The sequence below is a fragment of the Calidris pugnax genome, unplaced genomic scaffold, assembly GCF_001431845.1.
Source record: "Calidris pugnax isolate Ruff unplaced genomic scaffold, ASM143184v1 scaffold18, whole genome shotgun sequence".
Classification (NCBI taxonomy): Eukaryota; Metazoa; Chordata; class Aves; order Charadriiformes; family Scolopacidae; genus Calidris; species Calidris pugnax.
In genome coordinates, this window is record NW_015090812.1 from 12,034,840 (window position 1) to 12,179,018 (window position 144,179).

Consider the following 144,179-nt stretch of genomic DNA (forward strand, 5'->3'; position numbering starts at 1 on the left):
TTATTTTCTTGGTGTTCAAAGGCAAATGACTTGGAAAGCAACTTCTGAATTTAATTTTCAAGAAATTCTCACACTGATTAACAAACAATGTTGGTCTAAAAACTGACTGGATATAATAAATTGATTGGGTCAGTTTACGCCAGCTGTGTATCTAACCCAATATTTTACAATTTTTGAGAGAGGAAAACCTTGGTTGATGGTGCCTTTTTATTTTTCTAGATGCTTTCTAGCAACTGAATACCTTTGAACTGATTATTAGTGCCTGAACCCCATAATTGAGTGCTTATGTTGCAAAACACAAAGAAACACAAGTATTATCTAGTACAAAATTCAAACATTCCTTTTTATTTTCCCAGAATTTCTGGACACTATGACACTTAAAATGAGAACTGGAAGAACTAAAAGCAAATGGAAATTTGTCATCATCTTCATTTCAAGATTGATTTAAGACCTTTCCTACAGCCAGTAAAACTATTTGGATTCACACATCTGTGAGTTTTCTGAAGGGAACATCAACTTTACCACTCCATTCTGTACTTGTGCACTTATAAATACACGCAGCACATTACCCTTTAAGGTATAATAACACATATATTTCTTTCAACTCCTTACTAGTTTTACAAACAGCCTATACCACTTGTGTTCTTGGTCTAGCCACCACTGGCAACTACTCTTCAGTGCAGGTGCCTGTGGCTGCCATCTCACACACAGTTTCATTAGAACTGCCTATTAACACAGCCAAGATTCTTAAACTAGGACATTTTTGGGTGTTTATAAAGCTCAAATCTCTTTCTCAGTGCAACTATTCCTCATAAGCATTAAGGATTTTGGGAATTCTGTCCGTGTTTAGGCTCTCCAGACAGCTCTTGGGCTTTCTGTAGCAGCAGCGTGCTCAAGCCATTGTTCTAATAGATGATGGCAGTGCCATTGTTAAACTTGGAGTCAAAAGATTCTATCATTTTAGACAGAATTGTTGATACTAAATAATTCAATGTCTTTCTGGAAGGTAGCAGCCCTATAACCTTTCAGTTCTCCTCACCAACCAAAGTACAAAGAAATGCTGCTAGGAGAAGCTATGGAGGAGTGTGGGAACAGCTCATCTCCCAGGCATAAAAGTAACTGCTGGTAACAACAAAGGGAAATTAAAATATGAGACACACAGCTGTAAAGGAAAATATGCTCAACATGAAAGCACATCAGCAGCTCCATCTGTAAATTTCCACTCACCCAATGTGTTGGGAAATGTATAGAAAAAGATAAAAGAGAGTGACAGCAGCGCATGTACCAAGACTTAGGCAATGTCTGAAGAGAGGGTAACAAATGCTCTGTCTTAATGAAGCATGGAAAACAAACCGAGCTCACAGTACAGTTTGAAAAGCCAGGCCAGTCACCTGGGAAACAATAAAAAAGGGAAAACAAGCAAATAGGCTATCAGCCCAAGCCTCACAAAGCATTCATGAAATAAAACTACCATGGACTTGTAAGTTAGTGGTTAATAGGCTCTAAAATTACAGAACTGTCTACATTACATGTGGAACCACAGGTATGTGAGTCAACCTTAGCACTGAAGAAGTTGATTACTGAAGCAGCAGGTTCAAAGCACATTGAAATGAAGACCATTAAAGGTATTTCTAGAGACATTTCTCTGACTCCAAGGAACAGTTTAGCAATGGGCTTGAAACAGTCTGCCTTTTCATCCTGAAGTTACAGCAAAAGGGAGTTTGTTGCCATTTAATGGGTAAATTATCTCTTCCTCTCAGGAAGAGTAAGACCTGTGGACAGATCTTCAAAATCTGTGGGTGACCTCCACGGCACGGACCCCAGGTTGAGAGAAATAAGGTGCCATAGACGATGGACAAAGGCAAAACGAGGCAGTGTGTTTCTTCAGAAACAATAGGAAGTATAGTCACTGAAGTCAGCCCGAGCTGCCTACAATGAAAGGTGGTACAAGGGGTGAGGAGAAGACTTTTGGGAACTGTATGAAACAGCAGGTTCAGGGAAGCAGCCATGTTCTTCATGAGAGTATTCTCTGACCCTGAGAGATAAGGGGAGCTTTGCTAAAGAGCACGAGGCACACAGGAAGCCGACAACAGCTTCAGATTGATCTGGAGAGAGGGAAGAGACGCCGGACTTCCCGGGGAGGGAGCCGTTCGATTTCTCGTCATAGCACTTTGCCCTCACTGTCACTCATTTGGCTCTGGAGCCTTATAAGATCTTCGACCCAAAACAGGTGTTTTTGTCCCACTAATGATACTTAATTGGAAACCTATTGTTTTTACAGAAAGACTATTAGGTCCCTTCAATAGACAGATTAAAATAACATGAGGGAAAAAGGGATTTAAACCAAAATGCACAGGTGATATTTTGTCCTTTTTATTACCTCAGCAGTAAGTAGTTTATTTTTGTCTCTCTGTCTTGGGGAAAAATTACTTGGATTTGCCCTTGTAAACAAAAGAAGATAGATAGGTTTTAAACAATTTAAATAAATACATACCAAAAACTACTCTGGAGACAAATGAGAATAATTGAAGCTACACAATAAAAAAGATAGATATATATATAAAATTCTACTTTTTCATTTTGAAGCCCATTTAAAATTCTTCAGACAAGAAGGCTGGAAAAAGGTGTCTACTTCAGTCTCTTATCTGAAGCCAGGAGCAAGTGTACAATGCAGAAAAAAAGGAACCAAAAAGCAACTTTTTTTTTCTCTTTGATCCCTCCCCAGATCCTTCAGAACAATATAAGAGAGCTTCAGGTATTTTCTTTTCCTTACTCTGCTCTTCTGGAAGACCCCTGAATTTCATATATTGTTTTTCCCAGTTGGCTTGTCTTTCTTATCTAGAAAAGTTATTCTAACATCTCTCACTATTTTCAGCCTGTCTCTTTGCTTTGTGGCGCTATAGACACAGTGACTCTGCCCCAAACTCAAAGCTGAATTAGAAACACAGTGCAACAATACCCCTCAGACAGTTCCTTGATCTCTTAAGCAGCCCACGCTGCAGCCCTCTAAACCTCTCACTAATTTACATTGCTTCACGAAGACTTAAACTGTACTAACTATGAAGACGACTGAATAAAACCAGAGACAGAGGAGTACTCCTCTGAGCTGCCCAGAGAATGGAAGGGGAGCTCCATTGAAACTGTCCTTTAGGTGCTGATGCTTCCTCCTGTGGTAGCTTGACTATACCACTGTGAGAGCAAATTTGACATTCACCTTGTCCCTTCCCTTCCCTCCTTTACGCACTCACAGAAAGATGTCGGAGGCACTGTCTTCCCAAACTGCTCATGAAATTGGTCTTGTGTTTACCATAGATGTCGCTAATAAGCAAATAAGTGAGAATGCTCCACAAAAAAACCAAGCAAGCAACCCCCAAAACCCAAAGCAAAGTAATTCGTATAAAATATTTTCTGTTTTCCTTGTGTGTATGCTATGCTGACTACCATGTATGTTAATGGCTGCCACAGGGACTCTAAAAGGGAAAAAGCCCGGCTTCACCTCAGCATTACAGTAAAGGGATAAAGAGAAAGGGAGAATCAGACAATATGTAAGAAGACAGTCCAGGACCTGATTCACCCACATCTACTTACTTTGCTGGTAGTAATTCATGTACTGTGGTGGGAGGAAAGCGCTCCCAACAGGGATGTAATGGGAGATAAAAAAATGCTGACTTATGAGCTGTGCTCATACAAGTAAATGTAACTGTTTGCTTGTGAAATACAAGAGACAACAACACTTAAGGAATATCTGCTTGAAGGAGGTTAACAGGAATGCCATCTCTCTCCACATTTCTGTTTCTTACTCTATTTCATTCGGTAAGAACTCTCCAGCAACAATTTATCTTAACCTCATTAACAATCTCCGACAACTGCTTTCTCTCCAGCTTTGCTTCCCCCAAATTCTCATGATCAAGAAAGACAAAGTTCGCAGTTGTTTCTTCCCTGATTTTATTCAGTTTTTGGTGGTGGGTTTTTTTTGTTTGGGTTTTCTTTTTTTTTTTTCTCTTTTTTTATGAAAGCCTGCAGTATGTAATGAACGATTGCTGCCAGGAGCACACTGCAAAGTGTCTATGTGACGATTATGTGAGAAGTTCATAGTCTTTCACGTTCCACGTTCCATAGTATAGAAGTGAGCCTTTGGGGCACCTCAAAAAGTTTTAAAACACTTGATTTCATTCAGGGAAGAATCAAAGAGTTTCACTAGAAGAAATTGTCTTTACACACATAAAAAAATGAAGGTTTCTAAAGGGATCTTTTAGTTAGATGACAGAAAACCTGCATTTTGTAATACCGCAGGGGTTCTTTTAATAAGTCACCGAAAAGTTCCATTTGACAAGTTAAACCTTGAATTTTTTTTCATACTTATTATAGCCAAGGAGGTGCTAACCTAATACAATGGGCAAAGGAGTGTTATCACAATACAATAGACCAGACAGAGTCAGTACAATACTAGGCAATAAGGGATCTCACTATAATGAGTGAGAGAAGCAGTGCTTGCAACATAAGAAGCATGCTTCAGAAAAGAGAAATGTGTTTGGTTTGTTACTGGTCATTTTATAGCTGCAATTGTAACCCAATGCAATGACCTCAAGACGCATAAGAGTCTTCTTTAAAAAGTGGAATGATCATTTCAAAGGTTCACAGGCCAAAAGAGGCCATTATGGTATCTAAACTAGGGCCTCAGTAGCACAGGCTATAGATTTTTGCACAATGTTCCCTCAATCTGACCTGACAATTTGGAGTTACATCAATGGTGTTAGGCTGGGGCTTAGTTTGGTCCTCTATATTGCTCACATCGATGCACTGTGAGGACTCCAGAAGTATTTAGAGGACAAGAGAAGAGAGTTACTCCAGGCTTCCATTTAACTATGTTTAACAAAAAGTTGCATAAACTAAGTCTGAAATAACTTCTTTTTCTGTACTTTTTTTGGTATCTGTTTCCATGATTTTTATTATATTCTTGGCCCTCAAGTCTCTTTCTTCCATTTATACTCACTTCCTAGCTCATGCTCAAATTTCAAGGAACACTAGCTCTGGCATCAGGATAGTCCTGCAGAAAATATGAAGGGTCTTTTGCTGGAAGAACATTCCCATCCACTGCGTAATTCTAAAGCACAACATGGGCAAAGAATGCTTAGAAGAAATCCATACAATGTGCTATATGTAAATCTCCACAGGTATTCAGCAAACTAAACTCTGCAAATTTATGTGACCTACTTTTTCAGATTGTTTAGCACCTAATAGTATCCTTACTGCCAATCAAATGGCAACTGCAAATATAATATATGCCCTTGATCTGGGAAGAATAGAACCATCTATGGATAACTTGAATAAAACTTGGGCGAAATGTAGGAGCAAATGACATGGGTATGAGTTTGAATTTACAGCACAGCTGTATGAATGCTTGGCTGGGGAAAAAAGTGCTGCTCATTCACTTGATAAGTGGACAGAATGAAATATGTGGGGCAGAATGGTGACGCTAAGCATAATTGTAATATACAGAGGTACAATTTGGATCACTTAGATATGCATACGACAGGCATCTGAAAGTCCAAGTAGCCTCCTTCCTGATTACCAAGAAGCTCTAGTACAAAGCTTCATTCAAAACAGTGACATGCTTGAAAATACCTGTCAGCAATCATAATGTATGATGCACTAACTTTTCTGATGTAGTTATTGAAAGGAGATAAGCAAAGTATGTTAGAGTCACTTGATACAGTATAGTTTACAGAGGAGTGTGCTTACTTCTGGACCTGACTTTTTAAACATTTTTAATAATTCAATGCTGATGAAAAAGTACTAAACTTCCACAGCACAGAAAAGCTGTAGTGGCATATAGGCTTGAACTCAAACATGACAAAACACAGCAAAGTTACAAACATCACTAGAATGAAACAACCCTTTTGGCTTCAGTAAGACCCGATTTAGAGGTACTAAGAAAAAGAGACTGTGAAATATTTCTGAGTTCCAATTGCTAAATAGCCTGCAGGAGTCAGAAAACTTGGTTTTGTGGTTGAGGCAGTGAATACAGCCTGAGAACTGTTTTCAATTTATGGTTCCATGTTGCTCTCGGAGAAAATCACTCTTAATACAAAATGTGGATAGTATGTCATGCCTATTGGACTATAAAAGTTTTAAGGCACGGAAAATCTCTCACTAGGTGAAGACTTGGCATCTACCTCAAAGAAATATCTATCTTGACTGAGAGGCTAAGGTATCCCTATATTAGAAATACTGATCAATAACAAAAACAAATATTGCTGTCTCTTCCCAGCCTCCCCTGGCTGCTGGAGCTTATCTCAGATGTGAGATTGGGTACACAGATTTTCCTCTGCACTTAGCTTTGTTGTGATGCTGGGGGCAGACAGCTCTTGCTTGATGAAGATCGGGAAGGTTGGCAAAGAGAAATGAATGAGAGAGGTGAGGGCAAACAGAAAGAAGGAGGAACTGATGGAAGAAAATGAGCTGGTGAAGATGCTATGGTGGGCAGATGGTGAAGAGCAGTTGCTTCTGAAGACCACTGTTGAGAACAGGGAAGATCTCTGGGCAACTGATGGTTGAACTAATGCTAATGAACCGGAAGACTGAGTGCTGGCAAAATAGAGGCAAAGGCTCATGTGAGTCACATGTGCTGTATGAAAGGCACTTCCTTGTCCATACATTTACAAGCCAGTAACAAGGGCTTTCCAGGTCTTTTTTGCCTGGTGTCAGTAAGGATTAGTGCTTATCTCAAGCGATTTCCACTTAGTAGTCTGGCACTCGTTAAGAACAGAAAGTTCTCAGGAAATTAGAAAATGTTTTCACCTCAAAAATAACCCAAATATAGGGGTAATGATTAAGGGGAAAAAAACCTAATTATGTATTCAAATACGCACAGTTCAGAAAGCAGGTACAAGGCATAAGAAAAAGCAAAGATGAGAGCTCTAAGGCTTTTTTCCTAGCCAGCACTCAGTACAAAAACTAACCCTTGCTCTGAATTCTCCTCTCCTTCTTCCTGTGTTTGATGCTTCATGCAGTCCTCACCATCCTACTTCTCTCATCCTTTCCTTTCACAAATCCCTGCATCTGCAATACTGCTGTGCCTTGCTTTAGGACATAAACTGGCACATGGGATGAGGGCTAATGGTTTCAATAGACATATATGCTTTTTGTGCAGAATGCGGAGGGCATAGGTTAGAAAATGAACTGCCCCCTCTCTATCAGCCTTATACTCTTCCCTCTATAAGGGACATCTGGGGTATAATGTGGTGGGAAGACATGTTACAGATGGATAAAGCATAGTGAGAAGTTGGTTTTATCTGCCTCAAATTAGACATGGAGATAGAAAAGACAGCAGTTTCTTGACATTAGGAAGAAGGTTTGTTTGGCAGGGGTTTTGAAACTCGGTCACACATTTTCTGGTTAACAGCTTAAAAGATAGTGTATTATAAGACTGAGTAAGTGTTTATGATCTGTGTTGGAAAAAGACTATGGGATGAAAGTTGCTGGTGAAAGTGGTTTCAGCTTATGTCTAAAAAGGCTGGCAAGGATGAAGGAGGCACTATTTAGCTTGGCCCTTAACCCTGAAGAATTGGACACTGACCACCCTACTTCTGCTCCATGGCTTCTCCTGGGGCAGAACAACAGTCGCTACCATTTCACTGTGGGAATTCAGCACACAGTAATTACTGCACTCCTGTGCTTTTGGAGGAAGATAGCAACTTCCTGCAGTTTATACAGGCATATGCATTTATTGCTAAGGGAATCTAGCTTCCCATTAAGTGCCTCTCAAATCAAATAGCTCTGATTGTTCTGTCTTAAAGATGTGAGACGTGCTTTTTTTGTGAAAGCATGTAGAAAAAGACCTATACTACCAAAGACAACTTTTCTTGCTTCTTATTCTTTAAAGGCTTTGCGGAATGTTCCTATTTAATAACAGTTATCTTTATGTAGTAGCTGAATCTTTTCATAAGCTAATAGTTGTAAAGCACTGTCTACTTTGCTTAATGATACTATTTTCCCAATATAAAACAGGGCTAATGGGTGTCAAATGTGAAAGCAATATTCCTGCAATTTATCACTTAAGCCTTCTTTCACTCTTTTGGGGTGAATTGTTGTATTTTTAAAGGGAAATTGATTGCCTTGAGTGAATTCTTTTATTCTTCTACATTAACAATTCATGAATGAAGCCAATAGCTGCAACACAATCTTCAGTTCCTTGTCCCACCAATAACCTCAGCTGTGTCCTGGAGGGTAAACTCACACTGCATCAATCAACAGTCTTCGTGGTCTGTAGCATAGCCATGTGAACTGTGGCTTACACTATGTTCTCGTTTGCTCCCTTGACTTCTGGCAGTTGGGAACTGCACAAAAATGAATTAACTGTTACAAAGTTTCCTGGCATGCTGTACTTTACATGATTGGAAAGTTACATTGCTAGAAAGAACAAAGAATATAGACGTTTACACTGAAGTTCGGAACCAAATGCCAATGGTCAAATGATCATCGTGTACCTTTCTTGTCTGCTCTCCCCCTCGCCCTGCCACTGGTAAGCACTGGGCAAGACCAGTTAAAAAGTTTCTGGGAGATCAAAAAGATCTCAGTAAAGGAACATTTTGGACTACTCATTTAAAAAAGAACCAAAACACAAAAAAACCAACTCCCAAACACCACCATAAAACTGAACTTGGAAAGGCAAAGAGGCCAGCAGTTTAAGAATACATTAAGATTGCACCTGCAAATGAGTTCATTCACTTCTTTCCATGAACAAACCTGGTGCCTCTATTCCCAAATGAGAAATAAACACACAACATCGGGCAGGCAGACATCCAAATGCCCAGACAGCGTAACCGTGTGCCTACAAAACTCATATGTAGAAAATGGAGCCGTGAATGTGGACTTCAGCCTAACTTGTGGATCTGGAGCTGTTGTGAAGGTAAACTAATCAAAGTGTGGTGTAATGGCTGGCTTCGAGTCACTGGTAAAACTTATCTCTGGCACGTCCCTCTCCTCGATGCTGCTGACTTCTCTCTTGAAAGCCACCTGTCCTCAAGCACTTTTTCCTCCTTTACCAGATTTTTGGCTCAGAATCTCCACATAAGCACACATATGCATGTGCTGTTTGCTGGTGTGGCTCCTCTCCAGCCAAATTTGCTGTCACTGTATGCTGCAACCTGTACGCACACCCCCACGGTTCCTGCACTGGGATGTTGCTGGTCTGCACACCTCAGGCTGTGCAAGAGCTTGATTCACCCAGGAGTAACCCTTTTGACTCATGGGCACCTGGGCTCATCTACCTACTCCACAAAACATCACCAGGGTCACCACATAAGAAGTATGTTCTAAAATGTGGGGCTGATTTTCAGCTCATTTCTACTAGATCTGTTCTAATTTAAACCTGTGAATTAGCACGTCTCAAAAAAAAAAAGAAAAAAAGAGACGCACATATACACACACAAGCTGTCTGTTTATGATTTTTCATAATGATTTTCATTAGTTTTCTGCATTTCCCTATATATGCTGCTAACTCTTTTCATCAGACACTGATTTCTAGCTCATTTTCATCATGGCACTTGGTATGGCTGGTTATATCACTCTCCACTGCAAAAAAACCACACTGCTGTTTCACAAAAAAATAAAGATAAAAATCTGAATGTCTTTCAGACATTTTTGGTGATGAAAATCCAATAAAACTTAACAAACTGTTACTTTTTTTTCCTCAGGAAAAGAACAAATGAAGACACAAATAAGTAGCCCACCCTTGTCATTGAAACTATATTTAAAAGGAGCTGCTGTGGCTTCAGTTCTGAAGCATTTGACCTCCTGGGATAGAGGAGATACAAAAGATTTTTATTTGTTTGCAGATTGTAAGATAAAATGCAATACATCTGAAAATACAAACCTGAGATGAGTCTTCTTATAAATGATCTTGGGAGAAGAGGAACAGGTACAAGGAAAAAAAAATAATGAAAGAGGCAGAGAAAGGAATGACAGACGTGCAGGTTCTATGAATAAAGAGCTAAGAAAAGACCCGTGGAAATAATTGATTTTTCTGATTCACCACTGACATTTCTTAAAAATCTCCAAGTAATTTGATGTCCACTTTTTTTTTTTTTTTTTAGAATTATTCACAATTGAAAGAAAAATTGCTTGGGGTTAAATAAAAATGTTTAATTTTATCTGAAATGTTTTCTAACTTTGATTTGAGGTATTTTCTGAGACTGAAAATATAAAATAAGAAGAACTTGAAAACAAAGGATTTGATTCACAGTGACTTAAGCAGCACTGCTAACACTGAAGAAAAAGAAGAACAAGAAATGATTCCTTTCACAAAATGGAGCAGGAATGAAGTCCAGGACGTGGAAAACCAAGGCTCAGATTTCACCTCTACCAAAGCTGCAGTACAGACATTAATCTAGCTCTCCTTTCCTATCCTCATGTAATTTATTCAGACAAACATTCAGCAAGATTTTGATTACATGTTCATTATTCAACGTGTTACAAAATAATGTCTACAGACCCCAGCTGAGATCAGGGTCCCACTTCCACCAGACAGTGTTAAAGAGATGACCTTACTCCCCATAATGGAGGGAGAAGATCAGCATCCTGTTCTGAAGCTTTGGCAATACACAGAAAAGCTTCTTGTTTGTCCAAAGCAGTCCCTGGAAACTGAGGTCAGAAATCCCAAGTCCTGGTTCAGTAGCTTTTCTGAAAAATATTCCACAAGACACGCTATAAAGACTCTCTCTGATGTCCCTCCACCACTTTGCTCCATGAACTGGTAGTGCTGAGACTCCAGGAAAGCTTTGACCAGATAACCTTGATTGACAAAACATTTTACATGAACAAGGGCAAGGTAAACTTCCCCAGACGAGTCTGCAGTGTCATAAATGTTTGCAGGATTGACTGTTCCCTCCAGAGGCAGCCCCATACTTCACAGTCCTTGCTGCATACAAATGAAGTCACTCCACAGCACAATTGAGTGCATATGCTGTGGTGTGACCTCCTGTTTGGTGACATCCATCAGTGAAATGTTCTGTGGTAGCGGCTGTCTGAAAATCATCTGGTACATGAATTTTTACTCTGATTTCACTAAAGCCCAATCAATAAGGGCACATAGCTTTAGTGTTCTCACATACTTGCTCTCTGAATAAAGTAAATGAAATATTTGCACAGATTTTTGTGATTCGTTTTGAAGGGCCTGACCAGAAATTGGAATGTGTCAGGAGCTAGAAGGAGGGGACTACTGACAAGCCGCATTGCATGCACATGCACTGCAAAGTCCTCCCTCCTGCACAGAGGAAAAGGAAAATCAACCCAAATATGAATGAACACTTAGAAGAAGTATTTTGAAAGACTCATTTGGCATAAGCTATTATTGCACTGTCTGATGCTGGACCCTAGTCAGCCTGTAATTCTGATTAAAGGAACATTATAGATAAGTGTTCAGATATAAGTATATATCCCAGCTATACCTATATTTGCATAGGAACTTGTGAAAAAAGTTCTCTGGGCAAAATACTTGTATTTTGTTTTTCCTATAAAAAGTAAAACCTTAAATCAGTCTGATTACTTTTTAATTATGGAAAGATTACATAGCAAGGGGAAACAATTGCTCACGTTGTATTCTAATAAGAGAACTGGGGCAAATGAGATGAAAGCACAAGTAGCAGTTTCAAAACAAAAGGAGATTTCTCTTTACTAAGCCTATCAAAGCTCTGGGCTCCTTTTTACAAAGTGCTCTGGCTATTAAAAAATTTACATGACTGATTGGAAAGCTTCTGAAACAAATAGCCATTAAGGCTAATACTGTGCTATCACACTTGGATCAAAAAAGACCAAATAGCCCTGGTGGCAACACTGAAAATATCATATATGCTTCTTATTTTCTGAAGCTCATTTTTAGGTATTGTCTTTTAGTTACTCTCACAGACAGGATGTGTGGCTTTGTGAGTAAGAATAGCAGTGCCTACGTGAGGCAGTAAGGTTATTATTCCTAAACGTTAAGTTATTGTTCTTAAAACGTTATTCTGCTAAAAAACAATGCAACAAGATAAAAACAATAGTAGTATACTCAGAAGAAAAAAAAACAGTGGCTTTAAAAAAAAACAAAAAACAACTCCAGGAAATGGAGAGGAGATTTTCCAAAAGAGCTCTTGTTCATTTTAACAGTTAGGCAGAGTATTATGTTTTGCTTTGCAAGGGTTTACATGGGACTGAACATTTGCTTTGCAAGGGTTTACATGGGACTGAACACACAGAGCATGTTTGTCAATTATAGTTAAATGGAAGCTATTCAGACGTTTACTAAATAGATACATGTCCTACATCAGGAACAGATGATAGCAACCCTTTCCCTCCTCCAAGTTTTTGATTCTGATAAAAGTCTGTGTAAAAGATCAACATATCTGCTCATGTTTATTACTGTTCTAGTGAGAAAAAGACATTTGATTGAAACAGTAATTTACTTTCCAGCTACAGAAGTTATATGGTAGTGTTCAGTGTTCAGTAAGAGATTGTTGTGTGATCTCAAGCACAAAGCTGGTTGGTGCCCTGTCTTAAAATCCTTCATCTTCTCTCTAGTTCTCTTAATTTTTGTTCCTATCTTATTCCCTAACTCCTTTTCCCGCTGTCCACAATTATAAAAGTAAATGATTTCAATGTGATGCAAAAGAGTAAACAAACCCTTACCCTGCAATTGTTCTAGGCACTGTGAAAGAACAAATAATCATTTTGACAGGTAGACAGGAGACAGGTCAAAGTGATCTGCTGAAAGTCTGCCTTCAAGAAAGGTCAGCAATGTAAAGCTTCTTTCTCCTTTCTTTTCTTCTACCTCTTTGTTTTCTTTCCTCCCTCCCCCCACCCCAAATTTCAGGGTGACCCAGCAGCATTCACAGATATTGAGCTAAAGTAGCCAGTGGCTTTGTTCATAGCAAACCACTTCATTTCTAAGCCAGGTATAGCAGAAATATATGATCTTTTCTGTATTTTTTTAAATATGAGATCCTCTTGCTTTGGCATATTGATACTAAAAGCCTTTGCATTGTATTAAAAAATTATAGTAATACAATATAATTAAATACAGTCTGAACAGTAACTTAGAGGGATGGCAATAAGTAACTTTCCTCTAAGATGAAAAGTTTGGACACTGGAATGGGAGAAGTCCACTTCACCAACTTTTTCTTTCTGTTTTTCACTATTGCAAGAATAGCTCCCATGCTATTAAAATAAGGTAGATGCTTTGAAATAATGATCCAGAGCCCTAAAGTATGGAGGGTGGCTTAAAAAAAATAATGCCAAGCTGCAAAATATTTATAGAGACATCTGAATATATTATATGCATATATGTGTAACCATATTAATTTATATGTAAATATGTTTTTAAGTGCACATATGTACAGATACATATACACACTAATTTTTACAATATAAATATGCATATGTATTTATACACAGACATATAGATATATACAGATAATAATTTTTAAATTTTTTTTAAGTACCTCCTGTCTCTTCTCTTTTTCTGAAAATTCATTCACATTCTTAAGCTTTGCCCTCCTCCAGGCTACGAAGGTTAGAATTTTCCCTCCTCTAATGGCAGCTGGCACCATGCTGCAATCCTCCCTTTCCAGTAGTTGGCCTTTTTCAGCTGGTATTTGGACAGCCTTATTCTGATCTGGGGACAAGGGGCAGTTGAGACACTAGTTCTGGCACTCACGGCCTGGTGTGATTCACGGGGGATTGCAGTGGGAGCTGGGGCAGGGAAGAGGCAGTTCCTGGCCACAGCGTCCTAGGAGCAGGGTGGTGGCTGGAGGTCCCGTTGCCCCTGTGACCAGGGCTGCCACGTGGGGGATGGAGGTGTCAGGGTGCACTGATGGCCCAGTGCTGGGCACAAACATGACACGGACTTGGTCCGTTTCTGCATACGTATGGAGATGAGTTCCAGGAGGCATCACCAACCAACATGAGAGACTTTTCTATTGTGGCAGCTCTCAACTATACGTTTGCTTGTGTTATTCCTTCTCGTGCTAGCTGGCTTAAACTACCAAGGGTAATTCTAGGACAAGCTACAATTACAATTTCTTTATGCTGTGTAGACGTGACCTTTGACTACTTGATTGCAACTGGCTTTGGATCAGGGCCTGTAGCCAAAGCTGTGTCGCTAGCATAACATGCAACACTCTCTGCAGAGCCTCTAAGTATAAGCCATCACCTCTCTGATCTAACATACACATAACTGCAATGAGCTGGGAGATTCTCCAGCATTTCACAGTATATAGAAGAGATTTATTAACAAAGATTTTCTGTTTGCAGATACAAAAATGCACAAAAGGCCAAATTCTTAGCTTGCATGAAGCAGTGAAGCTTAATGTATGAAGAAGGGATGAAACTCGGGTGTATGTGCATGTGTGGGGACACACCATTTTGTGTTCCACTTGGTATTTCTTTGATGATAGATCTGCAAAGGAGCTGAAAAAAACCTGACAAAATGGTTGTGGTTTTACAGTGCATTTTGGGTTAAACCACAACTATTGAAAAAGGTGATTCGGGCATTACACTTTCTGTTGCTAGATAAATTTGTGTCCTGCCTTTTACATCTAATGTGAGTGCAAAGTCTCAGCAATTCATACGTACAACGGAACTGCATGGTTCAGCAATCAGAGAAATACAAGGTGTACATCAGCATCTCAGCTCCAGGCACAGCATAGAGCTGTCTGGATCAGTGAGACTCTGCCTTCAGCTCTTCTACGCTGTGGAAGAGGGGGACCAGCCTACTCTGACTCTAAGGGCATAGTGGCTCTGTCAGAGGACCACTGCAGCTACCAGCACATTGAATATTATCCAAGCTATCAGCATCAAAAAAACAAACCGAAAAATCTCTCTCAAAAGCAACTGCCCTGTCAACCTTTACGTAATCTGATTTATCTGTCACACACGCTTTGTAAAAACATCAACACGTTAATTTCAGGAGGGTCAACTTCACACTCACCAAAAAAGGGAACAGGACCCAATGAATAGTTTTTGGTCAGGCACAGTACGATGTTTATGACCCTTTTCCCCCCACTACAGTTATGTGACAAATGCATTTTATGTGAGTAGATCTCGTTAGACAAGCACCGTTTGCAAAACATTTCAAATGCAACTGAGTATAATGAGTACACTTCTAGAGAGGATATTCTAGTACCCTCCAGGCCTTGATTGGGCAGCTCATTTAAACATCAGGTTAAATCCTGTTTAAGTGAAGTGCCTTATAGAAGTTTTGCAGCAGTGCTCTTAATGGCTGAGAAAAAAATGACAGGAAACAGAACGAAGTCAGTTCTCATTTTCTTTCCCTTTTTTAGCTAACCATGCTAAGAAACCTTACTCTGATTTTTATTTTTTTTTTTCCCCAGACACATGAATTCTGTGCGGACTCAGAGCGAAATTATTTTATTTCCTTCTCCCTCTTCCAGCAAGTGTCCTGGCCCCCGATGCGACACCAACACCATTTCCTTGTACGGTTTTTTCTGTGCCTGGGCTGCATTGGGCCCGAACTGCATGTCCCCTCTGCCTCCCCATTCACCTCGGGCTGGAGTTTTCCGCCGGGAACCGCAGCCTCCCCTCCGCGGGGCGCGGGTGTCCCCCGGCAGGTGGCACTCGGGCTCCGCGGCCCGGCGGGCAGGGGGGCGCCGGGCTGGCAGTCAGCGAGGAAGGGGCGTTCGCAAACATGGATTTCCTCCCCGGGACAGAGGCAAACGGGCGCTTTCTGCGCTTAAATTATTAGCGGCATCTGTTGTGAGCGCCTGCCTATCGTTCCGGGGGAGTCACTTGGCGCTGGAGGGGGCAGCCCGGGGCGGGTGACCGGCCGGGGGGGCTGCAAGGTCTACCCCTCCTGGAAGAAGCCCGGGCTTGTGTCTGAGCGTATGTAATATCACAGCAAACCGTCATGGAAGGAGAATTTAAAACGTAGTTATTATCCTCAGGGGGAAATCTCTGCATCAAGAGGGGAATATATGTGCATACTGTAACTCCTATTAGTGTTAATGGGAATTATGTGTGTAAATCCCCAAATCCCAGTGTACAAAGATGAGAGTGTCCCCGTAAGGGTCTGAAATATGCATTTGAATTAAGCCTGGCTGTTGGAAAACTCATAACGCTGTGGCTGTTATTATAAATTTATACTTACTAGGACTAAGTTTCACCTGAAACAACAGAGCCTGAAGTGTTATTTGTTCCAGCAAATTATTTTGTTAGATGTGATAATCAGTTCACAGCAGGACTGCGAGAGGCTACTCAGCTTGTTGACAATTCTGGGTCCCATCCAGCTTCAAGCAGCTTCTGAAGTGGCTCCAAAGGCCACAGAAGGGACTCCTAAACCCAGCTTATTAGGGAGATGTGGCCAGGGAAGTGCTGTCTACAGCCACTTCCCAGGACTACCCTTTCCCAGGAGCAGAGTTACGTGTTCTGCCAAGCGCACCCCCACTCCCAAGCACAAATGACAGGCAAGATGCAGCAGAGGTGCTGCTGTTCCCAGCCCCATGTATTTTGCCAGGTGGATGAGATTTTTTTCGTATGAGCTAAGTGCTTAAGACACAGCCCGAGGTGGAGGAGGAGCTGCAAATCAGTTCTCCTTGACTTATTGGGCTACTCTGTAGTTTATTTCAGCAATTATGTGACCTGAGGGTATGCCTTCCTTTAGCATCACCTTTGAATTAGGAAGATGCCTTTCACAGGAGCTTTTGTCCAAGTTTATCATCTCAACCTCAGATCAGGTTTAATCTCAGGGTATCCCTCCTCTCAACGATTCACATTTTCCCTTAGGACTGGGAGGAAGGAAACCCTGAACTGACTCTCATGTCTCAGCAGCTGCATCAGGTGAGTGGTTGTGGCAGTGCAGGAGGAATGCCATGGGGTTGGGGGCTCCTGATGGGGAAACATGTCTAAATCCATGACCAAGGCTTCAGCCTGTCCTGTGTCACCTTCATCACCTTATTATATGGCCCGGCACCTGAAGGGACACAGAGGTGTCCAACCTACATGCCACAGGGATGCAATAATGCTGGGTTGCCAGCATAAGCCTCAGGGCCACTGTGTATGGGGACTGCCACAATCATGATGGGAAACACCTGCCAAACAGCCCCTCACCCCCTTCCACTCCATCATGTTTTCTCTTCCTTCCTGTCTCTTTTCATATCAGTGCCCAGACTCTTTGTTCCCCTTGATTAGCCCACTTGACAGCAGCCATGTGTGCCCTTTAATCCTGTGCAGTCCCAGGTTGGGCCAAAGCAGATCAGCACATAACACCACCCCCAATTTAAATACCATTCACAGTGACAGCGAGCTGCTTTATTCTGAATGATTCCTTAATCTATTGAGTTATTTGGAATAACACAGTTAATTATTTTAAACCCTACTCTCCTGCTTTAAGTCTGGGTGTGACTCCAACAAATTCACTTTTGAATCTTGTAATGGTATAGAAGTATTGCCAGTCCTCATTAAAAACATCGTAAAAGCCACAGCAGCAGCGCTGTGTTCCTTGTAATGATTTGTTTCACTGATAGATCAAACGGCCTGTTGACAATGGTTGACTGCAACCGACAGCCTCTTCTAATCAGATAAAGAAGTTGTACACTTTATTGATTATAAAGCAAATTGGGTTTTTGTCCCTTTAAATTTTTTATTGGCTACAAAATGGAGGACTTATGCCTTTGAAATTGCAGCTTGCCATGACATTACAGTGAATTATAATCCTAACCTATTCATGCTTCCTCAAAGGCCTAACCCATTTGCCTACCTCACAAGCATGTTGTAAAATGCCCTGCATTTACATATATATTTTCAGGAGCTTTTTATTCAAGAACTGCGGCAGACACAAGAAAGGGAAAGGGGCTGAATGGGCAAGAATTCTTGAGATGCTGGAATTTTAAGAGTCTTGCAATATCTCATACAAGCTATGAGCTTGAGGCAGACATTTTCGGATAAGGTTCTTAGTTTTTCGTTACACAAGAGACGACATTTTTAATCCCTTCTGGCTCTGAAGATCTATGTTCCTGAACATCTTGGGAATAGAGCTCCTATTTCCAAAATAAATCTAACACTTTCTAGATCAATATTTAGGGTCAGATCTTATAGAAGCTGGAGGCACATCAAGGAGGTTTTTAAAGGCCAACCACCACAATCAGGACTCTCAAATCTGCTCTCAGCGTCTGTCTTACAACCCTAGATATCTCCCTGCCTGATCCCAAGCTGTGCAGCCCCCTTCCAGCTCTGCCTCTGCCTTTGTGTAGAGTGGAGCAGGTACATGGGGATCTGCAGTGATACAGTGCCTGAGTGGTACCCGGGTCCTCTATGTGACATCGCTCACAGGGGAAGGCCAGTGAACAACCTACAACCATCATGGCAGAGTGCCTCAAAAAAACCCACTCTAATATCAACTTTACTCTTCTAACATAATGAAAGAGGCAAAGGGAGAAAAGAGTAGTTGCTAGTCCCTTGTCTGACACAACCTTGTGGCTAAGAAAGCTGGAACATTTGACTCTGGCAGTAAAGCCACATGGTTGAGACAGTAGCAGGGAGGAGTCCTGACTTTTGGTCTCTAGTCTCAGTGCTATTTCTGTTCTCTCACTCATCCTGCTCTTTTCCTGCACATCCCTAGCAGCTGGACAATATAAAGGGGTGGGGTGAGGGGAGAAGAAAAAAAAGCCTTGGCAGGAGCTGTCAAAGCACAGGCTTCTAACTCCTGGCTCAGTGCACTTCCAAAGGGAGAGACATTCAGGCCCCTCTTGGCCCCATGATTTTTTGCTTTCAGTAGCTGAGATTTTTCAGGAAAACATTCCCCTTCTCTGCTGAGTCTCAGCTTATGGGCAAGTATCTGGCAAACACTCCCAACAAGTCAGAGATGTAGATCTGAACCTGTACAGGAGCTGGAGCATGCCCTACCCAGATCCACTACTCCCAGCTACTAGGCACTTGATATAAATGTATGTGTCGCTGTTGGCTATGAATTAAGAGGGGACCCCTCCCCCCCCACCCCGCCTCCCTTTGCTCTGTTATTAAGCAGTTGGATTTAGGTTACATCTCCCAGAAACGCTGGATCTAGCACATACAACAGCAGCTGCCTTCCTAGCAATCACCTCTGAGTTGAGAGGACAGATTATCCCCATGCTCCTCCTTTTTCAACCTTGTTCTTATATATGAAAACATAGTACAAAATGTCAGATACCACACTGCCCTGAAAAATATTGCTCTGGACCAAGCATGTTATCCATATGACCCTTTGCATGTTCTCATCTTCAACCTTTTCAGAAAGGAGAAAAGCACACACACACAGACACACATGGAGTCCACAGCAGGTGATAAGGGAAACTCTGTGTTGGAAACTCAGTTTCTGGCTGCTTTAGGGTGAGCAATTCATGAGCTGCTGCCCACAAAGTGATGAGGCATCACAAGCAGATGCTGCTGGCCTACAACATGGGGCTTTCAGGTCTTGGGGACCTCTGTCCCCATGCAGATACCAGCTCCCAAATCAATGTGTCTGATCTATTGGGCTGGAAACTCATCTGAAACACAGCTCTACAAAGTGACAGTATTTCCAAGAACGGTGACCAATTGATTAAACCCATAGTTTGGCACTTATATACCTTATTCTATTTTAAAGTTAGAGTCTGAAGTGGTTTAGTAACTTCACTTCAGTGCCAGTGTTTGAGCTTAGGGGACTAGTTTGAAAGTTTTGGCCCAGGTGCATGGGTTATTACCAGGTAACAGCCATTCACTCAAAGAGGAACAGTTAAAAGAAGCTTGCAGTGCAACTGTTCATGCTATCTCTGTCCTACAGGGATTGAAAGTCCTTTGGTTTCCTGTTTGTCGATCGTGTACTTTCACCAGTGCTCATCAGTCAAAGGGAGAAAAAAAAAAGAAAAATTAACAGTGCTACATAGAAATATTGCATTCTTTCCTAGAGTGGAGGCAAAACAAACAGAAGTTTAAAGTAAACAGTCTCTACCAGCAGATCTTTCCCCCTTTTATTGCATGAATTACAATGCCCTTCAGCCAGCAGAAGGCAGGGAAAGTTCTGCCAGGAAAAAGAGTTATTTGAAAAAGTTTACTTTAAACTTTTGTTTGCTTTGCTGTGGACACACACACAAAAGAGAAGAGAGACCCTTTCTTCTTCCACTTTAGTGGTAGGTAGAAAGAAAATGGATTTTTCTTTATCGACTGGTATACGGCTGACAGAAGTAAAGGCAAGTTTCCTCATGGTCATGCCTCTCTGCTCAACCATGATCTGGAAGAACACTGTGAGAGATAAAGCAGGACTGTCCTGTTCACCTAGGACATGCAGACCAGTGGAAAAAACAAATACAAGTGTCTCTGATCATTCCACTGATATAAACAAGCACAAAGCTATGAAAGCCAAATAGCATCATTTTATTCTAATAAAACTCCTCAAGGAATCTTTTTCTTCTAAATCTCTGTCCCTTTTGTAATGAAGACAAAAGTTATGGTCTGTTTTCATTCACACTGCTGTAAATCTAGAGTAACTGTAAGTCTACTGAAAGAGAGCTAAAGAAGCTCTGTAGTTGGTTAGGACAGAAATTCTGTGTAAAAAGTAAAGTGGTCTCAAAACAACAGCCATCACCTTTTGTGAAAAATGTTTCCATTTCTGATCAGTTCTAGTGTTTCCATTTGAAACAGACTCCTTGATCAGAACTTAATAAAAGCGCGTCGTGTGAAATACGCAGAACACTTTATAAAACATGTAAGAAAAATAGAGTTGTGTCCTGAAGACTTTATAACAGGCAGAATAAGAAAGAGACAAAGTAAGATAAAAAGAGATTTCTAGCAATGTATAAACAAAGCAGGATAAAGCTGAATAGCAGTTGGATTAGTGCAGCATGAGTTTGTTTTTAAAGTACATCCCTTCTCTGCACTTCCACCCTCTCCCGTCTGCCCCACAGCCCTGACCTTCTTCCTCCCCCTTTCAAAAGAGCCGTCCCTCCTTATTTCCCTGCTGACCTGCATTCCTCACTGCTGGCTGTAATGTGGCGATAAAGGCACCAGTAAACCCAGCCAGCTTGCCTAAGATCAGAAGATACGGAGGGTGATGTTAGCAAATTAACTGATTGGTATAAAACAAAAGGGGAAAAAAAAAAGTTGTCAGGAAGCTGAGAACTTTTGAACCCATTTAAACAAATAAGTGGCAGAGGAGCAGGCTTGTCTGTCACAGGAATATCATCTGCAAGAGCCAAGCCAGAGCTTGGAAGCTATGACAGCCAGATGCAGCCTCCCAGAGCAGCTCCTGGTAGGGGGACAGTTTTAAGAAAGGGGAGTTCCTGCCTTTCAAAAGGCAGGTCACAATGGGACGCTTCCTGCTGCTATTTCCACCCCTTGAGGACCTGTATTTGGTACCTCAGGCTGCTCCTGCCTGCAACACGTGCAAAAAGACAGTGAAGCCTTTTTGTGTGCTGCCTTTACAATTACACTTTCAAGGGCCCTGGACTGGTAAAGAAAGTGTGCTGTATTGAAAATAATTTCAGCAACGCTTTGAGATATGCACAGACTCATTTATTTAGTAATATTAACTGTCTTTCCTCCTTTTCCATCAGCATTAAGAGGGTTAATACCTTCCTCCTGGGCTGGCCCCCAGAGATTTTGCTCTCTGTGGCTCCAGATGGCTTTCAGAAATCTCTAAAGTTTTGCTGCCCTCATTAGTGACAGATGTGGGAGTTATAATTTGAAATTTAGCTTCACTAAAGTAAAGAATTGTGAAAGCCCAGGAACCCACAGAAGCATTCTTAAATGTGCCAGTGGTACTGATCACAGAGAACATGCTCTCACGTAATGCCGAACAAGATTTTCCAACAACATCCCTTCCCTTTTCCCCCTCCACTGTATCTCAGACTTCCAGCAGAGCCTTCCCCGGGAGCTTCCCATTTGGCTCTTTGCTGCTCCCCTGCAGCAGCAGCCCCCTGAGCCTTGCCGCTTGGCCATGGCAGGCCTGGCAGTGCCTTCTCCTGGGCCGAGTCTTTCCACGCCTCCCACCATCCCCAACAGCACACCGCCTGCCTCGGGTGCTCTGGAACCATGCCCTAATCCTGTACTGGTGTCAGTCCTGCTCTTTCAGTAAATTTAGTTCAACAGGCACCTATGGTATACTGAACCAGAACCTGTCTCAACCGCTGCTTTTGTCACAAAAGCAGATGTTTTCATTATCTCCATGCTGCATGCTTGAGAACGACATCCAGACCATGCTTTCATTACAAATTCCCTTGCTTTCTTCCTGCTATAGAAAGGGGAAATGCGAAACGTAGCTGCACTCCTGGGGAGGATGTTTGCTTTGGAAACGAGCTGGTAACACTCGTCTGTAGAACCTGACAGGTAAAGTCTCTGAGGTCAGCCTGCATTGGCACTGTACAAGGCCTGGAGAAGACATAGAATCACAGAATCTTCTAGGTTGGAAGGGACCTTAAAGATCATCTTGTCCAACCATCAACCTAACTGACAAAAATAGACACCCACACAACAAACAAAAAGCATCACCATCACTAAACCATACCTCCCAGCACTACATCAACCCATCTTTTGAACACCTCCAGGGGCCTCAACCACCTCCCTGGGCAGCCCATTCCAATGTCTGATAACCCTTTCAGTGAAAAAATTTTTCCTAATATCCTGTCTGAACCTCCCCTGGCATAACTTGAGGCCATATGGCTTCATTAGACACTATGGCTTCGTTATCATTACATAAAGCCCTTCACCAGCAACTTTTATATGCAGAAGACACACGGTACAACTGTCTCTTGTAACATTCTCCACTAGTATTGCTTGAACATTGATCTGGGGGAGAAGGCCTAACCTAGCCACGCAACATGTCATTGTTTCTGACTGGGCTTGAAGTAGATGGTACATAGTTGAGAGAATCTAACTTTTTGGTCATTCAGGTGGTTAAGATAACATTGGCCACTTGGAAGGACAGCTTACTTTAAAAGCTGGTTTTATGTAACTATTGTACACTTTGTATTAGTACAGAATATGTTTCTGTTCATCTTTCTCAGCACAGACATACAACACGTGCAGAGACAAATTTCTGTGAGATGGATGCACCCTGAGGTTGTCAGATCCAAAAGGATACTACTCCTTGTGGCTTACAGCATACGTATTCTATGTGTACTATTTCTTTCTGAAGAAAGAAATATTTTTAAAGGAGAAAAAAATCTAAACAAACAAGACCATTCAAGCCATGTGACGGTATAAGCAAGTCTAATAGGCATACATGGCTTCATGGGAGCTGAGCAGAACTACAGGATCTTTCCCCTATTCTCTCTTATTGTAAACTTTTTCCTGCTGTTCCTGCAGGATTATGATGTCTGATTCACTACCCTATAGTTTTTTAGCCTAGAAGGGTTGCATAAAATTCATTCATTAAATAAGAGCATATAGGATACCATTGAGAGTTGCTTTAAAAGTAACTTGATTTTTTTTTTCTTTTTTTTTTCTTTTTTGTTTAGCTTCAGGAGAGACATCCTTGCAAACTGTTACCATCTGATGCTTCTTTCATTTTCCCAATAATCTATAAATGTAATTGTGCTTTTTTCCCTTCCTTTAAATGCCATCATCTCCTCTTCCCCATCATTATTCCCCTTTTCTTTTGCCAAGTTCAGTTATTCAGACAGAGTTCTCTAGATGATAGCTCTCAACTATCTGTTTTGTCCCAGAATGTCTAGGTCTTATCTTTTTTTTTTTTTCTCCCCTCTTTTAAACTTCACATATTTGGCTTAGGAAACACTCACATCTTTGTTTTGTTACCCACCAAGTGCCACTTTTTTTACCCTTGTATCCCAGTTCTCTATTTCTGACTCCCTATTGCGGCACTGAGATCCCTTACTCACTGTAAAGCCAAATGATGCACTCCAGCTGCCTCAGTTGTGACGTTAGCCTGGAGCCAGAAGGCAACCACAGGTAGGTTATGGGTACACCATGGAGGGGAGGGTCTCTGGATAGCTATGTCCTCATTAGTATCTGCTAGAGGAGGGTGGATACATGGCTCTTCCCTATCCCTTTAGAGAGGGACTGTATGCACCACTGCTTCTGAGAACAAGGAGTCAAAACCCAAAGTCTTTAACAGTTATATAATAGGCATTAAGTGCCAATTGTAACAATGACAAACCAGAGCTGAGTGTAAGAAGGAACGTTATCCTTCACTAGGACATGCACTATAATTTCAGTAAGGACGTACTTTGCTTTTCCCTGCTTTGATGCAACCCACCTGCTGAAGAGATGTAAAAGCCCTTAGCTGGCATCTAAATGGGTTACAGCTGCTACTAATTTAATTTAAGGTCTAACCCCTTGATGACAGAAGCCATGACATGCACAGGAGTTTGATAGGTACTAGCTGGGTATTTGCACATGGTATTTCTGCAACTCTCTTACACAGCACAGAACATATTTTCAGCCTAAGATATGTGACCCAATCTTTCATCACTAACATAAATGAGCTGATACTAACATGGTTAAGGTGGGCATTTATAAGTGTGCCAAAAGGAGGGAAAAAACCCACATACATTAAGGAAAACAGGGATGAAATCAACAATGGCTCAAGAGTGGCAAGAAAAGCAACTAAGTTCACCTTAAAAAAAAAAAAAAAGAAAAAGGCTCATAACATCAGCAAATTACAAACAGCTAAACAAATTTCACTATTGATAATGAGCAGGAGACCCAGTGCTTGGAATGGTGAGTTTATGCAAATCTGTTATTACTGCAAATTGGCATCCTAAGACCCTGATCATGCAACACTTGCACATATGCTTAACTTTATGCACATGAGCAGTCTCATTAACGCCAAAGATTTAGTCGTGCATAAAACTAAGCAAATGCATGAGTGTTTGTAAGACTGGGATTTAAACACAGGGGATAGAAAACAAATTTACTGTATCATCAACAATTATTTCTGAAACCCATCAGAAGCCAAGGTGGTGCCAGAAGTCTGTTTAATGTAGAAACATTCAAAGAGAGAGGAGTGGGATTTTGAAGACTGCTGCCTTAAACTCAAACCATTAGGCCCAATAATGGTGGGCCAAACGCAGGAGGAAAACATCCCCGCCCAGATTAAAATATAACTGATTATGGGTATTGGAGACATAGTATTTCCCATCACATTTCACAAGATAAACTGTATGGCCTCTTAAAAACACAGATCTCAAACTTAGTTACTGTGAAGAACTGGTTATAATCAACTTAGATTTGACTAAATTATTCAGCAGTGTCTCACAAAAGTCTTACAAAATTAATTTAAATGGCATTAGGTTTATGTAGATTCAGAGCTGACTGCAGCATTTATATAAATAGTTACAATAAATACAAAGGCTTACATTGGAGGGAGGTGCTTATTGCACTACAGTGAAGACTGATGGCTAGTTTTAGAGCTAGTTTTAATTAGAATATTTAGCAATGCTTCAGAAAACAGAAGAGCTCCCTTATGTTATGAAACCTGATGAAAATATGCCATTTCCTTGGGAATCCAAAAGAGTAAATACAATAAAATTTGAGTACTTACCAGCAAGACAGGAAAAAACAGAGAGCTGTGAAACAACTTCTGTAGAAGCAAAGCTTCTGCCAAATTTAAAGGGATAGGTCTGGAAAATGAATTCTGGGAAAGGTACAACCCTGTATTGTGAAGATGTAAAAATAAGGCCCCTACAGAAAAATAAGGTGTTATCATAAACAGAATCAGTCAAAAGTCTTGTTTATGTTTCATGACAATTTCTGTATGCTTTTGTAGCTTTTTTTTTTTTGTTTAGTACATTCTCAGCAGTCAGTTTTACTGCTAGTTTTTGTTGAAGCTCCCCCCCCCCACCTACCTTTCTGTTATTTTCACCCAGTAGAATTGCTGCTGTCAATTTTGCTATGTAACAGTAAAGTTGACGGAATTACTGTACTTTCGACCTTTTGTCGCATCTCGCAGCTTATTTTGAAGCAGCGGTTCCAGGACCTCTGGATACCATGCATGGCCGTGTATCTGACTTCTGATGAAGTCTGGATATTGCAGGGGCTCTTGGTTCTCCATAGGGTTTGTTCAGGAGGGTTGTCATGGAGATACAGAGTCTGAAAAAGGCAGTATGGTCTTTCACGTGGCTGCAGTCTGTATGGACAGGCTGCCCACAGCAATGACCATGAGAGCTAAGCTAGCAGGGAGCCAGGCAACTTGTGAAAAAAAATATGTTTTCGCACATTTGCACATTTTGGTTGTGGTTAAATGGAATAACGGTGCATTGATGACCAGCTGTTTTCAAGTCTGCATCCACCTTAAAGGCTAAATTTTATATAAAAATAGCTCAGGGTGATGACTTTGGTGAGGTAGCATCTTCACTTCTGTAATCTCACAGCATAGTAATGCTGTGTGTGCTGAATGTGGGAGAAAAATGTGAAAAGAGTAACACAGGCTGGAACAGGTTGTTGGTTGGGAGCCCTCCTCCCACTAGCTCTTTTCCAAAGGAAAGAAAGTTTTCATGTTTTTCATGAGTTAAGTTTTGACTTTTTGTCTCATCTATAAAAGTTTTGAAGAAGGAGGTAGGGCTTCTCTTGTGACTAACTGGCTTCTGGCAAGAGTGTGATTCTGAACTGGGCTTTAAGAGACTGTCATGACAACGATATAAAAAGTGGTACTGGTGAGAAGTGAAATGCTGAAAGAGCAGCAGTCAGACTAATCAGCCCTGCAAATATTTTTTCATTCTGCCTAGCATCACCACATGCAATATTGCTTTATATGGCCAGTCAAGATACATGAGTTTGCAAATTCCTGGCTTCAGGGCACCACCATGTTCTGAGCTGAAGGACTGTGACAGCTGGAGAGTGGAGGAAAGTCTGACATGAATTTGAGTAGTATTTATAGTGTTTTCAATGCCTACCTGCTTCATTCCAGTAGGTAAAGAGTGCAGACGATCTATTCATCAGCACAGCTCTGGCAGACTAAACCTCCCAAAGGCTGTGATGATAATTAACTCCTAAATGTTGCAGTTTCTTTGAAATACACTTTCAATTCATTGAGGAAATAATTATTTCAGAATAAGCGAGTCTTTCTTAATCCAGACCTTATTTATTATATTCTGAAGCACACCTTGAAATGCAACACTGAACACAAATTTCTCTTTGATTGGTTTAATGGAAACAATTTCTCTCTTCAGCAAGCACTTGCTTTCAGAGTAAAACCTTAACATTTTACTTTTATCTGTCTTGTCAATCATTGATTTTTTTTTTCCCTGCTGGCCCCACCTGGAGATGTCATATACCTCTCAAAAGCATGTAATCTGAAAAGATGCTGAACAAAGTTTTTTATTTTTCAAACCAGTCAACTAGTTACCAGTTGACCTGACAAATGTGTCACACAAATTTATTTTTGGAAAAATTGTTCAGCTGATGCATGGCACTGGAGTGCAAGTTTCCTTAACAAAATCATAACTAATTCCCAACAGTTATTTTTCCAATTTGATACTTTGTGTCATAGACTCATATAATAATTCAGGCTGGAAGGCACCTCAGAGGGTCATCTCATCCACCTTCCTGCTCAAAGCAGGGTCAGGTATGAGATCAGGTTGCTGGGGGCTTTATCCAGTCTTAAACACCTCCAAAGATTTTAACGCAACCGCACAACCTCTCTGGGCAACCGTTTCCAATGCTTGACTATCCTCACGGTGAAAAGGTTTTTCTCATATCTTGCTGAAACCTCTCTTCTTTCAGTTCATGTCCATTGTCTCTCATCCTCTCCCTCTGCTGGTTTGGGGCTCGTGTTACTAAGGGCTGTGACAAATAAACCCTTTTATTTCTCGTCAGTATTTCTGCATGCATTAGGGAGGACAATTACAATACCCTTCAGGCTCTAAGGCAATGAATCTAAACAAAATTTTTCTGCTCATGTGCTGTATTAAAAGATGAAAACTCAGCCTTGCATGTAAGGAAAACAGAGTTTCAATGAAGATCTGACCCAGAGACTGGAGAGCACACTTTTCCTATAAAAGATGTTCTTTCATTAAAAAGACTATTGTAACCTAAACAATTTATGATATATTTTCTTTCCAAGGAACTTTTTCAATCTCACTGAGCATGCTGAAGTCATTATGCATTTACTAGAGATGCTTCTTTGTCCAGACAGACCTACTATAGGTTACATTTCTGCAGGAGATTAGAAATGATGTATTAGTAGATATCCTTCAAAAAACACTTTTTAAAGCAATATAAATCTGCATCTTCCAAAACCTGGAAGAATATATACAACAGCAAAGGAAATACAGCAAATAATCCGGGGCAAATAATATATAACCATAAGAACTTTTACCACTGTATTTATTTAAATGAAGGGAAATTTCAAAATGTGAAAGCTAAGCACTTCAATTTATTCACATATTTTAGATTAGAAGGACCAACAGACTTTTTTTTTTTTTTTTAAAGAAAGATTTCTCTTGTGGTTTCTAAAATTTTGACAGAGACATGGAATGTCTATAATGAAGCATGTCACTGCAGTGCATACAATGAAAGCCTTGTGTATATGGAAAAAACATAAAAACCAAACAAATTCAACCATTAACAAAAAAAGTTTGTCTTTAATATAAATAAAATTCAGAGTAGTGCTTTATTTTAACGCATGAAACAACAGTGGGATTTATTAACAACTACATATTTACAGTGCCTCACTGGTAAAAATACTGGGCTTTGTCTGAGATCCTAGACACTTCCTGAGAAGGCAACATGGATTGAGGATTGCTCACTATTTCAGATAAGCTAGGTGCTAAAAGGGTGGAATTAAAGCTTACTTTTAAAAGAAGTAAGATGACAAAGATGGAACTGCTGAAGCATCATGTTTATGCCCTGATCCAGCAACACTTGCACCTCAAGCACTCCCTTTGATTTCAGTAGGTCTATGTATGCTCCTAAGGGTAAACACAGGGTAAGTGTTTCAAAACCAGGAGCCTCAGAGCTAGACAACTGCTTGATTCAAAGATGGTATGGGTAGAGGAAACAGCTGTAATTAAAATGTTATATGGTATAGAGGAACACAACCTTGAATTTAAACCTGTATTCTTCTGCACGGGTGATTTCTACCACTTTACTTTTAATTTGATCCTACAAGGTCTGGAATCAAGTGACAGACTTGTGACAGCATTTTCTCCCCACAGCCTCCAAAATCATAGCGCCAGTTTAGATCTCAGTCTTTTTGGCAATTAAATAAAACAAGAACCAGATCTTTTTCAAAGTATTCACAAAATAATCTTTCACTTATAAAATAGCTGTCCCGCCATTCTTGTATCAGATCTGACCTCAGCTCTTTAGATCTAAACAGTTCTTTAAAAGTTATAAAAATAAAGAATTGATTAATATACAAATATATATTTCAGAGTGATAAGAGAATAATATTAAACAAATTCCTTTTTTAATCTACTTTAAATTAAAAGAAATGTTTTCAAAAGTCTGGGCTGAAGCAGATCTTTATCTATTGACTCTCTAATGTAACCCATTCCCTGCAGATGGCTGCATGCAACTTAATGTAGAAGATCATTACTACAAAAAGACAGTGAACATGTTTCCACTAGCAAAGCAATTCATAAAATCTGCTGTGCCAGTTTGGTTTTGGCATCTTGCTTTCAAGAACTGCAGATATTTCTAATATTAGAAACAAAACCTAAGTAATGAAAAGTCTTGAGCTTCTTTAGAAATCTGTATCTTTCCCTGGTCTTCATTAATATTTTTTTTGCAATAATCAGTTTGTTTTGTATACTGTTTGTATACAGCATAATATAAATGCTCAGCATGAATGCACATGTATGTACAAAACCAGTCAGTAATTCAGTTAAAGGATATGCCTGCTCACTGGGTCATTTAATACTTTCACAATACCACATTTTTCTGTAATATCCATAACAACATCATCTAGGTTGCTCCCTTCTTCCTCTGAGATGCTCATGCATGTTTCCCGTCCATTTATCTCAAGCAGCCGAAACAGCAAGGAACATTCTTGAAAAACCTATAATACTCTTCCTGAATCTGGAATAAAAATATTGAATTAGAATACAAAATGGATTTATTAATAGGTCTATATGTCTTTTAACTACTTCTGTACTTCTTCCATAGCTAGATGTTTTAAGGTGGGGCTGCTTTTGACTTTAGGAGAGAATACTTGGGAAAGTGTGGGTAGCAGGAATCCTGCTGCTAACTGGAAAGACTGGAAGTGAGTTTTATTGCACGCGTTCTGTTATTTCATTGGGTTAATAGCACTATAACCAGTTTTACAACTTTAGAAAACGTTTTTCCATGTTTCATACATTGGATTTAAAACTGGGCGGAAATACGTGAGAGGGTGAAAATTGGGCAGAGGTTCTGACTCCAGTGACGGCAACAGGAATATTTCCCCTCTTCCCTCCTCTCCCCCATCAATAGCACAAGAATTTCCTCCCTTGTGCTCATAAAAAGTTTGCACCACAGCACCATTGTAGGGCTGGGCACCTGCCTGTGTAGGTACACAAGACTGCTGGAGTTGCTTCCCACATGGAATGGGACACTTACCTTCCTAGACAACACACAAAGAAATATGAAGATGAACATCCCCTGGAATGCATTAAAGATTGTAAAAAGATATGCAGTAACCACAGATCCCTGTACGACGTGGAGGACCCCGAAGATCCAGGTAGCCCCAAGAAGGAACAGGAGAGCAAGAGCGCCACGGGCACAGGATCTAGACAGGAAAGAAACATTGGGAACAACATGAAGGCGCATGCTACTTTCCTTCCTTCACTGCTTTGGATGGTGAATGCTGCCTAGGCAGTTTTTTAATCAGCTGCAAAAACCTGAGAAGTGCAAACGCATGGGCTGCTCTTTAGGGTGTGCTCTAACACTGTGGCACGAGTAGGCTCACATAATCACTGCAGAAGAGCAAAGGAGTAAAACTGGAGGGCCTTAAAACACTGGCTTCTTTAATCTTCAGATATGTTTTCTCTGGTGTACTGCAGCGCCATATGATTTGATTTAAATCTACTGTTAGTGTAATTCCCCAAGGAAAAACATATGTCTGTTATGAAGCATTCCCCCACTTTTCCTCCTCCCCCTTATCCTCCTCAAAAAATAATCCAGAAAAATGTACAGTGTGCTCTTAGGTCAGCGCATGTGCATGACATCAAAGGGTTCTCAGGCTGCCTCTCAGCTTCATTGCAGAAGATGGTGCCAGTTGTAAAACTAGACTTTCTTTCATTCTTTCTCTTTTTAAAAAAAAATTGTTTCTATAACACAAATGCTCTCAAACAGTTTCTGGGTCAGCATATTGATGCTTTAAAATTATAGGAACTGAGTGGCTGTGATTTTTTTTTTCCCCCAACATGCTGTAGAGCCCTGTTCACAGACTTGAGCAAATTACAGCATGTTGTCTTGGAAATGAAGCCACTGATTACTTTCTTATTCATTCTCAGCCCAGTCATTGCAGGACTTCCTTTGAACAACAGACATTTTTAGCACTGTTCCTCTGAAAATGAATAATTTTCAACTTCATTAAAACCAGCTCACCACATGAAGCTACGAAGAGTGAAGAATAAGAGAAAGTAATCAATCAAACAATTGCTAAATCCTAACTATAAATCTAGTGCAATGCATTGAAACTGCAGGAGTGTTCCTAAGCAACACAAACAGTAAGTTGTTTTCAATGTTCCCTGTAGTACACTTCAGCTTTTCCTGCACAAACGGTTTTCAAGGTCCCTATAAATCAGTTTTAAAGAGAGTGAGTTGATGGAAAAATCATAGCAGCATGCAAAGTAAAAATCCTGGAGAGTATCCCCTCCCAATGCCACAGAAGCACAATGTCCTACTGTAGACTTTTTACAAATAATGTGAATGGCTTGATTCTCATATCACTGTATTACTTGTTACTTCAAGGGAAATATTTTGGTCCTAATTCCGGCTTAACTTTGGAAATCTGGTTTGGCTTGCATAGAAGCTGTGGAAAACACTTCAGAATAAAAGGACTATTACTTCCTTAACCTTACCATCAGGTTTTACCCTGTTAGTATGGGTTGATATGGGCCACTCGTATTCCTTGTACACATTTCACACAACCCCAGTGTGAAAGGTATACAAGGTATTCCTCAATGGGAATAAAGATTGCAAAAACTACCTCCAAATCTATATGAGGGGATAACAGAAAAAAAAAAAAACACTTTATTTTTCTACAAATCTTCCAGAAGATTAAATTGTTATTTTTGAATACCCACTTTCATCTCTGGATGTATTTTAACTTACAGAAGGTAGAGTTTGTATTAAATGTCAAACTTACCTTATATTTTCGTAACAACTAACTTCTGGCTTTAACATTGCAGTGTGTCGAAATACTTTATAAATAATCACTCCGAAAGCCAACAAATTAACCTGGGGGGAGTGAAGAAAGGAACTTTTAGTTGAAACCAGGATGCATTTGAATTTCAATAACTGATACACATTTAAATGAAACAAGCCAGATAAAGTTTCTGTGTATATGAAACCTACAGAATCCAGTGCCGGGAGGGGAAAGACCCCACGCTTTTCTGATCCACTTCTATTAAAAAAATATGAGCCCTGTAATAAACATTGATCAAACAGGGCTGTAACTCTACATTATCTCAACAGTATCACTACCAACAGTCTGCAAATGTTTATTGATTTTATTGGTAAATCTCTTTGATTTCCTGCTGAATATTTTCTTAAAGTGGATATATTGAGAAAGAGAAGAGAAGAGAAGAGAAGAGAAGAGAAGAGAAGAGAAGAGAAGAGAAGAGAAGAGAAGAGAAGAGAAGAGAAGAGAAGAGAAGAGAAGAGAAGAGAAGAGAAGAATGGAGAAAACCCCAAAAGCACCCCCCCGGATTTTCTATTGTACTGTATCATGTAGATCTAGAAAAAATGTATGTCTTTTGTTGCTGAATAACATTAATAACATCATATATTCTGAGGTCTTTGGGGTGTGAAAACTTTCAAGTGGCACAAAAAAACTTTGAGGTTTACACAAAGAATTTCTAAAAAACTAACCTTCATTGAAAGACTCCTTGCTGCATATTCTCTCCTGTATTTTATATTTGTTTCATAGGTGAATAATTTCAGTATGTTTTTTTTCCTGCCTTCTTTATAATGGCATCACTTTATTTGAGTTTGAAACAGAAAAAAGCAACTAAGAGGAGCAGTTTTGCAAATGATGCTCAATTATGGTTCTGAACCTCTGTTTGCTTGGCTAGGCTTCACTGATCTTTCATTTAAATTTATACTGTGTTCTTTTAACAATGTGGATGGGTTTGCTTTCTTGCTTTAAAAAAAATTTCTTATTTTGCTTTGCAGGACTTAACATCAGAATCTATTAAAAATGTTTGTAAATGAACCAAATTTTAGCTGGATGTCATACAGGTACTACTTGTAGAACCTTGGTTGTAATTGTTTGGCTGGTTCCTGTGGGCTTCCAGCTGTAGAATGAATAGAATTACGTCTTCCCCAACTTTTTTCTCCAGAAAGACTGTGTGATTTTCCTCCTTTTCTTTAAAGAAAAATATCTTCTGAGATGAAAACAAAAGGCTGCTGTAGGAGCACAGCATCACTGTAAAAAGAATCACTTTCATTTGTTAACACTTGTTATGTATGTCCTTAGAACATTTTTGTTGTGTCAAGGGGGGAGTATCTGATATTAAATGCAGGCTCTGCTTTAATTAGCTGCATCTTCATACTTTAATACAGCATAATGTATTTACAATTTGATAAGACAGGAGATAGAGCTGATTAGCAGTTTAGGGAATTAATCCTTCACTGAATACCTTGTACTTGCGCTGATCGTGAAAGCTATTCTGAAGCTCCTTATATTTAAAATTGTAATCTATAATATCTCCTAAACCAGCAATTTTTCAAAGTTAATTATAAGTCAGTCAGCAGTTGTGGGTAATTATATGCAGTCTTACTTTTAATCTTATATTTGTTGGTGAATAATGTATCAAATAACTTAGTGCACACACTGTAATCTGCATAACCCACCTAATGTATTTATTAATCTGAAAAAGGTTGGGGGAAATGTGATCAAAGTACCATGAGCACGGAGAATACACACCACTTCTTCTTCAGAAACTGCTACCAAGATTGAAAGCACAAACCACACGACCAGCCTTCCTCTCTGCTGGCCCGTCACCAAGATCACTTATATCAAGGAGAACCTTCCTATTGCCATTAATAGTCTCTGTAAGAAGCTCTGTGGGCCAAACCCCGTTATTCTTCAGCAACATACACCAGCTGCAGAACTGGGAAGTTTTGCGGAGCAAGGATGGGGCGGGCAACAGGCAGATGTGGGGCCTCACAGCAGCGAACTCCATTTCTCTTTGTCCCAGTGGGGCTCCTTTACACAAATACTATTTACACTGTCCGTTGCACAGGATAATAGGATTTGGCCCTCTGCATTAAAGTAATACCCATTAACTATGATCTTTTCATTCATCAATTCATTCTAATGGGAATAATCTGTACGTTTCGGGGGAGCGGGAGAGGTTAACGCCGGCTTCTCGGAGTCAGCTGCCAGAACACAATTACTGTACAATACGTCTCAGGTAGCCTCGCAGGAGGTAGTGTTACAGGGTAATGAGGGTGAGCTTAACTTCTGAAATACCCGGTCATTTCCAAGATTTATTAAAGTCTTATGCCCGTTTTTGCCCCATTTTGAATCGCTCCATTAATAAAAAGTATGTATAGTAAAGTGCACAGACTGCCTTTACACAATGTTCAGTCTCTCAAAACAGTAGCTTTTAGGAAATGTAGCAGGTTTGGGGTTTTTTTTCTTTTTTTCCTTTCCTTAGTTAGAGGCTTCTGGAACTGCATTTTGTCCTCTGGAGGACAAAGTAACAAAAAAGTAGTTGTCACTGTCCTGTGACACAGAGATGCAGCAAAACTTGAGGGAAAACAATAGCATGAACTCATGAGTAAATCAAGGAGAAAAATCTAGCTAATGTTAATAATGTGCCAAATATGGCATTTAGAGAAAACTGGTAATCCAACAGGTATCCCCAATTTAACATATTCTGCTTCAGCCTGATACTCTGCATGCTCCTTGCTGTGCCCATACCAGTAGCCTCAGCTATTTCTGGGAGATGTAAAGTAAAAAGTTGGCATCGGACAGTTGGTCTGAGTAGGAATACTGAGGATTTGGACTGATTAAGACCAAAGGGGAAATGGCCTTTACTAACTGATATCCCCAAAGACCAATACATATTTCAGCAAATGGGATGGGAAGTCAAATCACCCAAAATGCATGGCCAAAGATACAACCACTTAAGATGTTTGAATTTTTATCTGAAACTGAGCTTCAAATGAGCAGAAATGTAAGCAGTAGGCTGTAAAAGTAATCTAAAATAGCACAAGGAATCCTGGAGTCCCAAATCTTCCAGCTGGGACAACCTGAGGGACTTCTGGATGAAAGAAACAGAAACATCTAAAAAGGCTTCAGCTGCTATTTGTAGCCAAATATTGTGATTTATACTTACTTTGGTTGTAATCGCATGTTTTCATTTTTGTAATTAAAGCACAATCTTCAGATCTTGTTGAATAAACCTTTGATGACGTTATAATTAAGGCTGCCTTAAGGTGACAGGCAAGGTGAATAAGAATGAAATGGCAAAAACATAAGGTACACCGTCTCCGGAGAGGCAGCAAGCTGGAGAAGAGCAAGATGTGCAGGCAAGTGTGAAAGCGAGCTGAGGACAGACTTTGCTCGGGCCTGGAAAGGGCCAGCCTGGGGACTACTGCTGCCACACACGGCTTTGGGGAGAAGTTACCTGTATAATGAGCAAAGCTACTCTGCAGCTGTGGGCAAACCCAAAGCGTGAAATGTTGTGGCATGGCCACAGTTTTATCAAGTGAATAACGACATTACAGTGTGACACAGTAAGTTCTTGTGCCTTTGTTTTCAGTGTTATTACATGGCTGAGCAGTCAGAGAAACTGCTGCATGTCCTAAGAGGGGCTTCTCGGCAAGTCTAATAGGCTAAAGGGGAATTGCATTGATTCCAAGCCCAGAACTGAATTCTTTTATTTTTATATATATATTTATTTATTTAACAAACTGCCCCAAACTGCTATTGGGCAAACAGTGCATTCAGGCCTTACTATTTCACAAAGCAAACCTCTGACTTTTTCCCTGCAAGCCCAATTCTGTGAGGTGCTCAGCATCCTCAGCATCCTCAGCTCTCCCTCCCCCTGAGATTCAGTGGGAATCAGGTTTCACTCAGCATGCTCAGGTGCACTACAGACTAATTTTAATAATTAATCTATTTCTTCTTTCTTTTTTCTTTTTTTTTTTTTTAAGTGGTTAATCAAAGACAAGGACTGATATAGGAACACCCTCCGCTCATAGCATCTTCAGGGAATTATTTCTCCTTAAAGATATTTGTAAAAGTATTTTTAGCTCTCTTAAATTCTAGAAACGTTGCAATATATTTATGAACAAATGGTAGGAAACTTAATATATATATATGAAACAGACATTAAATAAGGGCAATTACTAGGATCCCATAAAATCAAGATTCTGTAGATGTGGGCAACTACATTTATGTATCTGTATAACCCAGGATAATCTCCAAGGAGCCACAATTCTGGAGGAGTTAGGTATTATTGTACAGCCGTGACTGAGGATGGCAACTGTTTGGTTCATCTCTCTTGGGAAGATCACTTGTGTGAAAGGTCATGAGGATTTAGGATTTTGGAGTGACTTCTAGCCCCATTAAACCAATGACAGAATTTCTGCTAAATGGCAAAACTCCCATTGCCTCCACTGTTGTCAAGGCTTTACCTCTACACATCATAGAGAGTGGCAGTCTCAAGGGATTCAGGGGCAAGAGTGGACATTGCTGTGGGTTTCAGTCTGCAGATTTAACACTTGCATGTATCATGGATACACACTGTGATATAGAGCAGGGTAGTGAAATTTTTGGCAGCTGTGTTTTGGGGATCTCTATGGTACAGTTCCCGTGTTCATGGCTGTGATGGTGGGTGAGGTACAGGAGGCATGCAAGGAAAAGTTAAGAGCTGTCTAGAGTGGTACAAGTCCTAGGATCAGATCTTATCCACAGCATCAATCTAGATAATTTCCTCTTGTAAAGAAATTCACAGGAGACAAAAAGCAATTGCAAATTCAAATAAATTAATAAATTTCCTGGTGCTTTCCTAATCATCTTGTCAACATTAAGCAAATTTTGCCAAAGGAATTAGCTGGGGGAGCACTGTTCAATCAGTTGCATGTATTTTAGGATAGGATGGGGGAAAACGATGTGAGGTGTTAACCTACCTCCACTAGAGCTAGGGTGGCTAAATCTGTTTGCAGGTTTGCATTCCTCCCTCTGTCTCAGTTCTCCCACAGCTAACTGAAGAGAGTACTTCTGCATAGGCTTCTGTAACCAAGGAAATCTGTTCAACAGTGGGCATGGGTAGAGCAAACCACTGCTGCTTCTGCTTCTACTCCTAGCAGTTCTGGGACCTCCACAGCAGAATTTCACCCATCCGCAGTTAGTAGAAGAAAATAATAGAGTTGTGTATATATTAAGACATAATAATATTTACTCGCTTCTTTTTCCCAAGATGAGGATCTAGAAGACCACTGAGAAACAATCTATTGTCTAAGCAAATTAAAAACTTCTCTGTTGATTACTAACTGTATTTTGCAAACTAAGTAATAATATAAAAATGAGCACGTAGGTCTTAAAATCCTAAATGCTCTAAGCTGTTGGAGTTCTGCTAATAGCACATTGCTTAGCAACTGCTATATTTAAAATAGGTCCTTAATGCCACTGTTAAATGTACGTATTTTACATACTGGAAGAGTAACATAATGTTCTATCCTCAAGTAAATATGATGTTAGTGCTTCACACTGCATGAAACACTCTGTGTAGGTACAGAATGATAGCTATTTTTAGTTAAGCACTGAATGGTATGAAATACACAAAATTTAATAAAGCATGCAAAACATCTGCCTGCAAATAAAAATATTTGCACTCATGTTGAAGAGTTGTAGTTTCTTTCATAATTAATTACAATTAAATTGTAAGATACTGAGTGAAGTGATATATCATCATTTTGCCCCATCAAGGTAGCTGACAGCTGTCAAATTTGGCAACTAAGAAATCTTTTTTTCCTTCCTCTCCCCTCCCTCCCCCTCTCCCTTTTTTTAAGCAAGACAAAAGAGCACTTGAAAGCTCAGAGGGAAACAGTCCATCTTTCACTTCGGTAGCTCAGTTAGCACCTGGACATCTGGTAAAATGAAACAGAAACGAGAGGCATTCAAGAAAATTTTGTCCGACAATTTTTTGTTGAAAAATGTCAGTTCATTAGCACTAAAAGACATTTACTGGTTTAGACTATACTTTCACCAGGAAAGGCTTCCTGACTAGGGTAGCTTTTCTGATTAAAACCAGAAAGGACACTCCTGAACAATGAAAATCCCTGTGGACAGGGCATTTATCCAGGATGTTGGAGACATGGGCACAGTTTTCTGCTGTACTTAATATTCAGACTAGGCTATGACCCTTAGTTTCTCCAGCCTCTGTACCAGCTATTCACTGCTATTGCTCTGTCTGCCCTGCTGGATCTATTCCGTTCCATATAAATAATTAAATATTCACTGGAGCAGGGAGACCTGGGTCTCCCTCACCCCCCAGTTCCTCATCCAGGACTATCTAAAGACAGTTCTTTTTTAACAGTGGTGTATTTGTTTAATATGACTGAGTTTTTTGAGGCTATTTCCAATATACATGCATTTATAAAATGAAAAAGGAATTAGTAATTTCATATATGATATCCTTGCGTAAAAGATACGCTCCAGCCTTTCAAAAATTATTAAACCACTTTAAATACCAGCCTTTTAAGGCTCTCTACAAAGAAGAGAAGGTATAAGAAAGAGGCAGCTAATTCTAAAGATTCAGGCATACTAGTTCTGATTCAGTCTGAGCACTTTACATTCAAACTTCAAAAACGAAACCCCCAAATCATTCCCTTTTCCTTTCTTAGTCTCTGTCTCAATAATTGATGAAACCATCTATATGCTGATGTCAGATCTCACAAAAAAGAATGAGAAAATTTCTCCTGCTGCTCTCTTAGGCATATACTTGAATTTTTTACATATATCATATTGAATTTGGCTTTTTCAAAAAATGTCTGAAGTTCAGAGCAGCTGTATCTGTATCAGTCTTTACAATGACCCTCATTAGGAGTGTTTGAATTAATGAGCTTGTGGTGGTCTGAATTCTGCCACAGAGAGCAATACATTTCTGTCTTCCTGGCTGTATAGCTAATGGCTGGGTAAAATGACAATATTCAGTGGGTCATCGCTATTTCAGTCAGGGGAGAACGGAATTAAGCTATTAACAATACAACAGTTTAAGCTTCAAAATGAAAATGTATGCCATATTAATTGCACAAAATTGGACACAAGCTGGCAGTCAAACAGTATGGGTTTGTCTCCTGACTGATTTATCTCATTATCATGTCTCCGGTGAATATACCTTCTCGAATGCTTTAGGTATACAACAGTAGTCTTATCTTGGAATAGAAAATGTAACAAAAACATTAACCGACCCCCTTTAGGCTATATTTTGGGAAAATATTTTCAATAATGCAGGATTAGAATTTCATTATTCTAAGATTTTAATAATTTCACTTATTTTAAAAGTTTAAACATAGCTAAATGAATTTATTTCAAACCCTGTCTCTGGAAATACATAACTTTCACATAGGGCTGCACTTTATTTATGAATACTTCAAAGTTGTTCTTTTAAATACCTCAAGCTGTAGATTTAGGTTCAATTAAATGTTTCCTTTATATTTTTAGAACACTTATAACAAGCTGTAAATAAATATATAAATAAATGGGGTTTCTATATTTTTCATCAGAGAAAACAGCTTCTCAGACTTCTGGATTCAATGTTGTTTCTTGGATTGCAAAGCTAAGCTCATACTGACCTAAACATTTTTATTTTACCCCAGTTCTGTAGCCAAGGGCGGGAGAAACTATCTAGTTTCCTAGATAGTTCGGTATCTGACCCCAACCATAAATATTAGCCCAGCTAGGTTCAGTGGTAGGAGTAGAGTCTATCATGCTCGCACTGTAATTAATTAGTAGATTTATTCTTCTCCTATTTCAAGAAACTTTTGTGAAGGTATATTTACTTGAGAGTTGGCAATGACATAAATCAGGCTGTTTAATGAACTGATTCCAGGTGCATCAAAGACTTCAAACTACATGTTACATTTCTCCTATGGTTTCTTTGCATAAATGCAAACCTGTCTTAGGCTGCATCTGTAGCCTTATGCAGGAGCTCTGCAGAAGTATTTCTACCTGGCAAAGAGGACTGAAATAGTCATATATTATCTTTTAGCATGAGTAGCTTCAGTGAATGGATGAGCTACTAGAAGCGAGGCAGCATCAGGAGCACGACTGAGACGTCGAGTCTGACAACAGGCTATACTTGCCATTTTGGAAGTATGAGTAATTGGCAGAAAGCTGTCCATGCCTTCCACAATTTGCCAAATCCTCTACAGAATTTGGTCCTTTGCTTTTAGAAATATTCATGATTCTGTGTGGATGCGGTCATAAGATCCCATGCTGTGTCTTAAAATCTTCTCAAGTCTACAAAAAGCTCGTTCAATGACCAAGTGAGATTTCCATGTGTATTCACACACAATTACTACTGTGAATTTAAATTTGCTTCTCTAAATGCCTGTGAGCAATGAATCAAAGGGGCAGTAAAATAGTGGAAGAAAATGTGATTTGAATTAGAAAATACGTAGTGTGGATGTAGTCACTATGTAATTAGTAAGAAAGTCCAAAGACACCATCAGTCTGTTAACTATCTAAAGCAAACCTAAGGTATCCTTTCAATGAACAACTTAAAATAACTATATGTGTTTATAGTAATAGTGCTTATAGCAAGAAAATGTAAAGAATCACCAAGAGAATATTAAGCAAATAAAAAAGAAAAAAGACTGATTCAGACAGTTTTGTGGCTTTCCAGAAAAAAATATCCATTGAGGCTTAATATGCATGGATAGGTTAAAATAGTGGTCACAGTTTATCTTGCTAGAAAAGAAGAAGGATGCCTAAGACGTTGACCTGCACTGAGCAGTGGGACATCTCAGGAAATCTGCACAACCAGCTGGCACCTGCGGGTGCTCTTCCCCTTACCCTTGGCATCCACCTGCACTCCCTTCCCTGCTGTTTCTGCTTGCTTCACTCTTGACAACGGAGGACAAACTTGACTTTTCAAGCCTAATGTCCTTTCAATGAATCTGAGGGAGAACTTCTTCACATGCTTTTTCTTATAACACATAACACTACTAGCTATGCTGATTTTTTTAAAGACAAAAAAATTAATATGGAATATCTATTTAGGATCTTTGAGCCTTATGTGATGAATTTGTTCCTATGTAATAACATAAGAGCAAGTAATTTTCGAGTGGTAGACTAATGGCCACAGCTTCTTTTTTCAAGTATTTCCAGGGACTTTAGAACAGGGGCTTTAACGACAGAGGGAAGGAAGGAAAAACCTTAATTTTGCATGAAAGCCCTGATCTTGCTGAGAAACTGTATCCATAAGTATGGCAGTATGGAAGCTGTGGCTTGGAGATTAAAGCTGGTCCTGTCCACTGAACAGGGCAAGCACTTTCCAAATCAGCGACTATTTAGCACAGCAGGTATTGTTGTTGCTGAAAAACATTGAAGTTCAAACTAATCTGTTTCAACCAAAGTTGCAGACTCAGTCTCTAATGTCACTATATAATTAATTATCTCTACTTTATCCACAATGGCAAAAGAAATGCAACGGAGACACCTTTAACAGAAACCACAGAGGAGCTAATGAAAAGGGGACTATTATTCTTTCATAAAGAATAATAAAGCCATTGCCAGTCCCTGTAGGAAATTTATTTCCACTAAAAAAGGCAGACTGAGGAACAGGAATAGATATAAAAAAGTGTTTAAAACAGCTGTTTTCTGAAAAACGTGCAGTAAATGGTACAGAGTATACTTTTCTCATCTATCTAAGAAACATAACTAGGCATTTATCACAAATAACCCTTTGGAAAAAAAAAAGAAAACCACCACAGAATTTTCCAAAGCTTAAATATTCACTAAAAAATGTAAAATGGTGGTATGGTTTATTGTGATGGAGGTCAGACATCAAACAACTTTTTTGATAGTAATCCTTAGAATATCACGAAATATTAAGAGCAATGAAAATGAGCTCCTTCACTGGGGAACAGGAATAATGGTGTGAAGAAGCCCAAAGAGGCAGTGTAGTTGATTACACCAGTGTGGTGTGTTTGACCTCAGAAGGGCTGCTTTGTTTTCCCCCCTTTTCTTTTTTTTTTTTTTAAGTGGGAACAACAGACTGTCAGATCACGGTCAATATTGAAGACTGGGAAAATGTATAACTGTAAATTCTTTGACTATTTACTTTTCTGCAAGAAAGATGTTCAGTTTGAATGGCCTAGATTAAATACATGAAATTTGTGAGTATATGAGAAAATAGGAAAGTGGGAACAACAGACTGTCAGATCACGGTCAATATTGAAGACTGGGAAAATGTATAACTGTAAATTCTTTGACTATTTACTTTTCTGCAAGAAAGATGTTCAGTTTGAATGGCCTAGATTAAATACATGAAATTTGTGAGTATATGAGAAAATAGGAGAGTAATGGATTTGCCAGGAAATATTTCTGCATTGATTGCAGCAGTATTACTAATCCTGAATCAACCTAAATGTACAGAACTGAATAAGTATTAGAGCTGTCCAATAAGATTTGATGAATGCACTATTCCATTAATTTTACCTTTTTTTTGTTGAATAAATTATTTGACAAATAATGGTAAAATTCATCAAATAAATTATCTGATGAATATATTTTTTAAGTAATCGACTAGCTCTAATGAATATGCAGGCAGTTCCTTAATGAAAAGCATTACTCTACTCTTAGCCTGCTTTCATCACTCATATGTCACTTTTTTGTATTTTGCAACTGCAATCTGTATATTTTATTCATTTACCCATTCATTTATACATGGAGTGTTCAAAACACTGTAGTTAATCAATCACTGCAATTCTTAGATTGTTTTTGCTTTACAGTTGATTATTCATTATATTTATTACATACAGGAATGCCTAATAAAAAGAACTTGGCTTTTCTGAGGACATCTCTCCCAAGAACTATTCTTGGCTTGTATGTTCCAAGTCAAGTCTACAAAAATGCTTTGAAAATTGCAATGTGCCTTAATAAGCCATTCTTGTTGCAAACACTGCAATTACCAGTTGTTTCAAGAAACTGGAGCTTGAAGCCAAGCCAGACACCTTCAAGGTCTCTGAAAACACACATTAGAGGAGTAAAACAAAGAAGAACATACAGGAGCCACCTCCTCACTGCACAGCACTAGGATGTTTGGATAAAAGCCACAGGGAGGATTATTTGGATGATGTTCAATTTTGGAAATGTTCCAACCTCAAAGAGCAAGTCTGTATTTTGTTATTACAGAGGTGATCTCAACAAATGATACTGATAGATTTATACTGTTAAACAGCAAATTGCACCTGTTAATGTTACAACATGCCACACTTCTGAGTCCTGGTTCTTCACAGAGGTATGCCAATTTATTGTGGTAGTAGCAGTGGGTACAATAGTCAAGCCTGCATGACTCTGTCAATACTGAAAAGGTACAAATCATGTTATCATGGGTGACTCTGAAGTTGCTGCACGAAGCTCAAGGGGACAGATTTAATGGGAGAAGATTATGGGAGGGAGGTATATTAGAAGAGATACCTATAGCTGCACTATAGGCAGAGATTCTCTTCCAAATTTTCCTTTTAAAGGCTTGTAGACTTTCATAAGTACAGGATTAATAGTCTTTGCTCAGACCTTCCAAATGATGTCATTTCTACTGCCAGCTGGACAACTAATATATAGCTGTCCCTCACAATAGGTACAAGTAAAGGGACTTACTGTGCGTCCACAGAATTTAAATGGTGAAGTTTCCGAAAACATCACTGATGCAGAATAAAGCCCTTACACAGGTCTGCTCCCGCTCAACACAGAGCAGGCTGTTATGCCAGAGGTGGGGAAGGCCATGTAGAAGTTCTCCAAAATGGGAAGGAATTTGTTCTTGGCTGATATTACATGCTCATCAAAACTGCAGCCACATTACCCTGCAGACAAATGGTTATTACCATTCTACACACTTATTACAGGGAGATTATTATTATAAGAGTGTATTACAAAAGGAAAGAAAATGTTCTAGGGATTTTTTTTTTTCATTTTCATACCTTTTATCTCTGGAGCTTATATTTGTCCATGCCTCAATCAAGCATGGGTTGTAGTGTATGTGAATGTTTGTCCCTTAAAGCTTGTGATAAACTCACTTTTCTATTGAAAGTTTAAATACTTGTTATAAATAATTTCTCCATACTTGTATGCTTTGATCTAATCTAATGCATAGTTTTAGCTAAAATGGTTGTGGTTCTAAAGATTACAAGTATTAGGAGGAAGAAATAAGTTGTAGAAATTATCTTCAGCTTGCAGCTTGCTTTACAAAGGTTTAATATGCCCTTTCTTTGCTAACTCCATCTTAAGAGCTTCTGACCCACTCCTTTTCATGTACAGTCACCAATCTAACAATAATAATAATAGTTTTTAGATGGGATCAATAAGGCCATTGCTTTGCACTTAAGAATTCTAATAGAACCTTAATATTAATAAGCAAACACCTTCAGAAGTAATGTTTCTGCTTAGGCAATCAGAGGAGAACTTTGTACTCCTGATAAACACTTGAGCTCCCTGTGCTTCACTATTACTGCAGATTTAAAGTCCAAGGATGTGTTTGAAACAACGTGCCCTGAGGCAGAAAATCCACTGGTACAGAACCGGTTCTGTTCTTCATCATTTACATGCTGTCTCAAAGGCATATTACAGTATAATCCAAACCACAAATCTCCTGGGTCTCCATTCACAGAAACTCAAAGCACCATTTGGTTTTGTGGGCATTTGTCCTGACAATGTGATTAATGTTTTTGTGCAAGAATCAGGTTTGTGGTGAGCAGTTCTCCAGAGATTTGGTATCCAAAATCTCTAGGCTATCTTGGAAAACTTGCAAACTCAATGCTATTAGTAGATGAAACTCAAGATTAAAGGTAAATTTGAGGCTGCCAGATTTTGCAGCTTTCTGTATGAGGGTAACGGTACCTTATCTGGTTATCCCAGAACAAAACCAACATTTCCTTTTCAAAATCCTTAATTAGTAATTTATTTATTTATTTTTAGTTAGCTGAGGGCAGAATGGAAATCTTGGAAATTGATCGGCTTCCTTGAAGGTGCTTTCTGAGTGACACTACTTTGGAAAGAGTTTAATCTTTGTTGTGGTAGTGCCCATGCAGTATGCTCAACAGGAAGACTGGACAAGGGAAACAGGATTACTGCCACTGACGTGCCTTCCACAGAGCAGACATCTAACATCAACATATCTTCTAGAGTCAGTGCATATTTTCATAAGGTTTTCCATATTTTCCTTTGACAATAACCTGAATAGAGTGTGAGCAAATTACATAGCTGCCTGTACGCTTTGAAAACATCTTGCAGTTCAGGATTCAATTCACTATCACTCCATCAAAACAAGTTGTCCAAATGCTCAAAAAATTCACAGAGCAGACGAAGCAGCTTGTTGAAAGCAGGTTGCCTTTCCTCCCAGGTCTAACAGTGCAAAATTATGAAGAGATAATAATAAAGGTATGTGAATACCTTTATTGTGAAAACACTTTATCACAAAATACTGCCATAACACATGAAAAATAGCAAAACAGCCACAGGATTATTTGTTGTCCAGCTGCAGCTCCTTTGTGTGGCTTCACTTAGGCAAGGAGTGGGAGAAAAAAGCAGAAACTGCCTGGCTGCTATTCTCACCCATATGCAGACTGCATTGGTACATGGGGTCCCATATCAACTTCTATCACCTCCCCTTTTTTTTATAATTTGCAGGCATTGCTGGAAGATCTGGAGTGCTCAAAGATCGGCTATCGGCCTCAAAGCCCAGCTTGCAGAGTTTGTCTCTGTGGCCAGCTACACTTACATCAAAGTCACTGCAGACCTCCTCTGCCTCTATACTGTGTACCTAAGATCCTGCATCAGGCACAGCTCAGCTGGAGCTGAAAACAAGGTTACAGATGCATAAATTTGGGACATTTTGTATATTTTGATAATGCGATTTTCCTGTGCTAACAGTGGAGTGATACATCACTGCCCATAAATCTTCACCTGAGGGGAGATGAGGAACAGTAATGAGAGCAGCAACAAAAAAATCCCAACCCTGCTGCCTTCATGGAAGAAAGAGATAAGGTCCAAAGAGGAAATAGGAAATTGACAGCTTAAACCTAAGAACTGTAAGAATTCCTCCCCCCACGATTTTGTTTTACTGTAGTAACCTGTCACTGTCAGGGCCATCTGACCCCAGAAGCACTGAGCCAAGGAAGGTTATGGTGCCTTGCATCTCTCCAAGTCTGCTGTGCTCACCAAGATGGTGAGATGGGAAGGCATCACCGTCCAATTGCATCTGGTAGGTTGCTCCCAGCCTGTCCCCAATCTACAGCAGGAATTTGGAGTGGAATTTGGCCAGAATTATACCTGATACTTTATTCAGCTTTGAAATGGCTAACACATTGAGATAAAACTGTTTTAGTATCATCTTGTGTGTGTTAGATACTGCCACTTTTTCTTTTTTTATAAATCCTCGTATTTATCACCAAATAGCTTAAAAAGCAACGAAGGGTTATAACTGACTTGACCATAGACGTCATGACGTCTCACCATTGTACCTTCTCCTCCTGTTAGCTCCAGCTATTGCCAGATCACTGTCAGCCCAGTCACACACAATAATGTCCCATTACAGTTGGAATGGTTTGTTAAACTTTCTAGCACTTAGAAATGCTCCCAAGGCACCAAAAATGTCTCAATTCAGAACTGAACATATAATACCTGCCAAATTTGCAGGTTTGAAACCACTTCCAATAAGAATTAAAAAGGCCCTCTTCACAGCTGAAATAGGGCTATCAATACTTGACTCGTCTGCCCATGTGAAATAGCGGGTTCTTTTCTCTGACGTCGCAATTTAGTTTAAAATAGCTTTGATGATGACAGGGTACACACGAGTGATAAAACCATGAAGATGACAGTCTAATCTTACAAAGATGACCGATCACTGATAAGAGATTAAGTCACACAACATTTGAAAAACCAGATTATCTGTCTGCTAGGATAGTGTCTGTGTACACCTCCTGCTGAGCCATGCTGAGATGCCAACGACCTACAAAGATGCTTTTTCTTAAAAACCAGAAATGCTTTACAGAATTTCTCAAACCATTGGGATAAAAGAAAGCAAGCAAGCAAGAAAAAAAAGCTCTGATCTTATATTGAGCTTTTTTTGTCAAACGTTCATTTTTCAGGCTAGTAAAGTATTTAGATGTACAGCATATAAATAATTTAGAGACACTATAAAAAGGTCTAAATTAGCCAATTCTGCCCTATAATTAGCACTCACAGCTATGCTGGCAATGGGTGGGTGATTATTAAACACCTTTTATTATCGGTTTTATGTACCACAATAAAAAATGAAAATTATACTTACAAGAATTATTAGACATGCCGGTCCTATAAAACTCCATATAAAGTTATTCTTTGTGCTGAGCCAACATCTGAAAAGTAAACAGCAGAAAATGCTTTCAAATGTGCTATTTTGACTATTGCATATATGTTTGTATGGACACAGAAACAGTGACTTACACTTCTGTGGTGCCATAGTACTTGTACCCCAGTGCAGCGGAGATTCCAACGACCACGGCTGGACTGACGTAACCAAAGACATAGAAATTCTTGTGCAAGAAACCCTTGTTGTAGATGACTCCCACAACTATAAGGTAGAGGTGAATACCTTCAATGCACATCCATGCAAAAGCAGCTAGAAGGAAATAATGGAGTAATCCAGCAGTAATTGAACAGAAGAGCTAGAAATTCAATGAGAGAAAGCAAGAGTCATAATTCTGTTGATATGTCTCTGTTAATATAACAGCATATGCACATCAACCTAGTGACTCTAAAGTGGTGGTCCAGCAGCCCAGATGTAATGTTGATTGACAAGAACTTGGTCCATACCCACGAGCACACTTGTTCATTGGTATTTTCTGTTGCAACTGGTAAAATAAATAAACTACATTCAACTTTTAAAATTGGTGCACATCTTCCCAGAAGAATTGTGTAAACAAATTGACATGGTTGATCCATAGCTAGAGCTGAGTAGGCTATATGCTTGCCTGATTTGATAAAATTCATTTTTATGATTTTGATAACAATGTAATTAGACATCACAAGGAATTATTTCCAAAATAAATTTTATTACCACAAAGTATTTGTAAAACTATTTTTCTCAATCAATCAATGCTGGAGTGCTACCTTAGTGATAACGGATCATATTTTTCAAGTAATTTTAAATTCTATTCAGCTACTTAGTGCAGGGGTATTTTGATAATTTATGCATAATTAGATTTCCTAAAACTAATCTGAGATGTAAAAATTAACAGCCCAACTTGTATGAAAACCAACATCAAGACCTCACATGTAGAAAGTGAAGGGGTTCTCCAGCCCACAGCACAATATCTTAAATGCCAGCTTGTAATTACAGCTCTGGCCTGGCTTTTAGGGAAAACTGTTACTCGGAAGCCACCAATGTGCCTTTGTACAGCATCCAAATGAATGTGAAAAGTGAAAATTCTGAACACATTGAGACCACAATCTCAGTTAAGGTGACAAAGTTTAAATGAAACCAATGGAGAAAAGTCAATATACACCAGCTCAGATGAAGGCCCTACGCCATTAAGTGACTATTTTACATTTGCTGTTACTAAACTGGGAAATCAGTGTCATCAGAATATTCATACTGATACTATCAAATACTGGAAGTACATGGGAGATTGTATCTTATACTGTATATTTACTTTACAACATAAAATCAAGATATAAGTGAAAACCACCCACCTTATTGTTGTTCATATTAATTCCAATCAGAAAAATAAGTTCTGCCAGGAAAAGGCTGCAGCAGAGGTTTTTGTGAATTGTCGTTCTAGTGCTTTGAATTTCACTGAAGAACCAGAATGTAAAAATGCACATGGAGAGGCAAATCAACGAAATAATTATTCCTAGCTGAGTGATTCTTGTAAGAATGTTATAATTTGTAACACCCTGGGGGAAAATTATAATATAATATTTAAAAGAATAGCTTTGTACCTTCTCAAGAAAGATCTCATTCTATAATACAGTTCTTTTCTTCTTTTCTACAAAATATTAATCAAAACTGTTTTTAGAGTTTCACTGCAAATGTACACTTTGGATAATCTAAAAAGTATTGTTTTTTTTGTGAGACAGATATAATTCTAGGGGAAATTAGAAATGAACTATGTATATTCCTGCTCTTGCATTTTCCTATATTTCTTAACAAACCTTTTTATTAACATCAGTATTGCCTAATATGATTTAAAAAATCAGATCATTTTAGTGAATGACAAATATACTAGCAGTAGGACATATATTAATATGACACAAACATTTTCTAATATAAAAGGACTTATCACAGCAGTGACTTAGATAAGCAAAATTGAATAACCGTCTTACTGAATTTGCAACATGATCAAAACAAGACTCTGAAATAACAATCACTTCAAACAAATGCTATTCCAGATATGTTACATGAACATTTTCCAAAGAAACACAGGCTATTTTAATATTGGATGTGAATATTTTCTGTATAGAAATATAGTTACATTTGCTGCTTGGTATTTGCACAAAGAATCTCTGAAATACATGACTGTGCATTAGCATAAGGATGGTATTCAGCTGACCATAAATGTATCTAAGTATACTTTTTTCCTAAATAAAGGACCAGAGATTATTCTCCTCCCAGCCTTCCTTTTCAAAATAACTATATAAGTACCTGCAAAGGTTTTAAATTTGAACTGAAGACTTAGGATGCTATTTAGCAACCAGGAAATAGCCTCTATCAGCATGAAATTCACAGTGTGAGAGAACTGTCTCAATACAGTATATTCATGCTAATATTCTGCTTGCTGTCAGCTCTGATGCCTTATAAAGCTGCCTCCTGAGGCAGGACCTGAGCTCCTGCAGATCCCCACATAAAATCTGGAAATCTATAGGGCCTCTTAAAATAAGAATGACATACATTGAGTGGTCATTCTCACAATTTTGTGCTGGTCATGAGTGTCCATGTTTAATAGTCATAAACTTTAAATTGATTATGCTGTTGCACTCTCAGGAGAGAATTTAAAGCAGATTTTTAGATGCCAAGGTTAGACAAATGGGTGGCAAAGTTTTGTGAGAGAGAAATTCGGGGCCATATGGTTGCTGACCACCAACGAATGCCAGTTAAATCCCACAGTAGTCTTAAAGTGGGATTTAAAATTAAAAGCAATGCACCAAAAATAAGCACAACAGACTGTGTATTTGGAGCAAGATACTTTGCTGCATCACTGCTCTGTAATACTGCAGAAAGGACATAAGGAAATTCAAACACATATGGGAGGAATTTTGTTTGCTCTGTGCACAATAAATTGTGTGTTTGCTGAACAAAACCAAGAGACAACCTAAAGGGGCAAAAGGACGTTAAGTTGCACTGAAATAAAAACAAGGAATGAAGACAGAAGGAAGTATCAGGTAAAACACTAAATTAAAATAGCACTTACAACAGAGCCACCTGAGGACATCAAAACAGCAAAATGAGTCAGATGATTACATTTGCATGAGATATGAGTGGAGTTGGAATGTGTCAGCTCACAGCCTTCTGTAGCCCAGTTGCCATTCATTGTGTCTGCTGAGTAGTTCCAAAACGCACATTTAATATCTTTATCTGCAGCCTGGAACAGAAACAAGATGTTTTACTGATGGCAAAAGGCAGGATATTTCCCATCAAAAGACCTTTCTTACGTTAGCCAGGGCAATTCATTAAAAATTGCTTGGTACCATTGGAAGGTTGGGAAACAAAAAGCACATTCTGCAAGGCCTATTCCAGGCAATTAAAACATGGCTGGGGATGGAAGCATTTTATCCACACAGCTAACACTCCACCAGACACGTAGGCTAATCAGATTACTGAACTCTTCTGGCACTTGCAAAGGTGTTGGAATTTTTACCTACTGAAAACACTGTTATACATGCCCCTGCACCTGCTGAACATGGACTAAACCCCAAGGTTACAGCCACATCGCTTGTCCTGCTCACAATCCCTTCCAAATGACCAGTTCAAAAACTGGGACTTATTCTGTGCATTTTACAAAGAAATCTGAGAGAAATCCAGGGTCATATCACACCTGCTGTATCAGGTGCGACGACAGCGATGAATAAGACCATTAGTATTATTTATTACAGTTAGAGCTTACTAACACTAGCCAAAGATAAGGTCCCCACCGTTCTTGAGGCTGTATAAATATACACAAATTTATATAAAGGTGATCTCTAGCTCAAAAATTAGAAGGCAAGTAGCAAATTTAAAAGCTGCATAACCAAGGTTAACACTTGCCCCACTGTCCACTGCCCTACAGAGTCTTACTTTCTTGTTCATTCTGATATCTCTTTGTGCCATGTGAGGTGACTCTTCATGTAGAAGTGAAGTCAGCAAAAATCTATATATTCTGGAAATAAATTCTCAGTTTTCAATAAATGTGTTCATATTTCAGAAATAGCAAAGTTGCAATACTATAGGTTCTGCTATTACCTCCTATCGCCAGGTAAAATTTTTGCATTAATTTTGAAGCATTTCTTCACCTTTTCTTTAGTACCCTTGCTTAACCATCTGAGAAACTTTCAGAAAAAAACCACTAAAATACAGAATAGTCAAGATCCTGTAATATTCTCTGGATCAGGCATCTACATTTTGTTCATACTACAGCCCAGCAAAGATGGCATTTATGCCCTTGCTTTAATCCCATAGAGCTTTTCAGCATATCGTATTTATTGTATTGCTCTTAGGTTGTCACATTTGAGATTGTAATTTATTTCTCTAATAAGATTAAACTCACATCAGCAAAGAACCGAATTACGTATCAGTATGTCATACACTGCAGGCATGGTTACATCACATAAAATAACTAGCTATTGTTTTGTTTTATTTGAAGTTGATAAAAAACCACCCTTACCTTGACATACTTTAAGGTAAATGTTATTTTCTCGAGCTCATAGAGTGTAGGTGGATTTGAGCTAATTGCAACAGCTATAACTGATGAGCTTACTGTCTGTCTCTGCTCTGAAGTATCTTTCGAGGAGTGGTTTTTAGGCGATGAAAGCAAAGAACCAATATTGCTATACCGCAGGAAGACAACTGCAACAGTGCCTATCAATCAAACAGACCATGTTTAGTAGTTTGTGGGTTTTTTATAGAAGAACAAAATTGAAGACATTAAAGAAACAATAAACAATCAACATTATTACTGCTATTGCATAAAATATGCAAAACAGATGGAATCTTTGTGGAATACTTATAAAAGTGTTTTAGAGACAATGAAATATAGCTTTATTTAAAACAATGTAACTGCCATTAGAAATAAAAATGTGTGTTCGCATTGGAAATTCTAATGAGATATATGCATATATATTTTTTCCAGAGTAATATATGCTTGCTGCTCTTCTGCAATTGGCTACACATGTGGTGTCAGGTGTCATAAACTGAAATGGCTCAGACATGAGGTAAATACTGGGTCTCTCTGAAGAACCTGCCTTGTTTTGACTTTCGTTACATTGGAGCCAGGATGAAACCCAAATAGGGAAAACAAAGCTAAAGGTATTTTAGGATGCAGTGTGCTGATCTGAAAAAAATCTCATTGTTTTTCTCCCTGGTACCAAGAAAAACCATATTTTCAGGTGGTGAGATTCAGATTGGCTGGAAGATTAAGATTTTAAAAAAATGTAATAAAAAAAAAATTGTCTGCGTTTGTTAGGTGAGGTGGTTTAATTCCAGAGCTGTTTAAGCACATTTCTGTATTTTTAGTCATGACAGTAGTTGTAAGCCATTTCTGTACCACTCCAAGGTCGAAGCCAAGATCTTGACCCTGCTGGTTTTGGTACTGAAGAACACATGGTCTTGCCCCAGTGAGCTACTCTCTAAATAGAAAAGATGCACCGATTTTTGGAAGAGAAGTCACAAAGGGATCTGAAGGCAAAAGTCCAAGGTCACACAGCAGATCTACAGCTAAGAAAAGGATAAAATTCAGCTCTCTGGTACCAAGACCACTGTTAAAACTCACTGGATACCCACTGTGTGATTGGTAGTGTCAGAAACATCAGTCTTGAGATAACGAATAGGTAAAACGATAAAAAAGGTGATTTGATTCCTCTGTAATTAGTTCGGTCTTGGTAAACTCACATTTGATTATTTACTAGTGGGTACAAGTCTATCCAAAGTGTTCATTAATCCACCTACTCTCTAACCTTTGCCTCTTACCATTAGGATGAGATTCCTCTCTCTTCTTTGGAGAGATCTTTATGTAATCTCTCCCCATGTATACATGAGGGTGAATGTGTTTCATGTGGTGCGAATCAAAAGCAAAAACCTTGAGTGCTGCAAAAGAAAAAAAATACTGTACAAATCACAGCTCTATTACGGTCTACCATAATTTACAGTTAGGTTAATAAATGTGCTATTGGATTGCATAATTACCACAAATTTTAAGAATGTATCATTGTGCCAAATATTTCAAGAAAAATGCTATTAATATATAATGTTTGCTTAAACCTCTATGTTTTGTTATTTTCATGCATACATTTTGCTCTCATACTTTTTCTCTTTCCATGAAAAATATAGTCCTTTATTTACCTTGCATTAAATTAGGCACTGGAAAGAATAATGTAGGTTACTTTAGGAAGAGCTATTGCTTTATTAAAAATGCATTTCTGAAAGGGACCACAAATCACAATTACAAAAAGCAAAGCATAAAATTCTCTACTGAATAGTAACATTTGATAAAAGCCAATTTTTGAAAAGTATATATTTTATAGTTATCTACCCATGCTACCAAATGCACATTGCACCATGAAATAATGATGTGTCTTGTCAAAAAGCAAACAAACAAGCATCACCCCTCAGGACAAAAACTACATTAGAGGACATTGAGCTCTTTACTTGGTTCATTATAGTGCTGAGTTTCAATCACCCAGGATGGGAAGAAAAAAAAGTCAATCAGGCCTTTTTTAAAAAAATAATAAATCAAAACAACAACAAACAAATCTAAAACTTGACTGATGGTGGAATATCACTAAGCTAGACCATCTGCATTGCTTATAGCACAGCACACAAAAATAATATGAGCTATTCAATAGACCAGCTGTCAGAAAATGTTTGTCAGGACGTAAGAAATAGTTTTCTGTGGCTGGAGTTTTGAAAAGCTTGTAGCTCAAGAGCTTGCACCATAAAAGCAGTGGAGAGAGTGGGGTAATGTTGTAGGTTTTGTCCCAAAATAAATGAGAGGCATGTATAAGAGCTGTGGAAAATATATTAATGCTGAGAGTCAATAACAGGAAATTTTAGTGTTTGGGGTGAATTTGGAAAAAATCTCATAGAATTTCCTATTTTGGAACAAAACCAAACCAAAAAATGATTGATCTTACAACATGGAAATTCCTTCCCTTTGGCTTTATCAGCTTTTTTGTTGCCTAGTCTACCTGATGTCCACACTGCCACCAGATACTGCACCCAAATCCTCTCTGTTTTTGACCTTCATGGCCTCAGCTCTACATCCAGAAGAACCTCTACTCTCAGACAGGGTGGTGGGAAAAGGGGGGCTTTGCAGCCAGCTCCTGGCACTGTTCTGGATCTGCTGCAGACCCAGAGGTGCTCTCCACTAACATAAATCTGCTTGTACAGAGTTTATGTCATGGAACAGGTTCCTCCCTATTTTTTCATCGCTCTTGCTAATTTAGTTTCAGAAAGGTGAGGGAAGAACAGGTGGTTTGACCTGCCCCAGGACCAAAGGAGGAATTGTTCTCATCAAGTTATCTTATAAAACAGCAAGCCAGTAAGAGGCACTGAAGGACTGTACTGAATCTAAAATAAGAAATTGGGTCACATATAGTTTGGGTACATTCAGGAAAATAAAAATGAAAGAGTGGTCATTGCCAAAGGAATGAGCAACGCTTTATTAGAGTAGGATTTTTAAAAGCGGCTGGTATTGGCCCAATTCTGGTCCCATTGAAGGAATAGTAGAACTATTATTACCACAGGAAAACCAGCAGGAGTTGGTGTGAAGACACCAGCACAGAGAGGGAAGGTAGGTGCAAAATGACACAGTTGAGACTAACCAATTCTTCTCCTCTGAAATTCCTCTGAAAATGAGACATTTCTCTGAAAATAAAGCCATGCAAGATTTGACTCACTAGGTACAATCCTTATTCCGAGTTCATTGACAATACCTTCACTGAACCAAAAAGAGTCAAAAAGCTGTAGAGCAAATCTAATTTTCATTCCACTGGTGTTTTTATACATATAAGATCCATAGGATAATTTTTTGCATATAAGCTGAGTCCAGATTCACTGTGACAGTGTAACTATAATGAGACTGAAAGAGGATCTGAAGGACAACTTCCCACAGCCTCTCAAAATTTTTCTGGTCTTAAATGTTCAATCTTTGAAAATTATGATACCTACACTGAAAGTCAGGTGTTAGTTATGACACTCATACAAATTAACACCTGTGTGTTTCACATAACACCATTTCTAATCTTCATAATTGTGCTGAAAAACTCCTCAGTGTAATTCACATCTAAAGTATACCTTAGATTAATTTCCTTTATCTTACCTATGTCACTTGCATTAGCATCTAGCTGTGTTGTCTTTTTGAAGTTCTGTGACATGAGAAGCGTCGCTTGTTCTGCAGTATGCAGCAGCTTAGTCAGGCTCCGTCTTTGGTTATCGACAGGAAGAGCATCCCAGACTGTAATTTTGTCTTTTTGTAGAAAATTGTTCACAGTGTTAACCAAAACCTGTAAATAAAAGAATATTTTTAAGCATAAGAGTCATAAGATATTTGTAAAATAGGAAAAACTCCTACAACTTTAAGCTTGATCGACTCACATTAATGCTTGTATTTCGAAGTGCTTCATTGTCAGAATCAGCGTAGTGCATGGGATTCAGTGATGAATACGATAGTGCTTCAATATATGAAATCACATCTACAGGTAAAAGTGGTCCCAAAGTATTTTTATTAATTTCTTGCAGCATCTCCAGGGGTGTTTTTAAATGACTAATCTGAAAAATAGAAGAACTCACATCTTAATGAATCAGGTAAAGTCACATCTCTGAAAGTGAAAGTAAACCGAATGCAAATGAATTATGTGAATTAACACACTGGCTTTTAAGATGCTTGTGCATAAAAAGAGGCATTAATTAAATCAAGAGGCTGACCTATAAAGTAATCGTGTTACACATGTCTGGTATAACCCTAACAAGCAACTATGATTAAAAAAAAAAGTCATGTGCTATCATTACGCTTTTTTTTGTTTTTCCTACTACTGCAGCTCAGTTTTATTTATCCTAATGCTCCAAAATGAACTAATAAATATTCTGCAAAAATAATTAAATATCAGTGGTGTCGCTACTCTGCTGACTCTTTTCTGTTAAATTTTAGCTGAAGAGGTGGGAGCAGATGGACAGTATTTCTATATTTTGTGGTTGTTTTTTTTTTTTTCAAATGCAGATCAGAAACATATAGTTTAGTGAAACTGTACTGCCTGTTTCACCTTCACTGCTTCAGTTTATGAACTGCTAAATGCATTTACATAAAACAATTAGTTTAAAAAGTAATAGGCTAGAGAGGGTGAGATTAAGATTGCAAGTTTCAGTCTCATGGATGAATAAGAAAAGAATTCTTACTTCACGATCCTGAAACCTAATGAGACTTCATCAATCAAAGTCCCTCTCGATACCAGACTTTGTAAGATCTGTAGTCTCTGTTGCTGCACAGCTTTTATGGGGCTTGCTTTGGCTTTTACTGAAGCTGAATAGAAGCAGAACGCAGGCTGAAAAAGAAGCTAAAATCTGACACACTGTTATTTACATAAAATTGAGCTATTTTTTACTTATTACTTTGATTTCCATTTAGTTTGACTTCGTATTTAAAAAAATCTCACTTTAGGATCCTGCTGCAGCATTTACTGTGTCTTTGCATGTAAATGTGGTAAGCATGCATTTCGTTTAATACAATGTATTGCACAGCAGGTTAGCATAGAAAACACGTTAATACAATGTAGATCTTCTGATAAATAAATAAATAAATGCCTTTAAACTAATATCTTTCTGAATCTTGTAACTTCGGCAAGCTGCTTAACACAAAATGCAAACATTTATGATTGTTTTTTATTTATTTATGTTTATGTTTAATTTATCCTTTCACGTTAAACAATACCGTAGCTGTATATTTATTAATAGTGAACGCACTGATATTTTTTAAATTTTCTTCAGGAATCTCTGCTGCTGGTGAAAAAAGTTATTGAGTCCAGAATCTTTGAGTCTATAAATTCTGTACCACTTTACATACTATGTTTTGAGGAGTAAAAACTAGCATACCAGGATGTTATTGCTCCATTTTCTATTTTGTCACTTGTTGACATTACTGTTCTAAGCTATCTTGCTGCCTTTCACTCTGAACAAGCAAATAATTGCACGTCAGTAAATGCAGCAATGTGTAACTTCAGAAATTACAGAAATAGTTGAGTGATTACCACACTTCTGAATTTTTCATGCATCATGACTCACTTTGCTGGAAACAGAACACACAGATTCCCAGCAAGTTATTATCATGATTTGAACATACAACTCAGTTCAAATAATTTCAAATTATTAAAAAGACTTCTGTAAACATCCTTAAGTTCAATTGTATACTTCAAGCATTTGTTAAAAGCTCCTTAAGAACTATTATAATTGAAATAACAGTTTCAAACGGAAACAATTAAAGGATTTGGAAATTAATCCATAAACCAATGCTACTTACTCGGGCTAAAGTTCTGTTAATATGTTCAGTTATGCAGTCTTTGTATAACTCACATTTGGCCTTCGGATTTTCTGTTGAAATGAAAAAGAAACTAATTATATATTGCAATTTAATCAATACTCAATACATACTCATTGTAAGAGCTTTTGTCTAAGCAATTACCCAAACCATCAACATTCTGAATTTATGCACATAAGATGCAGCACTCTGTTCTCAAACTTCAACTACTAGGACTTTATCTTGGCCAGTTACAGCACTGGACTCCGAGTTTTTGTTTTACTCGGGTAGAGTAGTTTGGCCACTTTCCTTGGGTCTTTCACAGATGAAGTGAACAGATAGCTCAACTTTACAGAGAGGAGTACAGATCTGTCAACTATAAGGAGGTATCCATTATTTCGAATAGATTTCATCACACTGTTTAGCAAAAATACATTCACAAAATGATTCTATTCTCAGGAAATGTAGATGCCACCACCTTGCCTCTTTTTGATGTCTCACTGATTAATCTAACTGAAGATAAAGAGGCACTGGTGAGTTTCTCAGAAGATGTAGCTCCGTAATAACACATAAACCTTTATAATATCATGTACCTTGGCAGGAAGTGCCATCATTTGGCTTAAACTGCAATTTTCCTGTGGATGGTTGATAACCTTCCTTACAGGAGCAGTTAAACCCTCCATCCACGTTTTCACATTTTGCATGATCTCCACAGGCAACAGTTCCTTCATTGCTGCACTCATCTACATCTGCAAATATTGTGAGAAATTGAATTTTTTATTAAGTATTTACGGACTAACACCTTGCTGCTTTGTTGATAATAGCCCTGCACACTGCAAGCAGTTTCATAATAAAATTTCATGGAATAAAAAAACCCCCAAAACTAAAAAGGCAAACTTAATGGCAAACCACCTGCCAATTTTAATACTTAGGGATTACAAGGATAAATCATAATTGATCATATTTTTATACCACCACTTTTATTACTATATAATACTACATTGTTCATGTTTCAAAACCAGGAGTGTAAATATTAATTCTATCATAACAAAATGCTCGGCATGATGCAAATAATCTGAAATCATTTTCCAGAGATTAGACTAAATCAGCCTTATGATTCAGTTAGAGAAGAGAAAGAAAACTGGAGCCTTTTCTTTTAAGTCATAGCTTTAAAAAGATGCTACAAAAGATCACTCTATCCATCTCGTTAATCAAAGATTTAAGCTCTGTGCCCTTTAAAGTGCTTGGCATGTCTTTTTTTTTTAATCCACATTTAAATTACATTTGCCTAAAACGGCTTCTGTGCTTCTAAATAATTTGCCATTAGGTAGACAGCTTCAGTAACTGGGTGGGGCACAGTCCAAGAATAAACCCAATGAATTCCGGTAAGAGAATCCATGAACTGATCAATTCAGGAGAGCTGGCTACTAACTCTCTGGATGGAGTAGGGATTATTTTGCATTATTTGGTTGGCTGAGGATAAAGATCAAATAACTCAACAGAGAAAGTAAACTGGGAACAATACCAAATAAGTCTGAATAATGAAGTAACAGACTGTGAAGTGCTGTGGTGGAAAGGAAAAAAGTGAAGAGCTTTAGGACAGGTATATCTGACCAAAAGAACTGAAAAATAAAGAAGTCTTACATGAGCAGATTTAAAGGAACAGCCTGAGAACTGAACTGAAGGAAAGCAAAGGTAGAGAGGTGAACAGATGAAACAGAGGGGAAGACAACCTACGCAAAGAACTGGCATGACACCGAATTTGGGAAAGAAACTGGTGAAAAAGGAGAACTGATTGACCAATTAGCAGAGGAGAACCGCTACCTGAATTGATAGGAGACCTTTGTGCAGCTAGATGGGTATTAAGAACAGACAGAAAGAAAGCAGATATAGAGGGCTGAAAATGCACTATTTGCATATAGGCACTATTTGCATATAGGAACTATTTGTACACTCTTATTTTGATACATGATTGTTGGTCGTTTTCAAAAGGAATGTAACAAAAATAAGCAATAATGTAGGTGAAAGGAGGTTGCTAGAGAAACGGAAATCGTGGAAGAACAGAAAAATGTACCACATGTCTGTGGATATACCTAGGGAATGCAGAAAGATGTCTGAAGGATACCTGGGGGTCGTTTTCCTATTTGGACAGCATTTTTGATAACTACATAGAACATTCTTTACTAATGGCAAGAAAGCCTCTATAAATAAGCAGATAAATGTTTGGTTTTGGATTTTGTTTTTATATGGGGCAACTGTAAAATGCATTTGAACTTTTAATACAGTATCAGAACAGTTTCTGAATTCATACACTTTTTGCTGTTTTACGCTTGATTCCCCAGTTCCCTTTCTTCTGTCCACAATCCTAGAGGTCTTCCTGGAATTCCAGAAGACGGTTGAGTTCCCACCTTACTTTCCTATTTTCCTCACTGAGCAGTGGCTCTGATTTGCACCTGAAATGTTATGTTTTAAGCCCGTGGTTCAGAAGCTCCAGTTGAAAAGCCTTTCAGACTCCCACACAGCACAGGCAGGAAGGAGAGGTGGGGCTGGAAGGACATTTGCCCTCCCCAGCACAATCACCTCTGCTCTTCAGAGAGAGCCACCAAGGAGGCTGTGTGTTTGAATGTGTTGGTGCAAGCACTGAAGTTTGAAGTACGGGGTTAAATTATAATTCTCTGCATTAGGGCAATCGTTTGTTTCCGTATTTAATACCCCAAGCTGCAAATGTTTCTCTTTAATGACCCAAGCTTTGCATTATCCATATTTGTACGGTTTCTGTGACCTCAGTATTCATAGTCACAGAGGTAACCATGCTATACATTAATGAGTCTGGTAAAAGTGAAGAAAAGAGAGGGGAAAAAGCGTGATACAGTGCTACACACAAGCTATCTCATAATTAAATACTGTCATTTGAAAGCATAAGACTGAAGTTCTTACTCTTGGCATTTAAATAACCTCTCACACCAGTAAATTATAAAGCTCTTTTTGAAACAAGTGGGTGCCTGTCAGTGCCCTGTTGTATAACTCTGTGTAAGACAGACAAACTTTGAATGAATTGAAGTGGCAAGGGCGAAGACCATGACAATATCAGCTTGTATAACAAGAACACACATCAGCCTTATACCAAAGATTTCCTTGGCCTTGTCAGCTACACGGAGAAAGGCATGTACATCTTAACAAGATATTCAGCATGTAATGCAGTGCTAAAACATCAGCAATTGACAAGCTTTGCTAAAACTTACACTGACTTATAAATAAATAAATATTTGAATACTTTCCAGACTACCATTGCTAAGTATCAGGTTTCCATGTGATTTACTGATGCAAGTATTTCAAAATTACTATGATAATGTGCTTTTCATGAACCTAGCTTGATAAATCATTTATTTGTCATTATTGTACATTCGTACAAATTACCCTTCTTTTTGTAATCATCAGATATTAAGTGTAATGGAGATTTTAATGAGAAGTCCGGATTACCCAAAACAGTAACAGAAACTCAAGCACCAAAGCACATCTCTGGCAACAGGGTGGCTATTTAAAGTCTGATAGGGACACCCTGTCGAGTATATGCAAATAGACTTTCTGCAGTTGAGTTGCCCATATGGAATGAGTCCATATCACGCCTATCTAATTTACTGTTTCCTGGAGAAAAAAAATCTCCTGGACTGCAAAATTAAAAGGCAATATGCCTGATCTTGCAAGCTACTAATCAGCTTTGTATCCCTTTTAAATCAATGAGATTGTCAGGGGCAGCCAACAATTTGTGACAGTTGCAAGAATGCTGCTTTTAAGTTCCTGCTTTGAAATTACTGTGTGCAGTAGCTGTAGGTTTTTGTTTCTTTATATTTTGTAGTTATGTCTTTTTAACCGAATATGCAATTGTTGGACCACACACGGACAACAGCTTGTCAGTGCTTTCAGCAATCCAATTTTACTGGAGCTTTGGGGCAAGGATCTCAAACTGTCTTCCTTGATCTACTATGGGAGCAGGACTGGGCTGCCGAGGCTTGCGTGAGCCGTCTTCACAGACAACATTCCTGTGCAAAGGTTGAAGAACAGGGGCTTTTTAAACAGAAGAACATTTGCCATAGCTCTGCAAAAAGCCCTGGCCTTTTAGTAAATATTCAAAACAAATCCTGGACTTGAACTTTGAAGCTTTTATAATAGCTCCGATCAGAAAAATAATATCACCAACACTACTTAGACTAGTGTGAAAATAGATTTATAACCTTTTATTTTATTTCTGTGCTTTGTCACTCCTCATTTGCTGCAGCAGGCAAGGAAATTCCAATTAAATTAAAAGTACTGAGAACAGTTATTATGTTCAGTCTTGCCAATTACTGGATTGTACCTACATCGCTTTGATTCTTCACCAGTCAGTCAAGACAGCTTGATGTCTACATTATACTTTCTGCTTATTAGTAGCTTGCAACTGATTGAAAAGTCCAATTGCAAAGGACTAGATGTTCCCTCCCTGTGTCTCCATACTGTGGAAGGCAGCAGCACACACAAAGTAGAAATAAAAAAGCCTACAAATGGCACAGGTAAAAGAAAAGTTAGCAATGTGGCATAATGTTATATCCCATCTACTGCACAACTCCCCTGTCACAGAAAAGGACGTGATGGAGAATGGGTGCCTTCCCAGTGCTCTCAAAAAATACCTGAAGAAAACTAATAGCATGTTCTTGGAAAAGGCAGAGTGGCATGGATGTCACTTTCATTTTACAGATGGGCATTTTCATGTTTTTACTCTGTTGACTGGACTGAAAAATGTAGGTTTATATTTCGTCTTTTTATCTGCAGCTGAACATTCAATAAAATGTGAAGTCTAAGGAAAAAGCATTGCTTTTACAGGGTAAATAGATTTTAATAGCTCACATTCAGGACAGCAGAAAAATACCATCTTCAAAAAAAATCACATCTCTCCATTCCTCTTTTTTTCTTCTCAATCTCCTTTCTTCTTCACTTTTTCTCCCCCCCTACCCTCTAGTTCCTCCTCTATCTGCATGTTTCACTGTCATCTCTTCACCAACTCTGCCTGGATGAAGTACTGCTGACCCTCAACTCAAAACTCAACACTCTGGATGAATTAAGGGTGAATTTCCCAAAGTTTGCATCCCAAGTTTTCTTTTGATCCACTACCTTGAGAGTTCTGAACTTTGTGTTCAGAAGTTTAGTATAGCATCCAAAGAGGAGAGGAACACACATACATCGAAACGGACTCACACACAAAGGGTGATGTACCCCAACTGCTGGAAACTCCAGATAGGTTTGATGACATAAACAAATAGGTTGCATAATGGCATATTCTTCAAAATTCAACTACTTTATTTTTAAGGTACTGCCATATATATTATGCACATGTATTATAAAGAAAACAAGGCTTTGCAGAATCTGAAAACATTTTGGGGCCCTATAAACTTGGGTAGGATAAACACGTGGTAGCTCTGTTCTCCAATTTGTACTGGGTAACTGGCACTGTATTTACAATGACAACTTTGGTGTTTGCTTCAGCTGCGTATAGTACACCCTGAATACACTACTGTCAGCTGCTGTGTGTAAGTCATATCTACTACCTGTAGCAGCAGATCCATTGGGTACAAAATATCCTATTATGGTTTCCCTGACAAAGTAGAAAATTAATTGTGGATCAAAAGGCTGTCTTTAAGACTCACTGCTCAGTAAAGTTATTGGTACACTTGTTTAATGAGAAAAGGTGCCCACATGTAATTATTTCTGTGTGAGTTTTGGAAGCTCTCAACTCCTCCCATACGGATTTGCAAAAAGCAGAAGGAAAGTGGTAAACTAGCCCCCAGTAGAGGATAAAAAAAGATCAGTTTGCCCAGTAAAGTAAAGAGGGCATTAAAAAAAATAATAAATTAGCAAGCTAATGGTAAAAAGCTAAAGTGACACAAGAACAATCAGAGCAATAACTTTCAAGACAAAAATTCTGAAGTTGAGGAAACGTCATAATGTAAAAATCAAAGCCTGGAACAGAAACTGTGAGAATATTTTCAGCTCAATGTGCTAACAGTCTCAGTCCCAGCTAATTTAACAATTCATAGTGGCTGGATAAAGCAGAGCTCTTTTAGATGGATGTGAGCAATGAGCAAGAAATGTTGATTAGATCACTTTCTGGCTTAATATGCAGCCATTCTGCTGATATTAAGAGCAGTAAGAAGAGAGGTTGTCAGCACTCACAAGCTCACAGGAGACATATCTAGAATGAGACACAGTCAGCATAAAGGTGTAAAGGGCAATAGATTTATTTCTCATTTTCCCATTCCCTGAGGACTTTTGCAACGTACAGAGAAAATTATCAGGAGTTTGAAAAAAAAGAGAAATAGTTACAGTTCTTCCATTCAAAGGAAATCCTAAAGGATTGCATAGTTGTTCAGAAATACTGTTTTTCCAGAGAACTTTTCCTCCCCTGTAATCTTGAACCTGTTCCGTCCAACTGCTGCAGAAACAGAGGCTGATGGATAGCACAGGAGATATTGATCTTGCTCATTGCTTTTGATCAGACTTGAAAAATTACCAAAAATATCTCAAACAAAACCCCCAAACAGACGATATTTGGAGCATAGCAGATCAAATGTATAGGGAATTTTGTTGGTCCTGAGTGACCTGAATGCAGAATACTTTGTCACTCCGCTTTGTTTTAAGAATATGACCACCTTGCTCACAGATCAGTGAAGCGGGGGCATAATTGGGTGGATTGGGGATTTCTGTGTTACCTTAACTACATACTCATTGTCTGAAACTGTGATGTGAGGATTAAAAATATTGTGAGCAGAGTCAAGATTGGAGTGTTACTGAAAGCAATGGCAGCTGCTGAGTTATCAGTGAGAAGTGTGGGCTCGAACTGGAATATTAAGTCTGTAGTAGTCCAAATTGTGGGAATTTTATATCCAGGCAGCAAACATCACAAATCTGAAAGCATTTTGCTGGATTTCTATAATTAACAGAAGCAATAAGAGAAGAGTGACAACGTAAAGCTAGCTGGCAGACATTAATAACTTACCCACACAGGAGGTTCCATCATTAGGTACAAAAGTTTGTTGACCATTGCTGGATTTGAAACCAGGTGCACACATACAGAAATAACTTCCCACCGTGTTTGTGCAATTGGCATGCTCTCCACAAGGCTGAGTAGCATTTTCACATTCATTATCATCTGTCAAGACATAAATTATGGAGAAATATATTTGCATTTGCCGACTGAAGAAAACAGTAAAGTAAAATACTAGAGGCCAAATTAAGCTTTTATTTATCTAAGTTTTGAATGCTGAGCTGGCACTCTTGGTGTTTGTCTATGTAGTTTTCCCATTGCCAAGGATGTAATCAGGTGTTCAGCAGCACTTCTGCCCTCATCCTGTGTGAGTCAACAAATGAGAAAACCAGTGGGATACTGAAGTGAAAGGCTTAATTGGATATTCACTTGGAATAAAGGATTGAGACAAGTACAAGTTCTGCCATAACATTTGATAACATTTTTTGCTGCCCAAAAATCTACAGGTAGAGAGTCACCCCGAGGATGCATCTGGGAATTTAGCATCATAGAAAACAGAGCTCACAAGGATATAAAAAATTGTCCATTTCATTCCCTAATAACATAGCTAAACTGACAGTTTTTTTCTGGCCTGTTTTTGAAGACCTTCTGTGGTATTCCTCAGCAGTCCCAGACAACAGATTTACAAAGTTTGTCCTACAAACTGACCTGAGTCTTCAAGTATATTTTTTTTTCTTAGTTATCCCAAAGATCTTAAACAGGTGAACAAGATTCATGGCTTGATCTTTACTTCTTAACAATTGCTGTGCAAGTCATCAGTTTTGTATTTGCAAAATTGCATGATCTATTTTACAGGGCTGATCCATGTCCCCAATGATACATGAAAAGGGAACTATATATACAAGTTTTAAGACTACTTCCTCTCTGTGGAGCCTTGGCATGTGCTATTGTTGTGAGCATGGGGATGGAGCTAACTCAATCAAAGGTCAAATAAAATCATAAACTCATGCTTTTAACTTTATAGTTGATCTTCGGCAATGACTCAATAAAGTTGTTTCCTCTCCAGAATCTTCCAAGGTCACTGTTGTCTACTAAATAATTTTCAGACCAAACTTGAGAAAAAGTTCAAAAGCTTCCTTATCCAAACATTCTATTTATGAAACAGATTAATTCACAATACTGATAATTCCATCCTTCCAAATAGCCCATTTCTCCCAAAGCACCCCAAGACTCTGAAACAAACAAATCAACGAAACTCTCCCAAAGAAGACAACACTCTGAGTGAAGTTCTCTATTTTCTACATGGTGAGAAAGGAAAAGAGTTAAAGGTTTCCTGAAGTCTACTGGGATTTTGTTCCTGTTCTCAAGCAAAAGGCACTCATAACATGATGAATGACAGGAAAGAATTCTAACAGGGAGAGAAATAACAATTTATTGCAGAAGAGGAACGATTAAGGAGCGTGACAGAGAGAAGAAATATGATTTTAGAAAAGATGGCCAGGGATGAGTTTCAGAAAGGTGCTTCTGCTTCCTGATGGTCAGTGTTCTCATAAGGTGTTTACAGAGATAGGGTACAGATAAGTAAAGTGTCATGTAAGCAAGGGACTTGGCAAGATTAAAGTACACCAAGAGCTGTAAAGCGTTGCAAGAATACATTTCTGCAATATAACTTAGTGACAACCCCTAGAATAATGTTGGAAAAGGACATTTTTCAGACATTGAAGTCTGACGTGATTTTGAACGTTACTCAGTTGACTCACAGATGCAAATATAAATTCAGAACTGCAGCTTTCCTCAGGGGAATTTTGGTCAACAGTATCAAATGGATTATGCTCATTATAACTAAAATGGAATGTTATTTAATGAGGAATCCAAGTATAAAAGCACTTTGCCAACATAACGCCAACAATATTTGTTCTACAGCTTTGGTATTCATGAGAATACAGCAGAGGTGTATGATTTGGATCTCACTTAAAGAATGCCAAAGTAAAACCAAATTAGTTAGAGTGAAATTATGATAGGGAGGAATAAATGCAATGTTAATCCAAGCTCAAAAACTAGGCATGAGAATATGAAAAAAAATCTACTTTGGCATGTGGCACTGCTGAGACCAAGCCTGAGAACACTTTACAAATCTCAGTAGCAACATCCACTTGTTTGAATATAATTTCTGTATGTCTCTGTTCGGCTCTTTTACAATGCCAATTTGCTCCCAGATCCTGAGACCTTTGTCATGACCAAAAGAAGTGGACTACCCTATTTCAGGTGCCAAGTTAAGTGGGTCTTGGGCAAGTGTCATAGATCCTACAAAACCATGTGCTGACTTTGAAAAGCTCATGGGATAGTAGTCAAGGAAGATGAGAAGGACACTGATCACTGCAGGACTTCATTCAAAGTAGAAAAATAACAGAGCTAATAAGTGAAAAGCTATGGGCTACATACAAGAACTTTTCTTTTGGATTTGTTTTCTAGGAGCTCAACTATAGTTTTCAAACTCCAGTACTACAAAGCTTTTCAGGTGGTCCAAACACTTTATAAGCAATATTAAGATGACTCATGCAGTTGTCACGAATACATTCTGCCTAATTAACTCTACCGGATTATTGGTATTTTTCCTCAATATTTAGGATGCCTGTAAGGGGTTTATTGGTAACTATATTGCCTTGGAAGGCTCTCCTATTGGAAGAACATTTTCTGATAATTTCATCAAAGAAGAATAGCAGCAACTTACATTGCACATAAAAGAATGGATATTTTAAACAGTTAAATTCATAAGGAGCTCTCTTTTTACTATTCCCATGGTCTAATGTAATACTGAGCAAACCATGCTGGGGGATAATTTACTGGACGGCATCCTGCTTCCATTGAAATTAATGACATAAAAGTCAGTGACGTAAGTAGGCCCAGGGTGGCACTCACTATGGAAAAGTACTGGGTTAATGTGAAAGACAAGCAAGGAAGAAGTTTTAGAGAAACAAGGAGTTTAATATACAGTTTGACTAGATGTATTTAAATAATCTGCCTAATTTCATACAAAATATTTTACTAGATCAAAAATTATGGAAAAAATATCTTTTAGTTTTCTGTATAAACGATTTGAATTTTTTCTTCAGACAGCAGTTCAATGTGAAGCCCAGGAACTTAAAGTAATTTTCCAAATTTTACATGATTTATAATATTATTTGATTTGTAATTTAAAATACGTGAGGAAAAAACCAACAGAATTAATAGATAGGAAAATGGTTGGGGGGTATGTGTGTGTGTGTGTTGGTGGGGTTTTTTTGGTTTGCTTTAAGGAAATTTTCTGTCTATACAGAGAGGATACTTTAAAGGACTGCAGGCATAAAATCCACCTGATTTGTTGCTACCAAATTTAATTATATCACATACATTAATTGTTGACACAAATACCCATTGAACACTAAAGAAGTATTTCAGGGATGCACATTCCTTTAAAGATTTTTTTTTTTCTGTTTTTTTTTTTTTTTTTTAGTACTACAAAGCTTTTCAGGTGGTCCAAACACTTTATAAGCAATATTAAGATGACTCATGCAGTTGTCACGAATACATTCTGCCTAATTAACTCTACCGGATTATTGGTATTTTTCCTCAATATTTAGGATGCCTGTAAGGGGTTTATTGGTAACTATATTGCCTTGGAAGGCTCTCCTATTGGAAGAACATTTTCTGATAATTTCATCAAAGAAGAATAGCAGCAACTTACATTGCACATAAAAGAATGGATATTTTAAACAGTTAAATTCATAAGGAGCTCTCTTTTTACTATTCCCATGGTCTAATGTAATACTGAGCAAACCATGCTGGGGGATAATTTACTGGACGGCATCCTGCTTCCATTGAAATTAATGACATAAAAGTCAGTGACGTAAGTAGGCCCAGGGTGGCACTCACTATGGAAAAGTACTGGGTTAATGTGAAAGACAAGCAAGGAAGAAGTTTTAGAGAAACAAGGAGTTTAATATACAGTTTGACTAGATGTATTTAAATAATCTGCCTAATTTCATACAAAATATTTTACTAGATCAAAAATTATGGAAAAAATATCTTTTAGTTTTCTGTATAAACGATTTGAATTTTTTCTTCAGACAGCAGTTCAATGTGAAGCCCAGGAACTTAAAGTAATTTTCCAAATTTTACATGATTTATAATATTATTTGATTTGTAATTTAAAATACGTGAGGAAAAAACCAACAGAATTAATAGATAGGAAAATGGTTGGGGGGTATGTGTGTGTGTGTGTTGGTGGGGTTTTTTTGGTTTGCTTTAAGGAAATTTTCTGTCTATACAGAGAGGATACTTTAAAGGACTGCAGGCATAAAATCCACCTGATTTGTTGCTACCAAATTTAATTATATCACATACATTAATTGTTGACACAAATACCCATTGAACACTAAAGAAGTATTTCAGGGATGCACATTCCTTTAAAGATTTTTTTTTTTTTTTTTTTTTTTTTTTTTTTTTTTTTCCCCCCAGTAGATGATGAAAAAGTGGGATACTTTTAGAAACAAGATTAGCCAAATGACAAGTTTAATTATAGTGGCTAAGTGGTAATAACTCATTCAGGTCTGTTTGATACACAAAACATTTGCTGAGGAACTGAACTCTTGAGAAGTGAGGATCTTAGGGGGGCGTGGTGAGGAAGTAGGTTTGGGTTTTTTTGTTATTGGCTTTTTACATGGCAGATTTGTGATTTTTGATGATAAGATTTTAGAGCAATCCAATGTGAGGAATATCATAAATAGTTTCCTAGGAAATTTGTATTAAATAATGAAAAGATGGATGGATGCAGGAATGTTTATGTATGCACCTGAATATTGGTAGGATGCTTACATGATAAAGGTGTAAAATAAAACTGATTTTTCATTTTAAAAGTACTGTGTATTTTACTGTACATAAATGTAATTTTGGTCAGAGTGCATGAGCTACCAGCTGCACGTAATAATTTCTCTCCTAGTCACTTGAAAATGCATAAGGATCTTCAAAAGCAAGAAAAAAAGTCTGAGAAGCTGATATGCCCCATTTAAACTCAATTTTAATTGAGGATGGTAATTCTGTATTAAAACTGCATGTGTTCATTAATACAAGAACACCATTGGTTTAGGATTGAGTAGCCCCACTCAGAAGTTTTGGCATTGATAGAAGCCTTCCCCTGTCACAGATGGCTATGAATTGGATCCAGTGTTTGAACAATCACTCTCTTACGTCAGGTAACATTGTTCATTGTTAAGTAAAATGTATATGAATGTTGTTTAGCATTGATAGAATAAATTTTTTGTATAAAGAGAATTCAATTCTTTTAGAAATTTTAAAATATATGAAATACAAAAAGGAAGAATGATTAGTGGATTTCAGGGCCATGATGCAGTTGGAAGCTAGAGGAATCTGATAAGATTTTCGGAAAAAAGTATCATATTCTGTCATACTCCATATGCTTTCTAAAGTGCAAGTTTTACCCTGTCATATATCTTATTTTAATACTGTGGGTTATAAAATTATAATCTACAATAGGAAAATGCCAGGGCAACTACAGCTACAAAATGAAATAATTTGTTACTATTGTGACAAGCATGAGAAAATGCTTTGAATTATCAATTTTAGATTCAAGATTTTTGTAATACCGTTTACATATTTTACATGAAAAATATCATGAAGGAAAGTCTTATGGCAGCAGATTTATCAAAACAGCTTTGAAGGGTTTCCATTGCACTGAGCAAATCCCCATGATAGACTTTTGATGATATGATGACATATAATATGAAGAGCTAGCTTTGGGGTGAAACTTGTCATATTGATCCACAGTCACACAGAAGTTTAGTTGATTTTTTGGTTTTTTTTGTAAATTTTGAAGTGAACTTTTCTCCATTCACTTCAATTAACAAACAATGTTGAAACAACCCAAGTTAAACAGAGTGATTTGTGCCTATTCGGTCCCCACCAATCCATGCAAAATGAGAATTTTGTAGAAGGAAAATTTTGTATTATAGAATATATTCTGGGCTCCCTAACCTGACATCAGTCAGGCTGATGGCCTTTATTAATCGATAAGTGACCTGATTGGAAAACTAGCAACGCTGAACTTCAAGTTTGGTCACTGATGACAGCCAGCCACAGGACTCCTGTGGTGGGATGGCCCATGGCTGAAAGAGCTTGCTACCTGGGAGCCCACCACATGGAAAGCTTGCCCTGGAGCCACACAGCCTGTGGCCTCAGCCCTTGACTTCCATGTTCCTGGCTCTTCTCCAAAAGAGCTGAAATTCCCGAAGTCTTTGATCAAAATCTGCCAGTTAGGCCTACATCTTCCAAAGCTTTCTACTGGCTCCTTGCTACAGGCAAAACACTTGAGACTCTTGTTTCTCTACATCTTTGTCAGGGACTGTAGTCCTGGCTCCCCCAACAGGGCTACGCTGTGGCCAGAATACTTGGTGGGATCTGACCTGGACTGATCAGCTTGGCTGGCCAGAGAGGCAGCAGGCTTCCCAGGCACCAGAAATCTCAGTGTTGCAGGTGAACAATTTTGACACCTCAACATTCCAGAGAAGAATTTTAATGAATTAGGAACTCCTGGCCAGAGCTTGAGTTTGATAACCTGAATTTTCAGAAAGCCACACCTGAACAAACACAGGCATGATGGTGTAATTTTCTTAAGTTTAATAATGCGTGATGTTACTAATGACCACAAGCGGCTCATACCGAGGCCGTTACTGTATACTGCAAAACGTTCACATTCTACATGGCGCATTCCCTAGGCAACATAAAAAGTAGCAATTAAATCATCAACAATTAGTTTTGCCCCAATCCAGGCCTTTTGAAACCAAGGTTGGAGGCCTCTGGGGCATACTCGTCTATCAAGAACAGTAGTGGCAGCACAGGGCCTGGGACCAGCATCGGACACAGTAGTCTGAAAAGTGGACAGCCCTGGGTAGGCAGGAAACGCAGCCAGGGCGGCTGGGGAATACATTGATTCATTGCATCCGGCTGTTCTCTTTCGACAGCAGCCTCTGCTGCCAAAGCTGCTATGGAGCCCCTGGGGGAAACTAAAACTACCCTTCCCTAGTGTAACCCTCATGGGAGAACAGTACTTGAAGTGCCTCACTTAACCCCTCAAAAGCAAGGAAATGAAAGTCTTCCTGTAAAACAAATTCCAGTGCTATTCACCCTGCTGTGCTTAGCTTGTCTGGAGGTCTCAGAACAGTGGGTGATCTTACATACATTACTTCTGTGCTGCAGGACTGTGTGCCTGCCACCATCACAGCCTGAGTTAAGAACAGCGATACTATTAACAACCTTGCCTTTCTTTCCTTGTGATGTGTTTCCATTAATGGTAATTTAACACAATTTGTTTATGATTCTCCAAAGATTCAGCATTCAAGTTTGGTCTAAATCAGCATGAAAGAGCAGATGCTTAGAAAAACCACTTGAGACTGCAGAACTGGGCTGAAAATCTCATTTAAATATGAATTGCTTTCATAATGGGCCCGATTCATCTTTGTCCGACACTGGGGCAGGGGACCATGCAGTTGCTGCATAGGAAATTTTGCCACTGCAAGCTCGGTCTTGCTAAGATTTCATAACTCTCTACCTCATTGCAAGAGTTTTACACAATGCCTTCTTGAGATGTTTTTATAGCTTGCCAGGAGTTTTTAACTGGTTTGAACTGGACAGCTCTGCAGCTAGCTGGACTCCTAAAAGTTCTTAGTTTAGCAAAAAAATATTTTTCTCACATTCTTCACAGGCTATGTGTGTAACGCAGAGGGGATTTTGAATCAGCAGTTCTTTCATGTCTGGCTTAACTAAAGGGCATCACAACAAAAAATTCCCTTAGTCCCAGTTTAAGGAACAGGGCAAAACAGTCTAAAAGAAGGAAAGACACATTCTTACTTACTCCAAACACACTCAGGTTAAGTTTCTCAGAACCTTCAGAGAAGGTTTGGAGAAGTTAATATATTATCTAAACTGCTTCCCTCATCTTTTGCTGGTATTTTCAGACATCAGAAATTAAACATGAAAAGCATTTATTTTGGGTAAATGCCAGTGATGAAATTGTCATTTGTTTAGCCACACAGAACAACCTGCCTTTTCAACATTTGTGAAGTATCAAAAAAAAGAAAATCTATAATTTGTGATCAGTCATATGTGAAGAATAAGGGGGTGTGTGTGTGCAATCTTTAAAAGAGCTAGTCCTTGGCTAGAAACAAACCATTTACCCAGACAAGCATCTGCAGGAATTTGAGAATAAGAAGGGCTAATCAAATTAGCACAACAGTAAGAAAGAGGGAACTAATAGCTGTTGAGGGGCCCTGCCCAACCTTTTTCTCAGCACTGCCTGCCCTGCTCCTCTGGAGAGCAGGGGTCTGCACTGCAGGCAGCAGCAACAGGCCCCACTGCTCACCCCAGAGACCTTAGAGCTGCACTGACCAGCAGAGATTCAGCAAGAAAGCTTCAGAGCCATGCAGCTGCAAGTGAGGAGCATCAGTTTGGATGTCCAAACTACTTATTTATTGTCTGGCTGACACCCCTCCCCTGACCGGATCACAAAGACTTGTGGATGCTATGAAGATTCACCCCTTCTTTTACAGGCAAAACTCAGAGCTGGTCAGGCATCCCCTGCTGATGTGGTGAACGGGGTCTTAGGGCAGCTGTCAGGGGTGCAGGTAAAGAGCACAACCCACATTACAGCTCAGGCACAAGGGACCAGAAGCTGCCATTCACTCTTTGATGAAGCAGACCGTGACCTCCTTTCACCTGGAGCACTCCAGGCTCCGCTTCTGCCTTCCTCCCAGGAACCTGGCATTAATTCACCAGCTGAGCACCTGGCCCGATATATCAGCTGTTAAAATGCAAAGCTAAAGAAGGAGAGAGACTGTAGCAGAGTAACATCAGAGACAGCAAAATGGAAAAGAAAAAAAATGGATGAGGATGGTCTGCTGGAATTCTCAGACTGGCTTTGGAGCTGAGGAGTGACCACTGGATGAATTCTCTGGAAGACTGGATTATAGAGTGGATAAGAGGGGATAAAACAATAAACCCATTTTCAGTTCCAGTCACACATGGCTCATGGTTAGCAGTACTGTGAACTCGAACAACCCAAGGCTCCCGTCTGAGACTGTGAATGAATGGAACACCACCACTCAAATCTAAACCTTTTGGTCCCAAGCAAGAGATAAGACAGAAGTCAAACTGTTTGCTAAGCTGTTTTAAGTGGGAATAAAAACTTCCAGGCAGCACTTTTCCAAATTTCAAAACAAAAAAAGAAAGATATTTATTCAGAAAACACAGCCAGGAAATGCATCACCACTTTACAGCTTATATATGAAAACCACTGTGCCACCATCATGGTACAGTCAAGTAAGATGTGAAAAAGGGGGTAGGTGAGAGACAACACAGCTTGAATGAGGCAGAGGAACATCGAGCATTATCTGATGAGCTTTATTGAACGCTCTACAAGCACGCAGCAAAGACTGCAGTAGGAAATTGGGCTGTTCTCTGTCAGGATATGGACTTGTCATTCAGTCACACAGGACTAAGTTCTGGGGTCTTGAACACCACATAGCAACAGCAACACTACGTTCCCACCACACCAGGTAGCTGGAAGGCCTAGAAGCACCCAGACATTCGTGTTGGATCTTCACGGTGCTGCTCTGGGACCTCTCTGCAGAGCACAATAGGCAGTTTCAAGTAATTAATGCTGGTGACACTGAGGCATTTGAGTTCCATGGCACTGGATCCAGGCACAGACCTAGTTGTATGTTAAAAATACTTTTAACTGGAGTTGATGGGAACTATTGACTATCATTTGTTTGGGATGGTTCATATTATACATTCAGGAGCCAGAAATTAAGATCCATCTGCTGAATTCCTCCCTGGAGTGGGCAGACGAGTGAACTAAACTCATGAACACATGAACTAAAGGGCAAGCTCAGGTACATCTCAAACTATTTCTGAGGAACCCTTTCCCACAGCAACGACCTGCTCCATCGCTCCTTCTAGTGGAAGGCCCTGAAACAACAGGACTGTTTCTGCATTTACTGCTGAGTGAATGGAACAACATGCATGTTTGGTTTAAGTTTCCATAACAGAACCTGACCTCAAACTCGCTGAAGTCCAAGGAGTGACTCCCATTAACCTGCATCTGTGCTTTTATAGAAGGTAAGGAGCGAAATCTGCCAAGAGCAGAAGTCAAGAATGAAGACCATGTTGTTCTTCCTTTCCTTATCCCACACAGATCTAATTACCAAGATAGCAACCTCAACATCCTGGCAGACACCCTGCATCAAGCTTGCTACCCAAGGATTAGACAGAACACAATTGAGACGCATCATCAGTTTCTTGGTTTGCCTCCTTCAAAAACACAGAATTAAACCAAGGTGAAGTGCAGCTGAATGGGGTTATGCTGGATACAAACTGCCAGCAGTGTGCAGGTGTCAATGTTTTTCTCAGTGCTATCTGCAGAGGTATTTAGAAACTTTCATATTATTAAATTATATCATTCCCAATCCAGCTTTTGCTTTTGTTGTTAACTTGTTTTACATTTCAGCGAAAACAAGCAACACATGCACAATGAGAATATTTTCCTTAAAGGACATAGCAGTCCCTTACTGAGAGGTATTTGCCAGTGGATGACTATGCTCCCTGAAGAACTGAACAGGCAGCCCAGGTAGGAGTTCTATTTCAGCAGTGCAAATAGAACTTGTTTTCGCTGAAATGTAAAACAACACATGCACAATGAGAATATTTTCCTTAAAGGACATAGCAGTCCCTTACTGAGAGGTATTTGCCAGTGGATGACTATGCTCCCTGAAGAACTGAACAGGCAGCCCAGGTAGGAGTTCTATTTCAGCAGTGCAAATAGAACTGTATATAAAAAGCAAAACAAAAACAAAATCCACAAACCCAAACAACCTGCAGCCACACAATATCTGCATCATAATTTCTTGCATACTTCCCATTGCATTTTCCATTTACCATAATGCTGGCATAAAATTTGCACCATGAAAGAAGATGTATCAGAATGTGAGGCAACAATTGTGATTACATTGTTTAACCCTTTCTTCAATTTGTATAAATAAATGCCATGATTTATTTATGCTACATACAGCTATTCCCCCAATACTGCAGTAAACACTGCATAATAGCATTCAGCAAAATAAGACTCAGATTTGTTGTTCAATTCACAATGCACCTAGTTTTTTATTATTTCCACCATTAATTTCAGAAAACTCTGTTTGTAGACCTTTCTGAACTAAAATACATAAACTTTGTATGACACATTGTGGTATTTGTCTAAATACAAACATCCTTTTGCATATTACAAATGAATCTGTAACTGTCTTCTCGTAGAGGAAATAGTTCCCCAGTAAGAGATTGCACGCTACGGTGCACCAAATTTGGGATCTGTCTGAACTGTATCCAACAGATGTTAAATGCATCTAAAGAAAGGCAGTACAACCATATCAGGACTGCTCTGTCCACATCCACCCCCCAGCTACTAGATGGATGTCTCCTACAGCCAGTTACACAAGGGCCATCACTCAGAGGTCGCGATCTCTCTGGCTTCTTCAACAAATTCCCATTTAATGGCAAGTGAAACACAAGACTGAAAGTCAGGATGAACATCAGTTCCTACATCTCGCATTCCCAGACTACCTCCTGGCACTGGGGAGCTAAACTCTGTCAGTTTACATTTACTATGTTACCAGCATTTTTGCAAGGGAAAAGAAAAACTGCACTCCACCAAAAAGGTTTTTGCTAAATCATGAAACAACATTGTTCAAGAGCTTTAGTAGGAAGCCCTTATTTAGGCAACAAGGATAGATCCATATGTAAAAAGGACAACCCAGCTCATCAGTGTTTAAATAGAAGTGTCTCTTCATGCTTTTGAATCTGCTACTTCAAAATAGGCGTTCCATTATGAAGTGCAGGTATCATTGTACTACATTATCTTCAATAAATTTTGCCCTTTGAAAAATAATTTTCTGTAACATATCTGAAATAGTATTAAAAACATTTCTTGCTTTTAGCTTTGAGATCTGTATTATGTTCCATTTTGGATTTAGAAAGCAGAATACAATAAAAAGATGTGGTAAAAATTGCATAACATGGAAGGCCATAAAACACTGACTACAGGAGAAACTATTTTTTTTTTTTCCATCGTGGAACAGTATTCATTGATTTCTGAAACCACAGGCTAATTATGCTCTGAGTGGACAAAGTACTTTAAACAGTCTAGTCTGGGCATCAGAGACATTGAGTTCATGATGTACTTTTGTCAAATTCAAGTTACGGTACTCAAGACAAGAGTAGCTTGATGAAATTTGATTGCCAGTACTATTCAGGAGGTTAGATGATGTGACCTAATGCTAGTCTATGAAATGCATGGACCTATATTGTTCAAAGTTAATCTTAAGGTTAGCAGATTAGAAGGTAACACCAATAGCAAATAATAGACTTTTTAATTTTTTTCTATTCTTTCCTTTTTTTTTTTAAGTCAGTACTGTTTCATTCTTGTAAAAAATTACATGTGAACTAAGCATCTTCTACAGTGGCCCACATAGCTTTCAGGTGGCGTGGTGACTGTGTTTTTTATATTAGGTCTATTTGTAAGTTATCCCATCTAAGTGCTCTGGAATTCAATAGCTTCACTACTGGATAATAGACTAATTCACAAAAGGAAATAATTTTAATCTATAACTGAGAAAAGCCATTAATTACTGGAAAACATCCAGTCTCCAAACCTGAAGATATCAAATATGGTCTGGCAAGAAGGAGACAATTAGACTGAGGAATTCTACCCAGAGGGAAAACATGCCAGCATTACTTCAGCTAGACTAATGACTTCAACAATAACCACTGAAGTATTTCCAGCTACTGTCAACGCTGTAAGTATTTAACTCCATGGTGAAAATCTCTTAACTACCGACAGTCATATTCTTACTGAATGATCCCAGTGGTTCATTTCTGATAACAAAAGTCACAATAAAAACATATAGGGTTTGGGCATCTCCCTTTCCTTTCTTCTGATATGAATTAAAGATAAATATAATGATGCAAGTGGAATTAGAGGTTACAAAAACTTAGAAGTTAGGCCTATGGTACTGCTCAGGCTCAGCCAAAGGGTTGCAGATTCCTAGGTAATCACAGTCATTTTCCCATATAATAGCCAAATATCATCTTAGTGGAATTTGCTCATTTGAAAAATATACAGCCCTTCTCATTTGTGGAGCAACCTCTTCCAAAAGCCAGGCTGCTCTAAAGGCCAGATTTCCTCTTTCATCTCTCCTTCTCGAACCCTACAGTTTTGAAGTGATACAACTTGTGGTCTCCTCATACCAAATAGTCTTGATAGAAACAAAGGTCCAGAAAGAGCCAAAGCATACAATCTGGAAAACTTTATCTCCAAATCAAATGGAAGAATGACTTAAACCGTTCAGGTTCCTTAATGAATTTTGAGTGCGAGGGGAGTATATAGCACCCTAATTAAATCTAAAGTGACTTTTCTCTTCCTGAATACACCAGCAACTCTGCTCTTCAATAGTTATTACATGATATGTTGAAATATTCAGTTTATTCATAGTCACTGTTGTCTACAAAACTTTGTCATTTTCTAGTGAGATTGTTTATTCTTAGATACAGTGGCTAAGGACTTCATGATCCCAAATATATGAAACACACTTAGCAGGCAAAAATATAACAGTTCCATTAAAAACATATCTGAGGTTTAGACAGAAGTAATGCTTATAACAGGGAATAATGTTAAAATGCGGCACAAGTCAGAACTGAAAACACTTTCAAGTTTGCCTACCTAATACAACCTGCCACATAAAGTGTTATTATGTACATTTTATGCCTGGGAGTAATTACAGGCAGGAGGGTGTAGATGTGTTGTATCAGTGCTGTGTATCTTTTGGCAAGTGGAAATATGCCTGTATGCCACAGTGGAGGGCTGTGCAGAGCTCAGAGGCAGCTCATACCACAAGCAGTGATGCTATGTTAGCGCCACTCTCTAGCCAGACCAATTAGCCCTTTAAAGAGAGTCTCTATTAGCCTGGACATAGCACTGTGCTGTAGAGCCACACTGCTTGCTATTGCTTGACTTGGTTTACCCAGTACTGCACTGTGTCAGCTCAGCAGACACTTGGAGACAAAGTCCAAATTACAAAACACAGAGAAAACACTGCTGCCGCTGATTAAAGTGAGGGTTATAATTTACATACTAAGAAGGCAGAAGCCACAGAAAAGGAGGATTGTCATAAGGTACTGAAAAAAGGCATGTAAATCCTAATGGATTTCCACAGACTGCCATGCTGGGGATCTGCCAGAGATGTAGGCAATGCAGAAACCTTCACTAGTGCTTTTCTAAGTACTACTTGGCTGCAAAGTTCTCAGTTGGAAATGCTAAAAATTTGTTGCCCAAGCAAATCACTCAAAAAAACCCAAAACGCACACACACAAAAAAAAAAAAAAAAAAAAAAAAGAGAGAGAGAAAGGAACATCACTTCCCTTCATTTATTGAAATAAACCTCTCAACTTAAGTACCTAAATCTAAGTTCAAGCAAACATAATCAAGATAAACATCTTGATTATCAAATAAACTGAACTTGCAGAAGCATTGGGTAGATTTCTACTGCATTTTAAGCATCCCTGAAAATTGGGTCATTTATTAGATATGAGGAGAAGTGCTGAAAGGTTCTTTTTTTGAAAGCGCTTCAGTGAAGAAGCCAAAGACTGTTACTTTATTTTTAGTCCAGGAAAACTATTACATCATGTATCAAATGTTTTTTTCATTAAAAAAAAAAACACATTGCCTTTTGTCCTCTGTACCCATCTCTGGACGTACCAGCACAGGCAGTTCTATAGGATATCCTTAGTTTTGCTCCAAAAGTCCCAGCTCAATCAAGATACTGAGGATCCCAGAATAATTTGTTGGGATAGGTTCTCTGTGCTTTGATTTGTTGCAAACTTCATGCTATAGTAAGCATTAAACATTGTCAAGTAGAGTGGGTATACATTTCAAATCTAAATACAGACAGATGCACAGAAAAAAAAAATAGTGTTTAAAAGACATTTATTTTCAAATGGTCAAGCTGTTAAATATGAAAATACTGGATTACAGCTTAAGTTCTTACTCCAGCTGCCTTGGCTCCAGATCAGGCACCATAAATTCAACCTCCAGAATCTTCTCCAGAGACACACTAAAAGGTCTGGGATAGGTAACAGCTGAAGCCAGGGAAAAGGGCATGTTTGGGATGGGACAGGAGCACACACTGTTGCAAAAAGGGTAATGACATGCTTTAGATTGGCTGATATTTTGCAGAGCACTGACTATTGTTCAGAGGAGGGCTTTACCAGTCCTTAAATGCACCCAGGAATTTGAGTGAGGATAGGGCATCCCTGTGACATCCATGTTACAGCTGTTAGAAGCAAGCATTAGGATCACTCTGCAAGGTAAGGCCCAGGAAAGAAGGAAAAATTTTTTTTCAAACCAGGTCCACTTTTAGGCCGTTAAACTGCAAGATAATGATGGGTTTCTTGAGGAGCAAAACATTTCTTTAGAACTTCATTTGGTGCCTGTTTTAGCCAAAGGCTGCACGGTTGTGTTATTTTATGTTTAAACATACCCTACACTCTGACAAGCCACTGAAGTCTTTAAAGTCTTCTCATCTTTATTGCAGACAGTACTTTGATCTCAATGCCAGAAAAGGTCAACACAAGAACTTCAGAATTATACTTGTTTACATCCAACATACAATACAAATAAGTGAATGTGGCAAGGACATCCCAGGCAGATTAAATGAGGCTGTGTTTTCATAGTTCTACTTAAAATGTTTTTGTTTTTGCCAACCATTGTGCGAGCGGTGTCATCATCAAATCCAATGAAATTCGCTTATTGAAGCGCTTTCCCCCTCAAAATGTTTCATCAATCATAGCCCAGAAGGGCTCTGTCATAGGATAATTGCAACTTGGCGTATCAACAAAGAGCATCCAAACGTCCTCAGCTTCCTTATCTATACAATGGGCAGGGATGACAGCCATTTTATTAGCTGAGATATTGTTACCCCCATCAGATAAAATAGTGTGTTTTGTTGCTTTGATGTTTTCTGTCACCGTAGCAGAGCTGTCTTTTTCAACTGCATGTTTAAAGAACGACTGCGGTGGCAGCTTATGTTCCTTCACAATAACACTGCCTACAAACGTCTCACAGAAAAAGGCAAGCAGCGTACTAATTGCACTTTATCAGAAAGAGGTGGGAAAAGAAACAGAGTTTCTGCCGCAGTAATTTCTAGTCAAGACATAATTGTGGAGTCATCTCTCTTGTCTACATTTGTTTCCTTGAGGAAGAAAAAGATCACCAGAGAGTAAATTCCCTCTGAATGGGCAGCCAGATGAGATTCCAGCCAAAAATTATTTCAACCATCCCTGTTCTCCTGCCTCCCCATACAGTATTATTAATGTACAGAATATTTAGTGGATTAAAATAACATTTGGGGTAACTCCTTATATTTAATGCTTCCCCACAACAACTACAACAGCTCTCAGAAATATGTATCTTACTTCCACATGCTTGGTTAGATCATGCAGACTTTGAAGGCTAACAAAAAAATCTATCATGCAGCACAATATGCAAACCCATTTAATTTTCTATTTAAATCCTTCCTGACAGAGTGGACTTTTCTTGAATTTCAAAACAGCAAGCCTGTTAACCAAACTCTAAAGGTGGAATAGTCTGCTTGTCGACACCAGGCTTATCTCACTGTACTATCACTTGGGCAATAATTATATTAAGTGCTGTAGACACAATTTAATAATTCAACATTTGCCAGCTGCTACTGAAGACTTCCCATCTATACTAAGCACAGGGAAGGGCTGTAGACTCTCCAAAGGACTGCACAACAAGTACTGTCCACATCTTTTATGTCAGCATGGCTATGGCTGTAGCATACCAATTTCTGCTGAGGGATGTTGTTGGGATGATAATGGGAATAACACAATTAGAAGTCATCAGCACAGCAGGAAATCTCGTCTTTGGTGGCTGCTCAGCAAGAGATTGCCCCAATAACAAAGGGCAAAGGAGGCAAGTGTAAAGTGTTCTAGCAAATACAGACATCTCTGTTGACTGTCATAGTTCCACGCACACAATGTCCCTAGAGACTTGAGGGCTTTTTCGTTGGTGCTGAATCCAACGGCCCTGACATAATGACACTCCTCCTCCCCCAGTAATTCCCAGATAAAAAGAGCTGGGTTCTACCACATTTTTCCAGCTCTGTTTCTCTTTCTTCTCCTGGAAGGCAGATCCTGCTCCTTCCTTTACACAGTAGTATCCTTCCCTGATTTTCCACCTCCATCCATGCTCCTGAAGCCGCCTACACAATTAGATGTTGTGAGCTGGATGCACCCTTGGAGAGGTGACCTTGAGAGACTTACAGGCTTCATTTTCATTTATTGACTTTCCTATAGACTGTAGGTGAAAGTCTGGGGAATCACTTAACCTGCCTTTGTCTCGGTTCCCCATCTACAAAATTCTTTCTTCTACCTTGTCTGTTTTGATTCAAACAAAACAGATCCAAACTCCTAAAGAGTTGCTTTGGTAGCAATAAGAACTAATTTGGCACCTTGATCCTATTTGGTTAAGAGTACATCAAACAATGAATCCTAAGAAATGAAACAAACAGAAACTTCCTTTCAGGCACTACTCTCTAGAATGTTTTTACTTTGGGTGAAGGATGGTGCAAGAAAGGTACCTTATTTCCCCACTAACAAGCAAAGCTAAAAAAGAAATTCTGTTATGGATTCAAGCAGTGGGGAGGTTTAACCTTGAATACGCTTTTGGTATTGCGGGGAAGCCACACATTTCACTTACTTCTTTCTAAGCCCTGTGGTGTTCCCCTTGATAGGCACTGGGGATAGTCTGGAAGCACAGAGAGAAGGTGCTACAGCCCAGCCAGTGGATACCCTCCTTTTGGTAACTGAGTAACATGTCTATCAAGCAGACCAAACCCTTCCCTACAGAAAAGTTTCTTTTGTGAAAAAAGTTATCTAGCATGGAATTTAAGTTAAAAATGACAGACAAAAAAGAAGCTTGTGATAGCCTATTTTGAGTACATATTTTTAAGCTATTTAAACTATTACTTTTCCAATATTCAGTATTTTTTACTTAAAGCTTTAACTCCTGAACTCACATTAACAACTCTAATACTCAAAGCTTATACAAGACAAAACAAAACTCAAGTATCAAGCTCCTAGCAACAGAAGACATCTAGTTCAAAAAAGAGAAAATCACCTATTTCTATGTTTCCAGTTTCCTTATTTGTAGGATACATATATACGTGAGATCTGATTCACAGATATACAACTTGGCAACAAAGCTTCTGCAAATCCAACAGTCCTACCACTTCTCTTATGAAATTCTTTGGTTTTCCAAATTTTCATACACACCCCGGGCATGCAACATATCAGACCTCTCGAAAAATTAATAAAATATTAATAATTACATAATTGTGCTACCTCACGTTGTTGATGCATTTCAAAAACCCTCCTCACAAGAATTTGACGGATGATAAACTAACAATAAAGATAATAAAGACTAGCAAGTTGTTACTGGAAAAGTCAAGGGCAGAGAACTACTCATTTAATTACCTATATGAGTTCCTTCAAAAAACAACTAGTGCCACACTTCAGACTCACAGCTCTGACTAACACTTATTGACAGACTTAGCTCATGCCTGCCTACCTGCTTCATAGAGACAGTAACTATGTAAGGGTCCCACCTTGCTGTCTGCATTTAAAAACATGGAAGCACTTACCCTTGTCTGCTTTTTTCTCTCCTGCTACTCATTGCCATGATGCCTGCCTATATCCTGAAGCAGACTGTCAGTGGAAATCTCAGTGCTGTTTCCACTTCCTTCCCTTTTAATAGCTAGTTCAAGAAAGAGGTAGTAAATTGGCATCTGGAGTATTGGGGCCCAGGAAACTACTCAGCTGCAATTGAAATCTGGTGTGTGTCAGGTGTGATGAGTTCTGGGAAAAAATCAGAAATTTCCACAAACGAACTGCAAATGCCAGAATCACAGCATAGTGATGAAAGGGGCTCTTCAATGAACAGAGTGCTCCTTGGTCACTTATAAAGGATTATTCAATTATCTAATAATTAAACCTTTAGATAATGAAATATTTTTTAAAAGGAGGAGGGGAAAAACCAGCAACAAGGACTTTGCTTGAGCAGATGTAAAACTGACACATCTGCCTCCCTTGGTACTAGCAAATTGGCTCTTTCAATATGTTTCATTTGTTCTCCTGCCAATTGCTGATCTCACGTCAATTTACTCTCAAACTTGGAAGAAAATTAAATGGTTTGATGACATATTGGTTTCTGTATTTTATCTTTGAAATGCAAAATATAGATTTCAATGATCTTAGAAATGTTTCACATCTTTGAAATCTTTGCAATTGTAAGATGCTGGGCTTTATCCCCATCTGGAACATAAGGGCATAACTCCATCTAACTAAATTAAGCTAGGCAGTTTATCACAGCTGGTGATCTTGTCCATAGTTTTCCACAGATTAACACAGAGCATGTCGTATACTTATTTAGAAGTATGCAGTGTGAAAGCGGGTGACTCCCTATATGCTTTAGGCGTGCTTGAAACTACCTATACTAGATGATTGCCTAAAAATGCTTCCTAATAGCCTTAAATACTCAAAATGAAACGATGAAACTGTCATCACAGCAAATCACACTAGGAAAGAAAAATGATAGTAACATTAACAGCATCAGCCACCTCCTCAATAAAGGTTATTAAAATGACGGAAACAGTATCGTGGCTATGCCATACATGCAGGCTAAAACCCCCAGCAGGTCCATATCCCATTCTACAAGTCATAATTTATATACCTATAACTTATACTACACTATAATTTATGCAACATTTATCAAAATGCCAGCTGGAGACGACTGGCTACTGACTGGGATACTCTAATTCCTTGCTCTTTGGCTACTTCTTTGGTCACAACTTGACAAAAGGATTTTGGCACCAAAAGCAGGACTTTGACAAGTCCCTGTGTTGTGCTTCTTATTACACTTGGGACTGCCTTGACCCTGCCAGCAATACGCAGCCTGGTCTATTTTTCAGTGATGCCTCAATTTCACTGGGAACTTTTTGCCAAGGGAATGGAGTCCTATAAGTGTAATATGCCTAAAACCTGCATGGGGACCTGTACTGTGCTCAACACAGCTGCAGCCACTTTTATTCAAAGAGAGGAGGAAGAAAAGAACAAAGAGAAGAGGTAGTGGCAATGTCCTCCTCATCATCAGTGTTTTAGCATGCAGGAGTTTGAAGGTTGTCCTAAGCAAGCACCATAATCACCCAGCTGCAGGCAGTACCTGAGCAGAAATGGCACCCCATCCCTCCCACTAAAGCTATTCCTGTTGGCAAAAGCAATTCAATCATGCTGAGCACATCTCTCCAGCTGGGCCAGTAGCTTCTTCATGCGGGAGGCTTGATTTCAAGTTCCTGCCCTAGGGATGCCTAATGTATTTTATCCAAGAATTGTTTAAAGTAAAATAATCTGTCATATAAATGAATGGAAAGAGGCTCATTTTCAGAACTGCTGCCACTATGTATGGCCAATATAGATGAAAGTGCTTACATTTAGGCATTCTTGACTGAAAACAATGGCTTCTCTCTCTTTATGCTAAGTTTACCCATCTGTAAAGCAGACACATTACAGTTTACCTAACTCAGAGAAATGGGATAATACAACTTTGGCAAAAGAAAGGCTCCATCATATTGCTTTACTAGACACAAAAATGTAATATGAATATATGATTTTAAATCAACATTAAGATAGGGTAGACTCCAGGACATTTCTGATGTTGCTTTGGCTAGATAATGTAATTCATTCTAACAGGTTTCTTGCCGTGCTTGATATTCCACAAAGCCAGACTGTGTTACAAGATGTACATAGCTAATCTGCTGCGAAAAGAAATCATAAACAACACTTTTTATCCTGCATTATTTTATTCATGAGAGTATTACTCCAATCAGTGCAATCTTGAAGTATGGGTTGGATCCTGAGATCATATACTGTATGTCAACATATATGCTGACATACCCCAAGTTAGTCTGCTTTAAACATTCCTTAATTCCAGAGTAGGAAGGTGGTGCAAAATATTTAAGACTGTTGTAACTGGTTTAAAACTTCCTTACATTTTTTCCCCTTTTTTATTTTCTTCCTTTGTTTTTGCATAGTTGCATAAGAAAAAAGTCTCATTAGGTTATTACCCATACTTTCCTTAGTGAGTAGTTTGAGCAGGGTATTAACTGCATTGGCAGTTAGTTTCCAGGATGGAAGTGAGAGCAGCTGCCTCTGATTGTCCCCAGCACAGGAAGTTTGGCTTTTGGGAGCTCCCAGGGCAGGCACTCAGCACTGCAAGAAATGGGAATCTCTTGAGCAAGTTTATGTTGTTTTTTTTCCAGGAGCTGGACTGAAATTTTTGTCATACGTACAAAGTGTCCACACATTCCTTAAAAGTTAGCCATCACATATTTTCAGTAGTATTGTTTTCACAGGATAATCCATAGTGATATACAAAATAAGACCTGTTATCTCTTTGATGAATGTGTTTTAAAGTCCAAGGATCAACGTGGGTAAGAGATGCAAAGAAGACAGTGAAGATTTGCAGAGCAGTAACAAGAGCTGGCAGAAAAGAAAGTTAGTTTCTTTAGAAGTGACTTCTTGGAGGTCATCTCCCAGTATAATTTAACTGTACAGATCCACACTTGTGCAGTATATATAAATTAGTACTAAAACTTCATTGGGCTCCATCCCTAGAAATTTATTTTAGAGGGGTGGATCCCAAGGTCATGCAGACATTGTCCAGAAGATCTTGCTACATCAGATGCTGAGAGCTGTCTCCCATGACAATCCTGGTTATTAAGCCAATGTTAAATGTCTGTCTTGTCACAGATTTATTCTGTATGTGCTTGAAACTGAACCATGTCACATACTTGGCAGGAAGTGTAATCCCTCCACAAAGAGGATTTGATCCTCAGTGTGATCCTGCAGTTCTCAGGTTAAGCCAGTGTGAGGTCTGTCCGTGAATTTCCATTTTGAGTAGGGGACAAGCCACAAACATGGTGTTACGACAGCAAAAGCTCCTGTCCCCAATAATCCACATGTCCCAGATGGCATGAGAAGAGATGGGCTACAGATACAAACTAGCCAGTGCACAAATAAGATGCCTATATCTGAATTCATACAGAGAAACTCTGTATGAATTGTTTTCTCTGTATTGTTTTCCAAAGCCCCATGGCATGCATGTTTGAACAGCACCAGAAAAAATCACTGAATGAATGACATTTTAGGGATTTTCCCCTAGACCCAAGAACTCCAGGATTCTCTTGTGAAATTGCTTCACATTTTTGAGACTGTCTTTGACTTCCACTGCTCCTTTCTTTTGTTCAGATCATCAGGACAGTCTCCTCCTCCCGCTCTTAACAGCCATGCTTTCTGTTGTTCCTCTCTGACCATATTGCCTAGATTATAGCTAGTTATAGCTGGTCCCATCTCTGCCATTCCTTGTACTCTGTTGGTACTCCTTGCATGTGACACCCCATTGCTGAAGGGTAGGCATCTAGGATATGCTGCCCTTTTTGCCCTAAAACCATACGTGTGAATCTCAGCAATTGCTGAAAGTCTTCCAAAGAAAAGGAGAAGAGAGAGAGTGCGAACTTGCCGTTATCTTCTGGTATGATTGCTCTCAATCTCTTCTAATATAATGGAATAAATATTATGAGCGTAAAAATCATCTGGAACAACAGGGGAACCATGACAAATAAGTAGTTTGTATTTTCAAAGAACAGATCATGCCAGACAAATGTAATTGCTTCTTCACCATTTTCTGGGTTAGTGTACGGAAGGAACAGAGTGGCTGCAATATATCTGGGCTGTAGTATAGCATTTGATACAGTGGCTCACAAAATCTTATTAGAAAAATAATTTATAATGTCTTGGATAAGAGTGCTGTCATGTGGATTGAAAACTGGCTGAAGGAATGTAAACAAAGGATAATGACTCATGACAAACAGTACTGCACTGAGCTGTGAAGAGGTATCCAGTTGGGTTGCCACAGGAGTTGGTGTTAAGCCCAGTTTTATTTTACATATTTATTAATGCTCTGGAAAAAGAGATGAACAGCCTGAGAATTAAATTCACAGATGATACTAAATTACTAGATGCTGTTAACACCAATCAGGACAGAGATATTATATAGAGGGAAATCAGGGAGGATGGGAATGGGAAGAGTCAGTGACCAGATTTACTTAAACAAATACGTGAGGGAAGGTTTTATGTCCCAGCTGAAAATAACAGGAGCCCACTGACAGACCGGCCAAAAGCAGTTTACATCTGGTCTGTCAAAGGATGGAGCAGAGAACTAACAACAAAAACATCTAGGAGATAATTATTAATTATAACATTTCCTCAAAAGATCCCAGAAAAGGCTTCACTCACGTTTTCTAGTCTCAATGAACTTCAACATCTGTAATTTTCTAAGATTTTTTTCTGAGTACATGCTATGTACACACCTATGGTGTGAAGTTCAACAAGGCCAAGTGCCGGGTCCTGCACTTTGGTCTCAACAATCCCATGCAGTGCTACAGGCTTGGGGCAGAGTGGCTGGAGAGCTGCCTGGCAGAAAAGGACCTGGGGGTGTTGGTCAACTGTCGGCTGAACATGAGCCAGCAGTGTGCCCAGGTGGCCAAGAAGGCCAACAGCATCCTGGCCTGTATCAGGAACAGCGTGGTGAGCAGGACTTGGGAGGCGAGCGTCCCACTGTACTTGCCACTGGTGAGGCCTCACCTTGAGTACTGTGTCCAGTTTTGGGCGCTTACCACAAAGAACACATCGAGGTGCTGGAGTGGGTCCAGAGAAGGGCAACGAAGCTGGTGAGGGGTCTGAAGAATAAGTCTTATGCGGAGAGGTTGCAAGACCTGGGGTTGTTCAGCCTGGAGACTAGGAGGCTTAGGGGAGACCTTATCACTCTCTACAACTACCTGAAAGGAGGTCGTAGATAGGCAGGGGTCGGTCATTTCTCTCAAGTCACAGGTGATAGGACAAGAGGAAATGGCCTCAAGTTGCGCCAGGGGAGGTTCAGATTGGATATTAGGAAAAATGTTTACACTGAAAGTGTTATTAAACATTGGAGTGGGCTGCCCAGGGAAGTGGCTGAGGCACCATCCCTGGAGGTATTCGAAAGACTTGTTGACATAGTGCTTAGTGACATGGTTTAGTGATGGTTTGTTTTTTTTTAAATCAGAGTTAAGTTGATGGTTGGACTAGATGATCTTAAAGGTCCCTTCCAACCTAGCCAATTCTATGATTCAAAAGAGTAGCCTATAGCAATGTAATACAAAGTCATCTGTCTTCACATCACTATATTATGTCACTATTCTGAGGAGAAATCAGAGGTAAAAATCTCACTGGTTTATTTACATACCTTGTTTACTTATGCTATTAACATGAAGAGAACAGAAGCAGCGAAAACTGACATAGAGGTCTTTCAGGAATTTCACTCTCCAAGGGCAACTCAGCTCTCCCCCAAACTGAATCTGTTTAGAGGTGTTAAAGCTAAAAAATAGTCTCTAGCTATTTGCAGCAGCTGCTTAATAGATCCCACATTATGGAATGAAAAAACAAGATTTTTTTCATGCACTACGCTGCACATGCTATAGAAAAGACCTGTGAAAGTATGCCATTGTCCTAATCTGTTTTAGTGAAACTGTGTGCAGTGTGCTTAACTATGGTATATTTTTATTTATTTATTATCCACTTATAGAGAACATTCCTATGATGAATCGGATATGGATTTAAACTTTGTGAATTAAATTTTTGTGCCTCTTATATAGATTAAAGGAATTGAGATGGTTTCAATGACTTTTAAAGGCACATAGACAGTATGGTCTATGTATATGTGTGGATTTATAAAGACTCTTTCCCTACTACTTTATAGCCCAAGGAGCAGAAAAATCTAAATAGGCTGTAGGTCTAATGAGACCCTTCAGTTCAATTAAAATTTTGTCATGTAAGATAACATATTACTCAAAATGAATCCAAGCTAACTAGATAGGAACATCTAACATAAAAAGGCTTTTGAATATTTGCAGCAAACAAAATATTCCACAAGACTTGCAATTGTTGAGCTGGCTTCCTACTATTTTATGTCTTGAGTTTGCTTGACACTGGCAGCTAGAGAAATGCAAGTTCAAGGTCAGATTGTTTTCATGGTTCAATCCAAAGTAAAATTACCCTTGCATGTGGATTCTATATGTGCATTTACAATGTAACATTCCGCATCAGGTTATTTATACAAAACTTTCAACTTTTTAAAAAACATTTGTTTTTTATATTTAGTGGAAGACAACTGAATTTAAAGGGTAGTGCTGATGATCACACTTCAATGTCACTCCCACAGAAAACCTTAACACATCAGCTAAAATAAAGCCACCCATTAAAGATTTTATTATTCTGTACTTTCCTTCCTGGCTGGTAAAGACTGATAGAGAAAACCAGAGAAAACTCAACCTGAGAGGGCATAAGTAATTCACATGGAGGTGCCTTCAGGTTGCTTCAAGATACAACAGAGGATGACTTCAGCAACAGAGTGGAAACCACGTCTGGCTCCAAGTACAAATCCTGAATGCTTGAGGATCTGATTTCAGACACTTAGCATGGCACAGAGCAGAGTCCATCAATGACTGCCGTGAGAGATGAAATGAATCAGCCTGCTGAAATATCTGTCACTGCCAGTGGCCACTATTTTTTTCATATAAGTATCCCCAAAGAGACTACTAAGGGAGTGAGGTTAAAAATTTCCAGGAGGAGTTTAGTTGTAGTAATATCCAAATAAATATAAATTTTGGGTTTGTACAACGCTATTACTTGCATGACATAAAACAGTAGCGTGTGGATGCTTTATTTTTGAAGGGAATGTTACATCTCATAAAATTCTTAAGACTGGCAAGGGAAAAGTCCCTGGGCCTGAGTCTCATTTGATGAAAACTACTGTAGTTACTTTGAATTTAGGGAATGCCTTTCAAAGATGATAAAAAGTAATTTCAATGGGTTTTATTACTATTTTCTTTTTTGTCTCAAGAATTGAGCACATCATTTCTGTGGAATATTTGCAGACACTTTTTCTTCCACCAAAATTTGTACAAAAGTTACACTCAAATTTGCCCAGAAAAGTTATGTTGAGCTTATTTCTGGCAGCATCTTTGTATCTGCACAGCATTGTGATAATCTCACAAATTCACAGTGCTTTAATTCTGAACCATAGTATTTTCCACAGAGGCAATATCCTCAGTGCTAGTCTGAATGCTGTGAATGTTAAGTGTCTGGCTCTGGCTGGATTCTCTACATTTTCTGTCCATGAACACGTAGCACATGGCCCTTAATTACTACTTTTAAATTGATCTGTGTCTGCTATGAAAATATATTGCTTCATAAAAGTCTCTCAGAGTATCAGCTTCCAAATTAATGATTTTTCTCTCAAGCTCTGACTTTGAGAGCTTACAGTACAGAATCGAGCAGTCCAGCTACTTGAATCAAATTGAAATCCATCCATCTGCAATTCAGATCCAAATTCTTTCAGTGCTGTTGGCTCATCTCTAGGTAAAGAGCAGCTGTTGTCCTGTTAAACTGACTGTAAATAATTCTAACTTCGAGCTTCAAGAGTGAAATTCACTCTGTTTCACTGGGGACAACTTAATCTCCCTGGGATGTTCCTGGGTTTGGTCTTCAGCTAGTGGGAACTGCATAACTCTGCTGTAATCAATAGAGCTGTGCTGCTTTACACCAAGATCTGGCCCTGGCAGAGTCAGTGCAGAGAAGGGCATGTAAGCAGCATGTCCTCCCTGGGTACAGAGGGATGCAGGGTCATTATTCTAAGCCAGAAACCCCGACTTGTTATGCTAACTGAACAGGGCGCTTGCACCCATATACTGCAGGTGAGGAGGTGAAAAAGGCTAGGGTTTCTTTCTCTTGCTGTGACCATCTCTCATTTTTCATCCTCAATGAGCCTCTTACTGTGCTTTTTTGGGGGGTTATATGCCTTCTGTAGCACAAACAGTATCACACCAGAGAAAGACTTGTTTACAGCAGAGATTCAATAAAGTGTCTAAAGGAAGAATTTTCCAAAGAAAAGAGATGGGCCCTAACCAAGAAGGAAGGTACTTGTTGTTAAAGCAACTATATCAGAATAGCAGATGAATCATGATATGATAGCACTATTTGAAAGGATGTTTTGAATGGAGCTGTCGGCAAGTATTTTAATAGCAAGTCTTCAATTTCTGCTTTATGGGGTTTTTAACCACCAGGAAGAAAACATAAGTAACAAGGAGGGATTTAGGAATTGTTTAGTGTTTGGCTGTTCAAAGAAAGAAAAAGAGCCCTCCACATGCATTGCAGCTAATGAAAATTGCCATTATGGGTTTTTTTTCCTCCATTTACGGATGTTAAACACTGTAATAATGCCAAGTCCTTATGATTTTCTAAATCTTCTCAATAAGGAGGATATTATCTACTTATTTAATTACCGAATCTCCGACGGCAAGGAGTTGCTACCACCAGCAGCTCCAGCTCATTCATATAGTTCCCCTCCCTAATTAAAGGGTCTTTGCAGTTAAAAATAAAGTAATAAATCAATCAAAAGCACAAACTGCCAACAGATGATATATAAAAAAAAAAAAAGCACTTCAGGGACAGATTTTCAATTGCTCAGCACCCACAACTGGGATTATTCTTTTGAAACAACTCAGTCCTACTTTAGGCACCTAGGATAGAGCCAGACAGTTCAAAAGTGCTCAACAAGTATTTCTTTGGAAAATCCACCCCTAACTGTGGCTTTGTGTCCTACAGCCATTGTGGCTTGCAAGGGTGAATTGCAAGTCACCTCCCTGTTGGAGGAAAGTGACCAGCATCACCCCTTCTGCAGGAAACTATAATAAAATATATTACTGTAGTCATCCATGCTCCTACCGCTGCCTACTGCAACAAGAGCAGAGGCAGCAGGTATATCGAGAGACTATTTTTACCATACTGCCAGTGAAAGCAGCAATAGTCCTGCACTTGGATTTCTGTGGCAGCACTCAAAACCAGATGTCCACATTGCAGAACTAGTTTGAATATCAAGTTCAAACTTGAACGCTGCTGTCTGCATGGGATTCCTTGAGGGCAACGTGCCGTTGTCAGGTTAAAAGTTGTTTGAATGTTTATCACTCTAAGGCCAAAACTTGAGTAATAATTCAAGAGCACTTTACAGCTAATAAAAACGCCAATAGCTTTCTCTGAGAGCACAGAATACAACCCAGAGCACATACCTCTCATCCAACAAGAAGCATTTGGTGGCATTAGCATACTACCTGCTTATTCAAGAGGGTGTACAAAAACTTCAGTTAACAGTTCTTTTCCTTGCAGTCCACAGCTGTGTAAATATTATCCTAACCTCTCCTTTGACATCTCTCTAAGCCTCAGAACTCGTGCAAAATGATACAAACAGAGCTCAACAATTCTGTAGCCCACCGTGTCCCAAAACACGTAGATCATAGAATACAGAACCATAGAATCGTTTAGGTTGGAATAGCCTTTTAAGATCACTGAGCCCAACTGTTAACCTAGCGCTGCCAAATCCAACACTAAACCATGTCCCTAAATGCCACATCTACACATCTTTTAAATACCTCCAGGGTGATGACTCAACTGCTTTCCTGGGCAGCATGTTCCAATGCTTGACAACCCTTTCAGTGAAGAAATTTTTCCTAATATCTAATCTAAACCTCCCCTGGTGTAACATGAGGATGTTTTCTTGCATCCTATCGCAAGAATCATAGGATGTTACTTGGGAGAAGACACCAACCCCCCCTGTTGCTACAACCTCCTTTAGGGTAGTTGCAGAGAGCAATAAGTATCTAGCTGCTCCCGTGAGAGCAGGGATGCTCTGTGGTGCACCCCTGAAATGACCTCATTTTCTAAAGATAACTTTACTAAGAATTTCCTAGATTTTAACCGTGCAGCTGAGTATGATGAAAGCTTTGTGGAATCAACGTACCAAGATTTGCATGACAACCCTGAAAAAGAAGCCAAATTGCAGTTCTGCATTGTTTACAACTGCTACCCCACAGAATTTCTATTTTGATTGGTCCAGATGAAAGAAAAGCTGTATTAAGTTTCAGAAACTTCTCTTCATCTCTGCTTTCAAGTCAATGCACTTTTGAAGGTTATTTGCCTTTCCCATTTTCTCTGTGGTAGTTAAGGAGATGAAATTCTTTCTGTATGCACCAGATATCCCTTACACAATGGGACAGAAATATTGATATTTTTATATTGCACAGTGGGTCATATTTATGAATTCATGCATGTTTCATTGTAGCTCTAAATAATGAAGCGTTTTGGATAGATACAAAGGGCCCAGACCTCTTTGCTTGAGTATCTCCAGCTTCCACTGATCTCCCTTCTGAACTTCTTACAGGCTGATTGTGAAAAGGTAGAGCTTCCTCAGGACCAAGCTACCCACCAAAATGATTTATTGAAGACATAAAGTAAGGCAAAGCCTCCACACTAATACGATTTTCCACCTTCTCCTTTCCCATCAGCACACAGAACTAATGCAAGGCTCAAAGCTCCTAGTTAGGCCCACAGAGCTTAGATGAACTTCTCTTTCAGTTCATGCAAACATCCTAAAGAGTTTTTCTGACATTTTTTTAGGGCCTCTGATGTTACAGAGATCAGTGACAAAGACCTTCAAGTGATGCAGAGATCTTTGCTGCAATACCTCCCCATCCCCTCATGACACTCCTGACACAGGCTGGGAGCCAGGGCTGGGCTGCCCTCAGCCCTTTTGAATTTTGGGGCTACACAAAAACCATCACAACATTAGGAAGGCAATGAGGATCACTGGACTCTCTCTCAACGTGGGATTGAACGTGAGAAGATTGGGCAACCGTCATGGGAACAGACCTGCAGCATCTCTGCACAGATGGGGCTGGAGAGAAGCAGTGGTCTCCTGGTGCAGGGTGAACACACCTTTTCTCTTAGTCTTCCTTTGGTAAACCTCTGGGAATGAAAACTGTGATACCTCAACCTAATTTTACATTCTTTAAAATTGAGATTCAGACACTTTGCCACAAATAAATATCAAATATATAAGCATGCAAGTCACCATCTATGTGTATGTTCTCCCTCACTGTAACTTATGTAGATTGCCACCTATGTGCATAGCTTTCATTACAAATAAAACATAAAAGCCGATGCATATCCTGAAGAGCTATTTTTCTTTATTGCAACACCATTACATGAAGCCTACTAACATAAACAAAGATTGGACTCGGCTGTTTTTGAACAAATAACCGTTTATTGTCAAGGCTTTTCAGGAGCTTTCATTTTCCTTTTTGAAAAACATGATCCTGTGCCAAACTAACAAATGTCTAACATTAAGTAATAAGCAAAATAATGGGACACCCTGCCACACTAGTTTATAGACAACTTTAGACTGTCACAGTTGTACAAGTCTAAGCTAAGACAGAAATCCAGTTAAACAAAGCAGACATATTAAATCAAAACCCCACCAGCTGAGTCCCTTGGGGCATAGCTGCTGTTCCTAAATGCTACAACTGGCCTTTCAAGCGGGAGGATGCACAGGAATAACAGTCCAAGGGCAAAGCAGCCCATGTGCTGCTCTCTCCTCCCTGCCGCTGGAACAGCACGCAGCAGAGCACAACCAGACAGCCTTTTCCCTGTATCATCTCCTGGCACAGCAGCAGAAAGCACAGGACAGAGCTGTCTCAGTCCTAAATGAGCAGCCACGCTTGCGGTGGGCAGATCAAAGGAGAACTCCTCGCTCCTCTGCCTCGCAGACCTGCCTGCTTGCTCCATCCCTGCACGGCAGCAGGTGAAGCTCTGGCTCCTCGTGCTCCTTGAATGTTAATTCCACCAGAAGTCTCCATTTTGAAGTTATCGTGAATCTCCTAAACTTAGCCCGAAGTAATTACACAACAACCTATCCATTAGACAATGAACAGAGATTATTCAGCTTCCTTGTACCACAGTGAAACAGCAGCTTCCTTCCTGCCAGTGATTGCAGTTGTGATTAACTGCGCAGTTCAAGGTGAAAGAAGAATGCAGTTCCAGGCATATATGGCTTCCTTTAACCTCAGCAAAACACAGTGCCAGATATTTCAATTAGTGTGTACCAAGGTCACAAAATCAATTTCTTATCGCCGAAAAACACACATACTGTAAATTTCATTTTCAAGCCATAATCTCTAAATTAAATCTGTGTACCTAAAAAATATACAGTGCAAAATTGCAGTCCTTCAGCCCCCTCCTCCTCCTGCAGCCGAGCAACATTTTCACAAACACCACCTGGCTTTGTGCTCTATATTTAGAGCACAATGTTTGGTTAGATTCTAATCTTCTTGGAGAACGTCATTATCTCTTTCTTTGGCAAATAGAGGCCCAAAGTGTCAATTACCTTCTTAAACTCTCTCATACACACAGGGCTGAGCGGGGTTTGATATTCTGTCTGCCAACAGCTCAGTCGGCAATTTTTCACAGTCATACACAGAAAAATTGTGCACCAGCATATCATCCTAGATAAATTACACATTTCAAATGACATTACTGACAACTTCACCATTCCTGGCCAGTTTATTCTGGAAGAGGAAAACAAACAAACAAAAAGCAAACCCAATCCTAAATAGAACACATTCTTACTATTGAAGTCTATGAGTTACTGAACAGCAACAAAAGTAAAATGAGTTTGCCAGATTGCTGGGATATTATATGTAAATCAATGTAGCTGCGCAGAAATGACATCATCATCTCTTATGTATATAATTCCTTATGATACTTTCCTTGTTACTTGGGTAAGACTAACTTTATAGCCTAAAGGCAGCTACAGAAGCTGATAGCTGTGGCAGGCTCTAAGTGCAAACTTAGGTACAGAAGATGTCTCAAGGAAGTGGAATTTATGGAAAAAATGTCTTTCCAATAAATCCTGGTCTTGCCTTAACAAAAGCTAATTTCAGCTGTACAACCACAGAACAAGTAAAAGCAACAATTTTGAGATTCCTTTGATTTTTTTAATAGAAAAGGTTGTTTTTTATTCACATACCTGCTTATATATAGGTCCCTGCGTACACAATTGTGTACTTTTAATATACATGTATGAGTATACATGTTCTACAAATATCTTTCATCCTTTTACTTCAAACCAGCAAGTGAGAAGAATGTATTCTCACTGTTGAACCTCTGGGGACTGCTTCAGATGCTAGAGATACAGGAAGTGAGTCAAATCTCTGGTAAACACAAAGTAAGCAGACTCTGAGATAATAAGCTCCTTAAATGAATTTTCCCACATCCTCTAAACATGTAACATATTGATTGATTCTTAGTACCATAAAGCAGGATGAAAAGAATATTTTCTCAAGAAAGGAAATTAGCATTATTTGGCAAGGGTTAAAACACATTTTGAATTAAACAAGTAAGAAACCATCCATATGCAGCTGATCAGCTTGAAAGTTTGGGTACATTTTTGAGAGAGACAAATAACTCTTTTCTACCACATCATCTACACACATTTTAAAAACTTTTTTTAGATGCAAACAGGACTAATTTAAAAGAGAGACTGGATACGATTAAAGATGTAACAAGAGGAAGTTTTGTTTCTTCCTGGCCCATTTAAAAAAATGCATTACTGTATTTTAGTCATGCTCAAAATACCGTTTCAAGAAAATGTAAACAAAGACCATGGAAAAAAAAGATAGAGCCGCCTTTTTTTTTTTTTTTTTTTTTTTTTTTTTTTTTTTTTTTTTTATATTCGGCGAAAAAAAAAAAAAAAAAAAAAAAAAAAAAAAAAAAAAAAAGTTCTAGGAAAAATATTAAACCCGAAAATTGCTCATGGTAACAAACCATGCCATTGCTGGCAGCAGCTAGAAGGCGAACACTTGTTGAAATTAGTAACGAGGCAGGTAGAGAACATCTGCTCCGGCGCCGGTCCTGGAGCTGCCGTCGCTTCCCATCACCTACTGACAAAGCTCGTTTGCTTTCTCTACCAATTATACCTCCTTTGACTCTCAAAAAAAAATACCTTTTTTTTTTTTTTTTTTTTTTTTTTTTTTCTTTTTTTTTTGGTCAAATCCGTGAATGTAATGAATCTATCAGGGGCTTGATCCAAAGCTTGTTAAAGTCAGGTCAATCTTAAAAATTCTTATGGTGGGCTGTAACTCCGGCCCAGGCGAAACGTGTTTTCTGGCAGGAGCAAGGAGAGTTAACCCTCTGAAGATTTGTCTCTATCTTATTCAAGTGAGTAACTAGAAGGGATTTTTTTTGTATGAGTGAAAAATCTGGATTTGGCACTTTGAGTGCATAAAAGGCTTTTAGTGAAAATTTTATGGACTCAGCCATTTTCAGAGGTAAGACAATTGGAGTAAGACAACCTCCACTGTGTCTTGTTCAGCAGAATTGAGCTGTGACTTCAAACATCCTGCATCTCTTTCCATCTGACTAATGTTCTCATGCATCACCAGGCACTGTTGTAACACACTCTCCCCTTTCAGACTCCTGATCTACTCTTAAAAGCTTCAACTAAAGTATACTTTCAATAGTAGCTAGTTACAACAAGCAATTTCAGTTATAAAAAGTAAAGTCAACTCTAGAAAAAGTGTTTTGACTAGCAATGTTAGCCAATGGTATGTCTATTTTCAGGCACATAAATATAGCTCCATCCTTTGTGACTGGAAGGCAACCATGCAACAGCTGGTTAGTCCCCAGCTGTCTACATACATCATAGCCATCAAACCCTTCCCAAATTCACAGAAAAGAGTAACATCTTGCACATGAAAAGGCAAAAGTCACACATAAAGCTGTAGGTCTCCGAATGGCCAGGAACCTGCAGGTTAACCTGTACATTAACACCCACACTTTCCCAAGCAAGCAGACTGTCATGCACCAGAATATCAAATCCTCCTGGCTAATTTGTCCAGGCTTTTCAATTCCGTGATCGGCCTACAGGTTTAATCCAGAACATGGGATCAGGATAACCTCAGATGGGTAGCATCACACAGCTCAGAACAGGTGAAAAACATTCAGCTACTTTATGACTGATGAAGACATGGAAGGGAAGAAAACCTCTGTCCCCTGGAAAGGAATCCTGAAGACATGTGCTTAATTAAGTGTAATACCTACAACAGGATGGTGCTTCCTAACACTTTTTGGGATCACCAAAAAACCAGACACCCAAACCTGGATTAAGAATTCTGAATCCTCAGATGACTTCTGTCCTTCCACACAGCCTGCGCTCTAGTGTTACCATGCTCCACTCTGGAACTGTGTAAAAGAACCAGCAGAATTTGGAGGCAAAGCAGCAGAGATTGGGAGTCACAGGAGGAGGCAGGGAAGCGAAGAAGTGTAAGGAAGAGTGAGAGCCCAGAGGCTATGGGTTCCCAAAATCCATATGGGTTCATGGGAACCCATGAAGAGGCTATGAGGAGCATGTCTGGGAATCAGTGGTCTGCTTTGGCCTCCTGTGCAGCACAGCCCAAGTTTTCCAAGCTGTCACCCACTCTCTTGAGCCCTATTATTTGTTTTTGGCTAAGGCATATCTTTCCCCTGCTGTGCTATGCTAGAGCAGCTGCAATTTGCCTTTTTATAGCTTGTGGTAACTGATAGCAGTGAAATGAATTTAGGAATTGTGTGGACTGGATCTTCCATATCAGTGATTTCAGACTGTTTGGTAAACACAGAAGTGATGTCCAGTGATGTATACCCGCTGGTAACAAAAAAAAATAAGTTCTCCTCTGGTGAACCAGCATTTGGATTAGATCATTTTCTATTGAAGAACACTTCGGGATAGAATGAAATGATTATACAAAGTGGTTTCACAGGGTCATGTAAATTTGAAAGCTAAAAATTCCCTCAAAACTATACACCAATAGCGTGCTGCAGAATGGCATCAGTGACATCAGTGAACCAAAACAGATTCAGTGACTGCAATAGAAGTTGATGGTGGGACACAGCAACATGACCTTAGAGCAAGGAGATGTTGTCTCACAGGAAAGCTCCTTTTTACAGCTGGCAAAAGCCAGAGAGTTGGTTGTATGACCCTCAGTAAAACAAGAAAATAAGTTTGCGTTCAGATATTGAGTAGGCTTTCAATTTGATTCAGCTGAGTTTACACAAATTGCCCTGTGTTCTAACAGAGATTCTGTATTTTGATATAAAATACCACTTTACACTGATGTATTTTTTGCTTCTGCAAAATGACAAATCCTCCTGCACTGCACTTCAGAAAGAGAGTCAGTGCCTTGCTTTAGTACTAAGTTTCACTGACAGTCTGAGTCCCTGCTCACTATTTCTGGAAGTGCTGTGACTATTTTACAAGTAAGACTGATTATTTTTGCAGTATAATTTGCAAGTGACATTTACAAGGGAATATTGTGTGGGGATATCTGGGAGGGATATTGTGTTCAGACTTTTCCTGCTTGCCTGCCTACCCTCCTGGAACAAACAGCACTGCTTCATTTTCCTTCCGTATTTTGCAAAGTTAAAGTAAACACCGTGATCACACTGTTTACTTTAATTTCCTGCAGTGTGCCAGCAAAGCAGCAAATTGGCAGTCAGCAATCAAGAAGCAGCCAGTATTGAAACAGCAGAGCTGCTTAGGAGAGCATCAATGATGCCAACTCATTTTTCCCTCTGTTTTAAAAATAAAATACTGGCTTCTATGAAGTTTTACTTCCACCCCAATCTTCTCTAAAGGATCTGAAATTTTGTTTGTTTCCTTTAATTTTCTTTTGGAAGAATGCTGGGATTATGAGCAACACCTAATTTACATGACTCTCTTTATATAAAGAAATGGATTTACAAGTGGCAAATATATGCTCTTTGTATAAAATCCATGGCATTTTTGCACAAGAGGAAGTTAACTTGTTTATAAATCAGTCTTCTCTGGATATATTTTTATTTTTACACCAAGAGCTCTAGCTGTGCCACTTCAATTAGGTGTATGATAATGTGAAGCTAAAGCCTCATGCATTATATTCAGAATAAATACGTGCCCAAGAATGGAGTCCTAAAAAGCAAATAGTTATATTTTCAGAGACCATTTTCTCTCATCTTATACTACATAAAGCAAGGAATATAAATACAAAAGAAGCAGCAAGAAGAATGGGATAGTATTTTGTACTTCAGAGGTGTAAAGCTTGACAAGGTGACTCATTTATGGCTTTCTGGAAGATACTGTGCAGAAGGAATTTATTGCTATGTAACTTATAATTCCAATATATAAATTAAGTCAGCTCCTACAATCAGTAATTCTCCTGACTATGTGCATTCCTGCACATATTCTTACTGAAGAGAATGGGATTATGAAGAGGATTAGTTTTTTGTTAGACTGGCCAAAGTATGCCATCAGAAAGTCCAAAACATGACCTAATTTAAAGTGGTTGAAATCTTATGGGAAAGATTGTAAGAGGATAATTATTTTAAAAGCCATGACTTTGACACCAGGAAATTAAATTCATATCTATACGTCTTTATCTATACACAACAAATCCAATAATCTTGAGCTCTCTGCAGTCACTTCGCCAGCTGGCAAAGGGAGCAAAGTAAAAACTAACAAACCCCGTTCCTAAGGTATGCTTACATCAGTGATTCATGATTCATCAATAATGGTGCAAGGAAATAAATGTAACAGGGCATTATTGCCTTTTGCAGCACAGTAAACTCAAGGGAAAATGTCTAAGTGTCACATTGAAAAGACAGAGCTTGCAAAGAAATAACTTTTACAAGTATTTAAGAGGTGTTACAAGCAAGTGAAAGTAGAGAAAAAAATGTAAACCTTTTAAGTACAATGAGAATGTACCTATAAATAAAAAGGGACAGTTTTCCAACTATACAAGCTTAAGAGGACTAACGTGAAAACTAGCATTTTTTGTTTTTAAAAATTTCTACAAGGAGGAAAAATTTGAATTGCTTGTTCCAGAATAAAACCTCAAAACAAGAACTGTTCTGGTTTAATTGTCTACCAGGACAGCACAGGATAAGCACAATGAAGTAGTTGGTTCTACGCTATGCAAAATTATTAATGTTGTTGACAGTAATTATGACTCTCACAACCTATCTAAATAACTAAAAGGGCAAATATGTAAACACAACGTACCATATATACTCTTTAGAAAATGCCTGTATTAGTACATAATTGATGATCTCCTTTGAAGGTGACTGGACTATCATTGTAAAAGCCTAAGTTATTAACTGAAGAAAAATGGGTAGCTATCTCTAGAACAGCAGATACACCTGCCGCTTTCGCCACACAGAACAGCAAGATCTAATACATCATTAAACAACTGAGGCTTTGCTTTATGTTTTCAGAGCTTTTAACTATTTATGATAGGGTTTAGCCTATATTTCTAATTCTTTTTACAGCCTACCCAATTAAAATTCAGGTTACTTGTTTATGCTATTAGAGGACTACTGCACAATATTAATAATGCACTGTGTAACATGTTGCCCTAGAGAAACATCATCTCTCTTTCAGGGCCAACAGCCACATAGTTCTGACACAAGCTTAGCTGGAGGGTAAGTGACTTTGGTGGTTGTTGAGGTATTTTTACCAGAGAAAATGTTGGTCCCCTGACATGAGGCTTCCTTCAAACCATTGCCAGTTAACTGCAAAGCACTACAAATACACCTAGTAGCTGGTTTGCCTCGACTGACATTGGAAACTCATTCTTTAAAATAAAATTTCCAAACACTTAGTATAATTCTTAATAAACCATTGATTGATTCACAAGATTTGTGAATATTTCACTGTACTGAATTTTGTTTAGATTAACAATACATGTTTTTATGAATTTTGAATGGAGGATTCCCTAGAAAATACAGGAGAACAGGACAGTAAGAAAAATATACTTTATAAGAAAAAAAAATACATAGAAGTAAGATAAATCCATCCTCTTACAATTGGATTTAATAATGCCATAATGGGTGTATATATATAATGGATAGATTTAAGAACATCAATCATGTTCTTAAATGAAGAACAACAGGTATCTTTACTGTAGATTTATTTAATGAATCATAACCACAACTTTCTAAAAAGTACAGAAAATGTAGTGGATACCAGAACGTGGTAGATAAGTAAATGCTGGTTTAATTTGTTCCGGGTAGTATTGCTAAAAATTGACTTGTTTTTCTTCTTTTCCTGTACTATTCACAAGCGTAGGCCCTTGACTCTGCAAATGTAACGTGCACTTAACTTTCAAATCAACCAGCTTACTCATGATAGTAACATTGAATTAGTGCAAATACAATACTACTGTGGTGAAGGCCATTTCTTCTTGTTTCATTTGAGCAGCTTAATAGATAAATAATGATTGACCTATATTTATGGCAAGGTTAGCATTAAATTCAAGAAAAATGACACTTGATGCAAAGAAGAGGCTGAGAGAACACTGTTTGTTCAGGCTTATAAGAGAAGGCAAAGGGGAAATCATATTGCTGTCTACAACTACCTAATGGGGGTCATAAGGGTTTATAGAGGAGATGAAGCTTAAATATTATTAGAAATGTACAGCGGTAAGTGCACATGAGAGGCAAAAGTTACAGACTGCATCAAGAGAAACTGCAATTAGAGATCAGAAAAAAATTTTCAAAAAAATGATAGTGAGACACTGGAACAGGGTGCCAGAGAGGCGTGCAGTCTTTATCCTTGGAGATACTCAAAACTTGGCTGGACAAGACCCTGAGCAACCTTCTCTAACTTGAACCTGCTCCAAGTGGGAAGCTGGACCAAATGACCTCCAGAGGTCTCTTCCAACTAAATTATTCTATGATTTTTGCAATTCCTTATTGTTTGTTATTCTAGCCAGCTATATTTCTCTCTAAGCATTTCCAGCTTATGAAAAGGTAGGCAGCTTTCTAAGGAAAAAAGCCTTTGTGTTCTAAACTTTCCTGAAACAAGCACATTTCCAAGTACACCATAGTTAATGAGCTATAAAAATCTGAAGTAAAAGTGGACTGCTCATACCAAACCGAAATACCTGTGCTACTGCTAAATCTCCCAAGATGCATGAAACATGAAACCTGACCAAATGGATGGTTCATGTTCATAACTACTGCTCAGGACACTGAAAACTGACAGGATTCATATGGATTTCAGCCTGTCTGCAGCTGAGCATAGCTATATCTAACAGTGGAAATAAGTACTAGAGCTATTCATAGTGGAGGACAACTCAAAAATGATATCCTTTTCTTTGGATGGAAGATAGAGACATCCAGATGCAGACCCCTCAACTGGATTTCTGGCATATTTCCCTTGCAAGCAGTTGTAGTGGAAAAATTAACATTGGCCTCACATGGAGACATGTCTCTGTGGCACACACACCTCCTCAGTCTTCTAGAGTAACCCAGGAGCTGTGTTATTTGATCATGATCAGCTGTTGGGAAGAGTGGCCTTAGTGTGATGTGTGTGCAGATGAGGTGTGAGGCTGTAAAGTGGCAGTCATGCCAACTCCAAGCTTCGGAAGTCCTGAGTCACAAGGGAAATTGCTGAAGCTAAATCAGAGAAGATACATCAGAATCTCTCATGGAAAAGGAAAGCTGGAAACAGGTCATACTCAACTGAGATGCATGGTATATTGCATTAAAATACCAGGCTGAGAGGAAGTTGTAGAATTTCTCAGAAACCACTAAAGATTTTTGGCTATGAGAACATATTAGTGTAAGGTGTTGTGACAAAGTTGAACCCTTGAGCTAATGGTCTCTTGAGTAAGTTTTTCAAGCAAGCACATAACAGAAATGCATATAAGTAAAATCTGTTTACCGTCACAGATCGTTATGCCATTTCCCGTATATCCTTGGGAGCAATAGCAGCCTGTTATTCCACCCTGAACTTCACACCTGGCATCTTTGTGGCATGTCATGTTGCAGCTTGCAGAAGTGCAGCCATAGTCCAGCAAACTGGAAATCAGAACTGGGACAAAGGAAAAAATCAGACTTGTTTCTTTATCAAAAAACTTCATTCTGAGCTCTAAAACAAGATCTGGGTAAGAGGTATCCACAAAATTGGTGTATTCCAATAAACTTCACATCATCACAGACTCAGCTATAGTGCAGGATAGGGCAAGGGCCATCAACTACAGGAACTTCTTTGGTAAAACTACCTAGGGGCTAGAAAACAGCAGACCCGGTAGATTAAGAACTTATGTCTGTGCTTAACGAGTATAAAATTGGTAAACAACATAGAAGTTACTCAGTGATCTGGGGAAAACATTTGAAAGGCTTTCAAAGCTCTCTAGTACTTTCCAGTAAAGCACAAACATTTATTTGCACTCTGAATTATGTATTGAGTGTAATCCAAACTGCCCTACATGTATCAAGTGAAAAATACCAGAGAGCGTTCCCCTGATTGGGTTTTTTATAAGCATTTCCATGCACATATGTACGGTCTGAAAGATTAAAATTACATGTCACAGTATCTACAGCATTATGATATTAGGGTTTAAAAAATGTATGCAAATTGTTTAAAGTTAATATCTTAAAATATCATTTCCATATTATGAAAATTATTTTTTCGATCCACTGGATGATTCCTAAATGATATAACTACTTTCCCATTGTATGAATGCTTATGGTTTTCAATACAAAATAAAAAGGAATCTCTCCTTTTGAGAAAACTAACAGCTCACTGAATAATTATACACACTGTAATAGGTTAGAAATGAGGCAGTTAATTCAGAAGGGAAAGTAAGTTTTTTTACTTTGTACTTTATAAATTCTTAGCAAGACACAATGCAAGTTGCAGAACACAAAGACTCTTTGGGATGTTGTCGTCCCCTGTAGTTCTGCTTTTCCCTACCCAAATATTATTCTGGATATTTGCTAGCCTAGTCTTACAATTACAGGTTTCATTGCTTCAGAATATCTCACCGAGGTGTTGCTTTCTTGGACAAATAAAAATTTCATGAAAAATTCAGAAGACTAAAAGTTACACACATTTTTTTAACAATTATATATAATCCAAATCAATTTAGGTATCACCAAGTTTCATATTTTCCCTCTGTTTTTGAGAGAGGAGACCAGAGACCGTCCTCCAGGTATTAAAACAGGAACCTCTGGGATTCTGTTGTCATTTTACTCTTCATAACATATGAAATCTAAAAATCTTCCAAGCAGATGGAGAGAGAAAAAAAATCAGCAAAACCCAAACCCACAGAAACCCACAACATCTCTGTTTTTTTTACAGAACAAGACCCACAGTGAGATAAAGACTACCATTTGTGGGATTTGGTTTTGCAATGATCCTAACCATGCAATTACCAAATCCAGCAGTAGCATTGATTAAAGCTACGGATCCTGCGTACCCAACAGCTTTCCACTATCTCCAAGACACTCATTTCTCCCTACCAGACCCCACTCCCTTCCCACCTGCCACTTGCCCTGGGGAAGGAGATTTCACCTACCTAGGAATGGAAGTAGTTTCATTGGTGATGCTGTTGCTTTGCAGTGCCTGGTGAAGAGCCCCTGAGTCACAGAAAAAAACTCCCTGCCTTAAAATGTATGACCATGTGCAAAATGAGCATACATGCCTATCAGGAAAGCAGCGTCCTGGTGCAGGCGCAGCCCTGACACTGCCCTTTGTCCTGAGCTTCACGGTTTCCAAAAGCTTCTGAGAGTCACAGGCAGGACAGGAAAGGTCAGGAGGGGCTGAGGACCTGGTCTTCTGGCAAGCAAGGACTAAATGAGAAGAAAATAAACAAGAAAGTAAAAGAGAAGCAGGAGCTTGGGTCTTGCAGGGGATACCAGAAAAGGTTCAGGGGTGAGTGGGTTAGAGGAACATGGGTTAAAGGATCTTCCCAGGAGAGTGCCTGGGGCAGGGAAAGGATAAGGATCCAAGGAGTAAGCCACAGCCTGCTGGCAGGAGTAAGCAGAGCAGCAGAAGGATGGTGGAGCAAATCAGGGAGGGTGTGGAAAAGGTGGAGGAGATTAGCAATTAGCTCAGGGTTTACGAGCTCGGAGGTAACAGTCTACATGCTTCCTTCCACCTTTTCCTGGTTTAGCTGAGTATACAGGAGCCCCAAGACCTGTTTTCTTTTTTTTTGAGACAGTCTTGGCTGACTGCAGTTTTTCTTTCTCCTGCTTTCTTCAGTTTTGAGATAGATCCTTACTGCAGTCAAGCAATGTTGCTTTAAGTGTAATGGTCTGTAAGGAGGTACAGGAAATCCACTGAACTCTGCTTTGTGAGGAAAACAAAGACATATAGTCAGGGAGGAAAGACGCAGGAAGGCAATTGTATGGCTGGGAATCTCAGGAGCCAAAGGAGCTGAAGTTTCTATGGGTTCGTGGGACTGAAACAGTGCTGTGTAATAGGACTTATTCAATACAGACAATTTAGTAAAGTGTTTGACATGTCTTTGTGTTAAATGTGCGAGCAGTTCTACCCTCGTTATAGCATCCTAATCGACAAGACTTCAGCATGTATTTATATTATGCGTGGACATGGCGATATTTTCTCTAATCTTGTTATGGATGACGTGCATACCGTTACTTCCAAACTCCCAGGAGATGGTGTCTCGCATACTGAAAGATTGCAAAGCTAAACCATTGATGTATGCCTGTCTTTACAGATGGAAACAGAGACACATGCACACACAGGCATGCTGCTGGGAAAACTGAGAGTATCTCTAAACTAAATAAAATGGACATGAGACTGTGCAATGTAATTGTCACAAAATACCCCATGTCTAACTAGAAAGTTTTGAAGTTGGGGCTTTGGTAGGGCACTGATGAGAAGGCACCAGCCTGCTCTTACGAACTATCTGTGGATGTGGCAACATTTTTTCTAAACTTGTTAGGAACTATTTGCTCGTCATTATTTTCCAGCTTCTTGATCGCTGCTGTCTAGAGTTCAACAGGTTAAACTCTACTCAGGCCAGGGAGGTGTGAGGCATGTAGAAATAGCACGTAGGTGTTTGGTTGGCATAACGTACTCTGTAGCACCTTGGCAAAGAGAGAGGAAGCTCCAGTAACCGGATGTTAATTTTCGATGAGCCGTAGAATAATGAACAAAGGGTCCAGGTGTAGGAAAACTGTTTTTCTCCTGTTTGATTTTGTGAGGCCAGGGCAGGGGGGGGAAGTCTTAAAGGGGAAGAGAGGAAGAGACTAGGAGTTAGTTTGTTTTGTTAAGTTTTCCCGTAATCTAAAACACGGAGACACAGAGGAACAGAGTCAGATGAACTCAGGGGCGCTTTGATCTACATGTCCTGTCCTTCATGCTGACATGTGCTGTATTGTAAACTTGGCTTGTCTGTAGTAACTTACAGGTCCTGCTGCTGAATTTCAATGGGCTACTAAGGGCTTGGTTTGGAAAGCCTATAACGCAGAAATTATATCTCATTGCCCTGTGTCTTTTTACTCCCTGAAATCAAGCTAAAAGGTGTTTAATAGTAAGCGAATGGAGACAGCAAGTAGTCACAACATAAAATTCAGGTCTTACATGCTTGAAACATATTTTTTCAAAAGTCAGCGAGATATGTTTCAATTTCATCTAGAGATCAACTTTCTGCAAGTGGTGTTTGGATAGACTGGTTGGAGAGAAACTTCATGACTCATAGTGATAGTAAAAACTTTAATTCCATTTCTGATTCAAGGCCTAAGGACACAGGAGAAATTGTGGATGGCTCAGAAAAAACCACAAAATCTCACTGTAAGAAGACAAATGCCTACTTTTCATTTTTTCTAGAAAAGCACATGATAACTTGCTTTTTAGTAGTTGATGGTTCAAACCTATAAGGGGACTATGCCAATCATATAAGAATACTTTCCATCTAGAATGGTATAGCTGAACTATTCCACTCAGGTCTACACAGGTATAGTGGACAACATCAAAGGTGGTGTATAGGTCTAATCGGCAAATGGTTTACATTGTGACCAGCAAAGGGTGAGGAAGGAGCACATACATAAAGAAGAAAGATGTGGAAGAACAGAGCAAGGACAGAAGAAGGAAGGTTAGGTCAAGAGGAACTCTGGATGATAAAAGGAGCTTCGATCAGATTTAGAAGGCAACAGGGAGACAGTGAAGAGGAGGGATTTAGGAATATCTTAATGAGATCTCAATACTGGGAGCAGTGGATTACTTTTGCATTAGACTACTTTAAAAACTGGCTAATGTGAGTGTCAGTTAGAGGCTGAAGACAGCAAGGTCGCAGTAGGCATGGATGTGGAGAAGGATGGACTTGACAAAGATTTTATGGGGAGAATGAAGAGGAAAGGGAAGATTTCTGAGACATTTTGGAGATTAAACCAGGAGGATTTACTGATAATATCTATTGGCATATAGGGATAAGGAGTTAAACAAGTGGAGATGAGCAGGTGAACACATGAGAAAGCCGACACTTTCCAATTTGTGCTGTCAAAATTTTCAAAATATGCCAAGAAAAAAATATTGAAGTGTCATAAAACTGAAGTATTGATGGGTGCCTGTCTTTATAGGTGGGAAGGAGGGACATACACAAACATGCATATTCCTGGAAGACTGAAAAAGATGTCTAAACTAAACAAAAAGTGTACAAGTATGTACAATGTCAGTACTGCAGAATCTATCCCTGCTTGCCTTGAAGTAAAGAAGCATTACAAATAAATGGTTTGTGGAAACACTGCAAAAGACAACCTTTCCATTCTTACACATGGGAAGCAAAGCTCCAATTCTATACTTAACTGTGGTGTTTGTTTCATAAATGGGATCATTTATCTTTGCAAGACTGAGTTAGGAGGGCATAAGCAAATGAATATACACAGGTTAACATGCTTGACTTCACACATTTTTGATTACTTATCACCATGATTACAATATCTTATGTGTAACCGTAGAATTCTCAAGTTGTTTTTTTTGCTGGTGAACTGATAGGAAGATATCAGCCTGCTCTTGGAAATTACTGGATATTTTCCAAGCTTTGCATCATGAAGAAATGTATTTATTCAGAGCAGTTTTAAAGGTAATTGGGATGCTGATTGTGCAGACAATGCTATGAAACTAACACCCTCAGCTGATGAGGGAGGGAAGTTAACATCTCCTACAGCTCAGCCTCAGGTAGATTTCAAGAGATATAAATATAAAGCAACTCCTTTCATTTCAGAAACTGTCTATAGTACCAACAAAGGAGCAAAAGCTGAACAGAGCTAGTATTAGGTGGTTATCTTTTAAATTAACATAAGCATAATCTACCGTATTAAAGTTATTTATTCCTTTGGTGTGATCAAATTTGGACTGCTAGCTGGATATATACAAAAGAGCCTCACCACATTTGCAGTTTTATATTACAGCAGGGAAAAACAAATGTGGTATATCAAGATGCATATTTCTTTCTCAAATTACAATTTAAGTAGGACAGTAAGTACTTAGCAAGAGCCAAAAGATGTCATCTAATGGGCATATTACAAATGTATCTGCCATAGGTTAGGGACCCCTCTTTCAGACCACTATGTATCATCCTGAGAGGGTATGGTGAGAGTGTGTATCATACTGTGAGATCCTGAATTCTCCACGTAGGGTTCATACACTTTTAGCCTCCTTGTTGAGTTCCACACAGATTCAGCACCCTCAGACTCCAGTATATAACCTAGAAACAGTGTGCTCTGATACAATCCACTCTTTATGTGCAGAACAGCCACATACATGTACATGCACGCACTCACATGTTTATCACAGAAGCATATATATGTATTTATTTCTGTATTAAGCAGATAACTAGTTAATGCCAACAGTAAAAAGATGATCATGATCTTTTCTTCCAGCCTTTGCTTTTTTTGACAAATGACTGTTCACTTGAATCATCAAGTTTGCTGCCAAAAGGAAAATGGGATGTAAAACAGACTGAGGATGCACAAATGTCTTGGATAAAGATTTTTCTCTGATGCTTGCTGTTTTTTAAAATATCAAATTAATTTACTGGTTTCAAATCAAATTCTCTCACTTTGAGAATTTAGATGGTCTTTACACTATTTCAGAAATATTTTCTATGGTCACTAAAGCAATTATAGTTTTTTTCCCTAGTCAATAAAATCTGGATACAACTGAAAATGTACTTAAATGTCAGATCAAAATCATGAATTTCTATGGCTAGTTAAAATTATTTTCAAATAAAAAATCCAGGGAAAACATTTTTTGAACACAGACGAGTTTGTCATAGAGCAGCCTACCTCAGAGGACTCTAGCCTGAAAGTAGAGCTAGCATCTGCTTTATAACTGCCTCACCTCACCTTCCTGTCTGAGTGCCTCATGAATCCTTATCATTTTATGTCCAAACATCATATTCCATCTGAGCATACAGGGCTGAATATATCTCTTGGGATGGTGTAACTCTAGGTAATTCTGAAGCAATAAACACACAAACACACATAAACATATGCATGCACACATCCTACTAAATCTGCGTAGCTATGTCCATTTGAAAGAAATTGCACATTTCAGTGTTCAGAGCCAGTTTCTTTTTGCTCTTTGCTTTACCTTGGAATAAGTCATGAAATGAGGGAATTTAAAGTGAATGCAATGTTTCTGAAAGCCAGATTAACTACCCTGAAATTGGGCTCTGTTTCTGCATCTGCTATAATACAGAAGGGATGTACAGACTGAGTATAAAGATCCTCACAGCTAAAAGGGATAAAGTAATTCAGTTTCCATGTCTGTTTATGTTCTCCTGGGACTGGTCATGATATGGTAGTGCTAATGATAGCCACATCTCTGCAGGAGGAACAGAGTGATCCCCATGAATAATTACACCAATTAAATGCCAGATTACCAGTTGCTTTTAATCCACACTCATTTTATACCAGAGCATTAGATGTGAAGGACTCTTACAGTGCAGTGCTAATATGTTAACCGCCAGATAACCAGACTAGCTCCCAGAAGAGCACAATTACCTCTTGTTTTACTTATGTAGGAGAAGACTTCTGACACTTCTTGTTTGTTTATCATACAGTCGTAGACTTGAAGTAGTGGCAATCACTGTCCTAACCTGTCCGGGTGTTTACCCTCACAATGCTTCAATATCCCAAAAAGCCATCCTCGTTTTTTTCTCCCCAGGTACAGCCTGAAGAAATGGCTAAATTATGACATAGGTTTGGGTCCTTATTGAATTGAATTCCATATCTGTTGAGGAATGACTGGATCGTAAGTAATGATTTTGGGATTTGGTCCTACACTTCCCAGGAACCTCCATCTGCCATAGGGTTGTATCTTGCAGAGATGCAGGCCAAAATGGAGCAGAGGAGAAGGTGTGACCAGGTAGATGTGGCTGTAGAGCTGAAGAGGACTGTAGTCAGATAAGGTATACATAGTACTGGAATAGAAGATGCTCCTTTCCATCCTCTCAGTCACTCATAGTTACAAATGTCCTGGTTAACAGGTGCTAGAATTGCCGGCTCTTTGCTGCTTTTGTGCTCTCCCAGAGCTCTCTTTGCCCTGGACCTCACCACCTCCCCCCAGCTGCATCCCTTCCTCCTTTCTCCCAGTGACTCCTCAGGAATTTGTGTATTTCCTATTTGAGAACTCTTGAAAAGGAAAAATGCCTGAGTACTCTGGGGGGGGGAACAAAATAACACTCAGAAGAGAAAAATCATTTAGGATCATTTTGGATGATCATTTAGGACTTAGAGTGGAAAGTTCATCCTAGGAACTGCCAAGAGTGCTATAAGTCAAAAAAAACCACCTGCAAAACAACAATTGTATCATCATTGACTTTTTACATTATCCCTTCCTAGGCAGAAGGTTATCTGTGATGCATGGGCCAAGAAGCCAATTATTCTGTAATACTATTTCTCTGTGATATCATCTCCATCATTTACAGTGTCAGGAACATGGTAGTTGTTCCTGAAAGTTGTAAAGTTTGGAGAAAAGTTGGCAGTAGCCCACAGAGCGCAAGTGAAGTCCCTCTACTCAATGACAGCATGGACAATGCTTTGACAGAGAGAGGAGCAGAAGGACTGGGAGGGACAGGTCCTTAGTGTCCCTGCTATTTTCTGGTTGCTTTTCTAGCATCTCAGTCACTTGGAAAACCACATTATTCTTGTGGACTAACTCCAGAAAAAGCTTCCTTTGGACCCCAGTACTACAGAGCAGACACTTTGTAGCAGCTACAGAAAAGTTCATGCTTTGTTGCTGCCTGGGACAGAAATATAGAGCTGTGTTCTCACTCCTTCATGCTAAGGGGTCATTTTCCTGTGGTGTTACAGCACAGATGGTTGAACTCTGGCAAGTCCTGTTGAAGCAGTTTAAAATTAAAGCCTGTAATATGCTGGTTTGACCCTCTGCTAGAGACCAGCACTACAACACTTTTTCTCAGTTTCCATAGAAAGCTTAGCATCTTAGTTTAAATGTAGCCCTCATTGGTAGCCCTGTTTGTTCTCTAATGTTAGCTGCCTGGTTGTGCCATGTCTTGAAGAAACTCAAAATATGCCCATTCCAGATTTCCGTATTATTTTGTATGATGCTGAAAGCCTTTTGACTCTGAAAGTAAATAATTTGTTTAACTTGCATCCTTCATGCCACTTTTCACATGTGTCTGCCCTTTCCTCTGGACTAGTTTATTTTGACTTTGCCCTTTCAGAGTTGCCTTTTAGCTTAAGTTTGTGTAATTCCATACCCGATACAAGAAATTAATTATAAATAAATCAATCAATCTAGCAATTTTTTTCCAAGCTTAGACTCCTGCACAGAGATCTAGAAGTTCTGGTTCTTTCTGCCCCTAGAGGTCTACGTTCTTCCTATTTTATATTAGTCCTGCTTATGGCTGAAGTAGGACTGAAGACATTCTTCTGATTTGGACTCTCTTCATGAGGGGTAGACTGAGTGGACTGCAGCCTTTTTTTCTTTCTTGCTGCCTTTAATCCATCCTAACCCAGAAAGGTTAGAGCTAGTTCACACCCCATCAGTAAGTACAAGTAATTCAAATTATTTCTTCCAATGTTCATTATCTCATACTTGTCTGCATTGAATTTCATCTGATATCTTGTTATTCAGTCACTCAGTTTTTATTAGCTCCTCCTGAAATTCCTTACTTTGCTCCTTGGTTTATATTAACTTAAATAATTGTGTATTGTCAGCAAATTTCAGCACCTTGTTATTCATCCCATTTCTTATCTCATTAAATATGAGTGGTGAGCAAATAGTAGAGGAAATTATTCATGAATATTCATTTGAAGTTAAAAGCAAATTCCATTTTGACAGCATTCGTGACTACTCCTTGTTCACTTTCTGTAAACAGTTGAGTGCTAAAGATTTACTAGTGCAAATGCACGCAGGAAATTCGCATTTTAGTCCTATATAAAAATAATCCCTCCAAACAAAATTCAACCTGAATGTTTCTAGGCAAATCTCACATTTCAGGGGTTCAGGGGATATCTCTAGAGAGGGCACAGAGTCCCAGGAGCTAAGGGTATGTTCTGGGAGACCTCTCCCTTTCTCATGCAGAGACAATCTGACACAAGACAAGTAAGGAGAGAGCTCCATTTCTGACACATCCCACCCACCATCTGTATCTCTGTCCACCCAATGCCAAGCAAAGCTTGCTGCCCTGACCAGCCCTCCATTGCCATCTGCACTGGCTCCTGACCAATCCCATATTTCCAACTGTTTTGGCACATGAATTGGCTGTTCCATGCATCCTGGCATTCTGGTTCAGTCCCATCTGGTAGGGGATTATGGACTCCCAGCAGGTTTGAATGTACAGGTGCTATCGAGTGTTGGTCAACTGAGCCATTCACAGCTCCCACGTAATTCTAAAACAACGTCATAAGATATGTCATAAATCAAGATCATAAAAGAATGAGATACTTTACTATTTTTTTTTTTTACTATTTTTTTACCATTTCTTTTATGTGTTGCACAGAAGGGCTAAGCTAGATCAACGTTATCTTTGAAATCCACGTAGATGCTAGAAAGAAAAAACAGAGAAGCAAAGCCTGTGAACAAGGCAGGGAATTTGCAATATTGTGGCACAACGCATGAGAAACACTGCTATAGCAGAGAGATTAAATTGATTTGACTTCCATATGCCAAGAAGAGGTTGAATGGAGTAAGACAGTGAGCTGTTTAATTTGATTCTTCCCATCCTTTATTCCTTATTATTTTTAAGTAGCACTGATACTGTGTTAAGTGCACATATAAGGACAAGAAGCCTCTTCAGCTGCTTCAGCAAATTCAAATCTATGCTCCACATTAAGCTCTGCGTGAACACGATGTCAAAGTTCTCACACACACGCACTCACAGAGGACCATTTGGCCTTTTGGATGATTAGCCTAAATTGTTTTCAGGTCTGTTATGCACATTAGTGTAATGACAAAACCAGAATGGAATATAGTCTGCAGTGCTCAAAAAGCAGCAAGAAATATGTATTTGCCTCTGTCATATATAGTTCACTGTGTGGACGCCCAGGTATGGTAGGCAGTTCCTGAATAAATTCCTGCCTGCAAACCAAAGTTGGTGGAAATTTTGCTAATGCATGGCTATAGAACTTGCTCTTTAAAAGAACGGAAATGCAATGAGCCTATTCATGTACTGCTTCAACTGATATACTGGCATCTTCAATTACTAATTCAGATTTTTCATATTAACTATTTTAAGTATTTTCAAAATACACTGCTGCTTTATGTACATGGCATAGTCAGTGCTGATCATACCATTTGATACAGCTTTTTTCATAAGGTTGCAGGAAAGGAGACGTGCAGATATTCATATGCAACTTCCTTTGCAGAAATGCCTGTATTTAAAGTAAAAGGAAATTAAAATGAGATTCCATTGTTTAGATAGAAAGTGCAGAGGTTCACGACTATATTAATGTAATTCTAATTTTGACCTTTAGACAAAGCATTTAAAAGCTTTCCAATTATGACATCATATTTACTTGGTGCCTATTCCTCAGTTTGCATTGTTTTAATTACTTAAAGAATAAAACAATTACAGATTTATAGTATATGCATGATATACGATATCTATTATAACCCTAACACTCATCACAGCTGCTTTAATTCAGATGATGATGAGCTGGACTTCAGCTCACAAACCCATCCCTTACAGCCTTACAGTCACAATCCTAGAAACACCTGGGCACACAAATGGACGTGTGTGAGCAGTTCCAGTGTGACCCAGGGAACTATAGGGATGTGGAAGATGCACATGTACATTTGCTATTCCATATTTCACATTGTTTGCCAATCTCCATTCTTTAAAATTCTCCCCTAGGTATCTTGAATTATCTTTTATTTCAGTATTTTCAAAGCCTCCCTATCAAGAAGAGGGTTTCCTTGGAGATTTTGAGAAGATTTTGAGCTCACTGAAGTCAAGGGAACTATGCTGCTTTATGCAAGCTGAGGATCTAGTTTGATAGTCTCATCTTTGTGAATACAGAGCAGAATGAATTTATTCAAACTTATGAAAGCCACATGAATAACTTTGTTTGAACAATTCTGTTGTATCCTCTCTGCATTTACAGTGTAATTTAGCACACTGAAATTAATTTTTCTTCCCTGATTGTGTTTTCTACAGACACTGGAAAGGTTGACGAGTACAATATAGTTTTAAATGATGTGCCTTGTTTATGCTTTTTTCTTTATGGTCCATTACTGTAGGATTTGAGTGGAACCATATGATTATAGTTTTAGGTTGTCATGCAAATGGACTCATTTTGTTCCTTTTCCCATTCCCTTTACCGTCCTTGTCAATGCAATGGATAAATCTTGGTCTGTGTTCTGTTCCTCATAGACTTGCAAGGCTGTCATCAGAGTGGATTAATCTTCTGCCTGTGTTATCACAAAATTCTCTATCCTAACAATGACTTATCTCTGAATTTAAAGCCTGATATACTTTATGCTCAATCTGTAGACTTAGTCCTGCAACAAAAATTGTAATGAGAGCTAAAAATTCTACAAAACTAATCCATTCTTATCACAGTCTTTGAATTGTAATTTCATGGATTTCCTTGAATACAGAATTTTACTGAACAATACCCAGAGAGAACATGGTAGAATAACATACTTGAAATTTCAATTTTAAATGCCACCTAAAGTAAACTCCCAAATTGTTTAATTAAGTGACCATAACTGTATTAGAGGTTATTGCCAGCACAACTGCTGCAGAAGCAGTTCCTTCAATAAAAGCCAGGTTGTGGACAAACTGTAACTCAGCAGCATATAAAAACACCATTAAAAATAATGATAATGGTGGGACTTAAACCTAGAATAATACAAATTTTAGAGTTAGTGCTTCCACATATAATCCCTTACTCTCCCTTTCATGTTAAGCCATTGCACGGTTTTTAAACTGATGTGTGGTTGTTATGTTTGCTTGTAATTTATTCTTTTCTCAGGGTTCTCACACTGGTCTACATTACCAAAAAGATGTTTTAAGCATTTCTTTAAAATATATATTTATGTGTGTGCTCAAGATGCTAGATGAAATAAGAAATGTTTAATATTTCTTGCTCTCTGATGTAATGTATAAAAGGCCAAAAGAAGCTGATTTAAGCTACTCTGGATGAAAATAAAGTCTTCTAAACTTTCAGCTATCTTGATGTTTTATTAGCATATTACATTTGTCTACATGGGGATTTCAACGTGAGGAAAAGATGTTAGTGCTAGACTATGTTAAACGGAAGTAAGGGCTTCAACACCATTTCCTAAAGATGATTTACAGAAATTACCGTGTTAACCATTTCATTTACAGACTCTGTTTGTTTGACTCCATAGTTGGCAATTTTGGCCAGGAACCCAGTGCAAAGTTTTGCATGGCAACTCTGTGATTTTTCTCACCACGCTTTATGAAATGCCTCCTAGAACTGGCAGGAGGCCTGAGACTTGCTGTGTTAAACTGCCACAATGCTTTTCCCATAACTCAGCTGTGTTTTGCCAGCTCCATTTCTAAACTGCCATGAGAGCAGCCTGGAAGACACACTGCTCACTTACAGCGGTCTTTAATATAAACAGGATAATGTCTTGTATTGGCATTCACACAGTCAGATGAATTTGGCTTTGTAGCTTTGGAAGAGTAGCATTATGGTTTCAGGAGAAGGAAATCTGGAAGATGAAGTAAAAAGCAGTGTGTGGCTTGTTGTGGTTTTTGTTGGGGGTTTTTTTGGTGTGGTTTTTTTTGGTGTTTTTTTTTTTTTTTTTTTTCCCCCTTGGAGGCAAATGCTTTTACAAAGTGCAACATTGTTGCTTTACTTGGCGAGCTGTGAATGCCTGATAGGACAGGATAGGATGCAACCCTGGGAGGAAAAGGAGTGCTGAAGAATTTTATCCTGGAACAGGTGATGATCCTACTAAGCTGTTCGGTGCTCATTTGAAGTGACAGAATATCCACCTGAAAACCCTTTTTCTTCCCAAAATTTAAAGCCGTAGGATACCCTTGTTGCCTACAATACGGAAGAAGGAAAAACGCGAAATGCTTGTTCCCCACAGGCATTAAGCAAACTCAGCTAGGCAGCCAACATGCAGTGCTGCCACTGGGTGAGAAATGCCTCAGAAATGAAAGAAGACCTGGTTAGAAGGACAATTTTAAGGGTAAAACCTGTCTTGAAATAAACAAATCATCTGCTTTGCTATGAGCTCTCTGCTATGACACCCACACGTCTCGCTTTGCACTCACAGTATAAAGAATGTTTTAAGAATTATTACAGTTTCTTAAGAAGCATTCTGAGTTCCAACATTAGCCCATCAGTACACACATCTATACATTCTGATTTGCGGATGTCCTGCAGTGTTTCAGCCCCAATGCTCTCTCTGCACTATAGTGCTGACATACAGCTCTGTCGTGGGACCCATCTTCCATTCCTGGTTTTCACATGCTCCAGATCACAGAGATGGCTGTGCATGAAGATCTCTCGCCTGCCTGGTAGGTCATATAGTTTATGACTACTGTTAAAAGACTCCTCCTCCTCAGACCTCAGTATGTATGTAGAAAGGGTTGTTTTCTTCCCTTTACGGTATTTTGGGAGCCTGTCACCTTTTATTGGGTGCTTGTCAGGTTACAGCAACTTGTGAGAAACTTTCCAGTGTGTTGGTAAACACATGGTATGTGTGCATTGGTAGGATGGCTTGCCAAAGTACTCTGCATTTCTCAAGAAAACGGGCAGGTGTTGGGAGCACTGGCTGAGGCTTAGTCCTGTCCTGTCATCAGTCACTGTGTGTCACATGGCATTTTTCCTTTGACTTGGCACTGGGAGTAGGAGCAGGAACTACCATTTCGGGTTTATTTACTCCAACACCATCTTGTAGACGTTTGCTTTTGTGACACTCCTCCAGATGGGACTGAGCATGCAGCTCTTTGAGTCCCAGAGCTCTACAGATGTCCAGATGGAAGACTAGGGAGCACAGCAATCAGTGTGTAATTGGGTAAGTGATAGACCTGCTGCAAAGCAGCATTACCTCAGCCTTAAGGAGGATTAATTACAGAAGACCTATGATGCCAATTAATTGTCTTTAAAAAATTGTGTGTGGATTCAAGGCACTTTAAGTCAAAGAAGCTGCAGTTAATTCAACATAATGCACCTACATAAATAAGCGAGTGTTGCAAGATATTAAGCACTTTATATATCACACAAATGGAGGCATCTGAGTTATTTTTTTTATAAATGCATTCTGCAAACAGTAAGAAACTGATCCCCCCCGCCACCAGAGATGGTCTTCCTAAAGCAGACTGTAACCTCTGGTTTTGTCTCATATAGAGCACCCAGTGCTGAATACTGAATGTGAAGTTTGATCCCAAAGTGCTGATAAAATACAGCTGATTTCTCAGCTTAGGCTGACAAGATTTGTTCATGCTTAAAAAAATAACATCTTAAGTGACAAGCCCTCAAGATTTCAAAGGAAGCCTAAGAGAGTTTTGTTCAATCAGAAGGTAACAGAGATGCTCTTCCTGACACATTGCTGCAGTCTCCATGGAATAAGATAGACACCGAGGAGCAGAAAATACTACTGATCAGGTTAACATGGAAACTTACTTTGCGAGCACTAATTGGAATGCAAATCTTTGTACCATAAAAAACCTGAGCTATGAATAGAGCATTGGAGTTTAATTGATTAAATCTGTCAGTTTCTAAAAAAGCAGAAGATACATGATCTATGGTTGACTCTCAATAGTTTTATTAATCGGTATATGATGCTTCATCTTCCTTAGAGATGCAGGTATAATACACTGTATATTTTTACACTTAAGTGGATTTCCTGTGAAAAGCACACAAGAAAGAGTCTAGTTCATAAGGTGAGTTGAAATGTGCCTGGCAATGGGGCTCTGGCACTGTCACCAGCAGAACCATTGAGGGAGAGAGGTGTACAACAGCAAGAGGTGGGGCTGGTGGTAACCAAGTATCTTTGAAGTACAGAGGTTTGCCGTTGTTTCATGAAGGAAATGACGATAAAACATGACATATAAGCTTGTGAAACACCAGGAAATCAAAGAGAAAGAAAAAAAACCACCCTACCTTAGGATAATCACTGTTTGAATTTCATTGCCAAATAAGTTTTAGCACTAGAATGATGATATTTTCCCAAATTTTCTGCTGTAAGCAGCTAACAAATTTATGAACCTCGTACTGAGCTATGCACTTACCTTTGGACGAGTATGATGGAATGTATGGGTGAATGTGTGCAGAGACAATGCTGGCCCATCTGCACATTGCTTATCAGCATGCAATGTGTCAACTTCTGCCACAGCTGCTTTCTAATTATCTCAGGTAGGTTAGTTGCAAAAATCATATATCCATAAGTCACTCTAAAGATATTCACTTTCACTTATGAATCCTCTCCCTTATTTCCTCAAAGTAAATTATATTTTTCTCAAATCCTGGACAAACATTTATGAGGGCATGAATCGGAACTTTTGAAAATTATTGTAATTAATGGAAAGCCTGTAAAATCTTTACCTATCCAAGGGCATGTATAAAATCCTGCAATGAAGTATCATTTAAAATTATGGTATAAATTAAAGCTGAACTAGAATGCATTTGTTAATCTTCCCTCCAACCCCCAACTAAAAAAAAAAATTAAATACTTCATGATCCTGTAATCCAGAATAACAAAACTCAGGTATATAGCATGATGCATGATATCATGCTATTTCATTAATATTACTGCTATATGACTTGTGTTTTATTACTGGAATAATATTTAATAGATTATGCTTGCATTTTGTGTTGCATACCTGGTCTCACATTATAGCACAGAGATTTATTCTTTAAAGAAGAGAATATGAAAAGAGGAAATAAAAAAGGTAAATCAATAGGCTTATGTTTCTACTCTGTGTATAGCCACATGAAGCTTTTCTGATTTTCCAGCAATTCCAAAAAGCCTGAAACAGTTCCAAAAAAACTGAGTCAAAATGAGAAAGCATGAACTGCCTGAAAATATATCATTTTAAAAATTAAAGTAGTAAAGAAAAAAATCTGCAAATAAAAAAATCCTTTCAATTTAAAATACTGAAAGATCAAGATATTGAATCAGAGTAAAGCATTTTGACTTCTGTTTCAGGTTTTGTTTAAATTTCCATCCATCTCCTCTTGACACAAACAATTCAGAGAAATTGGAATGGAACCAAGAGAAAATTCATTGCCACCTAATCAGTGTTTTCCAACAAAATTTGACCTACCTCTAGCTTTTTCCCGATGCTTGGCAAGGAGATTAGTTTATTTATGAATTTTTCAAGTTTATTTTTTGTGTTTTTCTAGAAAAAAGCAACTAGAATTTGGGAAGAAGTACAGCATAAATATATTTGACAGCTCATGGAGAGATAACTTGCTGCCATTAATCCTGCTGGTTAATAACAATGTAAATTTACCCTACACAGAGTCCTCCTTCTGAGAGTATGTAAAGTAAGATTTGGAGAGATTAAGTTAAAAGTGACTGGATTGTTATCATGCAGATGCATTGAGGCTTTGTGGGTGTGGGGAAGGTGTGGGCAACCTCTTGGGGATCAAAGCCCAAAGCCTGAGCCAGCATTTCACGGCCAAAGCAACTGCAGCAACATGAAATTTCTGTATGGCCATGCCCCCAGCTGTCCATCACGTACCTCACCCAAATAAGACCTTTGTGGTCAGAGAAAATTAATCACATGGGGATGTGGTGGGCAGCAAGCCTGGCTGCCCACTTGTCCTCGCAGAGGAATACATGTCCAGTGGGGACAGACAAATCAGAAATGTGAAATGTAAATCACGCCTCCCCATTTAGGGGAATCTGGTCCTGAAACTTATACAGTGTGACTTTGTTCAAAATGTCATAGCAGCCAGTTTCAGGGCTCAGAGCATTTCAGTAGAGGAGCAGAGAGTATAAATATTGCCATTTAATTAACATTATACAATATGTTTCCTAAGCAAGCTGACATAACTGTCTATATTTCAAGTGATAGGTTTATATAGCAATGGTTGGGAATGAGCAGATTTACTGCAAATACTACCATAAATAAACTTCCCCAAACCAACATCGGTAACACAAACAAACGATTATGTCTGTTGTCTGAAACGCAGCAAACAGCAAAGTTGTGGCAGGTGTGACACCTGATAGCTAAATTGAAATTTATAGAATGCATATGGCAGAATTTCATTTTTCTTTTTCATTTAGTGATCAAAAAGTAGATGACAGACAGTGTAAAATGAAAACAGATGAAATGAATTTCCACATGGATCCTGCCAAGTTTCATTTTCTCCACAAGTTCTTGGAAAGCCCAGAACCTATTCCCACGTGCATGGCCAGAATTTGCAGATTCTGTGCTTTACCTCTTCATCCTGCCATCTGACAGTTTAAGTCCTGTGTGCTGCAGAGCGATTGTGAAGACAAGTCTGTTTATTATGGTACCAAGATCTTTCTGTCGGACTTGATAGCCTAATTTTTATACGGAGTATAAATAAAATATAATAACATAAATATATATATACACGTACACATTAGTTATAAAAGTTTTCAAAGTCACAGTCATTATAATGCTTTCTCTGATGAAAGTAGAAAGACTGGATAATAAATGAAGTGTAATGGAAATTTGATATGAGTTTTTAAATGTGTGCTGAGGTAAAAGGTGAACCTAGTTAACTAAGCAACAGATCCTTTTACTCCTCTGATATGAAACAAGATTCTCTGAGGAATAAGTTTCAGACAGGCATGGAGAATTTATTTTTAATCAGCTTTAAAATACAGTCTATAATAAGCATGCCCTTAGGCAGTTATACTGTGCATGCCATCATAAAAAGAAAAAAAAAAGAAAAGCTTACAATGAGGCTTAACAAAAATGGTCAACTGGATGCTACTTTTTTTAATCCGTGGTTGTCTTTGCTCCTGCTGAGGATTCCTATGTCATCTTTTCATCAGGAGAGCTTGGCAAAGCCACTCAGCGGGTACTGTATGTTGGGACCCACAGAAATCAATACAGGGAATATGAAGGTAATTTTTAAAAGCTAATGTATGAAACATTAAAAATCCATGCAGTATAAACCAAGTATAACCTTACCAACTCCACAGCTCAAATGGATCAAACATAGCAGAAATTGTGGTATATTGTGCACTAAAGTGAAACAACCTTTAAGGCTGAAGATTGATTCTTTTGGGAAAGTTTTACAATAGGGGATATTAAGCACTTCAGATAAAAATAACGTCTTCTCATAATAGGGAAATGCACTTTTGAAAGAAAACAACTGGGCAGTGATCTTATGGACTTAATGAAGGGAATTAAGTTTACAGGGGAAAAGTTCAAAATGTATGCCTTTGGTACGAAGTATAAGAAAATTATCAGATAGTTTTCTTTTCAGAGTGTAATGTCATTCAGTTCCAGCTTTGTAATTGGGATGTACTAGTCAGAAAAATGTTTAGTGTTTTCTTGAATACAACATAATTCCTATAGCATTAACATTATTTTCGTTAAAGCTTTATATACATCTTAAACAGCTGATGAGCTCTAGAGCTAGAAATGAAATTGCCTTTGACAGAATTTTTATGCACTGAAGTTATCACACTAAAATCAAGGTTACTGTTCTGGGGAAAAATCAAGCAAAACACACAAGCATGCTACAATCTATCCCAGAAAGACGAAAGATGGAGAGTGTTTCTGTCTTGGCTGGGTAGCTGGGAACCTGAATACAGAGAGATGAGGGGACATGCCAAGGTTATGTAGGAAGTCTTTGTCAAGACAGGATCTAAATATACATCTTGGGAGTCCTAGAGGGCACAATTTCATTTCATTTTGAATCTAAGTACTCTGTCTAATTCAGTGCAATCTTCCAAAACAATTATAGCCTACAGCGTACACACAATATCCTTGAAAAAAATTAACATGTGTTTTGTATGCAATTCCTAACAAAATTATCCTCCTAGTACACTAGCATGAAATCAATAATAAATAAAGAGGTAGGTAAAAGGAATCATCAATACACAGGAAACAGTAAAAATGGAAAGTCTTCACCAAAACCCAATCAGAGAATTAAAGCAGCCATTTCTGCACTCAACCCTACCAACTTGTCCCTGTACTGGATGACTGGATTAACAGGGCAAAAGAATCAAAATATAAGCCTACTTGGAAATGATCTCTGTTCCTGTACACATAAATACACAATGCCTCAAAAGAGATGTTCTTTATAAGTTTGCCATAGGAATAATATATTTCATGGTTCCTTTCTTAATTATTTCTTTGAAACCTATGGAAGTCCCCTGTTAAAACTTTTGCTCTGATGTGAAGTCACACTTTTCATTATTTAACATTTTAGTATTGTGGATTTTGTATTTGAAGAATTTCACCTAAAACATTAAAAGCCTTCTCCTTCAGAACAGAAGTGTATTAAGCACAGAACAGATTTGCATAAGACTTCTTAAGAGAGAGAGTACGATTAAAAATGCCCCTAACACACCTGAAATACATGCTAACAGTCAAGAACTGAAAGAGGAAAATGAGATGCTTACAAAGATAATGAACTCCTGTGTGTTGTAGTAATAAAGAACAGAATTTTCAAAAATGTCCAGGGGAAAGAAAAACAAAACCCCGAGTAAGATTTCTGAATAACAGGGAAGGGCAAACAACGACCAAGGACTTAGGAATGACAAAATTCCTGTGTAAATACTTCTCTTCATCCTTTTAACAGGAAAGAATCAGAAGCAGAGATGTATTGGGAGCAAAATCTGAGAAACCAAAGGGAAATTGTAAAACCAATCTTCATTCAAGGGAATGTAAACCTACACTTAAGAAAAGCTAACCAAAGAAGCCTTCAGGATCTGAAGGGCTTTGCTCCTTGGGAGCAAGGAACTAGCTGAGATGTTAGCAAGGGGGCATCTGACAGATTTTGCAGAGCTGGCTCCACTACCCAAATGTTGAACAAAATGTAGCGCTTGAGTTTAAACAGAGAGGAAAGGATGAGTGACCGGGACATGTAAACTTTTAACCTGGCTTTTGTTCCAGGTGAAGAACTTGAAAGAATCACAGAGGAATTAATTTATGAGAACTGATGGAGTGGAAAGCATCTCAGCAGAGTTGGCCTGGGTTTGCTGAACTCAGGCTAACATTACCGATCGACTTTTTCCACATACTAAATTGGGCAAAAAAGGGTGAGGTAAAATTAATCTGGACTTCAGCAAGATGTTTTGATCTAGCTGCAATCAGACGAGCCACTGAGGTAATGGAGATGAATTGCTGGCTCAGGATGATGATATGGTGGATGGTGATTAGTTTTCAGATAGAGTATTATTGGGCTGAGTCATGCTTCAGCTCAGCCAGCACTGTACTACATAATCTCTAATGATTTTAAGGCAGTGATTAATTTGGTCTTGATCAAATCTGTCGTTGGAATTGGGAGCAGCAATAAATAATTATTTCCTTAGAGTTGATGTTATATACATTAAATACATCTAAGGAGGATTCTGGGTCTTAACAGAGCAGCAGTTATGAGCTCTTATGTCAAGGAATGGAAGAGGTGGTGAGTCACTATTTGTAAATCCATTTTTTAAATGTTATTTAGAAAATTGCAAAGATACTGATGGGGGGAAAGCAGTGGATAAAGTAGGGGAAGAATGCACATAAAAAGGACATTGAAAAGCCAGCTTTCTCCTGGGATGAATACATGGGGACATAAGTTACATTTATCTCATCGTAATATGTACATGCACAAGCTGGGTACAAAATACTACCAAGCAGGAATGCCTGAAGTTTCTCACCACTTTTAGGAGCGTGACAGACTGCTTGCGATACTGAGTGGGAGAATTCAGGTCAGCAGCATTCCTGATCCAGAGAGAAGCTTCAAAGCAATTCTAAATTGCCTCAATTATATTTAGAATACCACAAACTATGCATTTTATGTCCAAGTGGATCTTTTTGTAAATGACATCACAAAGGGAGAAGCGGTTCATGAAATGGAAATTTAACATGAAATGCAGATTTCCGCAGTTGAGATGGAATTGAGCCTTCCTTCTCCACAACAGCCCTACAAAAGCTCCACTTTGCCTGCCAATAACACCATTCCACATAGCCCCATCCATTATCCTCCATCTCAATGTCCAGGCTGGAATTGAGAAAAGATCAAAGTGTATTACTACTTGGAGACTCAAATAATTAATTTGCCCTTGTGTAGGAGGGAGGTTAAACTGTGCCTCTTGCAATACACTAGCATTGTTACTTCTGCAGTGGGTTTCAGGTGCTCCTTGCCAAGTAGGGAACAGCCTTCTGGCCTGTTGGTCTTACCATTTCCCATGCTGGTTATGTTTCTGGTGTGCAGGGTTTCCCCAGAAGAGCAGATAACAGCTCATAGGAGACACCGACCACTGTATGAATACTCTGAACCAGCCCTGCTTTCTTACAACTGGATTGATTTGATGGGGGAAAAATACTTTTCAACACCAGAAATGTTGGCAGTAGCAATGTTATGCTGATTTGCCTCAATATGCTCATTCAGAAATCAATCATTCTGGTTCCAGTCCAGATCTGCTGGAACTGGAATACTGATTTTTGTTGCCTGATGTTGCCTTTATTTTTCCTTTATATATACAAAATTTTGTATTCCTATCCCTCTAACAGGATGTGTTTTTACCTTTTCCAGTCCCCTCTGCCTGGCAGGAAACAACATCAACCTCTCTGTATTTCGTGTAAAAAGAGATTAAAGAGAAAAGACTGTGGCTTTGGCCAATATTTTGCCGTTACTTATATTCTCAGATATTGCTACTTGACAGTAGGTACCTTTTCAAGAGTATTTCTCCCTGCTTTTTAATGTCTTCTCCATGAAAATGAAGGAGAACAACAACATTTTATTTTGGAGCGTCTGCTGACCTGACAATTAAAGAGAAAGAAACCGGGTTGGCTTTATTTTAGCAAATTAACCATATGCCTGTCATCAGTAGGAGATGTGCCCTGTTGAGAGAAAAGAATAGCCCCTGATTTTATGGAGATCTTTACCAGGCTATGGGCTTGGCTTCTGATCTGCACATGGAACTTTTATCGAAGCTTACAGGTTTGTTGGAACATTTCCTCTATGCTTATGCTGATAAATGCCAAAGCAGATGAGAAAAAGATGAAACATGGCTTTAGCTTTACCTCCATAGAAGGGACCTATAACATAACATAACATAACATAACATAACATAACATAACATAACATAACATAACATAACCAGAATAAGATAAACATAATATTACAAGATTATGGTCCAAAACATGGTAATGTTCCACATTTCTTGATACAGCTGAAAGAAGATTCCAACACCAGAAACATTTGTGCATGTATTCAACTTCTACTAATAATAGTACGAGTCCTTTCTACTGGTCTCATCACATGTTTAAAGTACTGTATAAGACCAAAGAATTCACAAGGCCAGAAACATGAGTCAGGGTTTACATGGAGAGAACTGAGGTCCAGAGGGATTAAGTGAGTTGCCAGGAAGTGACTATATATCAGAAGTAAAATTGAATTCAGACCTCTGAGATGCAGTCATCCCACTAAATCACAAGAGCACATTTCCTCTATTTAATCATTAGATAAAAAATGAGTTTGAAGAAAAACTTAACTTCAATTTGTTTGGAAACAATTTTGCCTGCATTTTTGGGCCAGATTTCAGAAGCAGTATCTTTTTTATATACGTAGGCTTATCAAATTCAGAAGGGTAAATGCCCAAGGAAAGTGCCAATTGAGGTCTGATTTTCTGCTAACTTGTTGTTTGGGTTTTTAGTCTCCTAAAATAATCTAAAATTTCAGCTGTTTATACCTCAAGTAGATAACAGCCTGAAATATGCATACCTGTTTCTAGTGGGTTGGAATCACAATGTAACTACGATTTTATTACCATATCTTTTGTTCTCTTGGTTTCTATTTCAAGGGGTTGATCAAAATTAATGTGGTCTCTCTACCCAATGGCATTTATTTTGGTTATAAGATTAGAAATGTAAATTTGCAATAAAAGAAGAAAATAGGAAGCTGTTTTTAATGAATATTTTACACATGACTAATTAACAGAATCCCCTACAGGAATTTGGAAGTAATAAGGAATTGACTGAAAATAAATTAAAAATTAATAAAGGGGTCTCCAAACAACTTTGTTTATGAGCGTTACCAGTTGCATTCTTAGTTATGAATATTTCAAGCTGCTTTGCTATTCAGGATGTTTTATTCTTGGAGTGTTCATAATTTTAGAGGTGATTAGACAAAAAACGAAGAACAACACAAAACAAAATGTCTTGAAATGATAAAACCTACCTGGGGAAAACTTGCTAATGTACAAATAATAGCTTAATATCCATTGTTTTTGTCTAATAATACCTGCAGTATGATGTTCCTCTTAATCTTCAGCTTCTAAACAAAGTGAACAGAAATGCTCACTAATTCATTGAGAAAAATGAAAAACTTTACCACAATATTATCTTAAGACAAGAACTGCAGACACGCAGCTGAGCATAGTCATTAATAATTGTTAGCTGAGCCTGGAGAGGAGCTTTGGTGGATGCGTGGGCTGTTGCAGCAGTCAGAGCTGGTCCAGCAGCAGTTTGTGGATGGGTGTGCAACATCAGGGCTGAGATGTCATGGACAAAACCTGAACAAACATATTTTGCTAATAGTAGAAAGCATGGCCACCACTTAGCTATTCTGTTCCCATTTTCTCTGCTAAATCTATACATCAAAGAGATTGCAAACAATGTGACAAAAAATTATCTCCCCTTGATTACAGTATATCTTCATTTATATCAGTATAGCAAAAATGTGATAGAAGGGGAAAAACACATGAAATGTTCTCATATGTCTGTAATATTTTAGCTTGCTAAAAATATTTGAAATAAAAGTGATTTCAATTCTCTGATACAAAAACTGGTATAAAGACTTTCTCAGAGAACTTAAGCTAAACCATCCTGCACCTTTAGCTGTGGAAGGTCAGGATATATTAATGTGAAGAATGGAAAAGAAGACGAAATAGATTACCACCTCGAAATAAAAATAGAGATCCACTTCACTGTTAGATGATCCAAGATGATCCAGTCAATTTAGGTATCTTAATACCAAAGACTACAGCAAAACTAGAATAAAATAATAAGCATCGAGTGAGGTGTTTGTTTTTTGAGTGGGGTTTTTTTGGTTTGTGGTTTTGTTGTGTTTTTTTTTTTAAATTCAAACTGAAATGAAACCATGGCAGATTTTGCACAGCTGGTCAGTTCTTTATCTCTCAATTTTAAGGACTGAAACCTCATATGCTATCACTGTGAATGGAGTTCCAAAAAAGTAACAGAGATGATTATTAGCTTTTTTTAAAGCAATGGTGCTTCTTGAAGATATCAAATGTTAATAGAGAAAATATTTGCAGATGTATCTTAAGAAGTAAAGAACCAACAAATTTAGTGTAATCTATGAAGTTTGCATGAAGCTCCCTTAATGAGAGCTTTATGCCCAGCATAAAATGACTGCTACAGTATTTTTGTGAACCTATTCCCCCAGAGTAAATGTTAGTAAAGAGTGTCTTAGTTGTAGTCATTGTTGTTATTATTGTTGTAGTAGTAGTAATAGCAATAGTAACAATAATAACAATAATTATAATAATATTTGGTCACACTTCTTTGTGTAGGAAATCATAACTCTTCACATCAGTGGCACAGTTTCTCTAACAGAGCTAAAAAATCTTTCTCAGCTAAGTCCCTGTGAAATGTTTGGGCACGTATCAGTTCCATTTTGCTTCAGATTTCAGGCAATCACATGCCAGAGGGTGCAAGTCACTAGTGTTTGATGGGGCTCATTGAAGGCTGTATCAGACAAGATGTATATGTCATCTCAGCTTTTGCCCCCACCCAGGTAGACAGATGAATAACAAGAGGATGCTGCTACATCCCATGAAAAAATTACCTTAATAGAAAACAAGATTAAAAAAAATAAATTGAAGAAGCAATTCCACCTTCCTTCAATTCACTAATTGCTTTTGCACGTTCGCTTCCACCTGAGAAGTCTAAAGTAGCTTAGATAATGAATTAGCATACAGGGTGTGAGCTCCTTCCTTGAAAAAAATCTACAGATCTCTTAAGAATAAAGAAAACGATGACTGCATCATGGTCAAATGCAAAACTTCCCTTTAAGTCAGTAAGAATCCATTACATTTCAAGCATGGCAGTTCTAATCATAAAACGACAAGTCTCTGCTCCAATACAGGGAGGCCCTAGAACTTCTATATGACACATAGAAAGACCATATATTTCCCTGATCAACACCACAGGCTAATTAATTTTGTTTAAGCTTTATAAAATAAAAGTACTTCCCTGTGTCTTTCAGGATGAAATGTACAAAAGTCATGGACATTTTGCAATAAAACTTGGCCTTAGGCACACTCAGATGAAACCTGGAAAACCCCTAAGCCTCTGAATTCCTATCTGAGCACCACAATCTTCAGATATCATGTGTCAGTAGTTTAAAATAACATGATGTACGCTTGAAAAGCCAAGGAATTTTCTTTGAGTGTGAAGATGCTGGTTAGACTCTGATCTCTTTTTGCAGTGCCCTCATCTAACAAAGAACCAACGAAATAAAGGTTCAAACAGCTTTCACCACTCTGTAAATGTGATGTGTTTCTTAAAAACAAGTAGCTGATTATGATGATTTAGCTATCACTAAAAGCTTTAATTAAAACCTAAAATATATCCTCATTGTAAAAAGAAATTACAGTTTCTGAGGTTTATTGATAAGGGCGTTTATTAAGGACTTCTGAGCTGATTTTCTCTTTTGAAGATAAGCTCCGAACAGCAGTTGTTGGACATTCATTATATTCTCAACAGCCTCTAGTTCATTTTTCCCCTTCCTAACAGAAATCCTTTTTTAAAATTATTTTTATTCTTTTTTTTTTTTTTTTTTTTTTTTTTTAAAAAAAAAAAAAAAAAAAAAAAAAAAAAAAAAAAAAAAAAAAAAAAAAAGTTCTAGTTTTTTTTTTTTTTTTTTTTTTTTTTTTTTTTTTTTTTTTTAAGGCAGGAAAGCACCTTGAGTGTTTCTGACTGGTTTGCAAAGACTAGATCAAAAAATGGTTGAAATTTAAATATCAATAGCTGCCAGTAAACATTGGCAAGGACTCCAACTATTGGCAAGAACTTTTTATTGAAAGAAATAACACTCATGTTCTTGTTGGGAATTAACGCCTGTGGCTGCAGTAAGAGTGGAGCCGTGTGGCAGGAGCTCACCAGGAGCACGGTGTAACCATCAGCATTAATAGGGCTGCGGTGCTAGAGGAGTCGGCAGGTAGTGAATGAACAGCTGGGGAACAGTTTGATTCACAGATGCTTCAATATTGCTAGAAAGGCCTGTGGTGAAATTCATGGATGTTTTACAAATAACAAACCCATAGCTATTCCAGCTGTGAATAGTCAAGTTGCAAATAATAGTTTGAAGGTCCAGGCCAATTTTCCCCAGAGCTACAACATATTGTAGACGATAGCTATGGGGCTCTGCAATACATTTTCCCTGCAGGAGTGGTGGAAGGAAGGAGGTGCCGCCTCTCCTCCCCTCCCATGAGCACCCCAGACCACGCATAGTTCCCATCACATGGCAGGGAAGAGCCAAATTCAACTGCGTCTTTACGCAACCAGCTGTCAGATTGTAAAAACATTGAACATCAAACCTTTCAAACTATTCCACCAAAGAAATAAACTTTTCCTTTAGGTAAAGGAAAAGCCAAATGAAAAGATCAAATACAGTTCCTGACTGACACTTTGCAAGAGTCCTTTTTTAAAAAACAAAAGCGCAATTTGTATATATTTTCTAAGGTTTTGACGTATAAATTCCTGAGAAAACTCTGGTAAAACTTTCTCACAAGACATATGTAACAGGGAACTAAACAGTAAACCAGACTTCTCAGATTATATTGTTTAGTGCAAGAAAACTGAAAACAATCAGAATAAACAGTGAAAAGTAAATGAAAATTTTGAGGTCTTTCAGGCATAACTTCAGGTTATCATCTTACAATGAGTCTCCATAGCAGATACTAGAGGGTGCAACTCTATAATTTGTATTTATAGAACAGGAGCAAGTAGGTGATCGGTAGACATAGTAATAATTTGCACTAGCCATTGTGGAAATACTTCTGAATTACAATTGCAATGTTCTCTTATTATTAATTGAGAGAAATTACTATATGTTGGAAAATGGCATGCAAAACAGGCTTATAAGGAGTAATAAATAAGGAGTAGTAATGATTGAAAAAGCAGAAGTCTGTCCATGTATAAAGAGCTAGTGATTATAAAAAACAGATTGAAAAATGTGTTTAATTGACATTTCTAGCATCTGTTTTATTTTCATCTTCAATTAGGAGCCAAATCCAAAGAAAAGAACTGTTTTGGCTCTGAGTCAAGTTAGATTTTTCTGGCTTAAGTTCATTTTTATTAAACGCAATTTTACTGACTTCTATTTATTTATTTATTTTTATGGCCCAGTGGTTTTGTAGCACATTTTTATCTTGCATATGTGTGTGAATTTTATGTAAGTGATACACGTTAATATTTCCAAACTCTGACATGCCTTGCTCCCCTTTCTCTTCCCACCCAAACCAGCAATAATTTGTGGCAATTATTTGGATCCATTGTCTCTCCAATGCATAAAGACTCTTGAGTCCTGGCACAAGCAATGGTCAGAAATAATTTAGTATTTTACTCCAGTCTCTCAGCAGAACTCTACCTACAACATCATGAACATAATTTCCTTCCCTATCATGAATCTAACCCCTAATATGTTTATGTCTCTGCAGACACTGTCTACCCTCTCTTCTGTCCTGTCCCCAGACTTCCTACTTGCATGCTGTCCAGAAGAACAACTCAGCCTATTTTTGACCTTTGTGGGTATTTCACCTTCCTCTGGCTGGTTTTCTGAAGCCTCCCCTCTTGAAACTTCTGGGGATGCAGGTGGTGAACTGCCACTGGCCACAGTGATGGCTGTGGTGGATCATGCATCGCACTAGAAATATTCCAAATGCTCTGGAGCTCTACAGATCAAAATTCACACCCTAAATCAGTTCAGGGGCCTATAAGAGACCAGCATCTATTGCCTACTTACTACCTGGAAGCCTTGCTAAATGGGCATACAGCAGTTTAAGTATGATTAACTAAGACATAGCTGTGTGTTGGTTCCTTGCAGAAACTAAAGTTGGGATCAGAGAAACAGGATCCTTATTTGAAAAGAAAAGGTCATAAGATGTGAGCAGGTGCCAAGCAATTTTTGTCTTTAATGACAGCACAGTGACAAGGACAGAGCTTTTTAAAAGAAAATCAACTATTCACTGTAGCAGTGAGTTCAAATAAGCTGTATTTTATTGCTTATTTTCCTTGTTGCATTACCCAGGGACGGTAATGTAATTTGCTGGTGCCACCTGCCCTATTCAAATACATTAAAATAAGGATTCTTTGCTCTCTTCTGAAGAACATAGCCACTTTGTCCTTTGATCTCAACTTTTATTAAAAATCATGTTTGGATGTTTGATTTGTTTTTACAATGAGTAGGCAGGCAGTGTTTTGCAGTGGGTTTCCATCATCAGATATTCACTTCTATCATTCACTTTTAAATAAAGTATAAAGTGTTGGCATGGAAGGAAAGTACAAAGCTATTTTAAAACGAAGCACACTGATTAAAAATGAATAAATATGTTCAAATAATGAATCTATAACAGAAGCCAAAGTCTACATTCCAGTGCAGGCAATGTATGAGGAACACAAATGTTTACCTTAAGTTTCTATTTAACTCTACTGACAGCTATTCTCAGTATCATTGAAATAATGATACACCCTTTTCATTCTCTTTCCCTTATATATGTGCATATATGCATATCTAGGTATTATATGACAGAGAGATAGTAGTACCGGTGTTCCTTCTGAAAACATAACTCCGATTTGGACCTCAACCCAACAGCCTGGGAGACTGAATTACCTCATCTCAGTGTTTTCAATAAATGGTATCTGTGTTCACAAGAGCTGAATCCCAGGAACTGAACTGAGAGTGAGGTTAAATGTTTACACCTGTCTTGCCTGGGACCATCCCCCTTTGGTAGCATATTTAGCTCCTTATAAGAGATAATTAAGCCCTAAAAGCATTTTCATGGAAGAACTTTGAGCATTCATGTACATCACATCAGGGCTGGAATGTGTAGCTTGCTGATCAAGTCCCTTTCTCTCATAACATTAAAGTATTTCTTTTTTATTTCATGAAGAGTCCTTGAAACTGCTCCTCTATCCACTAAAAAGTACAGCAGAGGCCATTAGACTGTTATATGAAATTGGTTGGGCATTAAACTGAAAAATCTGTGTTTAAAGTCTTGTCTTCATGCAAGCTGGCTTTACACCTGGACTGACCTATAGCAAATAGTCAAGACCCTATGAAATGGCATGATGGGCCATTGTATAAATGGAAACTTGCAATCGATCAGAAGAGTTTGCACTTCATTGATCAGCTAAGATGAGAAAAAAGATCTGTAAGTGCAATTCTGAAAGTCAAGGGAATTCTCACACATCTTGTTTACCTGGAGCAGAAACTAAAATGCCTGGATTCCTCAACACTGTGGAGCTCAATTTAAATATTCAGCAAACCTTTGAAATACTAAAACAATCTGTAGTCAAAACCTCAGACAAAGGAAAGAGCTAAACATCTGACTGACATGAGAATTTATGAACTGTTAACATGTTGTAACAAAATCAGCTTGCATTTCACACGAAGTGAATTACTTTTTGCATAAATATTGGCAATTCTAAAGGTACACAGTAGGTAGAAATGCTACATACTTGCCAGCATGAATTATGGTATCAGGTATATATAGTAGTTAAAAAGATATCTCTCAGAAAAAAACAGGATAATTTCAAGTAAAACCTGTATAAACGATAGGATTGGATTTTGGCCAGAAGCATCTTTTATCCAGCACCTTATCAAGTTGAAAGCCCTCATTTCTGGTGAATGGTACACTGAGGGAGGAAAGATGGCAGGAAAACTGAGGACTGTAAATATATTGAATGGTTTCTTTTATAATGGCGTGTTGCTAATGACACCCGAGTTAAGACTGGGTTGAGATTTGCATTTAAATCAAGGCTGAAATCCCCTTGTTTCACACTTTAATGGTTGAGTAGTCTCTAAATTCGGCACAGTAAACTTCAGAGAAGAATCTTCATCATTATTTTCTTTAGTAAATATTTACTACATAGTTATTAAATATTTGCAAAGAAAAGTTGCAAACGAAACAGCTTTTCTTTTGTGTCTCATTTTCTTGGGTTTTACAATACTCAAGCCTAGCAAATTTCACAAATATGTAAGTGCATATATGTGTATGTACACACCTTACATCCCTTCATGTATCTTTCACCTGGTAACTTACTGTCAACACAGACGATTCTAGAAAGTCTACATTAAGGACAAACTGCTGTTTTGCTAAATCCACAACCCTATTGGAGCTGTAGATAGAGGAGACCCTTCATCCAAACTCGTATTTTAAATAAGGTAAGTCCCTTGTCACCCGGGTTCACTAGTCTTTTTTTTTCCTGTGTAGAACTGGGCAGCTCATCACATATATAATATTATTACTTTTGTATTAAAGCTTGCTGTTAGAATCATAGATTTTTATGATTGCATACTTTGATCCATAAAAATGGTGTAATCATAACAGTTACAGGAAAATAACACTCTGTGTTGTTGTAGAGATGCACAGCAAGGTGGCAGAATTACAGAACTGACCCACAGCTAATCATAAGAACTGGAAAAGTGGTTTGTGAAATCAGATGGAATCTCAGTAATTTATGTAGTTCATTCCTGTTCTGAAGCTTTTCTTTGCAGACCTGCTGTTAGCCTCGTAACTCCTTCAGTTATTCCCCTTTTTTATTCCAATAGCCGAACTCCCCACTGCAGGACAGCCCGTACCCAACAGGCTTTGTCACTCAATGACAGTTGTTTCCTTTGTACTAAGCCAGAAGTGATTCACCAGACTCAAGCCAGGCAAGAGGGGAGGATTTGAGTTAGACTAGGTTAAGAAATCTGATGTTTAAGGTGGGGAGGGTTAAGAATGAGAGAAGGAGAGAAATAATAAATCAAATGCCAGCAGAATATTAGGTAACTTCAGAGCTTATTTGCCTTTCAGGGCTTGCATTACCGGGATGTACAATCTAATAACCCCATCCATGGAAAAGAAAACAAACAACAAACCTGTATGGACTTCATACAGTATAGTAAATATTTGGCTTAATGTATAATATTACAATCAGATTATGAATGGAGGGTGGAATTTCTCTTTGATTAACTGGAGCTGGATTAGTAAAGGAGTACACCCAGATCAAACAGCTTGTGGAAAGACTTAACACAGCTCTTGAGAAGTGTAGCAACTAGCTATGAGAGAAAAACATTTAAAGAGCATAATGAATAGTTCCTTGCTTCAGAGGGAGAGTGAGACAGCCAGCCTCCAAAGAGCAGTGAACCTAGGGTACAAGTGAGAGGTTACCACATTCTGCCCCTTGAGAAGAAGCACTGAAAAGCTGTGTGTTGGAGGGATTTTCCCCTGTGTCCATCATGTCTCCTCCAGTTCCTCCACTGTTCTGTGTAAAAGACCCCTCTTTTTTTTCAATTACATAAAAGGACAAGAAGAGATAAAAGCCAGGTTCAGGAAGTTATGCTGCCCAGATAATGACCCTTTCTTTGTTAAAATTCCTAAATGTGAAATCCCAAAGAGAACAAATTCAGCCTCTCATCTTCTATTTCCCTTCCTCCTTTTGTTCATGTTGCTGTCAGTCTCTTTGACACATTCTTCTTCAAACACTCCCTATCAACTCTAATATTTCCCAAGAAGGAGACTCTTTTATGTTCTTCATCATCATGGAGACACCATACATTTCTTCAGGTCAATGAACAACTTTCTCTCTGACCATTCAACCTGACAAATAAATTACACTCAGACTTCAGAAGAAAATAATACATCTATGACCAAGATCAAACAAAAACATACTAATAGTGTCGGATTCACCATGGACCCTTTACTTTTTTCAGTATTACTGGAAATATAGCTTATCGATGTTAACTAACCTAAATATTTTTGTCCTTTTAAAATCAAACAGAAATTTTAAGATATCCGTAATCTCTAATCTAGAAAGCCTTTGATTATTCGTCACAGCTTCCACTGATACAACAGCATTTAAAGAGAAAAGCTGCCAGGCCAAGCATAGACCAAATGAGTAACGTGTAAATTATCTGTCTGGGAGCCCTTACTGGCTGCAAAAGAGACACCACCGGTGCATTTTCTGTGAGTGCAACTGACAATGAAGTGCTGCAGGTCACGGAAAAGAAAGCAAGTGAGAGTCAGAAAAGAGCCTGATGATATAGTATAGGCAAAGTAGTAGACAACTGAAGCAGTGAATATTTAGATTCAGTACTGTAAACAAATATTTTTATGGTAGGTTAAAGTAATTTTTTTTTAGTGAAAACATTTGAAAATTATTACGCTGCAACAAAAATTGCACTATAGGTTTGTCTTGAAGCCTTTATTTAGGTAAGGGCTCACAATTTAATTGTTGTCCTGCATCACATACCAGAGAGACAGCTAAAATGAATAAATGTTTCATGGTTACCTTAATATTTAAAGGTTAGGGCCATAAAGGGTGTGGCAAATACAAGTAGGTAAATAATGTGAATTTAAGAGACCAAGGTGAGTCATATGTGGGATTTTACAGCCTGAAGACTATTTCACTGAGATGCATATAGCTTACTCACCTATTACATAGTATGTACAGCAAAGGAGAAGTTAGAAGGAAATAGGAAATTACCTATTAAAAACAGGACAGTCAGTGTCTCTTCTAAAGTACCTAAAAACTAAACAGGTTTTTAGATGCCATTTTTTGTAGTCTTATACAATATTATTGATAAATATAAATTTTGTTTGTTTCACAAGAACAACTGTGTTAACCTGTAACCTGAAAAAGTTACTATTAAATAATCTAGGTTAGATAATTCCTGAGTGGAACTAGAAGAACTTCAGATAAATGCAAGCATTTCACACAGTTAAGAACAGGTAAGTAGAACTCCCAAAATACTAGCAAGGGCTTAGTAGCAGATATTGCATCTTCCTTCAAAAGAAAAACAATAACAAAGTAATAGCAGTCACGCAGAGAGATGCTCAGCTGCTGAAACATGCTTTATTGCTATTTTTTTGTCCCATAAAACAAGAAACTTTTAAACTCCCACGGATTTTTGAGTAATTTGTGCTTTAAGGAGATATTTTTATTTTTCTAATGCTTTCCAAATTCCATAACTTCCCTTTTTTCTTTTGTGGGCAGAAACATTAGCATGCTATAGAATCTGTGGGGTAGAAGTAGTGTACAGAATATACATACCTTTTGTGGACAAATTTTGAACTAATGAGGGATGGAAATTCAAACTTGTCAGAGAGTTAGTTGTCTGCCAGTACATGTGAGATACATTCTGCTCATACTTCAATATTCTAATAATTCCATTAGCCCATGTCACCTATTGCATTTTTCAGATCAAGCTTTCTACCTTGTGATAGTGTATTTTTGTCTTGATAAGTAAAATAATATTTTCCACACCAAAACCCACACACATGGAATCAAATCTGGAGTTGAAAAAAAAGTGTTGAATAAAAAATTTGCTACAAAAACAACTAACCAAACAAAAAACCCCTTCTTGAGTAGGAGGAAAGAACCTATTAGCAAATTCAGGCTGACTTACACAAATAGTTTCAGTCAAAAAATGAAACATTTTGTTTTGACATCTTTTGAAACTGAAATGTTCCATTTTGGAAATACCAAAAGCTTTCACATTGACATTATCTAAGTGAACCTTTCTGCATTTTTTTTTTAGTAAATTAATTTTTCATTTGAAACAGACGCAAATGAAAATGGACTAAATAAGCTGGAAGGGAGGCAGAACATTTTGCTTGGCATAAAAGAAAAGAAATTTTTTGTTTATCCTACAGAAAACAAATAAGAGGAATATTTTTCAGTTTTCAGAATTCCTGGACCTATACTTTTTCTGTAATTTTTAGTTTGCTTTTAATTGATGGCATACTCAGTTATAGCCAGAACCTAAAATAAATACTACAGTCCGTTCACTTTCACTGGGATCTGTCGCTTTACTTCAGCTGGAACACAGTGTTTACTGAATGAGCAAAACTTAAGATCCTCTATATTCTCTGTTTAAAAAGAAGAGTGGAGGGAGAAAAAGGGAATACTCTCATCAGCAGTGTGCATGTGTGTGTCCCTGACTGTCCATCCATCCCTTTCTCATAGCTGATTCCCCATTTTCCATCTGTTTAATTTTCTTAAGCGGTTAATTCATTTATAGGCAGCTTCTGTCAATACATTTAGTTAGCAAGTAGCTGCCACAGGAGTGTTCCATCTTACTAAAGAAGCCAAGGCAGCCAGGGACTAGCGGGAAGATGATTTTTAGTTTCCAGATGAGATGAAAATTTAATGATCTACACATTGGTATTTTGTCAGAAATCCTTCTTTGCATGATGAGAGTAGGCACAGGACATTGCAGCTATCTTTTGCTTATAGTGAAAGGATAAATAGCTGTGTCGTTGTGGGAGCTGCCCAGCAGGGAGGGGAAGGGCAATTTAAATCAACATTTGCAATACCTGCTCAAAAAAGTCATACTTGGGCAGTCTTTTTTGCTGTTTATACATTTTAAAGAAAAGTTCTAGAAACTGTCAATGTCTCTATGACCCATGAGTTGTTTTCTGTCTATTTTAATGCAGAAGAGAAATTCCCTCATTGATTCTCTTAAAACTTTTCCTCTTACTGAAGTCTGGTCCCATTTGATATTCCATAGTTTCCTATTTCATAGGTAGTTTCAGTTCTCTCACTAGGGTGGGCTGTTCATGCATGGAGACATTTATTGCCAAATCAGGCTTGAAATGCCACCGCGCTTTTGCTTTTATTAGCTGCCTTTACATGATGATCATCATCTTGTTCACTGTGACTCAGCACTGAGCATTAGTGATCTATGTGCAGCGTATCATTGCAGTTGGTGAAAGATTTGGGCTTTTTCCTCTCCTCCCTGATAATCGAGGCTTCATTTAGATGGAGAGAGAGAGAAAATATTAACACCTGGAAATGAGGGAAAAACAAACAGAGCATTGTTGAGGTTCATTATAACTAAGAGCTTCAGTAAAGGGAACATCAGTGCAATTAGGGCGTAATCCAAAGCCCATTAAAGTCATTGGGAATCAGTCCATTGGCTTAAATAGGCTTTGGATCAGGCCCATATTGCGTATCAGAAGGCAGTGCTATCTGAGGAAGATTGCATTTCAAAGTGTGAATAACACTGCTGCACACAGCTTTGCTGTTAGAAATTCCAGCTCTGTCACATTTTCTGTTGCTGGCATCCTCTTTTCATCAACATTTGTCTTGTAGCAGATTGTGGTTATTATTCTAAATCCAAAGTGCTTTTTGAAAAAGCATCATCGTTATCCGGGCAGATCTGTTGAACAGTTCTATAACACGGTGGGCATGGCCATGGCTGACACAATGCAGCAACAAAAAGACACCCTGGAAACATGCCATTTTAATGTCCTATCAATTTTATAGATTTTTTAACTGTTTTGTAGTTCTGACCAAAACAGGTCCTGTAAGCGGAAAAAAAGGACGATTGGGGTCAGTTGCTCAGAATGCCTGAATGTTTTGTAGAAGCCCTGTGTCAAAAGGCCTTGAAATAGCCATACATTTCTCCCCATGATGCTGCACAGAAAGGGAAGGTGGCAGAAAGTATTCTAATCAATAGAAACAACTTTGTCCCTAAATTCATTACTGGTATCGATTGCTGGCCCAGATAATTGTGGTGAGTCAGGACAGGACAGAATGTTGCATTTGCTGAATTTAGAATGTAAGCAAAGGGAGACGTTGTGATTAGGGGTGGATTGGCCTAGCTATAAAGTAAAATTACTAATCAGACAATTGGTTTGGTTTTACCTCAAACCAGGACAGGAGCATGCTAAGGGAGCTGGCGGTAAACACAATCCCTTCACCTGCTTCTAGCACATACCAGCACAATGGCTTTCTTCTTTCTGTTTCCAGTTGGATAACCTTTCTTGCAGGAATTATGCCCTCTATCTGCCAGGTACACTTATCATCACCCATGGGTAGGGGACCTGTGCAGAACCGTCATGCCCAGGAGATGCTCAAGGCACCTGTGTCATATTGTGTTGGGGAACTCTGCTTTCTGTATATACCTCTATGGCTAATCCTACTTGGAACGTGGGAGTCATTGTGGGAAAGAAAATACAAGTCCAGATAGACTAGAAGGGATTTTCTGAGTTCTATGTTCCCACCTGAGCGGCAGGACATGTTTCCAGGACATTTCCAGAAGCTGTGTTTGTAGGAGAGGTGACATAAAGGTGAGAGGGTGATGCTTATTGTATGCCTAAATGGGGGACTAGGGGATGAATGAAAAAACATTTATGAAAAAGAAGCAAAAAAGCAAGTAAGCTTTTTTTTGTCAAGCTATAGGAAGGCAAGAATATACACCCAGTTCTATATCATTCAATCTAACAGGGGAGCAAAGGTGGCTGCTCTCTGGGGTTGAAGGCAGCAATGAATGGAAGAACCGATCAGGCTGACACAAAGGAAATTGATGCAGCTCGCAAGAACACGTTCTCTGGTGGGGGAGGCGGTACAAAGCCTTGAACAAATTAGCCTTGATATTTCAGGCCAAATGAGGTGATATTAATATTGTCAACTAATTTTCAATGTTGTCTTTTTTCATTAGGAGCTTTCAAACTGATTTACAGAGGAGGTCTTTCTCAAAATCTGACAAACAGACAAAGCAAAGAAACAGTACATGAACTACACTTGAAAAGCCTGGACGCTCTTTCAACAAGCCAGGAAGAACAGATAGAAATAACAGGGAACAGAAGATGCATTTCTTTTTTACCCTTTTATGACAAAATTCAAGATAATGATTAAATTAATTCATAAAACCAGGAGAATATTCCTTTATCAAATTCTGTGACTACTGCTAACTCTTGGATATGAGAGTTTAAAAAAATCTCAAAAACCCTCTAGAAATGCTGTTGCTGAGAGCATGAAGTTTTGCTACTAGTAGCAAGTAATAAAACATGGGAAGCCAGGATGTAGAGAGTTTGCTATTCGTGTTATAAATATGCATCCTCCTTCACCCGGCAGAGAAGATAAATTTAAATTCTCAGTTCTTCAATCCAGCTGCATCATTTGGAATTAATTTCCCTGAAGAAAAAGCAAGGGATCAAACAAGGTTGATCTCTGTTACAGTCACTGAATAAAATCAAACTTGATGCCAAATATTAATAATCCTTGGGCATAACCAATGGTAGCAACAGCAAATTTCTGACTCAAGGCAAAATGTATTAGCTCTTATAAAACGACTTGGATTAAGTTTATGATTTTATGATCTGATTTGCAGATGAAATATCTAACACAATCATATTCTGATAAACTCACGTCAGAAACAGGCCATCTTTTCTTTTACCGGATTGTTTCGTCATGACACCCAGGGTGTCATGGAAGTCTTGGAAGAAGACAAATAAGAGTTTGTACTTTTGTAGTTCCTGTCTTCTGAAGACACCAGGATGACTTACAAACATTACTTCATTTGTTCAAACAAATGAAAAATGGACATAAATGAATGGACATAAAATGAAATGAAAAATGAAAAACCGACATATTTGTTTTTAAAAGTCAAAATGAAATGATATAGCTTTCTCAGAATTCTTCTCTTCTCTGAACACAGAAAATGAGTTTGGCAAATATTTGGAAAAAAAACTTTCAGAAAAAAAAAAAGTGTGCAGCTCCAGGTTGTGAAAGAAGTGCCCATAAGCATGAAAAAGGCTTGCACCTGTTACCCGCTTTATCTATTACCTGGATAATTTACCTGGATAATTTAACTAGGAAGAGGCAACAAGAAGATTACATCCAGATTACTTGAAACCAATACTAAATGCAAGTCATAGGTCATATAGAAGGAAGTGGGTGAATTATCACAAGTCTCTTGAACTTTGAATAAAAATAAAGGCAAGAACTAAATGTATCAACATGCAAAACTTTGAATTATGGTCAAGTCAGAGAGTGATCATTTTAGAATTTTAAACAGTTTTGATTTCCATTAAGGGCAACTGTCATCTCCTATTTTATCCACTCTGAAACAAGCTGCTTGTATGACAGTGTCAGGCATTGCCCTCTTAGAAATGAAATTTTATTTATCAGATATTAGTGGAATATTAGTACGTACCCATATTCTCACACCACATACATACTGGTATTCTCAAAATGATTTTGTGAAAAAAATATTTTAAACCATGCTTAAACAGAACAAAATAAAATGATCTTGTATCTATTCTGTGTATAACAGAACCTTATTTTAATGTTACTTTGAAGCACATGCATCACTTCTTCATAGTGCTTCCTTCGGGTTTTCTGCAAACTCCATCTCCCCTCTAGCAAAACCAACAAATACAGAATATTGCTACCCAAAAGCACATGGATCATAAAATGTTGTGTCTGATGGATGTAGGTATCCTGTGCTGAATGGCTGAGTTGGCTTAGCTCCATAATCTGGTTTGGGTAAATCCTTTTATTCACTGGGCTTTGCTATTAGCATCTTTGAGTTT

The 144,179-nt window shown here is 38.5% G+C and overlaps 1 protein-coding gene across 2 annotated transcripts; it reads right to left on the reverse strand.

The window, feature by feature from the left end:
• Nucleotides 1–27,027: 27,027 nt before the first annotated feature.
• ADGRL4 (adhesion G protein-coupled receptor L4) lies at nt 27,028–107,274 on the reverse strand. 2 transcript variants are annotated; one of them, XM_014939466.1, is made up of 16 exons: nt 106,576–107,274; nt 104,937–105,086; nt 65,054–65,206; nt 58,620–58,775; nt 58,030–58,100; nt 56,115–56,288; nt 55,840–56,023; nt 53,490–53,606; nt 52,189–52,382; nt 50,740–50,910; nt 49,022–49,225; nt 47,774–47,994; nt 47,619–47,685; nt 32,255–32,346; nt 30,502–30,670; nt 27,028–29,982 (listed from the first exon to the last, which is right to left on the reverse strand). In XM_014939466.1, exons 1-16 carry the CDS (start codon nt 106,595–106,597, stop codon nt 29,920–29,922), a joined length of 2,208 nt encoding a protein of 735 aa, XP_014794952.1. In that variant the 5' UTR covers nt 106,598–107,274; the 3' UTR covers nt 27,028–29,919. The 2 variants fall into 2 exon arrangements, with proteins under 2 accessions (XP_014794952.1, XP_014794953.1); XM_014939467.1 differs by lacking the exon at nt 58,620–58,775.
• Nucleotides 107,275–144,179: the final 36,905 nt, after the last annotated feature.

Coding starts and splice junctions, on each gene's coding strand:
- ADGRL4 (XM_014939466.1), bottom strand. CDS start 106,597: ATGAAACTACTTCCATTCCTAG. Junction 49,226..50,739: donor TGTCCTCAGGTGGCTCTGTT/GTAAGTGCTATT, acceptor ATTTTCCCCCAG/GGTGTTACAAATTATAACAT. Junction 47,995..49,021: donor TTAATATGAACAACAATAAG/GTGGGTGGTTTT, acceptor TTGAATTTCTAG/CTCTTCTGTTCAATTACTGC.